The sequence below is a fragment of the Sinohyriopsis cumingii genome, chromosome 5, assembly GCF_028554795.1.
Source record: "Sinohyriopsis cumingii isolate HCF-2022 chromosome 5, ASM2855479v2, whole genome shotgun sequence".
Classification (NCBI taxonomy): Eukaryota; Metazoa; Mollusca; class Bivalvia; order Unionida; family Unionidae; genus Sinohyriopsis; species Sinohyriopsis cumingii.
Window position 1 is genome coordinate 71,231,318 of NC_142965.1, and position 144,179 is coordinate 71,375,496.

General features: G+C 35.7%; 3 protein-coding genes across 4 annotated transcripts; 2 read left to right on the forward strand and 1 right to left on the reverse strand.

Moving 5' to 3' along the window:
• Positions 1–5,757: 5,757 nt before the first annotated feature.
• Positions 5,758–29,093, reverse strand: LOC149799406 (NADH dehydrogenase [ubiquinone] 1 alpha subcomplex subunit 1-like). Its single transcript, XM_089958747.1, has 3 exons — positions 28,948–29,093; positions 17,067–17,156; positions 5,758–6,048 (listed from the first exon to the last, which is right to left on the reverse strand). The coding sequence occupies exons 1-3, from the start codon at positions 29,047–29,049 to the stop codon at positions 6,010–6,012; spliced, it is 231 nt and encodes a 76-aa protein (XP_089814873.1). The 5' UTR covers positions 29,050–29,093; the 3' UTR covers positions 5,758–6,009.
• A 232-nt stretch (positions 29,094–29,325) lies between these two features.
• Positions 29,326–90,564, forward strand: LOC149799407 (uncharacterized). 2 transcript variants are annotated; one of them, XM_089958748.1, is made up of 12 exons: positions 29,326–29,472; positions 52,346–52,452; positions 56,788–56,894; positions 58,857–58,955; positions 61,339–61,449; positions 63,911–63,993; positions 66,528–66,731; positions 71,674–72,137; positions 75,305–75,391; positions 84,242–84,293; positions 88,423–88,599; positions 89,877–90,564. In XM_089958748.1, the coding sequence occupies exons 1-12, from the start codon at positions 29,410–29,412 to the stop codon at positions 90,024–90,026; spliced, it is 1,704 nt and encodes a 567-aa protein (XP_089814874.1). In that variant the 5' UTR covers positions 29,326–29,409; the 3' UTR covers positions 90,027–90,564. The 2 variants fall into 2 exon arrangements, with proteins under 2 accessions (XP_089814874.1, XP_089814875.1); XM_089958749.1 differs by lacking the exon at positions 88,423–88,599.
• Positions 90,565–105,298: 14,734 nt separating this feature from the next.
• LOC149799408 (ovochymase-like) lies at positions 105,299–126,005 on the forward strand. Its single transcript, XM_089958750.1, has 11 exons — positions 105,299–105,446; positions 107,659–107,881; positions 108,114–108,274; positions 111,858–112,036; positions 113,453–113,597; positions 114,064–114,174; positions 116,040–116,214; positions 119,191–119,278; positions 120,412–120,583; positions 121,289–121,425; positions 125,753–126,005. The coding sequence occupies exons 1-11, from the start codon at positions 105,383–105,385 to the stop codon at positions 125,924–125,926; spliced, it is 1,629 nt and encodes a 542-aa protein (XP_089814876.1). The 5' UTR covers positions 105,299–105,382; the 3' UTR covers positions 125,927–126,005.
• The last annotated feature ends 18,174 nt before the right edge of the window (positions 126,006–144,179 follow it).

Consider the following 144,179-nt stretch of genomic DNA (forward strand, 5'->3'; position numbering starts at 1 on the left):
CTGTTTCTCATTAGGGTGAGAAATACCATGTAATCATTGTTCAAATATCCAGAATGGTATTGCTAGAAGATAGTCAATGATGGCTGGCAGGTATCATAAATACCTTCAGCATTTTTAATAACAAGAATTCCTTGCCAGGAATCACACTCTACTGTCTTTTGTTGTTGTTGTTGTGGGGTTTAACACCATTCTTCAGCACACGATAGGCTATGCATGCGGCCAGTATTAATGGTGGAGGAAGAACCCGTGAAAACCCTGGAAAGAACCACAGACCCAAGAGAAGCTACTGGCAAGCTTTCTCACATTCCCACATTGCTGAATCCGAGACTCGAACCGGCGCAGAGGCAAGATGGCAGTGATCTGTAATGGAGAGCACATTAGACCACTCGGGGGGGCCCCCACTCTACTGTCTGGAAAGAATTCCAATAATTCAAGATAAGATCATTTCTGTTTGTTAACTACTGAGGGTTGAAACCATTCTTAATATTCTCCAGTGATAAGAGTTTCAAAAGTAGTTGCTGAGGAAGGCATATTGGGTGTTAGATGGGTCTCATTTTCATTTAAGACAAACTAGACCAACAAGTTGTTCTCCACCTTTATTCCTTCTATTTTTCTATATTTTTTCTTCTATTTTTTCCATCTAAAAAAGAGGTGGAGAACAACTTGGTGGTCTAAAGACAAACCAGACACCATCTGAAATTTTTTTGGATGACTTCATCTCAGTATGACCATCCATTCAAGAAAATTAATGGCAAGATTTTTCAATGTTCTTTGTGACAACATTCATTGGATGTCTGCAGGGTACCATTTTCATTTTGAGCTAACCAGATATCATGCCAAGTCTATTGGTGAAATTCTGGATCAGTAACAGTAAAAATTTCAAGATGGCCACCATGATGGTCATCCTGGATGTCAGATTTTCATTCATTACCAACCAGACACCATAAGAACATTTCTGGTTAAAACCAATTGTCATATTACTTTCATTACGAAGTAGCAACAAGATTTTCAAGAAAGCCATTGTCGTGGTCATATTGGATGCCTGGGCAGAGCTATTTTCTTTAGAAACAACTAGATCCTGGAATGAATGTACATGTATATGAAAAATTTCTTGGCAATCCTCCAAGTTGTTTAGGAGTAGCAATAAAAAACCTTGCCAAAAGTTGGATGGATGACAGATGATGGAAAAAACCCATCCCATAAACTCTTCTGGTCTATGACTAGTACTAATACCAGTTTTAGTGCACGTATCTTCTTCATCAACTGGTATTAATTGGATTCTATCTCTATAAATGGAGCAGTCAGGTGCGATTCACACCACGGTACATTTCTCCCACTTTTGCTCATGTTTGTAACAATCCATACACATTATTAGTCTCCATAGTTTATTACAACTAAAACAAATTTGATCACACTCTGTCCTCTAAACAATAGAAGCATAATTTTTAATGCATCATTTTATTGGAGAAGCATGACATACATGTAGAGAACTTGTTATTGTAATTTTGTTGCTCCATTAATAAAAATAGGATCACTTTGTAGCCAAAAGATGGATGGAGAAGCATGACATACACATAGAGAATTTGTTATTGTAATTTTGTTGCTCCATTAATAACTATAGGATCACTTTGTAGCCAAAAGATGGATGGATACATTATTAGTGTATGACCAGTTGAGCTAAAAATTTAGATTAAGAGTTATAATCAGTTTTACTTCATCTTATGGGAACTTTGACGAGCATCACAAGTCAATACTTTTCAAGATAATATGGCTACATTGTTGTTTACATCAGCACTAACAATTTGAGCTGCATGAACGATCAAATAATTGGTGGTTTTTAAAATTCAAAATGTGTACTGAGTGGGATAGCAAGAAATTCTGTCTTCCACCCTCTGAAAAAAATCTTATTTTGGGACCCACTGCCCCTAAAAATGTTGTTTGATGGTTACTGGATTTGTGTGGGCAGTTGTTACACCACTGGTTGTATTAAATTATCAAAAGACCAGAAGAATACTCACATATATTTAGCAAAATGATAAAAACTTACATTATGAGGCTTATATTTTGTTTCCACCAGTGAAAGTAATAGATGTACATGTATGGTTAACTAAATAATAAAAAAATTCCCCATGAAAAGTTAAATTCAGGAGAATAGATTATAAGTATACCTTGGGATCAGTTGAGTTTACTATCATTTCAACATCTCTTTTCATACAAACTTGATTCATATGCATATTGTCTGAACACAGGAATAGTCATTTAGTGGACTCCACTGGATTAGAGAATATGTATGTATGTATGTATGTGCATGCATGTGTGTGTGGGTGGGTGGATGGATGGATGGATATATGTATGTATGTATGGGGTGAAACGATACACCTGTGATGTGTATCTATGTGATTGATGATGCACAGATTGCGATACAATACATATCGATACACTAGATGTCTTTCCATATCTGAAAGATAGGTGGAACCCCTCAATATGTGTCGACATACTGGTTGTATTTCTAGTATGCAGTTTACAGTTAGAGATATAGTTATATATTTATATGCAATTCTCATTGGTGACAAGAAAACATAAATACTTTCAAACAGACTACTTGCTGGTTGTCGATGAGTTTTATTCAGCATTTTAGGCTATTGAATGGTGGCTCCATTTACTTCACTTTGGTCACCAGGCCCTTTGCTTGCACTGCATGAATGCTTTGAAAACATCTTATTACCAATTTCATGTCTAACTTAAACGTGGAAGACATCATGATGTTATCTTTCAAACAGAAGAAATAAAGCAATTTCCTAGTGCAAAGAAAATCTCATCTAGAACAAATCCATGCATGGGAATGAAGATGAATATCAACAAAATATGTAACACTGAACTCCTATATATGCAAAAGACTGCAGTGGCCACAGATACTTGTATTTATTAGTGAAGAAGGAAAACTACTGACAACACCAAGGCATATTCTAAAATATTTAAATTTTTTGTACAAAAGGTGATAAACTTCAGCTGTTTGAAATCTGCCATCTTGCTGATTCTGTGGTAATTTTATTTATTCCAGCAGCACCTTCATTCACTGGTTAAATATCTCTGCATAAAAAGAGAAATTCCAAATTTGTTCCCCCATGTACAATTTAGGAGAGATGCTGCAAGAATTTTATCTTATGGGGGATTTCACCCTTTGTCACCAAAAAGGAGTGGAAGGAGGAAACAGTAATGGATTAAAGTTTACCTAACACTTCAATAGTCCACTTTTTTAGAGCTCTACTGAAATAAAAATCTGTAACAGATGTCACCTCTGGTTCTATTAAGTATTAATCGAATATTTCTGAGCATGCTCTGTTCCTTATCTGTGTATGAATATCTGCGCATACTTCTGAAAGAACATATACATAACTAGCTTTTTCCGCTTGAAGATGTTGGAAAAATGATCTTTGTGACTGTTAATTAGAATTTTCCAGAGCTCACAGATATTATGTTTTGGATACATCTGCTTCAAATAGGATTTTTTTAAACTTAAAACAAACATTTCTTGAATCAGTAGTTTACTAACATGCCAGATTTCTTATCTGTACCATAATGCTGTATTAGGGTTTTTAGTCAATCAGTGCAATAGTTGGTTTGTGCACAAAGGTATTCAAAATAAATCTTTACTGCTTAATTTCATTTTCTTTCATTATTATTTCAGTTTTCTTAACCCTGATATGGATATGTGGTTTGGAAGCATGTTATTCACGGGGCTAAATCAATTGATAAAAAAAATGAAAAATGCATTCTACTTTTAAATTACCTTTATTTTAATTAGGCTCAGTTTTCTGGCCTTTCTACATTTAATTTCAAGATACTGCTGAAAGGAAGACTGACCGTCATGCCATATAGTTTTGTCCATCTAACATGTATTTAACATCATTTTCAAAATCATTTACTGGTATCTCCATTAACAATTTCCCACCTCCAATAATCCAATATACTTCACAACTGTAACAATTTTTGTCATCATCACTATTACTAGCCAGTATCTGGCAACCGAAAATGTAATGAATCACGCCAGGAATCAGACATGTTGGGTTTTCTAGGTTGCCCATTTTTAAACATGCATTTGTAAAACTTCCTTCATAGGGGTTTACAATTATGCCAAAATGCGTATTCCAGGTCACAAAGTGCCAAGCAAATTTTTGTCATGCTTCAAGACCCCAGATGTGTAAACAGTTGCCTACCCGAAAAACAGATGTCGCAAAAAAAAGAGGTTAAATAAAAATGGTATACTTTGTTGAGCACATTTTTATATCTGGGACTTTAATTTGTGGGAGTTCTCGTGCATTACCATTTTCGAAGTATGCGAATTCGTATATATTTTGCACAGTTCATGCAATCTAAAACCCTGACAGCATCTCTGTTTAAGTACTTTATATATCAATGACTTTAGAGCAAAGTTTCTCTGTTGCTTTGCTAGTACTTCCTGTCTGTCATGCAAAATTTGGAAAGTATGTACTGTTAATATGTAGATGACCTGATAAGATCTTCATCGTTTTTTTTTTTTTTTTTAAGCTTACTGGATGGCCTGTTGTCCACTAGCTACACAAATTCCTGAGTGGTAGTTATTATTTAACCTTGACTGGAACAAGCAGGAATCACCAGTAAGATCTGAATGTAACATATTTCAATATGTGACACACCAGTAGTGTAGCTTTCAAATCGACCAAAGTAGACAAGATCAAATTCAATGTAGAAATTTCGCGTAAAATTGGTTATTACATGATAAGCAAAATACTTATACTCATTACGTACACGTTTGGAATGTATCCTTTATGCTGAACATGGTGCTGGGTTAATATAATTAGCATGGAATTTGTGGTGGCGGCAGATTACGAACCATGTCACTTTGTTTGAATTTGCAGATGGCGAGTATTTCATTTTTAATAATAAAAACGAGTACCCAAGGCTGCAGATGCTGTTTCAGATGATTTCTATATTTAAATAATAAGAAGGTGAACTAATAATAATTATTCATAACTGCTGAAGACTAAAATAACTTTTAGTGTAAGTATTATTTTGTATAGATTCTCCTCTTGTATCGATCAATATGTGTATCATTCCAGCAAAGGTATTGATGCATCACTATATATTGATGAATCCTGTCCCCCCATAGTATGTATGTATGTATTGCCATGGAAGACATTCCTAACAAAATTCTGGCACAGCAACTATTAAAGAACATTCCTATCATGCTTAATAACAATTTTATGTGAAGTCAAAAGTATACTTTCCATCCAGTTGCCTAGAAGGCTATAATGAATGTAATTTCGAATGCTCACATGATATAAAATATTCCTATCATATCTCTTCAAAACTGTAGTACCTTAGGTGAATTAGTGCAAACAGACAGGTGGATGATGGATGACAGATGGTGGACAACAGGCCATCCAATAAGCTTAAAAAAGCAATGTAAATATTTAGAATGAAGATCTTATCAGATCATTTACATATTAACAGAACAGTACATACTTTCCAAATTTTGTCTTTGTCAAGTTTTTGCAAGCTTTCTGTAAAGGACAAACATATAGTACCAAATCCACTACTCTGCAACCAGTGGGGCAAAACAATTATGCCATCAGAAAAGTGGTTTATATCACTGACATTTTGCAGGTGACAAGAACATGTCAAAATTAAGAAGACTATTTGGATGTTAATTTTGATAATGAAGCATGGTGCTAATTCAATTAGGATGAGTCTGTATGTAAATAAAAAAGAACAATGTTTCTATCAAGAAAAAATCTTTAATAACATCAAATCATACCTGACACATTAAAAATGAAACACATATTTACAAATTCTGAACTTTCAAAGGTATATTTCACTGACGTTCCGAACTTTTAAAACTCAGTAGTTGCTTTCACATTATGCTTAAATTCTGAAAACTACTTTCTTTGCTTAGAAAATCTGAAATTGTGGAGTCTTCAATATCCTACTTAATCCCTGATTTTCTTTCTGCTGTTTATCCAAACTGTGTTACTTGTCATCTGGCAGATCTGGAATAGTTTCCAAGCCCTAAAAATATAAAAAATATAAAAATACTGAAAATGTTTTCAAAATCAGAACATTTTGTGGATGAAAAATGAAATGAATGTAAATATATACATGTATGTATTAGTCTATGTACATCCAAGAGTTACTTTGACTTGCCTGACACTCCTAAGGTCAGATAATTACATATGAATAGATGGATGTTTGTTTGAAATTCAACCATGACATATTCTTTTTTTAAAAATAAATACATGTACAATTAACTTTTCTTTATTTCTTTCAGGTGTTAACATTTTAATGTCAGTTTCATTTAGAAAGATTTTTAAAAAATTCTTTGTTATATAAAAGATATTTTGTTCTAAAAGATAGTGGGTAGTGATACAATAGGAAGAAACCTCTTCACAAAATAAAAATCCTATATTTAAAAAAGATGCTATGATATTCAATGGGCACAATATCAAAATCTGAACAGAAACATGAGACATCTTAGGCCAAGATTTATTCTGTACTTTGTACTCTAGACTGACCAAAGACAAGACTTATCTAATCGCAATTTCCAAGATAATAATGGTTTCACATGTTATTATACTCTTTTTCTTAAGTCGTACATGTATGCAAGAGGGATCTGCCAACAGACAGGCAATTCTATATTTTTAGAAAGAACAACGTCAGAAAAGAAACAAAATACGAGGAGGCAACAACACCATGCATTTAGCTATTTAATTTCACAAAAATTGCAAAGGATCAAATATTAAATTCAGTGAATGAATACAATTAACTTGGCTGTGGTATAAAAATATCCCAAGTGGTAAAAAAGCTTGTGGATGTAAATGGCAATATTTTTTCAATGCCTACTTGCCTGCCCATGTGTAACCTAGGTGACCACAAATACTGAATAAAAAATGAATATAAGTTGCTCCTGTTAGTGTTCTCCAATTTCATGTTATTATTGTTGTTGTGGGGTTTAACACCATTTTTCAGCACACGATAGGCTACACATGGCGGCCAGTATTAATGGTGGAGGAAGAACCTGGGAAAACCCCGGAAAGAACCACCAACCCATGAGAAGCTACTGGCAAGCTTTCTCACATACCTACATTGGCTGAATCTGAGACTTGAACCGGCTCAGACAGAGGTGAGATGGCAGTGATCTGTAACGGAGAGCGCTTTAGACCACTCTAGGCCCTCTTCATGTTATTGACAAAATAAAGTAAGAAATAGCAAGGAATGCAATACACTATAAATCCCCTCAGTATTCTACTTCCCCTCTTATAAATCATCTCAGTATAACACTTCCTTCTTACAAAGCCCTATAGTATACCACTTCTCTTATAAATCATTTCAATATACCACTACTTTTTTATACTGCCACTCAGTATACCACTTCCATATCAATCATTTCAACATGCCAATGCTCTCATAAACAGCCATATAGTATATCAATTCCCTCTTTTATGGTCCCTCAATATACCACTGCCCTCTTATCAATAATTTCAACACGCCACTGCTCTCATAAACAGCCATAGAGTATATCAATTCCCCCTTTTATTGTCCCTCATTATACTACTGCCCTCTTATCAATAATTTCAACATGCCACTGCTCTCATAAACAGCCATATAGTATATCAATTCTCTCTTTTATTGCCCCTCAGTATACCACTGTCATCTTTTCCTGCCTGACAGTATACCACTTTCCTTTCTATAAATCATCTCAGAATACCATTACCCTGTAATACTGGCAATCCATATACCACTTTCCCTCTTATCATCGCATTATACCACTGCCCTCTTATACTGCACCTCAGTATACCACATCCCTGCTTATAAATTATTTCAGTATACCAGCCATCATATGCTGCAACTCAAAAACCACTTCCACTATGAGAAATAATCTCAGTACCACCACTTTTCCTCTTATAAATCATCTCAGTGACCACTTCCTCTCTTGTACATTCTATCTGGTATAAAACTTCCCTTTTAAAAATCATCTCAGTATACTACTACCCTTACAACCACCTCATTATATCACTTCTACTCTTATAATGCATTATTATTTTTGCTTAATATTAAGTTCTTGACTGAAGAGACCCAACAACCATATATGATGTGGTATACTTACATGTATTAATAAGCATTCACATCTTATTTGGTCAAAACTTGCCAAAAAATATCATTATAAGCACATATATTGTGATCATAGCATGCCTTATATGTAGGAAGCATATGCTAAAACTTGCCCTGAACATCATTTTGTTAAGAACTTATCTTCATGCATGCCTTGTGCCTTGTTACCAGTGATGCACCTTAGGTGAGTTGTCAGGAAGACATTTTATGTACCTGTCCCTCTATAATGAAAAAGATATGTGAATTTGTAAATTTTTTGGGACATTGGTAGTTTGGGGTGGAAGAACATCCACTGTGCTTGCTCAAGGTGCAATACTGTATTTCCACTTAACTTTGCTGGACAAATCATTCAGACTCATGATGTCATTTCAGTACTACACACTCCAGTGTGGAGGTATTGAAATTACATCATTAGACAGGATGCGTTACACATTTTCATTGGATGTCTGAGCTTCTATTAGCTACTATATTTGTATATAAATATGTCTGCATCGACAGATGAGTGCTGCCTTCGTACATTGAAACACAGACTTAAGCAGCTGTAATAAAAGAAACAAAACCTTAAACCATGGCTGTGGCAATGCTTCAGGTTCGTTGAAGTTGGATTAAACCCACCCATAACAATATTAGACAAACTATAAATTTATCCTGTTTGGAAATACATTCCAAATGACCATATTTCTCCATCTATGGAGACATAAAATCTCTCCAATCCTGGGTAACAGTTCCAAAGAAAATGTATGTAATAATATATGTATGTGCAAAGAAATTAAGGGAATTATTAACCTTACAAGCCACAAATATGAGATGACTTGTGTTGTACATGTATAAATTGTGGAGTAATGTAAAGATATTGTAAACTTGTATCTTTCTCCAGCATTGGGTACATGTCAATACCCATAGATGGGTAAATCTTTGCCTCAGTCATGGGCTCCATCTCATTGCAGATGGCCTCATACTAGTAGACATTTTTCCGCTTCTTCTTCCCGTAAGCAGTGATGGTTGAATTGTACACAGGGTCATGGAGGTGGGACCACTTGGAGTCGATGGTGTCATCAGGTGTCACTTTGGTGATAGCTTCCTGCAGTTTGATGAACTGCTGTGTTTCCTCCGGGTTGCTTACACAGCAGGTGTTGATGCATGGGCGCCCCTTCTTCTTGGGCATTATTCGCACCTTGCTGGCCACGAGTGAATGGTCCATGTCGCGGTCAGCACTGTGGTAGCTGCGGGTGAGGAGGACTAATTCTGCATGTCTGGTGATGAAGAGGTCTAGCTGGTGCCAGTGGCGTGAACGTGGGCGTCTCCATGACACCTCTTGAAACTCCTTGCATTGAAGAAAGTGTTGGTCACACATAGGCTGTGGGAGCAGAGCACCTCCAGCAGTCACTGACCATTCTCACTGATCTTGCCCCTTCTGTGAGAGCCGAGACAGGTGGACCTGGCCTAGTGGTCAGCTCCCACTCTAGCACTGAAGTCTCCTAGTAAGATGAGGTCTTCAGTGTTGGGGATACTGGATATTGCCTGATCCAGAGTCTCACAGAACTTGTCTTTCTCCTCGTGGGTGGAGCAGAGGGTTGGTGCATACATGCTGAAGATGTTGACTGGGACTGAGGCTGTTGACAGCCGGAGGGCAAGCATTTTCTCAGTACCTGATGACGGAGGTTCAATGAAGGCGACTAGCGTGTTCTTTACAGCAAAGCCTAGACAATACTGCCTAGGTTCATCTAAGGGCTTCCCTTGCCAAAAGAAAGTGTAGTTGGCTTCCCTGATGGTACTGCTGTCAGGTCTCCTGGAGGCAGGCAATGTTAATGTTCAGTCAGGAAAGTTCTCTATCAATGATGACAGTCTTCCATGCATCGTCGATCTGCTGCAGGTCAGCTGTCAATCCAGGACACATGGTCCTGATGTTCCAGCTTGCAAAATGAAGATCTGGAGTCTTCTTATTTCTTCTTTAAGTGATTCCTGGTGCAGAGTTTGTAGCCCAATTGTCAAGATGGTTCTCTAAGCTTCACATAACCAGTGAAGCAGGCAGAACATGGTGGGCAGCACATTACTGACTGGGGGCTGCCCAGCTTGAGGCAGGCAGTAGCTGTCCAGTGAGACATGGTGATCTCTCCCACTGTCAGAAGTAACCCCTGGCGCCAAGCTCTATGCCAATCAAGCTTTGACTTAGAACCAGTAAACTGCTACTACCCGTGTTGTGCTGATGCTGTATGATGACACTGGAGTGTCCTCTCCAGTGAAGCTAAGAAGCCTGGGCAGGGTGGTATGGAGAATCAGCTGTTGCCCATGCAGCAGATCCCCCTTCTCCATGGATCTATGGAACGATGAATGCCGATACAGCTTGGCACCAATGGCGTTGCAAGAGTTGGTGGATGATGTTGAGAGGAAAGCCCTCCAAGCCCCAGTACACTGCAAGCCCTCAGGACTACCAGGAACAATGCCCAGCAAACCGCCCACCACTGCGCCAACACCTACTGGGTGAACTTCTGCACCAGTATACAGACAGCTGCCAACACCAGGAATGCAAGACCAACCCCCTCAAGTATAAGACAGTTGAAGTCATCACAGACCAGGGGAAACAACTGCAGCGATGGGTCGAGCACTATCTTGAGCTGTATGTGACCCAAATCATCATCACCAACACCGTCCTGGATGCCATCCCAGACCTGCCAGTCATGGAGAAACTAGACACACTGCCCACCCTGGAAGAGCTCAGAAAAGCCATTGATTGTCTTGCATGTGTAAGGCTCCTGGAAGCGATGGCATTCTGCCTAAGTACTCAAAAGTGGGAAATCAGCACTGCTCCAGCCCCTTCACATACCCCTCTGCCTCTGCTGGGAACAGGGACACATTTCTCATGACACACGTGACTCCACTATCATCACTTTGTACAAGAACAAAGGAGACCATACTGACTGAAACAACTACTGGGACATCTCCATCCTCAGCATCATTGGAAAGGCTTTCACATGTGTTGCCTTGATGCACTAGCAGACCACATCTTCCTGCGTCTACCCAGAGTGCCAGTATGGCTTTCAAACTGGCAGGTGAACTGTAGACATGATCTTCTCACTACGCCAGTTGCAGGAGAAGTGTCACGAGCAGCAGATGCCCCTCTACATCACCTTCATAGACCTGACAAAGGCATTTGACCTGGTGAGTTGGAGTGGACTCTTCAGACTCCTGCAGAAGACTGGATGCCCCCAAGACTGCTCACTGTCATCATGTCATTCCACGAGAACATGCACAGTACAGTGTGCTTCAATGGCACAACATCAGAGGCCTTCCCAGTCATCAGCAGAGTTAAACAAGGCTGTGTCCTTGTGCCAATGCTCTTTGCCATCTTCTTCTCCAGTATGCTTTCAAGGACTGCAGCGAGGGAGTGTACATCCATACCAGGGTTGACGGCAATCTGTTCAACATTGCCCGTCTCCATGCTAAGACTAAAATCAAAGAGGTCCTCATTCATGAACTGCTCTTTGCCAATGATGCAGCCCTGACATCGCACATGGAAGATGGACTGCAGCAGCTGGTATGTTGCCTCTCCCAAGTCTGTAAGGAGTTTGGATTGACCATCAATTTGAAGAAAACGAACATCATGGCACAGGACGCAGACTCCCTTCCCTCCATCACTATCAATGGGTACAACTTGGAAGTTGTTGAGAACTTCACAAACCTCAGGTCCACTATCTCCAGCTCACTCTCCATTGATTCTGAGGTGAACGGCAGGGTTCCCAAGGCAGCAGCTGTGATGGCTAGACTGAACCAGGGGGTCTGGAACAAACCCAATCTCAGTGAGAAGACCAAACTGCATGTTTACTAGGCCAGCATGCTCAGTTCACTCCTCTACAGCAGTGAAATATGGGCCACCAATGCGAGACACAAGAGGAAACTCAACAGCTTCCACATGAGATGCCTGCAGTGCATTCTGCACATCCAGTGGCAGGACAAAGTACCAAACACAAAGGTTCTGGAATGTGCCAACATGAACAGCATGTTCTCCATTCTCAGCAAGAGGCATCTTCGCTGGCTCAACCATGTCAAGAGAATGGACCCAGGCCACATCCCCAAGGACCTGTTATACAGGGAGTTAGCAGAAGGCACGTCCGCGCTACAAAGATGTTTGCAAGAAGGTCATGAAGACTGCCAACATCAATGACTGGGAGAGCTGTGCTAACGACCGTTCCACCTGGTGCCTAGCTGTTCAAAAAGCTGAGGAAGACAGGAACATAAATAAAGTAAGCTGAAAAGACAGCTAGAAAGAAGGAGAAACAACAACTTACTCTGGAGCTACAGCACTGTCTCCTGTAGACAGACGGATGCCAAGATATACATATATAAGATCGTATGTACTTTGTGATTCCAATGTTTGTAAAAAATAAATCTACTATATTTTACTTATCATGACTTAGTTTTCATTTGGTCAAGTGCCAGGCTAGGACAAATATCTTTTCCTATGAAAATGTTGACCTTATGTAGATCAAGAAAACATTATACTTGACTCATAGTTTAGGATGAAATAACTTTATCCCCTACCAGATTAGGAGCAAGTGATGGGAAAATATGGCGATGTGAGTACAGAGAAGTCAATATTTATTATGTTCAAAACATTTGTCTCAAACAGCTATTTTACAAAACCTCTGGGCCAAATAAAACAACAAAATAAAAGAAATATACACTGAACTGTATAAAATATGTAAAAACCATTTGTAAGCTTGAACTGTTAATGGCTTTAGTTTGGCAAAAGATGGTAGCCTACAAAACAGGTTACTACTGAAATCAGGTGGCAAATATCAAGGCTGTAACACATTTTTGATGTTAAAGTCATCCTTACAGTGATGATGATTTAATTTATTTCAAGGTTGACAAGTGACTAAATTTATGCAAATACACATTTTGTCATGTAATTAATGATTTGCTGGTTTGGAAGGATAAGTAATTTAAAAAACCCCATGGTATTTAGTAAAACAAATGCTGGTAGATAAAATGTGCACACTAAAGTTAAATGAGAGCACAAGATACAGGCTGGAAAATAGACCCCTTGCACAATACACATTTCAGATGAGTTCCTAATATCAATAGCTAAAAATCAAAATGAAGCTATCACTGCTGGGTGAATGTTCTTTATACTGACTTGGAAGCAGAGACAGGTGTTGTAAAGTCTGAATAATATTATGACATCATGTACAAGTACTTACAGTGTTAACAAACAAATACAAGCATTAATAATAATAATAATAATAATAATAATAATAAACCTATTTCTCCAATATGTTGTAAAAAAAAAAACAAACAAACAGCCAAGCAAATGAAAAATATACTAAAACTTTGTTTTAGAATGTATTTTATCTTATTTTGCACTAAACCAATTAAAGAAAACTCTTTTTAAGTTTTAATAATATTAATGTAAAATTATATTTAAATGCATATACAACTTGTCTATCAAAGCATGTTCAGTTTAAATAAACTGTAACTACAATCAGCAGAAAAACAATCAATATCCTTGCAAATTCAGAATACAACAGCCCTTTCTGTCAAACTTAAATTTAAAACAAAATTTTCCTTAGTCCTCTAACACTAATAGCAATTTTAGTTCATAGTGAAATCTACTGGTCTCTGACTAACTGACAAATGCTAGTTTCATATCCTGAAAATGTCTACATAATGATAAACCCATTTTCAGAATCCTGGATTCAAGTCAGGCAATTATCTAAACAATTTTAAATCAAATTAACATTATCAACAGTTTTGGTATTTTAATATTTTAATTAAAATAACATTTATCTGTAGTTACATATTTGAATTTTAAATGACATTCTACAGTTATTGTATTTTAAATAATATTATTCTAAAGTTTATGTATTTTGAATTAAAACAATATTATTCTATAGTTTTAGTATTTTATTTTTCATGGATGCTATCATTTTTCACATACATCAATAGTCTCTGTTCCAGGAAACTTTAATCCCAATGACATGAATTAAAGAGAAAAATGCAAATGCAATTTCGTTTCCAAAAACTGTTCCTTTCATAACTTTTGGTTTTCTCTACTAAATAATCATCAATCTAGTGGAATTTCACTTCTGATAATTCTTTTAAAATCTCCAGTCCAATGAGTTTTCACTTCTGATACTTCTTTTAAATCTCCAGTCCAATGAGTTTTCACTTCTGATAATTCTTTTAAAATCTCCAGTCCAATGAGTTTTCACTTCTGATAATTCTTTTAAAATCTCCAGTCCAATGAGTTTTCACTTCTGATACTTCTTTTAAATCTCCAGTCCAATGAGTTTTCACTTCTGATAATTCTTTTAAAATCTCCAGTCCAATGAGTTTTCACTTCTGATACTTCTTTTAAATCTCCAGTCCAATGAGTTTTCACTTCTGATACTTCTTTTAAAATCTCCAGTCCAATGAGTTTTCACTTCTGATACTTCTTTTAAATCTCCAGTCCAATGAGTGCTTTCAGAGAGCCATAACAGATTGTGGAATATTGGCATCCTGATGCTAGCAAGGCCGTTAGTATGTTGACACTACCATTGTACAGATTTAAGATTTCTTTTAACTGTTTGATGTTTATACACTGTCAATTCTCTAGGCTATAATCAATATACTTCTCACATTCTGACGCTATGACTGTTTGTAAATCTCCCAGCAAAGAGCGCCTTATTTTGGAATTGCAAGATTTTGCGAGATACCGAAGAGCTTTATTTTGCATGGATTGCAAAACTGGTCCATTCCATGGTGGAGTTCATTTCAGGTTAACCAGATAATATTTTCATGAGTTATCTGAGCACAAAATAAAACTTGCTGCAATAATGAAAAAGTTCAAGAAAAATGTGATAGTACTGTGCAAACAAAGTGGAGGTAGCAAACTCATCTCATTTTTATAGCACTATTGGTGCATTATGTACTATTATTTTCATTTATCCCTCTAAAATGGCATGTGTACCCCTGAGAGAGAGAGAGAGAGAGAGGGACACAATATCCTCTACCCTTTGGATCATATCTGTAACACTGTCTATGAAACAGGCTACTAATGAAAAAAGGTGATAAATAATTGCTGCCCTCCATGTCAATGCAGAGTACAAGTCCCATGAGCAAATTTGCCAAATTTTTATATCCTTTATCCATATATAAGTCAATGCTGAGCATAAGATGAGGCCAAATCAATAACATGGCTTTGTCTTTTTCACTTTGTACCACACAGCATCACAAATGTTATCCTCTTACTTTCAGGTCAGCATCATTAAATTTAACTAAAGTACCTAATTTGTTTCACACAAAGTATTTTAGATGTATTATGTACTTTTTGCTATAGATAATGACAATGACAATTTACTGAGTTACAGATATGATAAAATTTACTGTAGTAACTTCCGGTTTCATACATTTTAAAGGCATCACTATTTACTATTTCAGATTACCAACAATATGGAAATTGCATCATTAATGCTGAAATGCTTTTTCTACAGTTCTTTTTCAAAGAGATACAGAGAGAGAGACACACACATACATGTATTCCATGGCATTTTTCTTCTTGCACCTCGTGATCAAAATAAAATATTATCACCCAATATGAGAGAGAGAGAGAGAGAGAGAGAGAGAGAGAGAGAGAGAGAGATAGATAGATATTTCAGCTCTTTAAGTTTTCTGTACCTTTACTACCCCTGTTTAGCTAAGCCGTTGCCAAAGAGAGATTAACAAATAGTAAATGTAAACTATGAAAATACCATACTCCATCAGAGTTTTTATATTCAATATAATTATAACCATATAGACTCCATTTAGGTTAAGTCCCAAGAATGACCATTTTGCAAGCTGTCTAATTTTCTCAGCATTTGCAAAGACCTCTCCATTCCCAACAAATAAGATTTTTAAAAAAATGTATGTACTCTTCCTGTACTTAGGTGGCAATTGTTTTTGATCTTCGCTCAGACTTTAAACAACTGACAGTTCTATTGATAAGTTCAAAAGATGTCACTGGTTGAGAAATTTACATCAGTAACCAGCATTTCCTTTCATTATATGGTACCATATTCATAATACCCCGTGGGTAGCCTCATTTCACAACTGGAAGCCTCACTAATCTGATCTGGTCTGCCGAATCTTCACCTCAAACAGGTGTTAGCTTGGAAAACCTGTCTACAGCTGTAGCATAATTAATTAGCATGTAAACACCACTACAAAGCCATGTTATTCTTGGACAATGGAAGTGTGAACTAAAACTTCAAAAAGGAATTGCTTACCCACTGGTATTAACTGATAATGGAATAGTACTGCATTGTATACGAGTAAGATCATAGTCATCAGGTAGATGAAAAAAATACATTTCTCCATCTCATTCTCTTATATTGGGACATAATTTTTATTTGATTGTGGGGTGCAAGCATGAAAATGTGATGAAATATATGTCTTTGTCACTGTTATTCATCTTCTAACTTGTCAATTCAAACACACAGGTATGAAATCAGATTTAAATGTATATATTACTGGTGTATGCTGCTTTAACACGATTACATCTCATGTATGTTAATTTTTATCTGACGATCATGTAGTTGTTTTAAATCCTTCATAATGTGGGGACCTATATTTTTTCATACATTATCTGTTCCCCAAAATGAATTATTGTTCACATATTTTTTTTCATGTGAAAAATTACATCACCTGATAAAACGAATTGGATGATATATTCCATATATAAGTCGATTCAGAGTATAAGACAAAACTAAGATTTTCTGGTCAAAAAGTAACATATTATAGGCTGACAAATACGGTAGTCAGTTTAATTTGATCATGATGGACACAGTTAAAGTTACAACTCCTGTTACATGCAGGGTTATGATAACAATGAATATGACGATCATCATCACTATGACAACACCTGTAAATACTATAATGCAAGTTTTTTGTCTTACCCTAGTGATATAGTTGCTTCCAGTTAATCTCTTGTCTTTTGTGTAATAATGCCAATCATGTAAATCTGCATACCAGTGGCGGCCATGATTCTGAAAGAATAATTAAAGAACATGATGTACCAGATTTATCTAATGACAAGCCCATCAACACTATTACAAAATCTGTGCTAAGGTTTACTATGGGTATATTTTCAATCACATGCCCAGCATCTGTCCATATACCCAGAAACTGCACCTGCCCCAACCACTAAATTACCTTGGAAGAAATAATGTTCTCAACTTAAGGTTAAATAACAATTTTTTTTAGTCGATTCTAATATTTGAAACAAATGGTCAACATTACTCCTACAAATCTAAATTCTAAAGATTTTCTGTTCTCAGTGTTAAAAGAATCAGAAATAAGGAACAGAAGTATACGTGTACAGAATTAAAATACATGTACATGTACAAATATACAGAATTAATATACATGCAAAAAGAGTATAAAAAATCAGGATACATGTAGAAATATACAGAACCAATATTAATTACATGTATGTATTTCGATTTGTTTGGAATAGCAATAACAGGATTTTCATGGTGCAGTCATGGCATCCGTATTTTCGAAAAATCCCTGTTTAGTAAACTGATGCACAAGCCAAATTTACATTGCTTATAAACTGGATACTTTGCCATTTCATACATTACATGATAACATAATCCATACCTCACAGACAATATTTTCTCATGATGTCAGAGGTCAGAGAATTGTGTGATACAAACAACAACCTATGCTTGGAATGTTAGTAAAAGATCAAATGTGGTGTTTCAGTCAGGTCTGAAAAAATGGGGTAACTGGCACAGTTTGTTTGAAAAAATGGGGCTAACTGAAAACGTGGGCCAATGATGTGATCATATTAGGTCAACCTCAAAATAAAATGATTAATTATTTACCAAGTTTACAAGAAAAACTAAATAAATAACCTTGTTTACTTTGATATTCTTCTCTGATATCGATGACCAAACTCTGTGAGAAGGTTAAGTCTAAAATTGTTATGCCTCTTCAACATTACTGTTTTCTTTTGTAGTATCATTTTGGAATCCATTTCTTTATTGAAAGTTTCCTTTTCTGTACGATTTTTCATCATCCCTTTTGTAGTTTTCCCAGCTTGTTCTCTAGTCAAATATCTTGATCATTTTTATCACTTTCAGAATCGACACATGACAAAGAAATCAGTTATCAGTTGTAATTTCAAATGTACCTCTTAATGAAACATCAATGGCTTTACAAGTGATAAATGGTGCTGTATCAAGCTGGTAACATGTAACTGGAACCATGATCTTAAGAAAATTGATGGAGTAGAGATTATGATATACCAAATACATGATTATTAACATACATTCCAAATTTTGCCATATGGGATTTGAAGGGTGGAGGAGTGTGAATGTATGGTTTGGACTTTTAACGTAGCTTTAAAATCACTACATCATCTACTGTGCAGCAGTTTATAGTGATGTCTAGGATGGGGGCATCATGCTGCAGACATGTAGCATGATGTTCCACCCAGACACATTATCCTGACACCAGGCCGACCAATCCTAACACTAACCTCTTAATGCTGGGCATCAAGTGAGGCAGCTGCTAGTACCATTTTTAGAAGTCTTTGATATGACTTGGCTGGGGTTCGAACGTAAATTCTCCCACATCCGAGGCAGATGCTCCAACCACTTTAGCCACCAGGGCGGTTCAAGAATGAGGGAAGAACCTTCAGTCTTAGTATTACAACCAATGGAACTGATAAAGATCACCTGATGGATTTTGTTCATTTTAATTTTTTAAAAACCAAGTACTCTGCAATTCAGACATTTATGGTTTAATTACTGGCTGGCACATCTAATAAAGGTGAAAAATAACATTCCCGTTTCTTTCTGTTCGCACTATTTTGGTGCATTACATACCATTTTTGTGAAATTTGGTGTCAGTTTTGTGCAAATTTTGCAGACATGCCTTGTCTGAAGCATTGTAAATCTGATCAACCACTAATGACCAAAACAAGAATTGGCAATCAATAAACTAAGCAAAGCTGATTGAAAGTGTAGATTCATCATAAATAGTGGACAATCTGTTCATATATCAACTTATTAAAGTAAGAAATTACTTATTAATTTTTATATTGAAGATAATAATTATACTTATTGATTTCAGGCAGGTAGAACTCAATACAATGTCCCTTAATTTTGCTAGCATATTTAAAGTGACAACCCTGTGCCATTATTGTGTGGTTTCAGCAAATTGAATTCTTTCAACAGTGGGAGGCTGATTTGGACTATAGGACATTTACAACTGTTTGAAACATGATATTTCTCAGCTGTGATGAACAGTTCCATACTGGATTAAAATAAACAAGTTGGGTTTGGATTTTCTTTCAACAGAGCTTTAACAATTTTTTTAGTCAAATCACTATGATGTCTACAGTTTATAGTGAGGTCTAGCACTGGGCATCATGCTGCAGACATGTAGCATGATGTCCCACTCAGTCACATTGTCCTGACATCAGGCAAACCAGTCCTAACTCTAACCTCTTAATGCTAAGCACCAAGGGAGGCAGCTGCTAGAACCATTTTCATAAGTCTCTGCTACGACTCAGCCAGGGTTCGAATCCATGACCTCAAGCATCCAAGGTGAACACTTTAACCAATAGGCCACTGGAGCGGTCAAAGGTAATGAAACCCCTTTTCATGTGACATAATGGTTAAGCTCTGTATAATGTAATGGACAGGAAATCTAGCCTCTAATTTTTGTTTAAAACAGTTACAAATAAATTTCATTCGTTGTAAAGCAGAATGAGTGGTAATACTAATACTAGTGCTTCTACTTCGCAGACGGGGTTATGACATCGCAGCTAGGTGTGTGTGTGTTGTAAACATTGATGGACAATATTAATTTATTCATAAATACCAACTGTTATTCAACACCAAAAATTGGTATGATTCTCAGGTATATTTCATATTCCTATATAAACTGATAATAAATTATCAATTTTCAATTTTGGCACATTTGGAATACTCCTGTTGTTATCTCGCATAATAGTTAGGGGTCGCTTACGACATCACTAATTTTAAAGCATAAAAACATTCGTACTGCAAATTTGGACCATTGGAGAATAAATCTGTTGTATGCACACTTAGCTAACACTATGAGCTATAAAGGTTTTCAATTAAAATTTAGGTGTAGTTTTGTTGCTATCGGAAGCAGAGTACGGTTGCCGTGCAAGTGCATGGTCGCATAATGTTTCCCTGCAGTTGCTACCCTGCGAATGGCAGACTTTTCCCTGCCAAGTGCAGAATTCTGCAGAATTCCGCAGGAGGTATAAAAAGCTTGTCAGCATCTCTACTAGGACTTGTTCGGGTTTCCATGGGATAGTTTAAGAGCTCCGTACGTTTAGACAGAGCATAGGAAAATCTTTTACTACTATTTTCCAATGAATACCATATAAGGAAGTGCACAAAGAAAAGGTAACTCTCTTATTTTTTATTTTCTGCAAATCAGAATTCATAGTTATTTCACAATATGTACATAAATAAATGCAAAGAAAATGTTTCTTATATAGAAAATTTTGGACAGATCTAAAACTAGGTTTTGACATCTACATCTGTATACTAAAACCTTTATGGATATTTATTCATTCATTGTCAGGTTTTCAATCAGCAACTTCATCTTAAATATCAGCTTAGTAGTTAAACAGTATTCAGACAGTATTTTTAGGATTCTGTGTGGTCAAGTCAAATGTTTCTTGCATATCTTGTTCAAATAATATGTATAATACAATTCAATATAGACCGCTCCGGTGGCCTAGTGGTTGGAGTGTCCAACTCGGATGCGGTAGGTCATGAGTTCGATTCCCGGCCGAGTCATACCAAAGACTTACAAAAACAGTACAGACATCTGCCTCGCCTGGCGTTCAGCATTAAGAGGTTAGTGTTAGGACTGGTCAGCCTGGTGTCAGGATAGTGTGACTGGGTGGGATATCATGCTACATTTCAATATAAATAGGAAATATAATAATAATAGTAAGAATAATAAGTGCAGGTGTGAATATAGAGCAAATGAGTATTTCTCAATGCTCTTTCCTATAGTTATTTGTTATATTATAAAGCTGTTGAGTGTTTCTCAAGGCTTTGTACAATGATACTTTGTATTAATTGTAACCACAGATGCCAAACACATAGAACATAGAAGCCCTGGTGGTGAATAAACACGACACAATCAGTTAACTCCTTCTTTGAACCTACCGACAGGACATCAAAGACAAAAGGTGATTTTTATTACAAAGCAAGCCGATCTCAGAAGCCGACTTTGGTTACTTTTTTTTTTTTTGTGTGGTAAAGGATATCAGTACAAAGGTTATTTTATTGCAAAGCAAGCCGACATCGGAAGCTGACTGGATTTTGCGAAGTGAGCCAATTTCTTTATATTTTTTTTGTTTGTTTAATATACAAAGACGGCCAAGATATGGAAGCAAACTTGGGTTCCTTTTCAATTATATTCACGAGAATTTTGAAAATAAATTGAAACAATGGAACAAATTTTGACGCAATATAATGCTTTGTGCACAGATGTTGATGAATTCGCAAACGAGAGGGAAATAATCAACCGATATATTGAAGACAACTGCCATTCACGCATGGTACGGTGTTAGGTTCAAAATAGAAAAGAATAATTTTTATCCAGTTTACTGTATGACAGTATCTCGCAAAAAAAAAATCATTATTTAAAAACACATTCACTTGAGTGCAAGTGAAAATCTTTTCGCCGGCGCGGGTTACAATAGTATCATTACTATTTATCCACAGACATCAGTGCACCTTTGTAATAATTACTACAAAAAATGCCAAGCACATAGAAGCCCTGGTGGTAAATAAACAAAGCTGGCAGCCAACAGTAAACTTCTTCTTTGAACTTACCAACAGGACATCAAAGACAACGGTTATTTTTATCATAAAGCAAGCTGACGTCAGAAGCCAACTTTGGACTCGGAAGCCGAATGTTTTTTTAAAGGATATCAATACAAAGATTATTTTATTGCAAAGCAAGCTGACCTCAGAAGCCGACTTGGATTCTTTTACGTGTGCCGCATTTTTATATTTTAGCTTCGAATAAACAAAGACGGTCGAGATAAAGAAGCTAACTTGGGTTTCTTTTCACCAGTATTCACGACATTTTTTAAAATAAAGTGAAACAATGGAACAGTTTTTAAAGTTTACAATATAATGCTTTGTGCGCGAACATCGATGACCCAGCATCATCCAGAAGATTTGGAGCAAAATAAAATCACGTGATGAATAGATCATTTCGCCGACAATATGATCATTAACAGGGATAAAACTCTAGTGTACTTTGATCGCATTCCTGGATGGACTGACGATAAGATGGGCGTCAAAAGTGTGAGAATTAGCAAGACTAGTGCAGATTTGAAAACATATGACTTTTGTCCTTGCAGTTTCCGCTTCAGGTGGTGTGTTGTCTCTAACAATTTTTCACGGTATGAGAAAGCTAAACATATATTCATGTACCAAAAGAATAGATCGTATGTGTGCAGGAGAAGGGTTGTGTTGATGAGATGCTGCTGCAGTGGATTGAAGAGTTTTATGTCAAGTATACAGTTTTATATTTTTTAAAATAAAATTTCAGTTGGAGTGCAATTTCCGACATGTAATTTTCGAATGATTTAAATGGTGTCCCACAACTTACGACCCGAAAAAAAGATGTGTCCCAGAACATACAGTGCACAAAAAAATTACTTTTAAAATTAATTTATGGTGTCCCAACAAATACGGTGTCCCAACATATACGGTAAATACGGTATGTTTGTCCAACTGCACACAACTACTGTGATATAAAATCAATGAGTTATTACTTGTAAGTGATGCAACTGATATTGGAGTCTTGAAATTGTTGTTGTTGTAGTGTTTAAGACCATTTTTCAGCACACGATAGGCTATGCATGGCGGCTAGTATTAATGGTGGAGGACGAACCCAGGAAAACCATGGAAAGAACCACCGACCCGCGAGAAGCTACTGGCAAGCTTTCTCACATACCAACATTTGCCAAATCCGAGACTTGAACCCACGAAGACAGAGGTGAGATGGCAGCGATCCGTAACGGAGAGCGCTTTAGACCACTTGGCCACTCAGGGCCCCTCTTGAAATTGTAATGCCATACAAGTTTGTGAATGTTAATAAACCAGAAGAAACTTAAATTTGAGCCTGCATTTCATCCCTAGTTCCATTTTTATTGTAGAAGTTCCCTACTTCAATAAAGAATCAGAGACCACTTGGAGTTAAGGTCTAAGTTTAACTGGGCCTTTACTCTATTGAGAGTTTATCAGCCATGGAGAACATAGTGAGTCAATGAATGGAAGTTTAACGACCAATGCTATCCCATAACAATATAGATTAAATGATATAATATGAGACTGTTTATCATGCATGCATTGCCAGCAGTGAAATATTTTCTAAGCAGCAAATTCACTTTGGTGTGAAAAGGAAATAATTAACTTTATCAAAATAACACAATTACTAACACTGAAAAGATCCTAAAAAGAGGACCCTTGCGATAAGTTGATGTATATTGTTTGGAAGCTGAAGAAGAAAAATTGTCAACATCCATTCATTTTCACTGATGACCACACAAGCAGTTTTCATAAACCCTTAATCATTGCAAAATTACCAACCCTGAATGTGCGTAGACTTTGAATAATGGATCATAAGACTTTAAAAATCTGATTTAAGTGCATTCTGAAATGTCTGGATAATTTAATATGGTTTAAACACAGTAAATATAATTTTAGGTGTTCAAATATTTTAGATGTCCTAGTAATTAAAAACTCAACACTAGTTGAAAATTCTTTTAGGCAGGCATCCCTCTGCCATTCCATAGAAATCACCTTTGAGAACAATAAAATTTTAATTCATTTAGATCAATAATTCTATCATTGAATAATAAATAAATAAATATTGTAAATTTAATATCTGCAAATAATACCACCACCACCCATGCCACAAAAGCTAATGTCTGTGTTTATTTATTTGTCCTTGTTTTATAAACTATCAAGTGTCCTACTTATATATATTTATATATATATATATGCAATGCAAGTGCTTGTAGTCCTGATCTTGTGCTTTGGCATTTAATTTCATTTTCTATTTTTACCAATAATTATTTTTGTTTCATAAACTGCAATTTTAATTTATTCAAACACTATATTCACTTTTGATCACTGTCTTTAATAAATGCTATGCTTGCTCAATTGTATTGGTTCAAATGCATCTAGGTATTATGCTATTTTGTATGTCTTGCCTAGTACACTTGTTTTAATGACTCCATTGGTCAATGTTGGTAAAAAAAACCTAATTAGAGCTTTGTTGAATGAATTTTTTAAATCATCTAAAATAAATCTTATAAAAACTGTGAAAACAATATACTCTGGGTTAACTACACAATATACATTTAGATAATGTTACATTGTCCATAAAAAATAAAATAAAAATGACACGGTGGAAAAATCAGTAAGAACTTTTTAAAAATGTTAAAAGATTTCACTTTAGTGATAACAAATAGGGGAGGCTACTCTTAACAACAAATATATCCTGGTACCATTGTCTGGTGTATAATTTATGCAGAAACACCATGCCTCTTCTACCTTCTCTTGTATCAAAGCTTGGGACTGAATATAAAAAATAACCACCAATGGTGAAACTAGAGACACAACTTTAAATATATCTTTGATCCATTCTTGATTCTGAAGCTGAGACATTAATTTCTCATAAAAGCAACAGTCCAAAACTTGTAAAATTAGTTATATGCAAGGTATATTGACAAGACCTCATCATGTTCATTTCGAAAGTATATCAATTAAGATCATTTGATTAAAATTTAATTTACTTAGGAAGAAAGCAGCAATTAGTAGAATCTTCCACATGGGGTCATAATGTGACAAAACCAGAAGTTTCAATATGGCTGCCTCCATGTAAAGCTCATGTTTTGTTTCTCCCCATTCTCTGAATCTTGTATCAGCTTGTACTTAGTTGTCTAACATTAACAAAATACATATCATGATCAGTTGTAGCCGACAATATATTCTGGCAAAGTATATCAGTTGGAAAACCAGCTACTGAATATTTACACCTGGATATATTTGCTATTAAGAGTAGTCTCCCCATAATGTTATTGACATGGGGTGCTCACCAGCTGTTATGTACTTTTGAGAGATTGATGTTGTTGTTGTAGGGTTTAATGCCATTTTTCAGCACACGATAGGCTTATACATGGCGGCTAGTATTAATGGTAGAGGAAGAACCCAGGAAAACCCGGAAAGAACTACCGACCCATGAGAAGCTACTGGCAAGCTTTCTCACATACCCACATTGGCTGAATCTGAGACTTGAACCCATGCAGACAGAGGTGAGATGGCAGTGATCCGTAACGGAGAGAGCTTTAGACCACTCGGGGCCCCTTTGTGAGACTGAAGTATGTAAGGTGAAGATGTTTGCACTTAAAACACCATGCACAGTGGAGAGAATGTTGGCATGCCACTATGCTACTTTGATGTAATATGGCTGAAATTTCTTTGGATATAGTACTTTTGTTTGAAATTGTACATGACCTAAGCACACTGCCAACTAAAATGACTGCTCCCTTGTGCTAAAAAATATCAGCCTGAACTTGTCTAAAATAGGGAAAATTAATTTTGCCAGACTAGACAATACCAGCTTCTGAAAATGCAGTGAATAAATTACCAAATGCATAACATTTATTAAAAAAACTATTGGCTCTGCAGGGACTGAATTACCAAATATATAAAACGTAAGAAAAGTTATCGGCTCTTTTTTATATAATTTACCTCTGAAGTTCAGGAAGTGAAAATGACCAAGTGGAGCTAGAACTTTTTTGAAAGGTGCACATCTGGAGCAAGGCCAAGCTGTATACTCTATGACCCATATTACACTCAGCAATCATGCACCAAATTAAAGGGAATTAAAGCTTCTTTGAACACTTAGGAAACTTGGGGGATTTATTTTTCTTTAAAATTCTAACCCTATGCAAAATATGAAATTGTAGAGCGCCACCTATGCATAGTGACTGATGATGTGATGGTATTTTCCCCTAGTACCACACACTGACTAGGAGCTATTTTTCTCTAAATACCTGACTACATCAATTACTTGAAAATATTAAAATAATGGTAAGAATAAAACAAAAAATATTAGATATTTTTATAGTAGAAATAAAAAAATGTGTGAAATATTACTTCATAATGTCAACTACTACTCTCATTATGAGGAATATTTTAGTTGTAGGCAAGCTGCGTTTGTTATTTACTTTATTCTAAAAATGAAAGGGTCAGGAATTAATGTTTGCTGTGTCTGAGCAATGAAGCCGGATTAGGCATAATAAAGTGATATTTGTTTGTTGTGTGTATATGTACCATGAACTAGGGGTGTTGAAAGTTGTAAAACTTTTGAGATTGTGCTTCAAAAATATGTCTTTGCTTTAATAACTGAACAGAATGTCAATAACTTTAAAAAAAAGAAAAAACCCCACATTTAACAGATTTTAAGGGTGAAATCATATCAGAATTATGGTAGTAGTAGTTTTAAAAAAACGACATAACTGAAATCATTTTAAATTTGTCAAAATCAAACAAGAAGTCATACTACCCAAAATACTTATATTTTAGCATCATATCTTGTTAAAGTTTGCATGGAGCAAGGTAATTTGTATTACTTAAAAATCAGCAGCCAAATCACCAGTTATCCTAGTCCGATAAATCAACCCCACAAATCTGTGTTGATAACGATGGATGATGTCATTGGTCTGATGTCATCCGTTCATTAAAATGTGCAATTTTGCTGCATGCAAATGATTTCGGAACCCGCATACACTTTAGACACATACCAGTAATTGGTAACAGCCATATCAAGCGTGAAATTCAAAATGGTCACAGGACAGATGGTTGTGCTATTCCATGTGGATTTACAAGTCCCCAAACATATGATTTGCTTAGGACACATAATCTACATTTCACCAAAAGAACCCTTCAGTCGACAGTAGCTGCACAGCCATGAGAAAACCAGTAAGTGTATAAAATGTAAACCGATGTGTGAAGCCAGATTTGGATGCAGATAATTGTAGTTTTAATGAATAGGTGATATCAGCCCATCACCCAATAATCAATATCATCATGGGTGAAGGGCTGATTTACCTGCCTATGGTTATCCTATTCCTACACAGTGCTGTTAGTTAGGTAGTAAGATCCTGACACCCAAAACATAAATATCAGCGTTAAGGTCTTACATGTAGGAATAGGATAACCATAGGCAGGTAAATCAGCCCTTCACCCATGATGATATTGATTATTGGGTGATGGGCTGATATCACCTATTCATTAAAACTACAATTATCTGCATATAATACAGTACACAGTGCTGTTAGTTAGGTAGTAAGATCCTGACACCCAAAACATAAATATCAGCGTTAAGGTCTTACATGTATAAAATGTAAACCGATGTGTGAAGCCAGATTTGGATGCAGATAATTGTAGTTTTAATGAATAGGTGATATCAGCCCATCACCCAATAATCAATATCATCATGGGTGAAGGGCTGATTTACCTGCCTATGGTTATCCTATTCCTACATGTAAGACCTTAACGCTGATATTTATGTTTTGGGTGTCAGGATCTTACTACCTAACTAACAGCACTGTGTACTGTGTTTTGATGTCGACTAACATTGTAACGAGAATCAAATTTTCAGGAATATATCACACAACTGGCAACTAAAATAATGGCTCATTGATACAAAGTCATAATGTTTTAGCAAGACTTTACTTACCCTGATGTCTTTTCTCTAATAAATTCAAATTCTCACAAAAGAAATGGACCTGTTTTAAAGTTTCATTGGCCTACATTTCAGTTGATTGGAGAGCGATGAAAGCCTGGAATGCCGAAATTAGGTTCAGTTGAAATATTTTTCTTTAATGAAACGAATAAAAAATATACTATGCCTATTGGAACTGTAAGCAATGTTTCATTTCATTCAAGAAACATATCTGCCACATGAACCTAATGAAACGTACTTCGGTATACCTCGACTACTGTCGCATTGCAATAAATTCAAATGTATGTCAACGGAACATGAAAATGCATCCATTTGCAAGTGTAGAAAAAATATATTATGCCTATTGAAACTGTAAAGCAATGTTTCATTTCATTCAAGAAACACATCCACCACATGAACCTACTTAAACATACTTCGGTATACCTCGACTACAGTCACATTGCAATAAATTCAAATGTATGTCAATGGAACACGAAAAATGTGTTCATTTGCTAGTGTCATATTTTCATTCTGCCAGGATAAAGACAGCATGGTAAGTATATTAATTACACATAAATTAGTGGAACAGTGTCGATATATGCTGCCAAATGTGAGATATTCCTGAAACTTTTGACTACTCGTTCTGATGTATACATCGGAACACGCTATACAAGGTCGTTATCTGAATAGTAAGACATAGCACTAAAACAAAACCAACATGTGCTATGTCTTACATTGTAGGACTGATGGTTATCCCTATTCACATGTTCATAGAAGTTACAACACCAATAACCCATAAGTTATTTTGTATTCCATTATTTTCTGTATTATATATTTCAAATGGTCCTAATAAACCTGCATTTAGCGTTCTGAACCAATACATCAACATAACAATTGTCAATAAACCGTTAAAAAGAAAATATAAAAAACGGGACGGGATGAAATTAGTAACCCTCGAAAACATGATAATCCAAACCGTACACTGAAGCATATGATATTCTCTGATTTAACCAGACATACCCTTCCATTGCAAAACAATTTTGTTGTAGCCCAGTGGACATAATTAGGCGCCAATAAACATACAGAAACAATGGCAGCAGATGGAAGTATTTCGTACCACATCTTCGCCCTTCAGCGTTCAACTTACGGACGTTTTGAGGCTCAATGGGGAAATGATATTACCATCCAATTCCGAAAATTATTGTATCAAAAGAACATCATACAGACATGCAATAAATATATAATAAATTAAAAGTTATTTTGATATACTTTTATTTAGGGTTTTCATAAAACTATCTATTTTCTCTCAATAACTGTAAAATCCACTAAAGAGAATATATAACTAATTTTACAACTATCCTTTCGATTTATTTTCTGGATAATCAACGTCTACAAAAAGGCCGGAAATAAAACTTATTAACAATAAGCATTTCTTGGACACAGTTATAGTAGGACTATTTTGTCAACAAAGCAGTCGATGAGATGACCCATGATAAAAATGCATCAAAGGATAAGAAGAAAGCAAAAGACCAGCCACCAACAAAAGTATAAACATTATAACAATTACTTCTTTTAGTTACTTTAGTTATGTAATGTATAGTTGGAGAAAGAACCACTTCCTCCAGGCACTAAATTATAACTGCAACGGAATATTCAAAACCCACCCACCCCGGTTGATTTACTGTCAAGGTTTAAAAATACTTTAACTCGTTAAACTTTAATTGTCAACAGTGCTAATTATAAGGCGTAGCAGTTTATTACAATATGTCACAATCGACCAAGTAAATGCCACAATCTACCTAGTCCTACATGTAAGAACTTGACGCTGATATTTATGTTTTGGGCGTCATGGTCTTACCGCCTAACTAACAGCGCTGTGTAGTGTGTTTTGCTGTCGACTAATATCGTAACGAATGTCAAATTTTCAGGAATATCTCACACAACTGGCAACTAAAATAATGTTTTAGTCAGACTTTACTTACTCTGATGTCTTTTCTCAAATAAATTCAAATTCTCACAAAAGAAATGGATCTGTTTTAAAGTTTTGTTGGCCTACATTTCAAATGAAATTGCGTCCATTTGCTAGTGTCATAGTTTCATTCCACATAAGTTAGTGGAAGAGTGTGATATATGCTGCCAAATGTGTCAGATATTCCTGAAACTTTGACTACTAACATCAGGTTCAGTGACTGTGCTGTCTGATGTGTTATCTGATGGATTTAATAAATCCAAATGCTGTTAATTTTGTTAACTTACTCTTAGGATGAGACGATGAACATGCAATGTCTAACTTGCGTTTACCAATGATAAAGTTGTACTGTTGACAGTATATAGTTCTGATAGAGATTTTTTCCATTTGCTTTGTATTTATGAACAGCAATCGGTACTTCAGAGGTAGTCAGTTTTCTCTGAAGTTTCAGCAAAACTATTTAATTGGTACATTAAAAAAAAAAAAGAAAGATTAGCCAACGTTCAATTAATTGTATCTGTTTTTGTTCATGTCTTCAGAGGTCTCTTGATTGTAGGTATAGTCTAGTAGCATGACTGAGTGTATCACAGCATACAGTAATCAGGCCAGTTGTCAACATAAGCGGATTGTGCACTGTAAAGATGGGTTTGTCCATGCGAACAAAAGATTTGTTTATGTAACAGATAGATTCCAGTGCATTGTGTATCCAAGTTTGTGGCTGTCTTTCATGGTCCCTTTGAATGTTTCCACTCCAGATCCATGATTGTACAAATTAAACAGCCAAAAAGGTTGTCAGCCCAAAAATCACCATATGATATATTTTGTCGGCAATAAGGAAAAAAATTGCAATTTGCAACATTGGCAAGGCCCAGGGCGATCACTGCATTGCTCAAAAGATGGTGAAAAGCCTGCCACATCCTTAATTTACACTGTAAAATTTTACCAGATGGTGCATTGATTCTTTTTGTGTCTGAGATCAAGGCATTCAGTCTTGCCTGAAACTATACATCAAAATCAAAAATATTCAAAATTCAATTGTTTTCCCAATTTTCTATTTGTACTGAAGTCACTTCATAACAGGGGTTGTAAACTCCCTTTTAAGAAATATTCATATCAATTATACTGCACTATCTACCTCTCACTATATAATATTCTGTTGGCTGCCCTGTCATGTGGGTATCAAAGGTAATGAAAAGCAAACCATGCTGCTAAACTGGCCTTATCTATCCATCCTTTCAATATTATAATACCCAATAATTATTTTAAATCTTTTTTGGTTAGGTATTTATTTAATAAGTGACTGGCATAATGGAATGATGATGTCCATAACGAGATTGTAGTTGATTCTGGTAAAATGTGGTTCATTGTAGTTGATTCTGGTAGATTTTAGTTGAGGGAAATTGTGTTGCCACTTATTATATCATAATTGATAAGAAGAAAGGTCATTTGCTCATTTATTGCAGTATTTATCTGACAGCAATTTTTTTTGCACTTGATTCAGAGTAGTTACACTGCCCATGCACAGTTAATGGAATAATTGATATCAATGATGTATGCTATAAATTTGTACACTGTAGGATGGATGATATATGTCAATCATATTAGCTATTAGTTCTTTTCTGAAAATGCTAATTGTGACCTGATGTCAGGTAGAGGACTATATTGTTATTGGAAAAATTATTCATGCAGAGGCAGAATCATTGTTGTGTCCAATATTTTATTTGGGCTGGAAATTATTTATTCACTGGAAATACAGAGTGCTCATCATCAGAAATAATGTTCTTGGAAATAGAGACTTGAATTTATAGTGAAATATCAAATAAGGATATATTCAGCAAATTTAAAAAAATCAAGGCAGTCATTTTTTCATACCCAGTAAGCATATATATTAGAAGTGCACTGTATTATCAGTATAATGGTTTACTGGAGAATTTTTTCCGGTGGTAGGTACCACAGTACTTTTTCACTGTACTGGTACTGGTACTGGTACTGGTACTGTACTGTTCGTCTCTAGTTTCCATCAGTAAGGAATATGCAGACTTTCCCAAGGAATCTTGTTATGCCTTAAATGATATTAATGTGTTTTCATGACAAAATCCTTCAAAAAGTTAACTTTCTTTTTACAGCATCGTTGTATCAGTCAAAAATTAATGATGAATATTACAAATATAATTTTATTACATACCCATTTAATTTTAATTGGCTGTTCTGGCATGTGATAAAGATGTTCAGTCTGTAATTCCCATATCACACACTTCAAATTTCTGTCTTGCACACCCAGCATGGAACTAGTTTTGCAACTTAAAATAATCAATAATAGTCCACTTATAAAATATCCAAGATGATTTGTTGCTATACATTTTAAATTATTAAAAAATGCCAACACACATTTTTTTATGTTAAGAAATGCAGTCGTATTTGGTGAAACTGGCTGCTTTTGCTGCAGGTTATAATGGGAGAGTACCATAAGTATCGAGGGCAGTTTGTGTAGATTTCATGGTATCTAGGCAGAGAAATTAGAGTTTGTTGAGGTTGACAAAAGTATCTTGGGCAGCATTTGACAAGTTCTCAGATGAAGTTGATGATGTGCAAATTGACATTTAACATGAGAGAGACAGAGAGAGAGTCAGAGAAAGATAAAGAAAGAGAGCAAGCAATTTGCCTTTGAAATCTTGTATTGAAATTTCTATAAACCCAGACAAAGTAAGAAAGGCTTGTGAGTCATGCCAATAGTCAAGGCATAGTTAGAAATGGCCCATGTTTGGAGAAAACTTTACCCATGTTTAATTAGACACTTAAGTTGGTGCCTAACTAATTACAATTAATTACTTGAATAATCTAGATAGTTTAAACCAGATACTCTTAGTAGTTACAAAACAGCTCTAGACAGATAATTAAGGGACAATAACTATGGCTACGTCATTTGATCTTCAGAAGAGTTTGCATTCTGGGTGCAGTGACCCTAAACAAAAAGGTTAAAGAAATTGGATAAAAAACAACTTAACCATGCACATTTTATTTCATTCCTACCAGCAGCACTGATAACACAGAGAAGAGACATTCTACAATGTTTTCATCTAAAAAAAACAAAATCACTCAAAATCCTTTCAGCATCAGACTTTCAAAACTTTGGTCAGCTGTCTTTTTTTTTTGGTATATATTTTTTAAAGAGCAAGTTTAAGTGGATGAACCTTCAATTTGTCTATAAATATTACTGAGGAATCAAATTTGTTTAGGAAATTGGAGGATAAAATTGACAAACATTTGCAACATAATGGTAGACATATCACAGGGAGCAGCATCTGTTTTGGATATGATGCAAAGTTAAATGAATTGTATCTTGTTACAATATTGTTATTGAAACTTTTTTATTACTGGGACACGTGTTGGAATTTTATGTATGTTTATATTTTAAAATTCTTGCTACTATTCAAGCAGAAAATAAACAGATGAAAACAGAACAATATTGTTTAGAATTTTCTTGTTAAAAATATCCAACGGTTCTTAAAAATCTTCTCCACATATTAGAATGTAACTGAAGCTTCATTTTGTTATAAAAAATATATGGTTAAAATTTTTTGTAATGAATGCAAAAAAAAGAGTTTGAACATACTGTAAAACAATAAGCATTCTGTACAGAATTTAAGTACATGTACTGTAAAATAATAAGCTTTCTGTACAAAATTTAAGTACATGTACTGTAAAACAATAAGCTTTCTGTACAAAATTTAAGTACTGTTATTCTGTTAAAATTGACCAGAAATTAACTTGGAAGTACAGTTTGTGTATTTAGTAAGCATGGTGCATGAAGAAAATGGTTACTTACTGGTTCATAACCTATGTTTGGTCACTTACTGGTCCATAACCTATGTTTGGTCACTTACTGGTTCATAACCTATGTTTCATTAGAGAAGTAAAGACTGAAGTTTAAACCAATTCACATATCTAATGAGACAGCCATACAGTATACATTTAGCCCCAGGAATTTTCAGAGGTGATACCATATCTTTCATAAATGCTGAAATTATATTTTTAAAATTATACATTACAAAATTTGAATTTTTTTTGCAACTAAACAGGAGATATGGAATAAACACAAAACCACATAAGTGTTTTGTTCCAAGTCAGGGAAAGAAATCGTTGCCTGTTGGATACAGCATAGGTACATACATTTCGACACATTCCTACAGTGCATCAAGCTCATTCTTTCTGCCACTCAGAACAAAACACAGGTGGTTTTTTCTTTATGTAATTATAATTCATTCATTTTATGTTTGACACATGTCATTATGCCAACACTATGACCAAATGGAATGTTGTGAAACATATTCGAGCCAAAGCCAACTTTCACAAAATAATTCGTAATAACAAAAAAAACATGTCATGTTTTATTTTTTACAAATGTATGTGAATATGTTAATAATTTTTATTCCATTGTCAGGCCGCAAATCATCCTACAATTTTCACGGGTGCACTTGTTTCCTGCCTGAACATTATGTAATTTTCTCAATTCCACTAAATATTTTCTCATTTGTTGAGTTTATTTTATGTTGACTGCTTTCTCCCTATTATACCAGTAATGAAGCTGATTGTTGAGTGTGTTTTATGTTGACTGCTTTCTCCCTATTATGCCTGTAATGAAGCTAATTGTTGAGTGCATTTTTTGTTGACTGCTTTCTCCCTATTATACCAATAATGAAGTTGATTGTTGAGTGTTTTATGTTGACTGCTTTCTCCTTATTATACCAATAATGAAGCTAATTGTTGAGTGTTTTTTGTTGACTGCTTTCTCCCTATTATACCAATAATGAAGCTGATGAGTGTGTTTTATGTTGACTGCTTTCTCCCTATTATACCAATAATGAAGCTAATTGTTGGGTGTGTTTTATGTTGACTGCTTTCTCCCTATTATACAGCAGCAGAGGGGGCGAACAGACCAAAAGCTTTTTGCACAATAAGCCCTCCCCACGGAAACTATTCGATAGAGGGCTTATTTCGACGAAATAAACCCTTCTATTCAGAATACAGGACAAAAAAAAATGTCCTTGAAAATGCTTTGTATTTCCGCTGATATAACGCGAGTTACTTCAATAAATCCGACTCGTATCCGACATAATTTCCACGGTGAGGTATCATCGAAAAATCAGGTGTAGTTTGCGCCCCCTCTGCTGCTCAAATCCATGCGGGGGAATTAAATCATGGACAAATAAATAATGGCAAATATCGGAGAATCTCGTACAACTAGACTAGCACGAGAACGACTCGAAGCAATTAAAAAATTTATTCCTGTCCGTGATAGTGTTAGAGAAAAATTACAAGCAAGACAAGAAGCAAAAATCGAATTTGCAGCTGGCGCGGAAGAATTATTTAAACCCGTTACAACAGCTACACAAAAAGCCGCAGCAGCCGCTGAAAAGGCAATATGGGGTGATATTAAAGAGGAGGAGAGAGAAAAGTTGGGTATTATCCCGTTGACTCAAAAAATAGCAAAAAGAACGAAGCAAACAAAAAAGATTTTACGAGATCTTCCGGCTGATATAGTTGCAGCTCAGCCTCCACCCGTCGTTGAAGTCGCTGCAGCTCAACCTCTCCCCGTCGCTGAAGCTGATAGACCTAAACCAGCAAGGGAAATTGCTGAACTAACTGAGAGATTTAATCCGGGTTTTATTAAATTCCTTAAAAATACACCAGAAGAAAATTTACCTGAATCGATATTAGAGGGTTTACACAACAAAGAAAAAGTTTTAAACAAAAAATATAAGTCCACGGATGATTTTAGATTTGTTAAGTGGATGTATCGTATATACTACGACAAGAAAATTGTTAAATCTAAAGATTCAAAATTTTCATTACTTTTAGGCGCAGTGAAGAAACTTGAAAAAAATAGACAACAAGAATCTAGTAGACAACAAGAATCTAGTAGACAACAAAGATTTAGTGAACAACAAGAATCTAGTAGACAACAAGAATCTCTTCCCCCCTATTTACCGCCAGGAGGGGGGCGTCCAGATGAAGGCAATGATGATGTTCCCAAAGATCTTATTAAATCCTTCGAAATTACAGGTAGTGGTCTTGGTGGTCACATTACTTGCCCTGATAATATCGTCAATGACGTATCACGGTTGGAAGTTCTCATCGGAGGAAGACGTGCCGGAAACAACTCTCCGGAAATTATAAATGAAGCCGCAGATATCTGTCAGAGACTATTTCAGCGTGGCATCATGGATATCGGCATCTACCGGGGACTCATTGATGAACTCGCGGATGGTTACTACAGCGACTAGTAAATTTAGTTAGAGAAACAATAATTAAATAAAATGATACTACACGATTCTTTTCGCAGACCAAGAAGTGTCAGAGTAGTAAACTCACGATTACCAGTATACGAGGTTGTTTACGGAGATGGAGTCGGTGATGTTGTTAGGGATTTAGTCACAAGAATCGCTCCGAAAGCTGGACCGTTAGTAAAACAATTCGTGATGAAAGCCGCTGATGTTGTCAAGGATAAAGCCATTGGCACTGTTGGTAGTCTTGCCGGAAAAGCATTTCAATCAATCAAGGATCGACTAGCACAGCTGATACAAAAAAAACCCCCAGTCAAGAAGTCCGCGCCAGTAAAACTACCATCCACTGAAGCTATGCCGGCAAATGTTAGTAGCGTAGTAAATAAGGCCGTAAATCAGAAATTAGCTGAGATCGCAACAGCGGGAATTACCTCCAAAGCGTTGCAAGATAGTGTAACTGCTAATTTGATAGCTGGTAGTGGTTTCCGGTGACGATAACATTTTAATTAGACCATCACAAATAATAATAATGTTTGCACGAAAATCCAATGACGCGTTTGATATGTCCAAACCAGTACTTAAAGATGATTCTGTACGTGATTTTCAATATTATTCTTATGAAGCACGTAATCCTAACCAACGGGGAAGAATTGAACTACAGGTCCAGGATACAAGTAGATACTTCTTGCCCGCTGAGGCCTTCATCGAAGTTGAAGGTAGGCTTTTAAAGAATGATAACACTAACTACGGAATCGGCGACCGAGTTGGATTTGTTAACAACGGCATCATGGCGTTATTTAAATCCGCTATTTATATGATAGATGGAAAAGAAATTGAAACAATTCATGATAACGTCGACGTTGCCACAACAATTCTCGGGTTGGCGAGATACTCGGATGATTACACCAGATCAGCCGGACCATCAATGATGTTTGCAAAGGATATAACCGACAGCCCCGAGAACAGGAATGTAACAATGAATGCTGGTGGTACCGAAGTTGCATCGATGAACGAAAATTTTAATTTGGGTTTTGCAACACGTAGATCGATGTTAAGTGGAGATGAAGAGTTCTCAGGTGTGATTCCATTGTCTCACATCTTTGGATTCTGCAGAGATGTCCACAAGGTCATATTCGGTGCCAAACACACAGTTGTACTTGTGCGAAAACCTGATGATAATGACGCTATCTGGCGAGATGCTGCTGTTGCCGCTGGTCAAATAATACTAACTAAACTGTGGTTGTGGATGCCAGTGTTGTCTCCGTCAATCACCGAAGAAGAACGACTGTTGTCTTTTATGAACACGGGCGGTAAATCACTGCTATCCTGGAAAACAACAACCACAGACGTTATTCAAAGTGATCACGGCGGGTTGTTTACGTGGCATATATCATCGCAACAAGGAGTATCAGCACCACGACATATTTTCATTGCATTTCAATACCGTGCTAGAATAGATAATCAGGAAAGAAATCCAATGGTATTTGATACACTTGGAGTTTCTGAAGTTTCGTTGAGGATAAATGGGCATCAGGAGCCATCTGAGGATATATTAATAGATTTCGGACATCATCGTGTCGCACGCGCGTATCATCGTCTGATGTCATTTATGGGGCGCGACCTTAATGTAGACACTGGCCTGCAAATATCACAGCGAGACTTTATGAGTTTATATCCGATTTATTACTTTTCGCTGGAACATCTTGATCTGGTTAAACAATCTGTTGTCGACCTACATTTCCGAGCTCGTGTAGGTGCTCCTGCTGGTGGTTATAGAGCGATTGCTGTCATACTCTCCGATAAAGCAATACTGCTTGAAGGTGTTGGCGGACGAATGAGGGTCATCGACGCTCCAATCGAGAATATGTAACGCAATTAAAATCAAACTTAGGATATAATGTCATACAGTCACGTTAATGTCACCTTGACTTCCGGTCAAACGAAGAAATTGCAATCGAAGAACGCAGGCACGTGCGGGACATCAATAACGTTAAAACGAGATCAACTTGTTGGTGGTCCAAACAAGCTGTCGTTGACTAATACTCAGCTTAAACATTTTAATAAGGCACTAACAGCAAAAACCGGTGTCCGACTTGATTTCTCTGCTGCAGCTATCAAGGACATGACTAAAACCGGTGGAATATTTCCTCTTCTCGCAGCAATACCGGCGTTGATTGCCGCGGCAGCACCAGCCGTAGCAAAGGCAGCAGCACTTGGTGCAGTTGGAACCGCAGCTGGAATGGCACTTAAAAAGGCAACCGGAAATGGATACAAAAAAAAGGGACGCGGTCTAAGACTACCAGGAACTCCGGCATCATGGTACCCAAAACGGGTTTAAAAACGCTTCGTGAGACGCAGTCTCCAATGAGCAATTTTGATTTATTAGATGCTGTTAAAAAATTGCGTATAAAACATTTCAGAGGTGTATTCATGCGAGATCAATTACCGCAACGACCAAATAATCCAGAAACTGGCATTATCAATCTCGACAACAAAGACGGTCCTGGAACTCACTGGGTTGCTTACGCGATCGATCCACGTGGAATTATCTATTTTGATTCGTACGGTTTAGCACCGCCAGTTGAGTTTCTCAGGTATGTCCGCGGAGTGCCTCGCACTCTCAACAGCAGATTTTTTAATATTCCAGTGTGGCAGTCGACGCTACCAACACAAACATTAGTTGATCCGCCCATTTGTGGAAACGAGGTTTTAAATGTTCTTGATGCAATCTCAAGAAATCCAGCAACTCCTCCGCATCGAGCAGTGTATGAATATACCGCATCGAGAAATGCTTAGCATTTTCATGCTCGCATTTGAAAAACAGCAATAAGAATAATGGTGGATATTTACGGAAGACCTTTCACAAGAAAAGTCAAACCAAGCACAGATGCTGATCTCTCAAAATATGCGACCCGAGATGAAGTCGATAATCTTTTGAATATAGCTGGAGTTGACCCAGATGAAGTTGCTATTTTTCAGGACAAGCAGGGAAAACTAAGAACGAGCAACATTAAGTGGAATGATATAATTCGCAGAGTTCTTGGAGCTACCAAGGATAACTTCGTTGCATTTAGTGATGGCGGCCGGATCAAGGACTCGAATATATCAATCGCAAGCATCAAAGACAGTATTGATAAAGGTGTTGACAAGTGCGTGAAAAAAGACGGTGACACGATGACAGGAGAACTCAGCATGAATGGAAACAAAATAACCGTTCTAAAAAATCCGGAAGGTCTCGAAGATGCCGCAAACAAACAATACGTCGACGCGCAGTACAAACTCGTTGTTGGCCTAGTCAGCGACAAAGTAACAAAATCCGGCGACGTAATGACCGGAGAACTCAGCATGAACGGCAACAAAATAACCGCGTTAGCGAATCCCGAATCCGACCAGGATGCGTCAAACAAACAATATGTGGACATCATCAACGGTAAACTAAATACGCTGCGGTCAGAGTATGATGTTCACGTGAGCGGGTTTAAAAGACTCCAAAGAAACTTCGCAAAAACTGATGAGTCCGTGGATAAGTTCTTTGGGACTCCTCCAGTCGTCGGTGTAAACCTCGCTGATATCAAGACCGACATTAGCACGATCAAACAAAGACAGCAGGATATCATATCGGGTATTCCTGATATCGTTAACAAAACCAGTTTGATTAAAGTTCCCACTGGAGTTACTCCCGGGCATATCACCAACATCGTATTCACGGTATCATCGGGATTCGCAACATGGTCACAACAAAATAACACTATCAAATATACAGCAACAGCCACCGGTGTTTACAGGTTGTCTGTGTTTTCAGCCGCTAAATTTGAAATCTTCACAACATATCCTTGGAGACATTCCACCGATAGGTATTCGGGGGTTGTAACTATAATACTAAACAGCAACGCCGAGGAAACATTTATGCTTGTAGCCGACGACAAGGAATTAACATCAACATCTTACTGGTGGTGTTTGGAATTCGTCGCTGCAACGCCTCAATTGGTTACGTAATTGAAAATTACCAGTAATTTTAAATAATGTCAACGACGCCAGATGCTCAACAATATCGATACAATCAAGTCCGTGAGTGGCAATCTGAGTTAAAAACTGTCATTGACGCGACGTCCCAAAAAGTAAAAAAATACCGCAGACGCATAACAGTGTTAGACGTTATGGTTTATTCAGTATCCGCCGTTGTTGCATCCGCGGGAGTAATACTATCAGCGGTCACTCCAGTGACTGCAGTAGTCGCTGCCACGATTTCTGTTTGTGCGACCACAACCACGGCAGGAGTTTTCGGCATCATAGCAAAAAAAATATCCTTGTGTGCTAACACAAAATTACACGATTACACGACAAAATTAAATACAGCCACGACCGCATATCAGAAATTATCATCGCTGATATCATCATCGTTAGACGCGCAATCCAGCGACGCTGCGTTGATATCAGATTCTGAATTCAAACTAATGTCAGATGCGTACAATGACTATTTGAAAACTAAACAAATAAATAATGTCACTGATGGCAACGCCACAAGAACTGCTTCAACAAATAGTCACAAACACAACACCGGTAAGGACCACAATGATCTCAGTGTCCTCGACGACACCAGAATTCAGCATTAATTTTCGAACTCCAATTCGTGTGAGTGAAATCGCATTAGCAAAGCTCAGTGCGTATCACAGCTGGCCCAATATCAGGTCGGCATCATTTGGCGGTCAGCAGCCAAATAATTCGTTTGTGTTCGGGAGACCCAGCGCGGACCCACAACAACGTGAACTTGAATGGGATACAATTACGCTACCCACTGGGAGTTATCAGATCGAAGAAATCAACAATGAGATACAACGCCAAATAAAACGAATCACCGGCAAGGAAGCCAAAATATCTGTGACCGCGCACGAACCAACGCTGTCTGCGGTCATTGAAATCTCAACACCGGGATACGCCGTGGATATTTATAACAGCTCAATCCGAACAGTATTAGGATGGCCACAAGAACGACCCGAGGTCGGACCGGGTCCACCAAAACCTGAAAAATCGGATTTCGAGACCACGAAGGAAGAACTACACGACCTCGTGTACGGCGAGCATTTATTATTTTCAGATCAATTACGATCAGGCCAAGCCCGGTTTTCAACATTAGATAGACACCCCTTGGATATAATATATGTAATTTTCGAAGACGGGAGATTCCGTGAATACCTTCCAGAAGACATAGAAGCTCATTTTTTTAATCCGATCAAACAAGCACATAAACAACAGCTAGACCTGTTGCGAGTATATTTTCAAGATTATATCTCTGATATAACAAAACCTGGAACTGCAAGCAGTTCTTGCACGAACATTATCACCACCATAGAAAAACTAAACAAACTCGTATCCACGATGGAATTTATGAATCAAAAAGTAATTCAGAATCTACTGGATCTCAAAGGCGATTATGGAACCCAAAAAAGATCGAATTTTGCAGCCCGATTTGGTATTCCCGTGAAGGATATTTCAGATTTTAAACTTCCTGGATATAACGTGCACACACTGAGAAAATCAGTCCAGGATCTCATCGCGGAATCTTTCGAAGATATTTCTGCCACGTACACGCGAACAAAACCACAACCTGTTATTTTAAGACACGACAACAGTACAGCATCCGATGGCAGACACATCTCACCCGGGATCGTAAATATCACAGATGTTATTGCGGTCAATCTTGTATGTGACGTCATCGACGGTAGCTACAGCGCATCAGATACTACGACGGCCCAACAGGGGTTTATCCTGTATACGTTCACACCAAGAGACCCCCCTGGTTTTCTGATTGTGCAAGAACCAATCAATGTGGTCTATCTGCGGTGTAATAATCCGTGGTTGTCAACGATAAATTTTAAACTCACCGACCAACGGGGGGGGTTGTTGGACCTGCGTGGCGAGACTGTCTCCGTGAACTTACTGGTGAAGTCCTGAAACTCTTCGAGTTTCCAAATTGGAAATGCAAAGCATTTCTGGAAGAGTTTCCACGCATAGCGTTTCTCCGGAAGTCCAAGGGACTTCTCATGCTAGCATGAGAAACTCTTCGAGTTTCCACGCTCACGCATTTAAAAAAAAACAGTTGTATATAATGTGTGAATACATTCACGCACGAGTTCATATTCATGATAAGCAAATTCTTCACGAGGCAATAAAAACCGCATTTGGAAACGCTAGCATTTCTGGAAACTCAAAGAGTCAGCCCCCGGAACAGTATTTCCCCGTTAAAATAATCGTTGACGTGTATGGTGACGAAGACTTCTTGTTAACGTCGTCACAATTAACACAGCTACAGCAAAATCATATGATCACAGCTTGGTGTCAACGAGAACAGATTATGAACTATTCTCATTGTTGTATTGATGTTGAAACGCTTAAGCAAATCCTGGAAGTCTAAGGACTTCTCATGTAAAACATTTTCAAATCTGAAAACGCCCTTGAGAAGTCCTTTGGACTTCCAGAGAAACTCGAAGAGTTTCCACGCTCGGGCAAAAAAAATAATACACTTTTTTTTTACCGTGGAAATGTGCTTTACACTTAAGCGGGGGGGCTAGCGTTTCTCAGGTTCTACTTTCACTTTGTGCTGTGAGTCACACGCGGCGGTTTATACTTCCTTGTCGGCCTCGTAGTCACAAATACTAGTATTTTCGTCAGAAATGCAAGGCATTTCCGTGTCTAGATTCTTTATATAACCTTTTAACCGTCTCACTCTGGTGCTAATTAATTTTCGAGTCTCATACTCGCTTGACAATACAAGACGAATCTTCTCAACTGCACGGCACAGTGGAATAAATTCAGATACCTGATTTTCAGTTATCCCGGCAAGTGATCTGTAAATGCGATCTTGCAAACCCTTAATGAACCTATAACGGGCGGGGAGATTGTTCTTCCCCGATTGTGATAGCTCATTCAAGGATTCAAAATCTGACATAATTGTTTCAGTGTCTAGTAAAATATTAAAACCTCGCTGTTGTAATTCTTTAATTTCAACAAGTATGGTATTTATGTTTTCGTGATTCATATTATTATATATTTTCATATTTTTAAATGCATGAGAAGTCCCTTGGACTTCCAGAGAAATGCTTTGCATGAGCGATGCTAGCATCACCAAAAACAAAAATAAACAGATAGATGATGAGCGGTTATCACTTACTGGGTACTCTTCACCGGCCTACGGTTCTTTCATGAGTCCTTTGTTAGGATTTTTTTTTCTTGGTCTTATATTAGACCTTCGTCTTGTGATTTTTCCCTTAGGCACCTCATGTTACCGTTTATTTTTGGCCAACACTCTTTCTGAATGTTTCTATTGGTGGGCACCCAGGTGACATAGAGCTTTATGCATCCATCTATCTGTTTATTTTTGGGGGTCACTCACCCCATGAGGAACTTCTAGATCGTCAAATAACGGTCTAGAAGCTCGGGAGGGACGATACAACACAGAACAACCTTTACCTCTGATTCGAGTATGACAGCAAGTAAAGGCACAATGAACATGTAATCTTATCCTAACTTATCCTAAGACCTTATCCTATGACGACACAAACATACACAGGTGGGTCATTTTCTACGGTCAGCAGCAGAGCAAAACCATCCATTGAATCGACCATTGGATGGTGCACAAAAGACACCCGCCATTGGCGGATTAAATTTATGGTTTTGCTTGCGCGTGCTGACTTTCGATCGACCCAAAGGTCTTAGGGAGCGATTTCGTATATAACCCAACTGTTACTTGCGAGTTGGAAATTCGCTCTAGCAGTGGGCGGGACTTGTTTAAAATATTTTAATTGTATGTTTTCTTAAGCGCGGTCATATAACAAGCACAGAAGAGCAAAACAGTCGGATATATTCAGTAAAACGAGGATATTGTTTGTAAAAAAATATATATTCTACGGTAAATAAATGATTACATGTTATGAACTCGATAAAATATTTTATCAAGGTGGCTTTCTTAGGGGGGCAAATCCTCTGACGACGACAACTCTGCAAAGCGTTACACACTCGTGGAGGAGTTATCGTCGTTTGTGTCAACGATAAGAGTTATATAACAGAATGAAATCTTCTGTTTGAGCTTCTTTGAAAATGCTGTTTTGTAGATCCCATCTGCGACACGCTGTACAACAGGTGAACAAATACCGAAATACCTACCGGCGGCGTTTATTGACTGGAATACAATTTCTTCACCTGTAATTGCGTTTATAGATTTAATAGCTCTTCTTGCAACTGTTTTACAACACCCTGTGTTACCCAGTAGGCAGTTTTTGCTCTGAGTGACCACACGAAGATTGTTTATAGAGTTATCAAGTATGTTACCGTTAATGTGATCAATGACAAAACCCTTAGGGATCACTCCGTTAAAAACCTCATAGACGAAACGATGACATAAATACCTCTTTGAGCACGTGGCAGTAAATCTTAAATAACCAGCATTATCAACTGTACCAACTGGTCGTCTTTGCGTGCAGTGTCGTACTACTCCGTCGTGGTTTGCTTCATAATTGGGAATAGTTGGATGTGGAACAAATTCTTGTTCGGGGACGAATTCTTGATTCATTATACTATAAGCAAATCATTTGTCTAATTCATAATTTGTCTGAAAACTTATTTATGTAATCACGCTCCGAGAACGTGTTCGAGTCTGGATTTTTTTTATCATAATACCGTTTTAGTTCTCGATAGCGTTTCCCCCCACACGCTGAACATAATTGAGTTTTTCCTCGTACTCCAATGCCGCATCTGATACACGGTATCGGTCCTAGACTCCCACCGCGGACCTGTTGAGCATGTTGTCCACAGTATTCGCCTCTGCAACGTCTGCTACACGGCTCTGATGAATTTAGTTTAATCCACTTGCATGAGAAATGCTTTGCATGAGCGATGCTAGCATCGCCGGAGAAACTCTTTGAGTTTCCGTTCATTATATATAATATTTTTGTCTATTTAAATACTTGTCTTAATTATAATAATGAGTTTTGAAAGACTATCCAGAATAAAACCCGCAGGCGGTCGATTCGATCTTGACCGGTTAACTTTTGATCGACGACGACGAGAACTCACACTCGTAATTGGTGTTATCAAGAACGCCAAAGAAGAGTTTCGTCGTGATGGTGCTGCACATGTGTGGTCTTCGTATAAAATCATTTCTGAAAATGCCATCATTGATGGTACCATCAATGATACAATCGCGTCGAACATAATTGGGTATCTCGATGATAAAAAATATTTCATTCAGATAAAATTTATCGTTGGCGTCGACGACACGGAAACAGGTGAAACAACGTGGATTATCAGAGACAAACTAGACCCTATTCTTGATGCCCGGCGGGGGAAAACCGTCGTCGTAACCAAAGACTCAAACCCGGGAGTACTTGTTGGGATTGATACACCGTATTATGCCAGAGCGTATCCTGTGACCGCAGTCATTTATGGAATTTATCCGATGAAGAAACCACGCGTTGATAAACTCAAACCGATGAAGATGTCAGAGTCATTGATAAAATCCACAGGGTTGAATTGTGTAGCCGAGCGAGTAATGGAACATTTTAAAAATGCAATGCGAGGAAACGGCCTAACACCGCTAAGACAGACTAAAATAGCAGCGTGGGCGGCAAAAGTAGTGGATGAAGGAGCGTCAATAAATGATGTTGCCGAGCTCGAACGATTACTAAAATTTCCTATAACGGTTTCATCGTTGACCGGTGAGGTATTGTACAAGAGTAAATATGATTCCCGTGGAGCACCAATAACTATTATCGATCATAACAGTCACGCCTGGACTGACTCGGTTAGGATATTTCCTCGAGATCGTGTTGTAAAGTATTATCCGGAATTGGAAAATGCTAGTGGTTCCACGAGCGGAAATGCCAGCATTTCTATGTTTGATTTTATTTATCAGATAAGTAAAACCGATCCAGTGTCGGTGTGGTTATTCCGAAGTGACCTCGAGGGAGAGTTTGATCAGTTTGTGAAACCCAACGGGGAGGTATACAGAACGGCGGCATTACATCACGAAATGAAAAAACTCGCAGAAAAATATCATGCGACGAACACTGATACGTTACTGACGCAGTGTTTTACTGTCCCGGGTGTTGTCACGCATATAGCCCGAGAACGAAATTCATGGAGACCAACCCCGAAGAGCTTTCTCGAGGATATTCAACAGAGCTGTATCGAATACGGGCACGGTGGTTTGTGGAATACCCAGTATGATCACCGCGATATGATATCCGTGGATATGACGGCGTGTTATCCAGGAAGTTTTCTTGGGCGGGGGGAATGTAGTGAGTATTTTAAACGGTTTGGTCATATTACAAGCTCGATGACAAGAGTTGCCATAAACGGACCATTGCCTGATTTTGACCTGACCGGGGTTGCTTGTGTGTCGTCGTTTAAACTCGCTACGGGTTTACATCCTGTGTGTTATGCTTGGTTTGGTAAACATTTCGTTGAGAAGCGATGGGCACCAATAGTGTTATTGCGATACATGCTTGACAGTCGAATACTGCTGTCGCTGACGGTCAGTGAAGCGATTATATGCTACTGTCGTCAAACCGAAGTTTGGTTGCCAACTCCGCAAGTCACCGTAGAAATTGAAAATTTCCGAGAATATCCAGAATCGTTTATCGACACTATCATCGAAAGAGCTCCCCGAACTGATGAAAGCACAGCAAAAGATCTAGGACGAAGAATAATAGGAAAATTTACTCAAGGTGGAGCGTATGATCATAAACTACATCATAGTCGATTAATCATGGACGAGGCCGAATTGGATCTTATTGTCGCTAATGCCGCCACGAATAATACGTTTTGTACCCGCGAAGATGTGTTTCTGTCAAACGGGGAAAAATTAGGAACTGTTTTTAGTTATATCGACGGAGAATCATCTCAGTACACACATTTGAGATCTTCGATGCTAGCTTATGTATCAATAAACCTATTGTCGATGATTAATAGGTTTCCCGTTGACGCAGTGAGAGTTGCAACGGATTCATTCTATATCGATAAAAAACACTTAGCGGCGTTGAATAAGGTTATACCGAATGATCCATCGTGGGGTTCATGGAGAATAAAAAATGAAATGTTGCATGGATATTGTGAATCAGCTGATGTTGAAATCGAGGATGAATATCGCGGCGCAGAAATATCTGGGAAATTTTCAATTTCTACGACAACTTCGCTGCCGCCGGTGCACGATCCTGTTGTGAAACATAGAACAGTTTATCTCAACGGGGCTGGTGGTTCCGGTAAGACAACTCGCGCGATAGAATTATTTAGAAACTCTGACATGATTGTGCTAACACCCACACATAGACTTGCCAGGGAGATGCGACAACGGGATGTTAACGCGTGTACGTATCACAGTTTTTTCAAATACAGCGGCGGCACATGGACTCCTACGCGAATGGGAACGAAATATATCCCTGGAATAATCATCTGGGATGAGATAGACACTGTGCCGTTGGATACATTAAAACAGTTTCTGGATTGGTTGCTAAAGAAAAATACCGCAGTTGTTATGTGCGGCGATCATGGTCAACCACCGCCATTTACAGGTGAATCTCCACACACGTGGCTGAAAACTTTTGTAGATTATTATGAGGAAATAACTAACGATGTTAGAGCACTCGATGAAACGCTGAAAGAGTTTAAGGCGTTGATCAGGCTACAAACCAATAAAGTCCAGTGTGAGATAATGCGTGAAATAATTCCAGAGACTTCGCTGAGCGACTTTTGGGAAACGTGGAAACCAGGTGATTTAATTGTGGCAAGTAGAAAGATAGTCAGGGACACACTTCAGCAGCGGTTATTTCAGTTACATCAGAAGAAATTTCCCATGTTGCCAGTGCCGTTGTGTTATAGACCAGCTGATACGCGATTGCAGAATACCGACGTTGATATACCTGGGAGATCGGAAAAACAGAATTTAGTATTAAATGATATTGTCACAGTTGATATTGATGCTGTTGAACAGGCACTGAAAATGAGCAAATCCCCGTGGACGCTAGGATACGCTATGACCATCCACAGTTCGCAGGGACTAACTATTTCAGATACAACAGTTTGGATTGTTGATGATCGCATCGAGTGGTCAAATTTAGTTTATTTAGCCGTGTCAAGAGTAAGAAGGATAGGTCAGTTACGAAGAATTGTATTAGATGATGTTATCAACGACAGCATCAACAGATCAATCGCTGATGATACAATAAGAAAGAAATTAGCCGGTTACAAACAGAGCGACAAAAAAAATGGCAACGAGTTTGATCTCGACGAAACATTTATTATACAATTACAACAACAGCAGAATAATCACTGCGCGAGTTGTAATTGTTTATTGCTGTGGCAGTATTCGAAAAATAATCCAAGGCAATTTACCGTAGATAGAATAGATAGTAATCGCGGTCATACGCGTGAAAATGTGATGTTGACCTGTCTTGAGTGTAATCGACGCAGAGGTGCTGCTGCAGTTATTTAAGTGATCGAGGTGGTAATTGTGTATCCGCGGGGATCACCTGAAGTTGCTCGCGTGTGAACCCACGCTGAGGAGCAGTTGAATCTAATCTGTAGATTGCGTTTCTCCCAGTTGATCTGGTTATGCTAGATATCTTATGTGTTGTAACGCTCCATATAGGATCAGTTGCCCTTTTTTTTCCTCCTTCGAGTTCGCCGGGTTCGTATAAATACCTAACGGTGACATTACCCAGCAACGGGGACGCTAGCGTCGTTGGCTGCGTTGAAACACGTTCACTGACGCGGGGTATATATTTTTTTGTGATTGCATTTACAGGTCTCATGTTTGTTGTTCTGGTAATTTCATTATTCAGTGCGGCTATCACGTTTGGCAGTCTTGCAACCCATTCACGAGATCTCGTATCGTAAATGAATTCCCTCGCGTACTGGTATCCGAATAATCTCTCAGCGAGTGTTCTATTAAATCGCTCAACAATTGCCTGATCCCGATGAATTTCAGTATGTCCTCGTCGTATGGTAACGTTATGCTGCTTTGTCAGTGATGACACCGCGCCCTGAAATTCCTTGCCAGGATCAACTTGTAATAATCGTGGCCAGTTTAGAGGTCCTCGTTGATAAATTCGTTTAAACGCAGAGGCAACTTCGGACGCTGTTTTAGTCGCTAACGGTTCTGCTTCTTTGTATCTACTGGCAACATCAACTACTGTTAGCGCGTATTTGTATATTTTTCTGCGGACAGTATCATGAGGCAGGAATAGTATGTCAGCCTGATGAACTTCATTGGGGGTACTAACATCAAAATGTGCAAAGTTGATTTGTCGAGGTGGTGGTAAGTAGATTTGCCATATTGCTTGTTTTGATAGCCAATTTTTGGCAACCTCGCGTGTTACTGATGCCGTGTTGGCGAGTTTATTAATTGCTGAGTTACCTCTCCAGTATCCGATTGGGGAATAATAAATCGCTTCCATTGTTATTAATTATCCAGCGCCTAATGCTAATTTAGATTTCATCGCTGATCTTATTAACCAATTAGCGAGTGACTCCTTAAATGATTTATTTTTTATGGCGCTTAGTGCATGAATTAATTTCACATCCGCGATATGCCTGTCTTGCAGATCTTTACTTCGATAAGCAACATCATGCATGTGACACGCTGCGTCGATAGCGTTTATCGGATACTCTCCCGGTTTTGGTTTAGATTGTTCATCAAGTCTGATATCTAGTCGTGTCCCTGGACCGCAGTAATTGTATCCTGGGAGATGTTTTTCTCCGGGATATTTAGCCCAAGGGGTACCTGGAAGTCGTCCGAGGGTTGCTGCGATGTCACCTCCGCTGACTTTGTCAGGCTTTTTTTTTGAAATCTAAATTTTTTTGTGCCACATCGCCCACACTTACCAGAAAGTGCTTGTCTGTTATTTTTTGTTGTAATGGTTGTTAGATCATTCGTAGGGGTTTGTGCCTTACACTTCACACAATATAGATCCATAATTATTATTCCTTATATACAAATGGAGATCACTGATTTTTCTGCGACGCGAAGGAAAGAACCAGTCAAGCATAATTCCGCGCTACCAAATTCTATCAGAATGATCATCATAGGACCGTCAGGATCAGGTAAAACACAGCTGTTGCTGAACATGATAATGAAGTGGATGAAATGGGACAAACTATACTTGATAGCTCCGTCTGTGGATGATCAACGTTGTTATGATGTTATAAAAGATTTTAATGAGAGTGCAAAAGCGCTGAGTGAAGACGGCGAGGATGTTGTTGAATTTATAACTGATATTGAAGAAGCTCCGTCCGTGGAAGACCTTAACGGGGAAATAAATAACCTAGTAGTGTATGATGATGTGATGCTGGACAAGCAAAAAAATCCTGCAAGAATATTTTCACGAGGTCGTCATAAAAACACTGATGTGATTTATGTTACTCAGCGTTATACACAAATTCCAAAAGTAATCAGGGATAACTGTAATCTTCTTGCGGTGTTTAATGGAGTTGATGTTCACACGCTGAGAAATATTCATCAAACCTGGTGTAGCGGCGATATGGATATTAATAAATTCAAAAATTTCTTTAGTCGCGCTCAAAGAAACCAGCACGGATTTGTGACAATAAATTTACACGACCCGCGGACACGATACCGCGTCGGCCTTGATACACTATTTGCGACATAAAAATGTTTTCTTGGAAACTCATTTCGTAGAGCAGCAGGGGGCGCAAACTACACCTGATTTTTCGATGATACCTCACCGTGGAAATTATGTCGGATACGAGTCGGATTTATTGAAGTAACTCGCGTTATATCAGCGGAAATACAAAGCATTTTCAAGGACATTTTTTTTTGTCCTGTATTCTGAATAGAAGGGTTTATTTCGTCGAAATAAGCCCTCTATCGAATAGTTTCCGTGGGGAGGGCTTATTGTGCAAAAAGCTTTTGGTCTGTTCGCCCCCTCTGCTGCTTATACCAATAATGAAGCTGATTGTTGAATGTGTTTTTTGTTGGCTGCTTTCTCCCTATTATATCAGTAATGAAGCTGATTGTTGAGTGTGTTTTATGTTGCCTGCTTTCTCTCTATTATACCTATAATGAAGCTGATTGTTGAGTGTGTTTTTTGTTGACTGCTTTCTCCCTATTATACCTATAATGAAGCTGATTGTTGAGTGTGTTTTATATTGACTGCTTTCTCACTATTATACCAATAATGAAGCTGATGGCTTCATTATTAACACTTGATTTTTTATCAGTAGGTTCTTGAATGTTAACACGATGTTGTTAACAGTATCAGCTATAGTGTCAGCTTAATCCTACTGCTTAAGTTACAGTTTTTAGATTTCAGCTTACACAGCAGTTAACATACAGATAGCAGATTCATGTACTATAAGGTGTTAGCCATTTAATCATTATGGTGGGATGGTTATTTTCTTTTGAGCTGAAATATTTTCTTCTTTTCTCTCAAGATAATTAACTTTTTTCCAGACAGTATCATGGATATAATGTTATTTTGCTATAAATCATAGAAAACTATTTATCCAACTATTGACAGAAATGAAACAAAAATGTATCAGCCCCTGTCCTAGAACATTGGGTTGTTGGCTGCTAATTGCGGTATACCATGGTATGTATCTTGGTAAATTCAGAGATACCGTGGTACAAAGTTTTTAGCAGTACTCAGCTCTAGTATGTATGGATATGAGATGTGGATAATAAGAGACAAGCTTTGTATATTAACTCAAGAAATTGCAGCTTCATGTCCAGCCCTCAATTTCTTAATGACACATTTGAGTTGTTGAATATTTTTCAAGATGGCAACTTTGTGGATATTTTGTGATAGAGATGATGTCTAATACATACATACATACATGAACTATACTTTAGACTACCAGCTCTGTCTAGACTACCAGCACTGTCTCCATGCAGGGTCATGTTCACAACTTGGCCTTCTGTATAGGTCAAATTGTGTTTTGAAAAACAGAAACTAAAACTGTTTTTTTCTTTTATATTTTCACCTTTTTATATTGTTAAATTTTGTCATTTCGAAATTGGATGGCAGGGGCTTTCATTAAACTTGTTTTACTATTTTTTGCATGCAGTTGTCAGGTCACTCATAAATGCTCCACTACATTTGTTAAAGTTTTAGTAACTTCTACAGTTCTTCTCAAATAAATTATTATTTTTCAGATTGTTTTACGAAGACTACCTGCCACCCTGACACCAGAAACCTTGCTCGAACAGATCTCACCCTTACCTCCGTATGATTTTTTCTACTTTGCCCGGGCTGATATGAGGTAAAGAGACAGCGTTATAGGGATCAGAAAATTGAATGGATTATTTATTTTGTTGTGCATAACAAATACATTTTGTCACAAACAATTTGGGATCACTAATATCATTTTGAATATATCCTTTTTTTTAAAATTAAAATCAGGTTAAACACTAAGATCCATTTCTGAAAAGAAGTCACATTTGATGATGAATAAAAAATATTTTTGTGACATTGCTTTTGGTTGGCTGAAAGTTAAACTCTTAATCTCAAGCACACAGTGGTGTGATCTCCAGGCCTTGGTTATAACTGTCCACATATGCTGATTAAGCACAGAATTGTGTGATCTCCAGGCCTTGGATAAAACTGTCTGCGTGTGCTGATTAAGTACAGAGTTATGTGATCTCCAGGCCTTGGTTAAAACTGTCCACATATGCTGATTAAACACAAAAATGTGCAGCAAGCAAGTAGTACACTCTACAGGTACAATGAATTGTGAAGCCTTCTTAACTTATTAGGCCCTGGAGGTTTTTGTCGTTTGCACCTGAAATGTGAGTAGGAAAGACATTTTGGGGGCTATTTCTTAATACATCGACTTTCAACATATTTTCCATTAGACTAATGCCTAATTGTATTAGAAACATTGTTTTCCATTGGTTATTTTGCTTGAGCGTGAGTTGAAGGGTAAAAGTTGGAGTTCTTTTTTTTCTTTTTTTTTTTTTGCTTAATGGACCCATCATTTTTGTATGGAGACCACTCTTTATTCCAAATGCCCAACTTATCCTAGTGTTTGCAGACATTCACCTGTCTTTGTGCAGTTCAGACCGGTCTGCCTTAGATCTGAGGCCAAAAGGTCTTAAATCCAGACACAAAATCAAATTCTGACCACGAGCAAATTTTGGGTTAAAAAAACGTTCTGAAAAATTAGGTTTTTCCCTCTGTATTTTGTAGTGCAACAGAATGTCAGATTATTTGGTATCATTGTAGAGCTATATCTGTCTGCTTTTTTGTAATACCACCCACTTTGGTGTATCTTAAATGACCTTGATGCTGCAGAGCTCGGAAGTAGGGTACAGCCTCATCACACCTACAGGTGGGATTGGGGCTGAATGAGTTAATATTACTTGTATTTATCTGATTATATACAAGAATATACAGTATGTAGTACAAAGTACAAGTATATTGATTTCACAAGCCTTCTTAATATTACCAGGTACTTATATTTATTTGATTACATACAAGAATATACAGTAAGTAGTACACTGTTTAAGTACAATGAATTGTCAAGCTTACTTAATATTACTTGTATTTATCTGATTACATACAAGAATATATATTATGTAGTACAACATACAGGTATATTGATTTCACAAACCTTAATATGACCAGGTACTTTATTTATTTGATCACATACAAGAATATGCAGTAAGTAGTATGCTATACATGTTTATTGATTTTGCTAGCCTTCTTAACACTACTTGGTAAATACGTTTATCTGATTATATACAAGAATATACAGTAAGTATATACACTGTATAAATATTTTGATTGGTCAATTCTCCATAATATATTTATCTGTTTCATTTACTGTGAAACCTATAAGTGGCTAACTGAGGGAATTGAAAAGGTGGCCTCTTAAGAGAGGTTGCTGTATAATGGAGGTTTATTCCTTCAGTTGTTGGTTATAAGAGACCTTTTGAAAGGGTCTATAAGGCAGATGGTTGCATAATACAGGTAACCTTTAAGGCAGTACTTCGGTTTCATTTGTTTTTATATATCTATTTTTGTGGTTTGTAAAGTAAGAAAATATATTTTTGTAGGTACTTAAATTCGTGGATTTGCCTGTCAAAATTTCTATTTTGATGGGTATTTAAACTGTGAAGATGCTTACTAAATTGAAAGTCAGTAGTATCACTCTGTTGTTTGAACCCACCTCGTTTACAAACCAACTTCAATGACAAGACTTGACAATAAATATAGACTGAAAACAAGAATTAAAATTAATCTTCTGCTGCTGTTAGCCTGAGTTGGCATGGCTCGAAATTAAGGCTAATCCCTGGTTAGTAAAAAATCACGGATAAAGCCCGTCTGTCACTAAACAATAGGAGCAGTGAAAACTACCACTGCTCACTATCATAACAGTTAAGCGGTGTCCTTATTCCCTTTTAATGGTTCATTGATCTGTTTATTGCATTAACTGATTACATACCAACATCTACACTTGGTGAGGTACCAAAAATGCTCATGGTACAAATGGACAGGTGTTGATCTCTAGGAATGTTTCTGTAAGAAAATGTTGGTGGGGGGAGGGGGCATTTATCAAATGTGGCTATAACTCTTTCATTTATTTGAAAACAATATGACCACTTTAACCCTTTAGCTATGACTGCCGCATCTAAGCGTCACCTGTTAATATCTTCTGAACCCCACTGACGCATATATGCGGTGTCGATAAGCCTAGTTTACTACCCCAGTGTCGCTTATGTGCGTATAGTTCAGCAGTACACGAAACCCCAGTGGCGTATATATGCGGATGTGACTGCTATGTTAACTAAACATTGATTGGTTGAAAGTACAGAAGTTTACATATTTTTGATTATCATAACCAGTGAGAGGACTGTTTACTCAGCATTTTGATACAAGTGTGAAAGCTGAGAGGTTAAATTTAGACACACTGTCGGAGCTTTTCTGCACCTTACGAAACACGTGTAGTTGAGATAAACAAAGATGGATTCTGATTCAGATATGAGCAACTTTAAAGGGTTCAGTGCAAGCGATATTGAAGAGTTTAATGGATCATTCTTAGAAAATAGATCGGATATTGATATTAGTTCCGTTTCAACACCAGATGCAAGAGTGATCATAATTGGATGACTTGCACAATGGAGTTATGACCTTGCCTTGTTCAAGATCAATGATTATGATTCTCATGTTGGTTCAACAATCAAGCTTGGACTAAGCAGTAAGAACGATTTTTTCCTCAAGTTTTTTTCCTGAATGTCTGGTAGAAAAGCTTGTGAAAGAAACAAATGATGATGTCAAGAAAATTTGGGACCAAAAGCAAGACCTGAGGCTGAAATGGTATGAAATAAACACCATGGAGATGTGGGCATATTTTGGAATATACATCGTCATTTATGTGTGGATAATGACTGTTTTGAGAGGTACCACTCTCAACTTTGTAATATAAATTATAAATATATGAATAACAGACATTATACAAGGTAAGCTGTTTTTTATTTCACTGAAATCCAGCAAAAACTAATGAAATAATGAATATAAATGTAACCATGTTTTCATTGTCAGTTTCTGTAGTCAGCCTTGTTGATGCTCTAGTATTCAGCCTAGCAACCTGCCTCATTAGTCTCAGTAACTGATATGATAGCACTCAGCAGTAGTGAAACTGCACAACAGCTGTAGTAGCTAAAGGGTTACTTGCAAATGTTTTGTCTGATTAACTAGTTTAAACTGGAATCATTGTACTTTATGGCTCTGTAATGTACTTCAAATAGATAACAGCTGTACATGGATGTATTTCATAAAACTGCTTTGGAGTTGCACCCACCCCACCCATTTTTGAAAATAAAAATGACATAATGGAATGACACGATTTTTTTTGGGCTTCCAGTTGTAGCATAATGATATTTAGCAAAATTTTAAAAAAATAGAATGGGATTCCAACTGGGAAATCCCATACAGTCATGCAAATGAGCTAGAGTGATTTCCAGGAAATTGTAAATCACACAAACATACGATACAGACAGATGGATGAAAAATTCAGCATGGCATATACAACTGGGCAGAGACCATAAATTATTAACTGCAGGATGGATAAGGCAAAGCGTGACCACATATTTTCACTGTCTTAGAGTCGCTATGAGATGATTTGTGTACAACCTAACCTGCTCTAACTAAACATATAAAACAAATAAACCAGTCAGAACAATCATCTAAACACAATGAATGCTTTCTACCTTGGGAAGGAGAGACTTGTTTTCAAAGTCTCCCTGTCACTGAGTCTAATTGATACTTTTTTAGTTCACACCACCAGTTTATAAAAAGTAAATGACTAAGCCAATTGAGGTGAAAGACCACTGCATTGAGAAACCATCTGTCTTGAGAGACCAGATTATCATTTCACAAATTAATTGTTTGTATAATGTTTTTACCTGTTATGAGAGACCACCTTTCTTGAAAGACCAGGATTTTGTGTGTGGGTAGATGTGGCCTTTGACTGTAACTGGAAAGACAATCATTTAAAATAGATAAAAGCCACAAAGAACGTGATCATCATAATATTAAAATTGGTTTTGGGGGTGGGTAATATAGAGTTTTGATAACAGTTTCTTATATTTTGCAGCCTTGGACAGAATGCTTTCTCAAGAGCCTATATCAACTTCCAGAATTACGAGGACATCTTTCAGTTCCGAGACAGGTTTGATGGCTATGTATTTGTGGATGGCAAAGGTAGGCAAAATTGATGGGGCATACTGAACAAAAATATAATTATTTTTTATTTGCCTAATTTTTTTCTGACAGTATTGGATTGTTAGAACAAAATAGGGAAAATGTTTCCAACATGAAGTGTATCATTGATAATATTGCTGTTATTGTTGAATTGTTTTGGCCTCTTCATTTCCATTTTCCTCTGGATTTGTTTTGAAAATGATTTATTTATTTTTGAACCTTCTTCTTTTTGCTTTTCCTTTTCCAGTTCAGTGCTAATTAACACAGCTGCTATGATGAATTAATTTATGTACAGCAAAAAGTAGGAATTGAGACATAGCAGTCAATTTTCCAATAGTGGTGTTGTCATCATCAATAATTTCTTAGCTTTTGGTACAAAGTTTTTCATTTGTATACATGTACTAAAACAGTTAATGGATTCTCATTACAATTAGCACAACTCATCATGAAGCAAAAACAATTAATTTTACATTGTACTTGCATGCTATTTAACCTTGGGATCAAGGTCACAGTTATACACAAATATTTGTGTTGAAGTCTTAATTTCCTTCTATTTCCTAGTACTCTGTACAGATTTTCTTCATACTTGGGATGATTCATTTTGAAACTAAGATCATTCATTCTCTAAATATGCACTTCACCTTGGACTCAAGGTCAGTGATTGAAAACTTTCAGGATGGTTCTGGTTGAAGTTTTCTCATTTGCTTATATTTCCTAAACCCCTTAATGGACTATCTTCATATGTAGGTCAAATGAGTGTGAAGCTTAGGCACTTCATTTTTTGACTCACTGCTTTCCCCTTTGATCTTTTGCTCAAAATCGCATGAAGGTTTTTGTTTTTAAAAACATTATTTTGCTTTTATGTCCTCCACCCCTATATAGATTTTGTTTCATACATGGGATAAATTATTAAGAGGTTACAATAATTTATTCAGTGGCACACAAGCTTGCCCCATTGACCTTGAAGTCAAGGTCAGAGTCATAGAAATTAGCATTACGGTTTCGGTTAAAGGGTTTTCAATTTGCTTATACTTCCAAAACCTTTTGATGGAATTTCCTCATACCTTGCATGCATATTGATAACGCTAAGAGGATTCAGTCTGGAAGATGCTTGCTAAACCTTGCAACCATGTAGTTAGGGTTTTGTGTTGTGCAGCAATACTTGGATTGTGTGGTTGACATGCAGGCCCTTGGCCTTTGTTATCACTGACTGTAGTGTAACTTGTGTTTCATACTTTGAATTTGCTTTGTACATGGTTTCTGTGGTAAAAAATTACATTAGAATCCGTTTCAAAGTACAGTTACCCGTATTCATTAACAGACATACACTGTGCAGTGGCCAGTTTAATTCTTGTTGAAAGTTCATTTTGATGTCTTCTCATAAGCTTTAGTTGCCTATATTCATGGGCAATCATACACTGTTCACTGGCTAGTTTGATTCTTGGTGAAAGTTCAGTTGTGTGTCAACTCAAGTTTTTCTGTCTTTCCAAAGAGCGAGTGGAAGAGTAATGGAGAAGATGAAATTTGGTGCTGACATACAGTCCAGCACAGGTTTCAGACTTAAACATTTCCCTCATTATGTCTTTAGGTCATAACAAACCAGTGAGTTTACTAAGTTCACACTAATCCAAACTAGCTGAAAGCAACATTCAAATTGTCCAGTCCAGTTGCAAATGTAGCATGTCATTTTTTGCATCTCTCTCCCCATCATCACGACTGTGAAAACTATGGCTTTAGCAATGGAGGCCATTTGCAATACTCTGACTGGGTCTGAAAAGTTTTCCATTTAAGACACCTAATTCTGCTTCTTCCAGATTTGTCTTTCTGTTGCCAGAGAGAGCATATTGAGGTGGCCTGTAAATGTATGGATACAATTCAAGAAGGCTTCTTTTGATATATCAGATAACATGTTTTGTCTGAAATGATGCAAAAACTAATTAACTTCTGCTCTTTTGCTTGCAGGCACTGAGTACCCAGCCATTGTTGAATTTGCCCCCTTTCCGAAGGTTCCCAAAAAGAAAGCCAAGAAGAATGATGCCAAGAAAGGGACCCTTGAAAATGGTAATTAATACAAACTGTGTGTGAAACGAAATTTTTCATGTTGGACGTTATTATTAATATTTCAGTTGGTAAATTAAGCTGCCTCCTTTAGGTGGTACAGTGTCAGCCCCTTTGATGTTTGCTCGATTAGTTGGTAAATTGGACCACCTCCTCACCTTTCAACATAGACTTAGCTACATATATACTGCCTTCACTTATTAGAAGAATTTGTCTCATTTTCAATGTTGGTATTTAAGTTTGTCTCAAAAGATATACCCACATGGTTAGAGTTGGTAAAATCCATAATTATTTCTGTTTATGAAAAAAAAAGTTTTTGAACTTCATGAACAAAGATATTCTTCAGATATATTAGAAACTGTGTTTCATAAAAATCCATTTATAGTTTTGTTTCTGTTATAAAATTCCAAAGCCATTACAGATAAAAACATGAGTTAGAACATTTGATGAATGCATTAATGCCAGAGCACTGACTGTCAACTTGGTCATGCAGCTAAATACAGAGTCAGGTCTAAATTCATTTGTATATTTGTATAAATCATTGTGTTCATAAGCTCAGTAAGTACAATAGTTCAAGAACTGATCTTTGATCTGACTCCACAGTCAAATCAATTTCTCAAACTCCCTCACAAAAAAATAGCCACATGTTGGTCATCAGATCTGCACTGTTTTAATTCAGAACCAATTACATCTTGCAAGTTTTTTTAGTGGAAAAATCCCATGTCATTACTAGAAATGAAAAACCCCATGTCAGTACCAGAAATAAAAAAAACCATGTCATTACCAGAAAAACCCCATGTCATTACCAGAAATATAAAAAAACATGTAATTACCAGAAAACCCCCATGTCATTACCAGAAATCACTCAAGTACTGGTTAGATGTTTTAGATCACTATCGTGGATGTCAGCTTGGTGCCATTTTCATTCAGTGCCAGCTATATATGTGCATTTGAGTGAAAAACCCATGTTGATATGTATTGCAAGAAACGTTATGGTTCAAATGACTTATCCATTAAGGAAAATTTCATCATTTCTATGGGTTTTAATGACACATTATAAGCTTTATCAACATGTGGAAACAGAAGTTAGGTATTTTTCTGTAGACCACACTGAGGCAGCTGACTCTAGCTGGCATGTGTGGGTGTCAAATACACAACCCTTTGATTATGAGACTGACACTCTACCATCTCAACTACTACAGCTCCCATCCATTAAAGATAAATAGCTGGTAACAAAACATTTCACAGTGACCATTTTCCATTAAAGAGAAATAGCTGGTACAAACATTTCACAATGATCATTGTCCATTAAAGAGAATAGCTGTATATATAAAAAATCACAGTGATCAGTGTCTGTTAAAGAAAAATATCTGGTACAGAAATTTCAGTGACTGTTGTCCATTAAAGAGAAATAGCTGGTACAAAATTTTCACAGTGACCATTGTCCATTAAAGATAGCTGTAAAACAAATTGTACAGTGACCATTGTCCATAAAAAAAATAGCTGTAACAAAAATTTCACAATGGCCATTGTCCATTAAAGAGAAATAGCTGTAACAAAAATTTCACAGTGACCATTGTCCATTAAAGAGAAGTAGCTGTAACAAAAATTTCAGTGTCCATTAAAGAGAAATAGTTGGTACAAAAAATCACAATGACCATTTGTTTCCATTAAAGAATAAAAGCTTGATCAAAAATTTCACAAAGATCATTGCAGCAGTGTTTATTGGAGGTTATAACAGTTTTGCTTGGGACCAACTTGATATTGCAAGAAGTATTTAATTGATAATGAAAACCTCATATTGATTTGACATTGAATTGAGAAGGAAGACCTATAACAAAAGTTTCAGGATGGTGGCATATATTTTGTGAGATTAGATGAGCATCATTTTCATTTTGGACAGAAATGTTTCAGAAGAATCCTATTGTAAATACAGCCATCTGACAGAAATGTTTCAGAGGAAACCTATTGTAAATACAGCCATCTGACAGAAATGTTTCAGAGGAAACCTATTGTAAATAGAGCCATCTGACAAAAATGTTTCAGATGAAACCTATTGTAAATACAGCCATCTGACAGAAATGTTTCAGAGGAAACCTATGGTAAATACAGCCATCTGACAAATGTTTCAGAGGAAACCTATTGTAAATACAACCATCTGAAGGCATTTTCAAGATGATTTCATTTCCTTTGGTGTTTTAAGGCACAGAAAAGCATGTAGGTTATTTAATGCTGAAACACTTCAAGTGACTATTATGAATTTTACAGCATAACTCATACTTGGCAGGACATAACCAGGATGATGCCGATGTTCCGTTAATATGTACAGTACATTATGCTATTTGTGTGACAATGATTAGTTATAACTTTCTTCCACTTTTTCCAGATCCAGACTACAAGAAGTTTTTAGATTCTCTACAAAACCCAGAACATGAGGAAGTGGTACCAATAGAAGCCTACTTAGAAGAACTTGAAGCCAAGGAACGTGAACTAAAAGGTTAGATTTTTATAGTTTGACCTACAAAACTAATTTTCACAGGTCCCAGTAGTCTTGCAGTAGTGTAAGCCTTAAATTAAAAAACTATGCATGTAACTTCAAGAAATTTCATATTGTTGTAACAGTTTTGTATGGTATTTTATTTCTCTGACATCTTTTTATACAAAAACCCTAGACACTATGGACACTTTATTTGTTAAAGACACCTTATGCAGCAAACTGGATAAAAAGTATGCAGAATCAGACCTTGCTATGCATACTATACACATTTATTCAAGATGCAAAATTAAAAACAAATATACAGCAATAAATCAAATAATTTGCAATCACCTAGATTCACAGAAATACTTCATGGTGGCAGAGGTGTGAACTTTGACTTCGCGGCTAACATTCAGGTATTTTTTTGGTACAATCAATTTTTAAACTTGCTTGCAGTCAGTGATGTGTAGGGAAAATAACACAAACGTAATGTATATGAGTGATTTGAGTCCTACTCAGTTTATCATTCCTGTGAAGATGGGGGATATTATTGAGGGAATTCTCTTTATTCGTATAATATACAATTTTGGGCAGGATACAACTTTATCACCTGCAGCTCTTGTGGATAATGACACTGGAATTACTAGACTGCAATTGATCAGGGGAAACAACTTGTCCCATGATTATTGCCAATACAGAAGAGTTGTGTCCCTTAAGTGCGACCTGAACGATGACAACTTGAAGATTGGTGTCGTATCTGGAGGAAAATTATGTTTGCCTGACGAACACACATTAGTTTATCAGAGTGAGAGTTTCAGTCTAAGAAAGTGTGATAACCGAAGATAAATATATGCATTCAATGATCACACATACATTTATAGAATTGAATAGGTGTGATTTAAGGAGAGAATTATTCTCATCCAGTGGACACACAATTTGTGTTAGTAAAAGCATAGTATGTAAGGAGAAAATAGATTCATTCAATGACCACATCCAAATTAATATTAGTAGAAGCATGGTCAAAAAAGAGAAAATAGACTTGATCAATGACCACATACAAATTGATAAGAAAGAGGCGACATGTAAGAAAACATCACCAATGATCACCCAAAGTTGTATAACTGCAATGTATCCCGACATCAAGGCAAAATCCTCTGCATTTATACAACTGTGCGTTGCAAACAAATCTTCTATGAGGACAGGAACTAAATGTTGGATACATGAACATTTCAAACTAATAAAAATGGATCCTAGATGAAATTTAGAAGTATAGAAATTACTAATATCAGAATAATACAAGAAATTCAAGTTCTGCATTTAAATACTGAAATTACAGTATTAGCTATATGTTTTTAAAAAGGTGTTAACTGGTGAGATTGCTTATATGACGAAAATAATTCCAGAATAAAGACTATATAAATTACTGAACTAAATCTTAAATTAAAATAGACAACATTGCTTTGCTATATTGACTCTTAAACCTGACTGTTAGATGCTGCTGTTTGGGACTTTGGGCTTCTGTTTTTCTGTTGCCTAGTTACAGGCTACTGAGCTGAAGTATCCCATCCATTAAATTCCATCTGGTTAGAATTAAGCTGGAAAAGTGTTGAAAATTGGAAGACTGTTGGAAAAGTGTTCAGTATTGGATAACTTGGGAAAAAAATTGAAAACCTTACAGCTAAATAGCTATATTTGGTGTAATATCAGGGGAAAATACTTTATTTTAAATGTATCCCAAATTCATTGCTGAATTGAAGTTTGCTAACTCATATCACCATCTGTACTATGCTGGACCTGTTCTATGCATGCTCAGAACAATGGCAGAGACCTGCGAAGGATACATACAGTCATGGATCAAATCAAGCACCATGATTTCTATAAGAAGTGGTGATATCTGTTAAATACAATCTCCGGTACCCAAACATTATCTCCGCTATTGCTTCTAATCTGTAAAACTTCTTATGATGTAAAACTTGCAAACACATCCTTCAAATCGTCAGTAGGTCACATGTACATGTTACACAGATTGTGTATAATCAGCTCATAGTTCTGGTGACCCTTGTTAGTCTGAACTGTAAAAAGATATGTGCTGAAAAAATCAGACGTGTAATATAGTAATTGTGATGATCTGGTAGTGTTTGAGGAACTGTCATCAGTTATTACCATAAAGACTGGAAATATTCTTTCTATTAGAATTTATAGAAATGCCTCTTCTGTTATCATTTTTGTCAGTTTTATCAAAATCTGAGATAGTTAAATCTTGATTCATTGCATATTTCTATCTAATCTGACCAAAAGGTCAAGTGACCTTATCCATCCTATGGCATGCATAGTCTGCCTTTGTTGACAGTTGTTAGTTCAAACTTCTCAAACACTGTTATGCAGGTTAATATAATGCCAAAGAATGTCTAAGAAGTACCTTTCCCCTTTGGTGTTTATGCTAATTTATAATGTTACCTGCTTCACTTTGTTCTTATTGCAGCTGGCCATGGGTCCCCCAAGGTTACCACCCCTCTCATAGACTACATCAGGAAGAGAAAAGAGGAGAAAAGAGCTGCTTTTCAGGTAAGGCGGCAAGGGTTGATATTATCAAAAGGAAACAAAGTTTCTTGGGGGTTACAAATGAGGATGGTCATGGTATGCACATTGTTGGAGTGTATGTAAATTTAATGGCATTTTCTTCTACTAGTTTGTGTTATTGTCAGTTAAAATAGGTGGTTTGATGGGCATATTTAAGAAATTTAAAAGACTTTTAAGCAAATATATACGGTTTGTATGGTGGCATTTCGCCAAACATATACTATTGCTGTATGAATCTGGGTAGCATGAAACATACTTTTAAGCTCTACATTGACACAGAATGAACCTACCATGGTCCTGTGTATTTGCTCAGTGTCAGTGGGTAAATTGCTTTGGATGCTGGGATACTTTAGACACTGGTTTGTGTTGCAGTTCAGAATAAATGTATATGGTTACTATAAATGCAGTGAGTCAGATATAGCATCATTATCAATATTTAGGGAAAGTAAGGGGGCGCAGATAACTATATCATAAATTCTGCTTGCAAAGAAATGTATGTAACTTGTTTTGTAGAGAAAAGGGCATATCCAAATCAGTAATGCAGACCTTGAAATGCGGGCCTGAGATAGTTTCTTTTCTTCCAAATATTGTGAATGAATAAAGGCAATTTAATATATTCAGTTAAAACTTTATCTGCCGGTCTTTCAGGCCATTTATGATTTGAGTCAGATATTCAAAATCCCCATTGTAACGAAAAAGTACAATCACTTTTCGGACAGAATAAAACTAATATTTGTAACATGGATATCTGCTGTTTTAAATCAGTTCTCACAGCATGGCTCCAGAAAGAAGTAACCATGAAATCATAATGTCATAGATAAGACTTGTCACCAAAGTGTATGACAATTTCGTCAAACTCGGGGGTAGATTCTGTAGAAAATGATATGGTTGTGACATCTGCTTCTTTTTAAGTAATACAAATGGAAAATGTTTTATATAGTTTTAATTAATACAATAACATGAAAGAAAATGATAAAGTGAAGGAAAAAATATAAGGTTTTGAGGAAAACTTTTCTCGAAATTAAAACCAGCCATAGATTACCCATGCAGACTTTATGCTATAATGAGAAGAAACATAAATTCAACATACACTTTTCTTTGAGTGTTAGATATAAGAAGCCTATGATCTTCAACCTGACCAAATTTAATGAATGTTTAAATGCACAAGCAGCTATGTTTTAATTAATAACTAGTGACCGGGCAATTTTTCCTGTACTTTTCTATATAATTACCCTTTTTAGGAATATATATTCAACCATGAGTAGAGCAAGCAAACGTGCACCAACCTGTACATTTTTTTAATTGACAATGGATTGTTGGGATAGTTATGTAGAAATGTTCAGTGTTTTGGCATTTTTTGTTTTGTTTCCATTAGCTTTTTTTGTTGTTGTGGGGTTTAACGCCATTTTTCAGCACACGATAGGCTATACATGGCGGCCAGTATTAATGGTGGAGGAAGAACCCGGGAAAACCCCGGAAAGAACCACCGACCCATGAGAAGCTACTGGCAAACTTTCTCACATACCCACATTGGCTGAATCCGAGACTAGAACCGGCACAGAGAGAGGTGAGATGGCAGTGATCCGTAACAGAGAGCGCTTTAGACCACTCGGCCACTCGGTGCCCCGTTTCCATTAGCAATTGGTACAGTAAACACTCTCTATAATAAACACTGCTTTTACAGATTTCTTGCTATAACAAACATCCACATTGGACCTCAGGTATGCTTGTAGAAAATATGTTGCTGATACGAATTCCTCATTTATAAAGTTTCATGACACTAATTGAGCCAGTTAACTGTTATTGCCCCCAGTTGTTGACCCTAAGGAACTAATATTCTTACCTCTGATGTTTTCAGTGGAGATTTGCTTACCACTAGAAAATTTCACTTGCGTTTGCATTCATTGAAAAGTAGCATTATAGTCTAAACAAAAAAATGAAATGCTTATCTCATTCAGCCTCTTGGCTTTAGCTTGGGCTGACAGAGCAAACAGGTGTGACAAGATCAGTTCTAGAACTGTTACATGCACTAAATATTCCAGTCATTTCATTCTAATGCAGCTATTTCCTGCAAATGCAATATATGCTGATGATTTTATATTTTTTGTCCAAGGTCATTGTGTATTTTAAAAGTGACAAAGTCATATCGCATCTGACTTCATAATTAATACACTGGATTTCATCAAGAATGTAGAAAAATTATATGATGAACTCAATAAGTCAAGTGATGCCTATAGCAAGTGATTCCTATGGATCCTAGATCATTTGTTGTAAGAATGGATGACTGCATCACTTTTTTTCAGCAGTAATGGCAGTCATAGGGTCATTGTTTAAGTCATATGTGTAAATTTTTTGAGAGTCAAATACTTTGACAATAGAGCACATTCCATAGAACTATTGTTTCATAAATATACACAGTTTTGATCTTTTTAATTCTGATACCTTAAAATCAGATTCCTGTTGTGGCTGTTGCATCAAGAAGATCTAGTTTTACCCTAATAATTTTTATCTCTCTTTAGAAAGCAAAAGAAGAAAGGAAGAAGCGAGAACAAGAAAGACGTAGACTTAAGGAGGAAGACAGAAGAAGAAGGAGGGAAAAAGAAAGAGAAAGAGATATCCAGAGACAAAGAGAGAAAGAAAAACAAAGGGAAAAAGAGAAGGAAAAGGAAAAATCAGATAAAGAAACTGATGAACAAAGGAAAGATGACAGTTTAAAAGTGACGGTAATGCATTGATAGCTTTAGGTGCAAAAAAATTAATATAGAAAGCAATTGTTTGTAATGCTCTTCCATTCAAGGTCTAGATATGTTTAACAATGCTTTTAAAATGAAAGATCTTTAATTTTGCTATCATAACTTACTTTGAATTCATTATTTAATTGTTTACCAGTATTTTGAGGATTTCACAGTTGCTGCAAACAAAGATATTTTTAAGCCAAATAAACTTCGATCAATCTGTAAAGACAAATGATACCCTGTACACTATGCATAGCTGCCAACTGTCCCGTTTTTTCCGTATTTGTCCTGTTTTTTGGACCTGAATACAGTTGTGCGCTTTTTTTGCAAAAAATAGTTTTTTATTTAAAAAAAATTATATAAAACAATTCCTTGCAATTTTCAGTTTAAAACGGGCACTCTGTTCTATTCTGATAGAAATGTATCGCATGTATATAGCAATACACTTCTACAGTATGATTGGTTCATTCGAAATCGAGACTACAAGGCCTGTCTTTATCCACCATATTGGATTTCGCAAACAGTTACCGCTGTCACTGTATCTCATCTTCATAATATTCAACTTCTAATCATGTTGAATAGGAAAGCAGAATATTCAGAATTTTCTCCAGGAAAGACAAGAAAACAGAACTGGAAGGACAATTGTGCCATCTTGTTTGGATTTGTGAAACTATCTAGTAAAGGAGAAAACTCTACTTTTTGCAAATTGTGTAATGTGATTTTGCTATTGGGCATGGAGGTGCCCATGAAATAAAGAGCACGAAAAAGCTAAAAAACATCAGCTTGCTGCATCATCATACACAACTCAGCCTGAACTTACGATGTATATAAATACCAGAGAGAACCTTGATGTAATTCGATCGGAATTCGGTTAATTCAGTTTCTTTTGGAAATTAACCTTCCTTCTTCAGTTACTAGTGTTGCTCGCAATTTATTTTGCACACGTTTTCCAGACAGTAAAATTGCAATGGATTACTCGTATGCTAGAAAAAAAACAGTTCAGTAAGAAAATCACACAGAATTGAGATCATCAATGAAAGTTGATACATTCAAATTGATAATGATTGGGGAAAAAATAAGGTGTGGAAAAGGCTACTATAAACAGTCTGTGTCTGAGTGTACTCATGCACCTTCTGAATGGGCATCCGAATGGAATATGGTACAACATATGCATATTTGACATTAAATAATTATGTAAAGCACTGTCCTACTTTACTGATGGTTGTATATGTTGTAAATAGTTACATATGCATTAAAATTGTAAAAATCAGTATTTGTTCCTGAAAATTAGTATTATTGTCACAAACAGTCAGTATTTTTTTATTCGGGGGTTGGCAGCTATGCACTATGATCCATTTATAAAGACAAATAATAGACTGTACACAATGATCCATCTATAAAGACAAATGATAACCTATACACAATGGTCCATCTAAAATGACAAACAATACCCTTTACACAATGATCCATCTATAAAAACATAATTACTGTTCACAATGATCCATCTATAAAGACAAATGATTCCCTGTAAACAATGATCCATTTATAAAGATAAATAATACCCTGTACACAATGATCCATCTGTAAGAACAAATGATACCTTTCACACAATGATCTATATATAAAGACAAATAATTACTATACACAATGATCCATCTACAAAGACAAATAATTACTGTACACAATGATCCATCTATAAAGACAAATAATTACTGTACACAATGATCCATCTACAAAGACAAATAATTACTGTACACAATGATCCATCTATAAAGACAAATAATTACATGTCCCCAGTGATCAATCTATACAGACAAATAATTACTGTTCACAGTGATTCATCTAAAAAGACAAATGATACCCTGCAAACAATTATTCATTTATATTGGCAAATGATACCCTGTACTGTATACAATGATTGATCAATAAAGACAAATAACACCCAGTACACAATGGTCCATCTATAAAGACAAATGATATCCCATACTGTACACAATGATCCATCTATAAAGGCAAATGATACCCCATACTGTACACAATGATCTGTCTATAAAGACAAATGATACCCACCCACCCATACTGTAACAGTGATCCATCTCTAAAGACAAATAATACCCAGCACACGGTGATCCATCTATAATGACAAGTAATGCCCTGTACACAATGATCCATCTATAAAGAGAAATTATCCCCCATACACAATGATCCAGCTATAAAGACAAATGATACCCCATACTGTACACATTGATCCATCTATAAAGACAAATTTTACCACATACTGTACACAATGATCCATCTATAATGACAAATAATACCACATACTGTACACAATGATCCATCTATAATGACAAATGATACCCTGCACACAATGATCCATCTTTAAAGACAAATCATGCCACATAAACAAAGATCCATCTATGAAGGCAAATGATACCATGTACTGTACACAATGATCCATCTATAAAGAGAAATGATACCCTGTACTGTACACAATGATCCATCTGTAAAGAAAAATGATACCCCTTACACAACAATCCATCTGTAAAGAGAAATGATACCCTGTACACAGTGATCCATCTATAAAGACAAATAATACCATGTACTGTACACAGTGATCCATCTATGAAGACAAATGATACCCCATACTGTACACAATCGATAATGACAAATAATACCCTGTACATGGTAATCCATCTATAACGATAAAAAATACCCTGTACACAATGATCCATCTATAAAGACAAATGAAACTCCATACACAATGATCCATCTGTAAAGACAAATGGTACACCGTACACAATGATCCATCTATAAAGACAAATGATACCCTGTGCAGTACACAGTGATCCATCTTTAAAGACCAATGATACCCCATACTGTACACAATGATGTGTCTGTAAAAACAAATGCTCCATTTATAAAGACAAATATTACCTCATTCTGTACACAATGATCCATTTCTAGACCAAATTATACCCCATACTGTACACAATGATCCATTTATAATCAAATGATAACCCATGCTGTACACAATGATCCATTTATAAAGACAAATAATACCCCATACTGTACACAATGATCAGTTTATAAAGACAAATAATACCCCATACTGTACACAATGATCTGTTAATAAAGACAAATAATACTCCATACTGTACACAGTGATCCATCTATAAAGACAAATAATACTCCATACTGTACACAATAATCATACCCCATATTGTACACAATGATCCATTTATAAAGACAAATTATGCCCCATACTGTACACAATGATCCATTTATAAAGACAAATAATACTCCATACTGTACACAGTAATCCATCTATAAAGACAAATAATACTCATACTGTACACAGTGATCCATTTATAATCGAATGATACCCCATATTGTACACAATGATCCATTTATAAAGACAAATAATACTCCATACTGTACACAGTGATCCATTTATAAAGACAAATTATGTCCCATACTGTACACAATGATCCATCTATAAAGACAAATAATACTCCATACTGTACACAGTGATCCATCTATAAAGACAAATGATACCCTGTACACAATGATCCATTATATAGAGAAATAATACCCCATACTAATCCATAAATTCAAGTACCAATAAAAATGTCACCATGAAAAATGATAATTCAAAAATAAAATAATTTACAGTAAATAATCTATTTTAAGAATGATGCAGAATAAAATTCATATGAACTACAATCCTGCACTAATTTTTTCATTATTGGATTGAAATTTGTCATTATTGAAGTCAGGTAAAGCCCTAATTTTAAATTCTCTGTTTAAATGTATTGATAAACTCTGGCATATGTAAAATTGAAAGATTTTTATTGCAGTTAAAATTTCTGTTACATTTATAGTCTTGTAGCTGTTATACATTACAGTAATTAATTTAAATATAAATGTAAAGCTCTGAAGGTTTTATATATTCACTAAAATGATTATTAAGTGATTCTGTGTTGGTCAGGGTCAGTGATTAACTCATCAGCATGTATTATGCTTCTGTGGTAGACGGTACAGTTTAATATTAAGGTGATAAAAAATGATAAGGGGATCTAAACCAGTGAAGTTTTTGTGCAGATTACATTAGGCTGTCACATAAATATGTGATTTTATTTTATGTCTTGTCACCTTTGTTCAAGAATTCCATGCATGGGTCAAAAATTCATCTGCCCAGCTCTAAATAGGGAGTGACATCTTCCAGTGGTCAAGTGATTTTTCAGATCACTCACCCAATTGAGCAAGCACTGACTCAGGGCTGACAAGTATATCTCACTAATCTAGAGGATGTTCTGTCAATTATACTGCAGATTTTATTCATTAAAAGTTCATACATTCTACTAGAAGTTTCTATTTATTTTAATCGATCTCATAAAAATGCTTTGCACTCATTCTTCATTACTAATAAAAACTTACCAGAGGGAGTGCAGACTGATCTACTGGTAATTATTTGCAACTGTTCTTAAGAGGATTATAGAACAAGTTCCAGATAACATCATTGAACGTAATCCAATTTAGGTCATTAACGTTGTGAATTTTAATAATTGGTTGAATAAGAGATTATTCTAGGTTAGAAAAAATGTATAGTACATACCTGACTGGGTGAACAGAAGCTTTGAGATTTTCAACCCTAGTATTGGGATGCAAAATACAGATGCAGTTAGATTTGTGAAAACTTTAAGTGCCATACACCAAAATATTTTGTTTGAACACTTCTTTGTTTAGAGTTTTTGAGGTCACTTCCTTTATGCTTGAACTGAGTAAATCATTTGAGTGATTCCACGTGTTGGAGTGACTGATGTCCAATTTATGGAAATTTTACCATATTTGCTGGCCCATCATCAGAATTTTTAAAAAAATGTATACATTTAAATAATTTATCTAATACAAATTAATTAACCTGTTCCAGCTGTTGAAGAAGTCAGAGAAAGAGAAGGAACAAGAGAAGGAAGAAGAGGATAGAGATGGGAACAGCAATACCGTTAGCAAAGACCAGCCTGCAGAAAAGCCATCAGTAGACAAAGAGAAGACCAAGGAATTAGAAGCATTAAAATCAGCCAGAGACAGAGATGATCGAGCTAAACTCCGATTCTCGAAAGAAAATCGGGAGCGAGAACGAGAAAGACGGGAAGAAAAACAAGCGCAAGAGAGGAAAGCTGAGCGGTCAAAATCTGGTAAGGAAAGACAAGCTGATAGGCCAAAGTCTTCAAGAGATGAGAGGGATCGTGAACGATATGGTGGGAGGGATGATCGAGGGAAGTTGGTACATGATGACAGAAGGTCTGAGAGATCAAATAGACAGCGATCTTATAGAGATGAGAGGCCAGGTGATCGCCATCGATCAGCTAGAGAAAGAGACAGGGATTCTAACAGGTCAGGTCACTGAAGATTGCATTGCACAATGATTAATTTATTCACACCAAATTTTAGTTAGCCAGATTAAACCAGACATTTAGCCAGATGTCTTGCATGGCTCCATGAGTTCTCAAGCCAAATGAGAATCTGATGAAAATATTAGTTTTATCTTGTGCACCAGAACAAGGCTTTCCAAGACTTTAAAAAAGTGATGAGATGATGGCGATATAAGATGTCCCATTAAACTAATGAGATGACATAGTAATTTACAGTTTCATTGCCAGATTGAGACATGTTTCCAGCATTGGTGTCTGTTTAAAGAATAATGTTGAATTATATCTTTTTAAGTCTAAAGCATCATGTTTGCTTGAATTATTGCAGAAAGTCTCTCCAGATAAGTTTTCATATAGCAAGAAATCTCCTTTTCTTTTCAGATATGCAAAGCTTGATGGAACTACCTTCTATCATTAAAAGCTACAAGTAGGCATTTTATCAAATTCTCATTCAGATCTCAGAACCACGTGAGACTGTAATGAGATTAAACAACACAGTCAGTTCTCTTTTATTCATGATAGTATAATTTTTGGGTGGATTTCATGGTTTCTACAAACCATGAATTATGATTGCCAGTGTTAAATATCTTTGTTAAAAATGACATTTCCATCAAGGACACATCCACAAATGTAAATACCAACAAAATTATTTTTCATTGCAAAACCACAAAAAAATTATAACCAAAAAAATGATTGAATGCATCTATTGTAACTGAAAAAAGACAGTGTTCCTGAAGAAATCCATATTTTGCTTTGTGAAAAAATGTTGCATGCTACAAAAAAATTTAAATTCAAAGTGGGAGGTTTACGATTCCTTGTAAATGTTTTGTCGTGTGAGGTTTTCAGAAACCCAAGAAGACAATATTTCTTATATCACTTGCTGCCAATATTAGTATGCCATGTCACATGACATTCTTAGCTGTCAATATATACATGTTTTAACCATTGTTATACATAATGCAGGAACATATCATTAACATGCCATGCCACATGACACTCTTGACTGTCAATATATACATGTTTTAACCGTTGTTATACATAATGCAGGAACATAGCATTAGTATGACATGTCACATGACACTCTTGATTCAATATATATACTAGTTTTAACCATTTGTATGCATAATCCAGAAACATAGCATTAGTATGCCATTTCACATGACATTCTTAACTGTAAATATACACGTGTTTTAACCATTGTTATACATAATGCAGGAACATATCATTAGTATGCCATGTCACATGATACTCTTGACTGTCAATATGTACATGTTTTAACCATTGTTATACATAATGCAGGAACATAGCATTAGTATGACATGTCACATGACACTCTTGACTGTCAATATATTCATTTTTAACCATTTTTATACATAATGCTGGTATGTGGCAATTCATATACATGGAGATGAGCCCCAGTAAAATAGGAGCATTCACTTGTCTTTTGTACATGTAAAGTAAACCTAAAGTATATTATGGATTTTCTTGGAACTTATGCTGATATTTATGAAACACATCAAATGATTTATATGCACATTGCTGAAGATCAAAAATATAAATTTACATTGTTTTTATATGAAATAAGCCTAAATTTGTCATATGGGAAGAATTTTAATCTGTTAACCACAAAAAGTGAAGTGGAATGAGTGAAGTTTATTTGAATGCCATGGACATAATCTCTTTGTCATTTCTAACATCATATTGATGTGTGAGGGCTTGTGATTTGATATTACATATTGTGTACGCTCATATGCAAGTTGGATTCAACTGGAAGCAACATGGACCGTGATCTGCCATAACATAATGTGTCAGCAGATCAAGGTCCATGCTATTTGTTCCACTGATTAGTCCTAACAGACTGCAAAGACCAAGATCTATGCCTTATGCAAGAGGAGATCTTGGTTTGTGCTGCTTGCAGTTGGATCTGGTTTGTGTTTGAGTATATGCGGAACATTTATTTTAAACAGTATAAGAATGGTTGTTAAATGTTACTTTGATGCAAGAAGAGAGTTATTTATTTTGAAAATAGTTCTTAACCCATTACCTCGTAGAGTGTATGGCTTTGTAGCCAGTTGATCAACATGTAGCAAAGAAACACAGTGCAGTGTGTTATAAATAGAAAACCTGTCTCCTACTTGACTCCATACACTTAGGCCTGCTAACTATTACAACAGTGTAGTACATGTTACGTTTAACATCAGTTTTAACCATTTTACATTTTTGGTATATATCTACTACCTATAGAAAGATTTAAGAGTAAAATCTGATGGTTATAGCTGTATAATAATTTTTCATGGAGGAATTTTTTATGTGCTTTAAATTCTTTGGAGAACTTGTTCACCATAAAGTCCGATTTTGTGATAGATTGTGACCAACCATAGCTGACATTTCTCATACGCAAAATTTACAAGTTCTTTGTCTGTGTCTACATCACTAAATTATCAGAATTTGATAATTGATAAAAACTAATTGTCGCTTACATCACTATCAGAGCCTTTACCTAAGTTATTGAAACTTTCAATCAGCAACCTCCATTTTGGAGAGTGGAGAATACAGCCTGGTTACTTTAATTAGCAGATTACAACTAGAGCTTAAACAGTGACCATGTGATTTGCTGTAATGGTCATTCACATCAATGAATGTAGTATTTAATAGGAGGTTTTTCCCAAGGGTGGTGCTATGAAAGGTGCTTCCATGAGAATGATGTAGAGGCATCAAAACACACTTCCATGCAAATCTGGTAGAGGTGTCTAAAGGCACTTCCATGAGAATGGAGTAGAGGCATTCAAAGGTGCTTACATGCGGTAAAGGTTAACAGTTGATTATGATAAATACTTAAATGTAAAGATATGATTTGAAAATAGTTCTCTTAAAGAGTTTTATAGTTCCTTGTCATCATGGAGGGCTCAGGTGGCAGTTATTTAAGGCATTTACTCCTACAAATCACTGACTTCTCACCTGCATGGGTTTCGAGCCTTGGCTCTGCTATCATTGGTATAGGAGAAAGCTTTGCAATAGCTTCCACCAAATATACGACCGCCATGCATAGCCTTTCATGTGCAGAAAAATTGCATTAAACTCATTACAACCAGAAACCAATGCTTGTTGTATAATTTGTTCCAAATATTTTAGGGATAACCGACAAAAGTCTGCCTCCAGCAGCTCTGGTAGAGATGACTGGAAAGGAGATGACAAGATGGGACGTGATCAGTCTGGAAAGTAAGTTATAATTCTCATATATAAACACCTACATTTGCCTTTCTCTTTGCCACAGCTGCCAAAGAAGAGGTTACAGTTTCAAAACTCATGGCGGCATCCCAATTATGTTATTTTTATTTTTATGTTCAAACTTTTTTCAACTGTCTCATCCAAATTGTTTTTATTCTTTTTTTAAATTTTTATCAGTAAACTTTCTTTTATCACTCCCATCCTAGTACAGGCAATAGCTTATATATATATATATATATATATATATATATATATATATATATATATATATATATAGAGGTTATTATACTGTGATCTGTGCAGTGTTGATTTTTATTGAATGAGTCAGTGTTGTGTTGGAAAACCTGTATTAGACTGTTCACTGCTGTCTTGTCCAGTACATATTTTTCAACTCGATATTGGTTTTTTTATATTTCAAAACATCCTTTATTTTCCACAGTCTGCACAGTCTGTCAGAGTTGAGGTTGATCTAATTCCTCACTGCCCTGCATAACCGGGAATCATATGTTTGCATGTGCAAATCCTATCTACTTTAGCTTTAGAACAGTAATTTGTCAAAAGTTATGAGAAAATTAATCTGAAATGTAAGTAGATTGAAAATGCAAGATACACCTCTCACTCACTGAATCATAAGCAATGGGGCTATATACATCAACCACAGCAACGGTATGGGTGGATGTTAGATAGGGAGATCCAGATTTTTGTTGTTTTTGTAGGGTTTAACGCCATTTTCAGCACAAGGTAGGCTATGCATGGCAGCCAGTATAATTGGTGGAGGAAGAACCCTGGAAATCCCAGGGAAGAACCACCGACCCACGAGAAGCTACTGGCAGGCTTTCCCATGTACCAATGCTAGCCGAGCCTTGGACTTGAACCCACGCAGACAGAGTTGAGATGGCAGTGATCCGGAACAGTTAGTGCCTTAGACCACTCTGCCACTTGGGGCCCTTCAGATTTTTGTTAACAGTTGGTAGAAAGGGAAGTGTGGTGCTGATAACTTTCTGTCAGGCATGACATTTGTAATGTATTTAAATGTTTATGGATACAAGATCTGAAGAAGTCAAATGAATTCACTAAATTGACGAGTGAATATTAGTATAAACTACGTTGACATGCAGTACTCATAACATGTTGCAATATCAAAGTTAGAATGAATTTCAGTATTAAACTTACATTGACATACAGTACTCACAATATGTTGCAAAAGCAAAGTTAGAGGTCCAGAGTAGGTGTATTCATTATAATGAATTAAAGCTTCATAACATAATGTAATTTATAAACCACCAAAACTAGAATCTATCTATATTTATGCACTGGTAAGGTAGCAATTTTAAATGTCACCATACAATTTTTTTGTCAATATTACATGTACTGAGTACTACCCCGTATAGTTTGTAATAATGCAAATATAAGAAAAAGGATTTTTAAAAATTGTTTTTTTAAACTAACATTTGCAAGTTATTTTTTAAATATATCACTGCAAATTTCACAGAATAATTTACAAATTAATATATTGCAAGGACATAATATTTATCTATGGCTTATGATTTTGACGAGAAGTTGGTCTGGCCCTACACATGGATGTTAGAGGTGGTATGAACTTTTCCTGCATTGTCATTGCTTGAGACAATTAACCTGTTAATTAGGTTGTGTCTTCATGCCAAAAGAACATTAAGTTGTCAATAGTGGTATAAATAACTCCTCTTTAGCTGCTGAGTAAGCACTTAATTAGTGTATAGGCATTGCCAAGAGAGTTGATTCTTTTCACATATCGCTACAAGATTATGTGTCACATTTGAAGCAGAATTAAAAACTGAAATGAAAACAGTTGGCAAGACTTCTTTAATTGAAATATTGTTTTAAATAAAATTGTACAAAATATATGCTTTCTTTTTACAAATTGGCATAATCCTTGATGTTGATTAAGAATTTGAGCACATTATCTGCCTTTCTCAATGTTACCTTGAGCCATACAGTTTCCATTTATCAATTTTGATCAAGATTTTTAATGTCAAGTAAGTAATATGTTTCTCATTTTTGCCTTTTCTGTTTTAACAAAAATGGGATCCACATCTGTCTCCACATTATAAGCAGGTTTGCAAGTTATTAGGCATTTTAAAATGAGGGAGCCTCGAACTATTGAAAATTAAATACAGTTCAAATTCATAATAATAATGACTGTTGTTTTTGTTTTATATTGTTATTGTTATTATTATTATTTTTCTAGTAGTTGTGTGTTATTGGTAGTTTTACTAGTAATAGTTTTTGTTGTTATTATAGGTTTCAACCATTGATCGTATACAGTGCTTATTTCTTCCTTATATTTTATTGTCTCCCTTGAACTAGCTTCATTAAATAGTACCATAGTAACTTAGAAAGATGAAACATCTATTGTGTTGTAGATTACACATAATGAGGAAAGCTATCCGTATTTTCATCTAGTAACAAAATTAGAAGGAAAAAACACCCATATTTGTGATCATTGTGTTACTTGTACATTTTATTTTAAATAATTTTATGTGTAATTTTGGAAATGATTTGCATTTGTCTTCAAAGCAAAATGATAAAAAAGCATGCTTAAGTAAGAACTTCTATTAAGATTTGGGAAATGAGATAACTGTTTATATAAATTTGAAAATGAAAATATTAATGTATACAAAATGGCCAGGCATGACTTGGGGAATTCAACATTTTAAATAGGGAAATAATTATAGAAATCAAGCTACAGTTTAGGTTTTCACCATCCTTTGTGTATTTTTGGTCACTAATATAATTTGCTTGAGTTAAATTCAGGAACTGTATGCCAGTATTATGTAACTATAATAGCCAATCACATGGTTTAATGGAAAGATAATAATTGGTTCGGTTATGTTGTAGTAGGTATATAATAAACGTGCATGTGATATAAACACACACACACGCACACACACACACACACACATATATATGTAGAGACAGACAGACAGACATACAGAGTGGGGGTGGGAGGGAAATGGGGAATCTTACATGATTTGTTATTTATTGAATGAGTTTGATGCTATTATATTAAAAGTCGCGTCAGTGTTTCTCTGTCAACTGTACAGAAAATTATATTTTATACATAATGTTAATTACGTTTCAGTATTTTTACATTATTCCATGACATTTCTATGTTACCTTGCTAAGTTTTACACAACAATGAAGTGAATGAGTTTTTTGATAATATTATGTGGTTATGAAGCAAGGTTAGCATTATTTGATTTTATATTTATTGTTATGTATATTTGATTTACTTGTATCTGATTTCATATATATTTATTTCAATTTAATTGTTTGTCAGTTTTAATTTTTTTAATATTGTTTATTACAGGCCATTGTAATGTAAATTTATTCGCTAGAGATGATACTTTTTTTGAGAAAATAGTTTGACCTTGGCTGTTAGTTTATAAACACCAGGTGTTGATCTAAATCTTGACCTTGTTTCAAAATTTTTAGCATCCACATAAACAAGTTCTATTTTATTTAAAATGATTGGTTTTTGTTGAGGACATGATGGGACTTCATCTTTAAAATGTAAACATTTTTTTTTTTATTGTTTATTTCATAGAGTAAAATGATTGGTTTTCATCAGGGTCACATGGATAGATGTGATTTTTAAGTACTTAGCTTCTATAAACTTCCAGAAGATGATCACATGACCCCTTGTTTACATTTTAGGATACAATATAGCCTCTGTTTTGGAGAGTTCTTCTCGGTAGAAGCTGGGCTGTTAAACTGGAAGTTGTATGTTGTGCTGTTTGGAGTTATTTCAAATTATTTGGATTCAAAAGGATTAATTCTGTTATTTTTCTGGAAAATGCATGTGCTTATGTGAGATTCTTAATCAAAGACAGTTCTATTAAGAAATTTATTTTAATTTCCAAAACCGGAGTGATAATTCTTGTTTCTACAAGAAACTGTACACTTCAACACTACAGATTGCAGCATAAAGCATCATCTTCCATCTTGGATTCTTCATTAGGATTCGAACTTGAAATCAGTAAAACATTTTGTTATTAGGACTTCAAAAATGTTATTCTTGGATTATTTTAGATTTGATTTTATAAAACCACAAGTTCATATTTTTTCATTTTGACAGAATTTTTCCAGGGAAATAAATTAATGTATTTTACAAAGCTTGTTGTTTTCACTCATTCTTGTGTTACTGTTTATTCAAGCCTAAACAAATGACATAAGAACATAATGTGAATTATAATTTTCACTGTGTAAAATATATGATTCTGCAGACCACAAATTAAAGCTTGATCTGTAACCTTAATTTTCGATTTCATGGATGATGGGCAATAGATTATGCATATTAATTATGCCGTTATCATTGAAGGGGATAGTTGATGCATAGGTTGTGTTCTTACAATACTACATAAACCTGCTTAGTTAAGGAATGCAAACCAGGTGAGCAATATTGTTATGACATCTTGATATTGGTAAAGGTTAGCATTAATCAATAAATAAAGATGAATTATGTTTTATATGCCGGACATATGGTGTTTTGCACATCATGTTGTGATTCCAACCTTCCATTTGTCTGTCAGTCTATATCATTATTAACTTTCTCATTTTTACCATCTGCCTTTACCAAACTTTGTTGTTCTTGTTGTTGTAGGGTTTAATGCCATTTTTCAGCACAAGATAAGCTATACATCGCGGCCAGTATTAATGGTGGAGGAGGAACCCGGGAAAACCCCGGAAAGAACCACCAACCCATGAGAAGCTACTGGCAAGCTTTCTCACATATCCACATTGGCCGGATCCGAGACTCGAACCCACGCAGAGGTGAGATGGCAGTGATCGGTGATGGAGAGCGCTTTAGACCAATTGGCCACTCGGGCCATTCCCCCCCCAAAAAAAATTGTAAGTGGCTTGCATTTGGGAAAAGGAAGGAACCTCTTGATTTCATGCTGGAAGTGTTGTCGGTGTCACAGGAACCAAGAGAAAGAAAACTGTTTTAATATAATAACCAAACTTTGTTAATGGCTTGCATTGAGGAGATAAGAAAGATACCAGTTGTTTTTGGGGTCAAATAGTCAAGGTCACAAATAATCTAAGAAGAATAATGGTTGATGTGAAGACATCTTTAGTTTTTTTTATCACATACTTCGACCAAGCTGTGTGGATAAAAAGATGACACCAGTTCATTTGGGGATTAAACTTTCTAATGTCAGTGTAAAATGAACTGAAAGATAGAAAAATGATTTCTGCAAAAGTTCTCAAGTTCTGATTCATGCGCCTTGAATAAAATTTGCAGATGTCCTGAAGTTAATTGAAGGAAGGCGTATTGAATTGGTGTTTAAAGATCAAAAGGTCAAGATCAGAGTTACACCAACAGCAAAAAGGTGCCTGTGGTGGAAAGCTTTAATCAAACTCAGAAGGCTAAAATGCAGGAGTATTTTACTGTAGATGAAACCATTAAATGAAAAGATATTTTACAAAACCTTATTGATGGATGCGGTGTATGGATATCACCAATGTCAAAAATTTAAGCAAGCAAGGAAGAAAATAGATCTAACCAACAACAAATGCCTATGGAATATTAAATAGGTGATAAAGTCAAGAACTCAAAATCTAAGTCTATGTTTTCTAAAGGCTATCTTCCTACTTTCCCAGAAGAGATTTTAATAATCAGAGAAGTAATTTTTGAAGATCCCATGGTATTAAAATTGAAAGATTTAATTGGAGAGAATATTGAGAAAATATTTTACAAGAAGGATTTATCTCTATATGACAAGTGGGATGCCGTCTTCAGGATTGAGGAAACTGCAAAAGGTAATAAAATGGATGGCACAAAATAGATGATGGTAAAATTGGAACGATATGATGACTTTTAATAGATGTGCTCATTTTAAAACCTGAGAATACAGCTAACCCCAAAATACCTATAAATGTTGAAAAACAAACAAGAGGTGCAGTATTCAATCATAAAAAAGTAAATTTCACTTTATTTTTTTAAATAAAAAATAATACCAAACAATATATGACAATGTTTACTTCAAATAAACTACTTCCAGTTAGATGTCACAATATTTACATGAAACAAGAAATTGGAGCATCCTATAATTTGTCTTCAGATTATAAGAGAAATAAAAAGAACTGAATTTAACAAAAAAAATAAAATTGTAAACTTAAATATTTAAATTAAAGAACTGTGAATTTAACTATAAAAAAAATTGTCATAAGAAAGCTACAAGACTCATTTAAAAAAGTTAAATTAATATAGCTCTGAGGCTGGAAAAGATTCTTAACCAGAATTGTAATTTATTTTTTTAAGAAGTTGATCCATAAAAAATTAGATTTAAGTTCATTAAAGTCTGGCTAGGTTTAATGATTGAAGTGGTAAACCAGGAAATAGATAAAGATGGAATACATTATCATTGTGTAGATTGATATCATAGATAAAGATGGAATACATTATCATTGTGTAGATTGATATCATATATAAAGATGGAATACATTATCATTGTGTAGATTGATATCATTGATAAAGATGGAATACATTATCATTGTGTAGATTGATATAATAGATAAAGATGGAATACATTATCATTGTGTAGATTGATATCATTGATAAAGATGGAATACATTATCATTGTGTAGATTGATATCATAAATAAAGATGGAATACATTATCATTGTGTAGATTGATATCATATATAAAGATGGAATACATTAACATTGTGTAGATTGATATCATAGATGAAGATGGAATACATTAACATTGTGTAGATTGATATCATAGATGAAGATGGAATACATTATCATTGTGTAGATTGATATCATATATAAAGATGGAATACATTATCATTGTGTAGATTGATATCATATATAAAGATGGAATACATTAACATTGTGTAGATTGATATCATAGATGAAGATGGAATACATTAACATTGTGTAGATTGATATCATAGATGAAGATGGAATACATTATCATAGTGTAGATTGATATCATGTATAAAGATGGAATACATTATCATTGTGTAGATTGATATCATATATAAAGATGGAATACATTAACATTGTGTAGATTGATATCATAGATGAAGATGGAATACATTAACATTGTGTAGATTGATATCATAGATGAAGATGGAATACATTATCATAGTGTAGATTGATATCATGTATAAAGATGGAATACATTAACATTGTGTAGATTGATATCATATATAAAGATAGAATACATTATCATTGTGTAGATTGATATCATATATAAAGATGGAATACATTATCATTGTGTAGATTGATATAATAGATAAAGATGGAATACATTATCATTGTGTAGATTGATATCATAGATAAAGATGGAATACATTGTCATCAACATTGTGTAGATTGATATCATAGATAAAGATGGAATACATTATCATTGTGTAGATTGATATCATAGATAAAGATGGAATACGTTATCATTGTATAGATTGATATCATAGAATAGCAGCCAAAAATACAGTGAACAAAAATGAAATAGAACATAAAGTGGAACAATTGTTTGGTGTGCTTGATACAATATCTGATCACTTGAGGTACACATCGGCTTTTTAATGAGATAAATTATGTAACTGCACATAAACTTACACAAGAAAGAAAATACATGTAATTTGACAGATTGGATGAAAAAGAAACTTTAAAAAAAGACGTTTTCATGCATAAGAATTATCAAGATTATTGTATAGAGTTAGTCCATATAGAAAAAAAATAGAACTTTGAATAATATCAATATAAGTGCAATACATCGCCATTAAATACAAAATGTAAAAAGCATTTGAAAGTGGATTTTATTTGAACTAAAAGCTAATTGCAAATATGGTTATGTATTTATTACTTTTTCTATTTCACACTTTCTACATATTTGCTGGCAAACGACTTCAGTATTTTTATAAAAAAGCTTGTCAGATTTATAAAAGTTTCATAATCTAAAAATATGAGTGGACATAATCAAAAATACTAAAATGGGTCCAGTCTGAGTGTGTGATAATGAAAAACATACTGTACGTACCCACTACACAGACCCAAAGTTGTGGTCTCATATTGTGTAAATAGTAATAATTTGCCTGAAAGAATTGGATACCATCCCTAATCCATGAAAGTAACTACCAACAAATAGATGAATTTAAAGTAGATTCCATTGCCTCTTTAAATTAGCAAAATTTAAATAAAACAAATATTTATTCTTTCATAATAGTTTCAGTTCTCTCCAAAATAGGACTATATTTATTAGCAATGGGCATTTTTTTAAAAACTCATTTACTTTTGAAGTCTATGAGATTTTCAATTGTGATGATTTATTTAGGGCCACTTACATGTACTTTCAATGTAACACCTTTCGACTGTATTTTTCTGAGGAGCTGTGGTGGTTCATGCTAGACTTTACAACCATTATTGCAAGTTCAAATCCTGGCCAGGCCAGGTTGGCTGTCATGTATGCACTTTACTCAGTTGCCTTGGCTCAACATAGCATTACATTTGCTGATATGCCAATAAATATCAGTCAAGAATGAAAATGTATTTATCTAAAATATTTTTTAAAATATAAGCAGTGAAAAATTTCTTATAAGGGACCAACCATTTACTTTAGCCAGGATGGATCTTTTAAATTACCGTAAGATAAAAAAAATTCAACTAATGGATATAATTCTTTTTTTCTGCAAATCAGGGGAAGAATATTTATTTCAACCTATTCAGGGGAAGAATTGTTTTTCCTGCAAAGCCTCTGCCCTTTGAAAATGAAATGGTCAGTCCCAAGAGAGATAAAATTCATTTTAATCAATCTTAGATCAAATGTTAATTTTGATTCAATTTTTGCAGAGTGGAGGGCAGTAAAAAGGAAATTAATAAACCTGAACGGGACCGTACCAAGGTAAGTGTCATGTCAGACTACTGCTTTGCATTCTGTAGTTTTTAAAATGATGTTTATGTTACTGGTGAAAGTAACATGTCTGGCTTACTGTGAATTCATTAGCTTTCATAGGAATATTCTTGTGGATATCACGGTTTTTATGAACCATTTATTTCAGGATCCAGTGAATAAGGATGGTTCTGTGGAAACAGTATGACCCTTTCCACAGTCTGCAAATTTAAGTATCAAGAACAGGGTTATTTTGTCCTAAACAAACACAGTTAAAGCCAGTAAAAATTTCACAGCAGTTAGATTGTCACAAAATTATATTTCCAACTAAGAAAAATCTATAATAAATCAACCTTTCCAATGTATCTGCATTGATCAACCTTTTCAGTGTAACTACAGTATGTTGGCCTTTTTTCAGTATATCTTATATTATGCCAGCTTGTCACTAGAAAATCCATTCAAAAACATCATGAAAACGAAGTTCTAATGCTATAAATGGAAATTTACAAGATATGGAAATGGTTACAATAATATTCGTTTTACAGTAGTAAAACAAATATTTTGACATAAGTTTGTTTTAGATGAGAAAATGAATCATCTTTTAGAGGGCAAGTATCCAAGGGGAGTAACTTTTTTTACATTGTGCTCTATTACTTTAATAGGGCAAGTATCAAAGAGTAACTCTTTATTACATTGTGTTCTATCGCTTTTAAAGGGCAAGTATGCAAGGAAGGGGAGTAACTCTTTATTACATTGTTTGCTATGACTTCAGGTCAAGAATTTCTGACTTTTTCCTCCAACATAGTAAGAAAATTCTTCAACTTAAAGACATTGTAGAGAAGAAAAAAATGATAGTAAATGTGGTCTAATTTGAGTGTGATGCAGTTGTTAAAGTTTATTGTTTTCTCTGGTGACATTTTACTACCAAATTTGCATCATTGTGACTGGTGTTATTTGATTGAAGTGGTGTAAACTACTGCAGGGAGTATGATTGGATGGTGCAAAAACATTTTCAGTTGTGGTGTCATAATGTTTACCTATTCTTCATACACCAGGCTGTAAATAGATAGGGAAAAGCCTAGCAGCAGACATCATAGCAGCAGTAGTTGACATTAAATTAATTTTAAAGAAAATATATAACTCTGTTTAAAGCTAAGTAACATCAAATGAATTTAGCAGAAGGGCTGGTATAGTCTCTTTCTATCCGCAAGAACAATAAATGTATAGTCTGTCTCCCAAGTCTTAAAGTAAGGGAATGCTGATTTAGTCCTTTCCATGCATTTGTCCATCCCATAATGCTCTTTAGCATTATTGCCCAATTTCCACTTTGAATTCATTAAACATATTTGTACATATGGCTAGATAGCCTGTTGGATTTTTATGTCATTACAGCAGGTATTTTTTTCATTTCCTATTTTTACATTTGGGGGTGTATTTTTTTAACTTTTTCCCCTTTTCAATGTAAACCTGAAAATGACTAGCAGAATAAAAAAATCATACGGAGACAGATGTATCAGTCTAGCTTACACACAAACTACTTGATGTAGACATGAGAAATTTTTTATGTACATTTTTCGGTGCAGATGTAGAGTACTTGTTATATTTTTATTCCTTCATAAAATAATTTCATAAAAACAAAACTTTTTGGGCCTGTTTTATTTGCAGCAGGGAAATATGTGTTTAAACCAAAATCAATCAGGTAACTTGGATATTATTTCTCAGCATTTGGATCATGTTTTTTTCAAATACAAATCAAGTCCTGCTCCTTGCTATTTTAAATCCTATATGGGAGGAGGATTTAATGCCCACCTGTTCTAACTGCTGTGTAAATGTAAAGTTTCTTCATTACCAAGTGTGGTACTTTGACCAGTAGCCAAGAAAATAATGATATTATCTTGTCCTTTGTGTCGTTCTTTGTTTTGCTTTTTCTTTTCATGCCTATGCATATTTCATGACATTAAGTCAGCCATTTATGATGCTGTAGTGGTGATTCAGGTAAAATAGTCACCCCAGATCTGTAATTTTGCTCAGTGACAGAAAAGGTATGTTGACTTCACCTTTTCTAGAGTCAACATCATCCCATCCTTTTTTATGCCATTGACAGCGCATTTTTAGTCAATATCATATCGTGTGATTTTTTTCTGTTTAAAGAGCACTAAGAAAATTATTCAAGCTTCAAAGTTTCTTGTGTTTTTAAATTGTATCTGTAATTATGTTTTTGTTACATTATAGTGATTGCATGTTGTTTCAGTCCATATTGATTTTTGTCCCCTGAGGTCAAAGGTTAAGGTCATAGTGGCTACAACTGTCACTGTAGGTTAAGCATAATAAGTTTAATTTCCTTAAGTTTCCTGCATCCAATTTTATCAACTGTATAGCAGCATATGCAGTTCCATGTTCAATCTACAACCCATAAATCAAGGTCAAGGTCACTGGATGTGAAAATGCAAAATTATATTAGTAGGCTTTTGTAATAGCTACAATCAATCGAGATAATCGTGCAAAAATCAAGGTCCATGCTGGACAAAAATTGTAGGGCAAAGTGATTTTTCTCACTCCAATCAGCATAAAGCAAAATGTTGTGAAAATTGAAAGAAGTTTGCTGAAGAAAGGTCAGCAGTTAAAAAGATCAAAAACAGTTGCTTAAAGCAAACATTTTATTTTATCTTTGAAACAAATAATACAAAATAACAAAAATACTCAATAAATATTAAAAGTATATTAAGATTCTAAGTTTCATTCAGCAATATTGTTGTTTAACTTTGTTTATACAAAAAAGCAAACCTACAAAGTAGGTTACAGTTTAACTAGTGACAGATATTGAAATATACATTCTCTCGTTTTAATTGTATTAAATGAAATATGAAGTCGATTTGTTTCCATATACTAGCAGTAAACCCAAACATGGCAAAAGAATAATCATGTTCTTGTGATCAGGCTACACAGATGCATGGAATTTCAGCCACCTCTTCAAGCCACTGGTGTCAATTTTTTAAGGTGACCTCAATAAAATGAAGTTATAGACAGATAATCATAAAATGGACATTTGAGATCATAAAGCTTGAAAGCTCCAGGTTTAAATGAAAACACCAGGTTTAAATGAAAACACCATGTTTTGTATGTTTTTTTTTTCATTCTGAGAACAGAAATAATTTTTCTGCACAGGTAGAGATTATTCATGTGGTTTAATTAAAAGTGGTTTCAGGAAAATTGACATACTGAATGGAAACCAAAAAAGGTAAAAATACGTAAGAGAAAAATGACATTTTCAGCTCCTGTGACTGACCTTGGATTTAGCATCCCTAAAACAGATAATATTTTGCCTTTTCCCAATGGCAATTTACATAAAAAAGCACCTTAAACTAATCTTTTGTTGTGTAAACCACTTTGTCTGTGGACTAATGGATGGACGTTCTGACAGTATTACTATAATCCCCATGCACCTTCAATCCTTTGTACAAAAAAGGAATAACAGAAAAATTGAGATTAAATCCTATAACTTAGACTGTTAATGTGTTTGTTAAAAAAAAGCACAGAAAAATGAATTCATAATTAACGTTTTTTAATGTTTAAAATATGTTCTCTGTCTATTTGCACCAGATGACCTTAGGAGCAATTTCTTCTTGATGGCTTCCACTTAATGAAAAAAAGTAGATTTTAAATTATTTTTCATGCAGATTGAGAACTAACTTCTGCAACCATGATTTTATATTACAAAAGCCTAGTCGGATTGAAATTTAATGGTTTTGTGAGGGCATCAGTTGAAACTTACTATCTGAAAAAGGCAACTCATCCCAAAAAGGGTTCTTATTATTTGTAAATAAAACATTTGTATGTCAATTGTGCAATAATATTTTAAAAGAATTATCAACTGGTGTGTAGAGTTATGTGGACTGGCTTGTTTTCATGCAGGATATGCATGTTTGAGTGTTTTTGTTTATGTGTATAAGGAAGAAATAAAAAAAACGGTTGTTAAATAGAAAAAAAAGAAATTAGTCCATTTATGTTAGAAACAAAGTTTCTTGTGTTTTTAACTTGTACCTGTAATTACTTTTGTGTTAAATTATTGTAATTGCATGTTATTTCAGTTCCTTTTTGTACCTTTTTTTTCTTCTTCCTTTTCCTTTATTACCAAATGTAGAGTGAGAACAAAAGTTCGGAAAAAGTGACTAGTAAATCAGACAAACAGGAAACAAAAGGTAATGATAATGGCCAATCAAATGATGATACAGATCAGGCAAAGGAGTCTGGAAAAGATGTTGCTAAGGCAACAGACCAGTCTGAACAATCAAGAGAAGAGAGGAGAAGACGAAAAAAGGTATTGAGTATAATAAAGTCTTATACAGCAAACAAGCAATCAGTATTACATGATGATAGTATTTTAATAAGGTAACAGTAAATTTTATGACCCAAGCAAATCTGTATTCATTGTGTCCCCATAGCAAGGTCAGTATTTTCTTTATAAGGTCCTTTGAAAGATATAGTGACCTCAAATTAAAGATTGTATTATTTTATAGCATGAGTCAGTTACCCTCTAGAATTTGTATAGTAAGATATGTATCTCATGACTGTTTAAGGGACATACAACATCGAATCCTCTGACAGTGGCATCCATTACAGAGACACATTTTGAGGATTTTTTCAAAACATATTTTGTTTATATTGAATCTTCAAAAATACTAGTAAGCCGTTGGCTAATATAGTACTGTGTTAAATTTGCCATGAAAAACTCAACAGAGATGTGAGGCATGCCAGTCTTCTGATCCTTTCCATGCAAGGTTAATCCTATTAGCTTCAACCATTTGCTGTGTTCTAATTGCTACCCATGTGCCACAGTGAGATGCCAGCCATGACAGGTTATATTCATGATGTACCTTATACTGGACAACTCATAAACCTGTTATAACATGGGGTCAGACTTTGATTCCATTAATTTTCCACTAGAAAATAAACCCACCCACCCCAAATTCGTCCCTTTTTGCTGAGCATGAAGAAAATCATAATCACGATTGACATCATAGGTGGCTGATGTGGTATGTCTCTTTGATAGGCGCTGAAAGTTGACACTGTTTAGCCACAGGTATATTAGAAGATCTTTCCGTGTCTGCTTCTTGTTGTTAACAATCTTTCAGTGGTGGGTGCGTTGAAAAGAAAGGTAATTTGTGCAAAAAGTCAATAACTTTATTGACACTGCACCCTTGCTTATAGTGAGGTCTTTGTTTCTGGATCCTCTTGTATTTGAGTCATAGAGGGAAAGGTGTGGTTAATAGCATATGCTGTAACACCCTATCCCATCCTGTGCTATATGTGTGTGTGAGTGTGTGTGCATGCATGCATGTATATATGTATGTATGTGAAAGAACAATTTGGTCAACATGATATTTGCATTTCATTTCAGCAATAATGTGTCATATTGTTTAGAGGAAGAGAAAAACATGGAATGGAAAAGCAATTTTGTGTTGAATAGCCCATTGTTTCTCCAATTTAAACAAATACTAGAAAATATATTTTTTTGTTGCAAGTATTAATTACACATTGCCATAGTAGATAGGGTTTCAATCTCCTGCTTCACAATTGTTTTTGTTGTTGTCTTAGGAGAGGCCAGAAAGAGCTATCTATGACCCTCGGAAAGCTTTGGAACGAAGACAGGGTCTAAAGGGTGAGACTGGGCATCAGGCAAGTCAGGAGGAGGACAGCAGCTCTGAACATGACAAAGGAGAGCAGACTAGGAGCGATTCCAAATAATATGAAGATGGTTTTTGTTTTTGACAAAATGTATTGTGATACAAACAATAAAATACACTACAGGAGGTACTGCCTGCAGGCATTAACGCATGAGCAACAGTGGGCTCAGAATGACATACATTAAATAGTTGTGAAATAAGAAAAAGAATTTTATTGCTCACACAGAAGCTGGCAGCAATACAGATGTTATGTTATGATAGGTGACTGACATTGGAGTGACAGGTGTGAAGATTCATTTACAGTAAATAAAATTGGTCAGATGAAATTACTGAATTCAGGAAAATTGTGAATTCTTAGTTTAAGGAAAAAATTGGGTACTGGTAGTTCATTAATCTTATAAAATGAATTATCAGCTCTGGATTCAACACTGTTTTACCTGAATAGGTGATTCTCAGCAAAATGGAATATTCCTCTTAATGTTGTTTTTCTTTTCAGCTTTGTAAAAATTTGAAAATCAGACATTCGTTTTTTACATATGTTGGAAACCAAATTGTTTTTTTCTTGACTCATTTCTGTCTCATTAAATAGTTCTGAATAAGTAAGTATTTAATTCATATTTACTTTCTCCATTTCCCCAGGAATAATATACATCCATCTCTAGAAATGTTTGTATCCCATTTTGAGTTTTACTGTTCAAAAGATCAGGAAAGTTTATGCTGTTAACCCCAGCATCAACATTGACATTGTCTCACTTACTTCAGATTGGGGGGGGGGCTTGATATTTCTTTTATAGCAGGATGTTCGTTTTAAATGCACTTTTTATTGTCATGATGCAAAACATTAACCATGTTATTTCGAGTGGATAAAGTCATCATCCACTTCATTTTCTGGTAGGGGGCCCCGAGTGGCCGAGTGGTCTAAAGCACTCTCCATTACGGATCGCTGCCATCTTACCTCTGTCTGCATGGGTTCGAGTCTCAGATTCGGCTAATGTGGGTATGTGAGAAAGCTTGCCAGTAGCTTCTCGTGGGTCGGTGGTTCTTTCCAGGGTTTTCCTGGGTTCTTCCTCCACTATTAATACTGGCTGCCATGTATAGTCTATTGTGTGCTGAAAAATAGCGTTAAACCCTACAACTTCATTTTCTGGCATCTTATTTGGCTAAACATTTTCAGACAAGTTTTCCTAACATCTAATATTTGTGTAATATCTCTCAGTTACTGTAATAATAGAATCATCAAATTTAGTAAGCAACATATAGGTAAGTCCAAATGTCATTATTTGATTGCCTTTCATCCAGTGTCCATCATCCATCATCTGTTAACATAAGTTTGTTATCACTACTCCTCCTTAACTACTGTGATTATGGACACAAAATTATATGGACACAAAACTATATGGACACATCTTAAATCTAGTCAGTTCTCAGGCATTAAATATGTTTTTATGAAACCTAGATCTTTTGGAATGAATATAGCGCCTGTCAGATAGACAGTATGGTTGCCATGATGTCCAGCTCAAAACTTTTCTTGTCAGTATTCCTTCTGAATGGATGGCATTATTGAATTGCGGTTTTCAGTAAAATATTGTAGGCTGACTTGTTGATCCTAAATGAAGATGGTGCTGAACATTCATTTGGTATGACTGCTATATTTGTCATTTTGAAAATCTTGTCAGTTTTACTCCACCTGGATGGATGGTCATGTCAACATAGGTTTTTACCAAAAGATTTTTTGTGATGTCTGATTATCGCTGCTTCTGAACAGATGTTTGCATTGACACATGATGTTTTCACTAGAAGATATGTTGTGATGTTTTAGTTGGTTCTTAGTAAAAAATTATCCCATTTGGATATACCCTCAGACACAAAGGTCATGCTACTAAGTGAAATCGGTGACTAAGTTGCCTAAAAAATTTAAACTTATCCTTGTTCTGTTACAGGAGAGAAAACAACTTTGCCTTGTGATTATTTTGACATACATGAGTGACAGTAGTTTCTGGTTTTTTAAATGCTCCCTCATTAGACAGGTATTTAAGCTAGTTCTTACATAGTCCAATAATATAAGATGCCTCCCCTGATATTAGTTGTTCTTGTGTCATCATCAGCGACCCCCCAAAACACTTAAATATCAGGGAAGGTCTTACATTGTAGGACTAGTTCTGACTGTAATGTGTCATTGCCCAAAGCAAAAGATACTGTATGCAGTGTTGATACCAATTGTTGCACATTCACAGGCATGTGTTTTAATACCTGATGGACACATTCACAGGCATGTGTTTTAATACCTGATGGACACATTCACAGGCATGTGTTTTAATACCTGATGGACACATTCACAGGCATGTGTTTTAATACCTGATGGACACATTCACAGGCATGTGTTTTAATACATGATAGACACATTCACAGGCATGTGTTTTAATACCTGATTGACACATTCACAGGCATGTGTTTTAATACCTGACGGACACATTCACAGGCATGTGTTTTGATACCTGATGGACACATTCACAGGCATGTGTTTTAATACCTGACAGACACATTCACAGGCATGTGTTTTAATACCTGATGGACACATTCATGGGCATGTGTTTTAATACCTGACAGACGCATTCACAGGCATGTGTTTTAATACCTGACAGACACATTCACAGGCATGTGTTTTAATACCTGACGGACACATTCACAGGCATGTGTTTTAATACCTGATGGACACATTCACAGGCATGTGTTTTAATACCTGATGGACCTTTAACCTTTTCTCAGTTAAGTTATCACTGCCTTATTTCTGCAAGTTAGGCCTACCATTTAATGACGAAAACATACCAAAGCACAGTAACTTTTAAGGTCAAGGTTGTTTTCTGACATCAGTCTTTTCATGAAAATAATAAAAAAATGCAGCGAAGCAAATACTATGTAACCAATGCATGACATTACTACAAGTACTTAGGCAAATAATAAAACAATTGATTTGCAATCCTCTTAGCGGACTGTTGTAATGAAACTAGAAAGTGAGTCGTTATATTAAGAAAATACCTTTTTCTAAAAATATATGCATGCCATACATGTTCTTCATTTTGTCGATTGAGTTGGAATGAAGCATCGAGTTCATTCATATATTGACTTCATTGCTTCAGTGTGTTGTCCATGAAAAGTTATAGTAATATTTTATTGGGAACAATCAAATTAGGATGAACAGTATGGTATGAAATCACTAATGCATCTGATTCCATGTACATGTTACACGGGTTGTTTCAAAAAAGTTTATAAATCATTTGGCTGCCATTTTATAGTGAACTTTCCAAAAGTAAAACAGAATGTTTAAGGTGTAGATGATTAACAAATCTTACCAAGTTGCAATTACAAGATTTAAATTTGTTACTCTTATCAGTTAAAATGAATTACATTGTATAGTTTCTGCTGTGCTTGTTTAAAGTCTTATGTCCAAATTATGCTGCATATATCCTCCATCCAACATACATATTTTCAAGTATGACTACATTGACCATGAATGTCATAATTTTCATACATGTACAAAATGTGTTTATAATAAACATATAACACAGATTATTCAACATTAAAATTCAAGTGTTGCTTAAAACCAAAGCTAAATTCATATTGAGAAAGAGAGGACATAATTCAAATTAACGAACGAAAAATAAACACACACAGACACATATTGCGTTTCTTGCTTTGCTTCCACTTCTCCCTACTCTGTCCATAAAGAGAAGTAACTTTTTCCTAAAATTCGAGTCTAGCTTTTCCCCTGGACACGAATTAGTCACCTAGAACATGTGGTCAAATTGACATGGGGGGGGGGGGTTTCACTAAAAGACTTGACATGATGTTAAATCGTCCCAAATTGAAAGGGTACCAGTCTGATAGCTTATGTATCCACCATGGTGGCCATCTTTAAAAAAATTTTATTACTACTTCTACCAAATGGATGTTTGCATTGGCATGGTGTTCTCCTACAAGACTTCTTGTGATGTCCAGTTGGTACTTCTGAAAATCGTGCTTATCTGACATCCATAGTGGCCATCTTGCTGCCTCTCTTGAACAGATGTTTGCACTGACTTGAGGTTTCACTAAATGACATCTTACAATAAAGAGTTTTTTCCTAAATGAAATTGATAACTTTTGGACACACCATCAGATACCAGATACCCATCCTGTATGGATGGTCCTATTGATATTACTCTGAAATTGCAAAAAACAACAACAAATGTCATCAAATAGAAATATACAGTCAGTACATTACTTGTTTGTACATATATATAAATCCATTTGCAAGTACAGTCACTAAGAATTAAATTAGTATATCTCTCATTCATTATTTATTTAGATAAGCAAACATTAAGCTTTAAGCACAAGGTGGACACATAAAATGACACATAGAATCAGCAAGAAAAGTCACAAATTACAGGTGAATGAATATTAGATAACATGTCTCTTGGTCATTCATCAAGAGTTGTTTCATCCCAAAATGGCATTGGGCTGTTTCGTATCAAACCAGGAATGGTGCAGCATCCCAGGTTTGGTTTGAAATGTAAAGTTATTACTTACCAAATGGTAGTGGTGAATGTCCATGTGGAATAAAACAGACTTCTATAATGTGGGTTGTTTCCAAACATTCTTACATTTTTATGTCTCATTTCTTGTACATGTGTCTGTAACTATTTTTTTTAAAAACACAATGTTAAATAGTGAACTTCCCTTAGAAAAGAGTACATTACAATAACAAACTGTGGAAACTAATTAAAGGCCTGTTTTGATGAACTAATAGCTAATTAAGTGATAGCTCATTAAGTGATTTGTGTTCCCTTTTTTTCTCTGTTTTAAAGAAACATGTTTACAGTACTGTTTAATGACCGCTTTGGTGGACTAAGTGGTTAGCACATCCACTTTGGATGCAGAAGGTTGCAGGTTTGAACCCTGGCCAAGTCATACCAAAGACTTATAATAAATGGTACTAACAACAGCCTCGCTTGGATTCGGCATTAAGAGGTTAGTGCTAGGACTGGTTGGACTGGTGTCAGAATAATGTGGCTGGGCAGGACTGATGCCACATGTCTGTTGCTTGATGCCTCAGTGCTATACGTCACTATAAACTGCCACACTGCAGACATCATAGTGATATGATTGAAAGATTTTTAAAGTTACGTTAAAAATCTAAATCACACACACACAATACAGTTTGACAGCTGGTCTAATAATCTGACTGTAGACCTGATCAGCCAGAACAATTTGAAAATAATGATTTTTTTGAAGTTTAGTGTCAGAACAAATGACAAATATAAAGGGATTTGTTTCATTTAACACCTTTTGTGGATATATCTGGTAAGTACAGTGAATTTTTTTATTTTTCCAAAAGATATTATAAATGGAACCAAACCTGCCTTATTGTTCTATGTTGTCTGAGACCAGTTCAGTTTCTCCAGTTTATGAAATCAGATTTAGTGTCAAAGTCTGTTGCAAAGAATTTGTACTGTACATACAAGTAGCCTATGAACATAATAACTTAAACATGAGAAAATAGTTTTGTTACCAATTTTTGGTATGCTGGAGTTTCTCAGGAATATCATAGATGGTTTTAATACTTGGAAAATTAAAGCAAAAACAGATTTGTCTTGGATTCCTGGATATTTTGTCTGCCAGTAAAGCATCAGTCCCTTTGAGGGACTATTGTGGCTTTCAACTTAATTTCTTGTACTCTGTTCATTCATGTCAGTGGCATAACATGTAATAAAGATGGAAATAATAAAATGTTTTCCCTCATATGAACATTGTATTATTCAGATTATTTCTTTATAGGATAAAATTACAACTTAAGTCATTTTTTGTATGGGCAAGAGTCCCTCAAAGGGACTGATGCTTTACTGTGAAGAAATCTTTTATTCAGTTTAGACATGGGCATTGACAAATTTTATTGTAGAATCAGAATTGCATTTACAAAACAAGAAACCATAGCTCCTTTTAGCTATTCTGTCGAACTGAGAATACAATAATTAACTTAAACAATTAGCCATACATGTATATATATTTTTTTAACAAATTATTAAAAAAATTCCCCCATCCCTATGCATCTACAAAATGTACAAGTCCTGTTAAAAACTTCGGTGCATCAAAGTCGATTTACATGAATTGATTCTACTGTACAATTACATGCAGTGTTAAAACATTCATGTGTAATGTCTGACTTGTACACATTTATGATACCATTGCACATGCACACAGATTTTAAATATACAAGGACAAGGAGCTGGACAAACTGTTCACATATATAGAGACAAATATATACAATGACAAAAAGAAAATATGAATAGTATGAAAGAATCGAAAGTATCTGAAAGGTACAAGGAAAAATACACAACTGTAAGCAGTAGAAGCTATATGCAGTAGTGTACTAATGAGAGGGCAGACGGGGACGTTCCCCTGGGCACCAGAGGTCTTGGGGGACACAAAAACCATGGGCACCAGAAGTCATGGGGTGCCAAAACCTCTTTGGGCTTTCATCTTTGCCCCAAGTGTCATTTACCATTAGTACACCACTGACTATACGCAAGACATAAGAACTAAAACTTAAACATGACACATGCAGCAGAACTTAACCCACCCCCAAAATAATAATAACCACATCATAATAAATGTAATATCTGAGATGGGAGAAAAATTCTTCTAAATCAAATTGGTAAGTAACTTTACGCCAACATTTCGGTTAACTAAAAGATAAGCAAATATACGAGACTAGAAACTCGAATATGGCAGTCAATTAAGATAGCAGCAGCTTTTTTACTGTGTTTACATGTGAGCATTTATGCAGTAAGCTCCCAGACCAGGTCTTTAAGAGGGATTAAAAAGTGTTAAAACCTGAGGTGTTCAAATGTTTTTAGGGAGAGAATTCCAGAGTTTAGCTGCTGCATACTTTAAAGATTGTAACCCCTACATGGCTGTTCGTATATTAGAAATCTTCAAGCTGTTTACATTACCTAAAAATTGTAATCTATACCTGGCTGTTCTTAAATTAGGAATCTCCAAGGTGTTTACGTACCTAAAGGATTGTAATCCATACCTGGCTGTTCTTAAATTAGGAATCTTGAAGTGTTCACATACTTAAAAGACTGTAATCCATTATTGGCAGTTTTTAATTAAGAACCTCCAAGGTGATTACATACCTAACTGAGTAAGAAGAGTGTTTTTAAAACTAACAGATAATTTAAGTACTTTGGACATTTCTCTTAAAAATTTTTTTTACATTAAGTGCCATGGTTTTGATCCTACAGATGTGTGGAGCTGATATATTTGCCCAGTTAAAGAGTTCAGAGTAAGGTCTCTTGAAATTACTAAAGACAAATCTCGGAGCTCTTTCATGGAGTTTTACAGACTGTTGAAATGTCAGGTATGGGGACACTGCTTGATGGATAATATGTTTCACTGTGTACATGTATGCTGGATAATGTTCTATAGGTTACACAGGGTAATTTGTTTCACCGTGTACATGTATACTGGATTATGTTCTTTAGGTTACACTGGGTAATTTGTTTCACTGTGTACATATATACTGGATAATGTTCTATAGGTTACACTGGATAATTTGTTTCACTGTGTACATCTATGCTGAATGATGTTCTATAGGTTACACTGGATAATTTGTTTCTCTGTGTACATGTATACTGGATTATGTTCTATAGGTTACACTGGGTGATATGTTTCACTGTGTACATGTATGCTGGATAATGTTCTATAGGTTACACTGGGTAATATGTTTCACCGTGTACATGTATGCTGGATAATGTTCTATAGGTTACACTGGATAATTTGTTTCACCGTGTACATGTATACTGGATTATGTTCTATAGGTTACACTGGGTAATATGTTTCACTGTGTACATGTATACTGGATAATGTTCTATAGGTTACACTGGATAATTTGTTTCACCGTGTACATGTATTCTGGATTATGTTCTATAGGTTACACTGGGTAATATGTTTCACTTTGTACATGTATACTGGATTATGTTCTATAGGTTACACTGGGTAATATGTTTCACTGTGTACATGTATACTGGATAATGTTCTATAGGTTACACTGGATAATTTGTTTCACCGTGTACATGTATACTGGATTATGTTCTATAGGTTACACTGGGTAATATGTTTCACTGTGTACATGTATACTGGATAATGTTCTATAGGTTACACTGGATAATTTGTTTCACCGTGTACATGTATACTGGATTATGTTCTATAGGTTACACTGGGTGATATGTTTCACTTTGTACATGTATACTGGATAATGTTCTATAGGTTACACTGGATAATTTGTTTCACTGTGCACATGTATACTGGATTATGTTCTATAGGTTACACTGGGTAATTTGTTTCACTGGAACTGTGAATATGGTCAAACATCAATTTCTGTTGTTTTCTTTTTATATTTTTCTGACACCATCTTTCATAAATCATTGATAAACTTTTTTAGCATTTAGTTGTTAATCATATGGTATTCATTGTGTATGTGCTATGACAAAGAAATGCTGATTATGGTTGCATATGCCAAAAATATACAGAATCAATGGTTCTTCAGAAAGAGAGGGGGAAAAAGAGAAAGAAAAAAATAAATAAAATGGTTTCTGTGCAAAAAATGTTTGTTCTACATCACAGACCTGACCCAAACTTTGAGGATGGCCTGCACTTGGGGTGAGAAAGAAACCTGTCAAGGTTACTGTGAGTTTGACTAAAATAAGAAACAAGGTTTTTGCACAGTAACTTAGTGCTTCAATACAGATGTGGACTAAATATTGTGGATGGCTTGCTCTTGGAGTAAGGAATAAGCCTTTTACAGTTTGAGTCAAAAGGTTAAAGTCACTGGTTTACTTTGTATGAAACACAAACAAAAACCACCTAAAGCAGGCCAAAGAAATCGGTACACATGTCTGTACAGATGTTTAGGCCTCGTACAGTTTCCTACTTGATAGTAGCCACATTTTTTATTTATTTTACGTCAGTCATCATGTTCTTTCATAGTCTTTGATGTCTCAATTAAACCTGGCATCCTGGTATAAAGGCTTTTCAAGTTTATCCAAATTATCCACTTTGTTATCAAATTGGCCACTGAACCTAAAAAGGCAAATGTCTAAAGGACCAAATTTAACAGAAAGCATCCCAGTACGGAAGCGATTCAAGTTTGTACAATTTGCCATCATATATGGCCTCCAATACTAAAACATAGAGAAACCTTTATACTGCTTTTTCCAACTAAATATCTCAAACACTAAACAGATTTTGACATGATTTGACAGAAACAATTCTTGCATGGAGAGTTGTTCAGATTTATACAATGATACTGATAGTGAGAGAAAATTGACAAACCTTTGAGTGGCTTCTTCACAAAAACTGTTGAACAGATATTGACCATATTCGAGACATCACAGACATGTGGACTAAATGTTTGTAGATGGCTTGCACTTGGAGCTAAGAATAAGATTTTGCTATTCGAGTCAAAAGGTCAAAGGTCACTTGTTTACTTTGTGTAAGCATGTTTAAGTAAAGAACACCTAAAGTAGACAGATTTGTTATGTATATTTTGGTTTGATTTTGTGTATTTCATGCCATTTTCAAGGACATGATATTATGCATGGGTGTCTGAAGAACCACCGACTTATGGAAAACTACTGGCTACATATTGAGAAGACCATGTTAAATTTTCATTTAGTTAATGCAATATTTCAATGTATATAATTTTTTTTTTAAGTTTGTGACAAGACTATTTTAAAGTTGTAGATCACTCTATTACAACAATCTTTTAGTTACATTTTCTTTAAAGTTTCAAATTCGAAGATATAATTGCCACTTTTTAGAAGGTTATTCCTACTCTTTCATCACACAGAGTATTTCTTTCTGAGTCTTTCAAGTATATGCAAATGATGCCAATTCGTCATCAATTTTGCGGCTGAAACTAAAAATAGCCAAACCTGTCAGAACAGCAAGCACCATAATTTTACTAAATTTAACAAAAAGTATCATGGTATGAAAGCAATTCAAGTTTGTAAAAACTGATGCCAATTGCCGTCATTTATGCCCTCCGTCACTAAAAAAAAGAGAAATCTTTAAACTAACTTTTTCAACCCCTGAAAACAAACACAAAACGAACAAACCTCAACAGATTTTTATGTGATTTGACAAGATTCTTGCATAGAGGAGTTTTCATGTTTCAGGAAAGTGTCCTGGTAATGAGTTGGTACAAATGACGTCAATCTGCCATGGCCAATGTCACTAAAAATATAACAACATAAAAACAATTTCTTATTAAGGAAAGACAACAGAATTAAAACAAGTTGACAGAAAGTATACTGTCATAAAGTGTCAGTTTTATATAGAAATAATGCTAGTCCACCATCCAATATGGCCACAGTTTCGAAAAATTGAAAAACCTTTGAGTGACCAACTTAACTAGAGTTTGTACCCAATTTTCTAATAATACAAAGAATACTGTTTTCCATAAAAAATAACTGACATAGCTATTAAAACTTCAATATCAGTACCAATGCTGTTCTACAGTATAATATGGCCAATGTTACTTAGACATGTTTTAAAAGAAATAATATTGAACTAAATTTGACTAAATTAAGTTTAAAAAAAACGTGCTTGCATGAAGGCCTTTAAAATTTGTACAAATGATGCAGTTCACTATTCAATATGGTCGATCTTTCTAAACATACAAGAAAGCAAATTACTGATGTGGTCCAGTCCAAATGTAAATTTGACACAAAGCGTACGTACGTGAAAGCCTTTAAATTTGATGCAAATAATGCCGATTAGCTATCCTATATTGCTGTTGTTACCAATTAAGAGCATAATCTCAACATTTTGAAAACGGCTTGATACAGTTTAATTCATTGTCACATAAAGCATCTTGGAATGGAGACAATACTATAATATCTTTAATATATTCTGCTCAAACGTCACTCAATGAAATTTTTCAATAAATATTTATCAAGGCATAGAGGCCATTCAAATTTGTGTTTCTTTAAAAAAATGCTGCTCGACTATTTCATATGGCTAACAAACCTAAAGCCCAAATAAAGTAAAATTGCCTTTTTCTTATATTTTTAAAGAAATAAACTAGTAACAAATATTTAAAAAATTAAAGAGCATCCTTAAATAAAAGATTTTCAAAATTTTGACAAAAGCATCATGGCATAACATTGACCAAAGGGCAAATGAGCTTATAGTATGGCTTTTCGTCAGTCATGCACCGCTTACACCACTCTTAAGGCTTCATTTCTGAGAGGCTTTGATCTCATTTGGTATGTAAGCTTAAATTATCAAGGTCTCTGAAGAGTTCGCTTATGGAGCAACATCTGTGCAAAATGATGAGGTCATGTGATTGAGCTTGTGAATTAGGCCTTAATTCTGTTCAGATTTTGATCAGATTTGGTATGTAAGCTTATATCATAATGATTTCATATCACTTCGATTATGAGCGGCACCCATACATCCTTCTGATTGGCTTAGCTTGAGTACCTTCTAGGGACCTTATTTCTCACGATACTTTTGTTTTTAATCAGATTTGGTATGTATGATCAAGAGATAGGGTGAGTTCAGTTTTGAGTGGGATACACGCATATTAATGAGGATCTAGGCTGATAAGAAGGCGGGAATCGAACACGTTTTGTACAGAAGTAACCAGATATAGACAGCCATCCATTCACTTATGATAACCTGTATAAGATGCATTTACAAAATTACCGTCGTGCGATGAAGGTTACACGAGGTTGCTCGAATAAGATCAATTGTCTAGTTTAATATTGCAAGCTGTTATGCTTCCATTGCTATTGACATTTTAGAGTGCTTCAAGTAAACAAAGTGGCTATTAATGCACTTATTTGCATTGGACTCACTGTAAATGCAGCAGATGACCGGTGCTAAATTGTATTTCATTATATGGATTCTATTAATTTTCAAATGAATAGCTTCATCAGCGAAATTTAGACAGAGATATAAATTATACACTTACATTGCAACCTTAGTCAATATTTCAAATTGATGTGTGGTGAGTTAACTGCGAAATTCGCGGTTTAATTTAGTTTCAGATTTTAAATAGATTAATTCTTTCCCACAAAAGAAGTAATCAATGGGTACATAACTAACTTTTCCCGTCATAAAGTTAAAAATATATCGGCTTTATATAAATTAAGAATTATTTTAAGTCCCGAAGTAACTTGGTGATGAGGGACCCCGAGTCGCCGAGTGGTCTAAAGCGCTCTCCGTTACGGATCACTGACATCTCACCTCTGTCTGCGTGGGTTCGAGTCTAGGATTCGGCCAGTGTGGATATGTGAGAAAGCTTGCCAGTAGCTTCTCGTGGGTCGATGGTTCTTCCCGGGTTCATTCTCCACCATTAATACTGGCGGCCATGCATAGCCTATCGTGTGCTGAAAAATGGCGTTAAACCATACGACAACAACAACAACTTTCTGCTGATTTATTATTTGTCTGCGCCGAGTCTCTTATGCACAATTTTGGCACGCTGAAGGAGATAACACCATTTCAATGTGATGTGACTCAGAGCTCGAAAAGTCGAAGAAATGAAAGAAGACAGGCAACAGAGAAAATCTCTTTTTAACATGTGCATTCAGTGCACTGACTGCCCCTCCATCACAATGCACGGTTGCTCAGTGGTTTGCATGCCGGATTGACTCTTTGAGTCAGTTGCGAATTATGTTACCCCTCATACAATCCAACGCATTTTACTTCTATTGTCTCAACACTATAAATGTTTTTAAAAAATCTGATTGGGCGTTTAAAATTAATCAATTAATCAATCAAACAATCAAAACTATTTTCGTAAGATTATAATTCTGCTTGAAAGCGTCATAATCACGACACTTTATCCAGTACATGGTATCACAAGTCGAATCAAGTGGACCGTCATACCCACTGCCCTATCAACTATATGAGATTTTTGTACATCCAGATATTGATATAATCTTCTAGACATTAGGGCTGGGTACCACTAACATTCTGTGCTGCGGTATATCATGGTATTTCTGAACATGTTGCGATAAGTGACTGGTTATACCGCAGTTATGTTAGGGACCAAGAAACTAATGTTTTGAGACAGGGATCTGACGCTATTGCCACTAAAAATCCTGGCTGTCGATAGCTGGAAAAATATGTTCTCCTCTTTCATAGTTAAATATTATACTCATTATATTATTTGAGAAAATAATTATTTTTAGATAAAAATTAAAAACATACAGCACCTCAAAAGAAAATTGTAGCACCCCTCCCGAAATGTTTATAGTCGGTACCTTAAACCAGAAGTATTTTTTTATGTGTACGTTAATTGTTGTACAGTTGTGTACAATTTGAAATCTACGAACTGTAACTAGACTGAGCTCATGAAATTTACAGTATAGCTGACACCATGTAAAAGACGTTCTGGCATTAGAAAACTTGTTGATAAAAAGAGAGAAGTGTTCACACCGAAAGCTACAATTCACTAGTCAAACTACTGAAATAATAAGCACAGAAACTTAGTATGATGTCAAAACCCGGGCAAGAAAAATTTTATCAGAGAGGGCCAATAAACATAAAGCAGAATGACTCAACAAAAGTAGAAAGTATTTAGTAGACCTGAGAAATTAGGTAAATTTCAAACAGAAAACAACTGGTTTCCAGGGAATCGTTGAATAATTCTCGGTCTTACAAATGCATGTTCTTAATACAATAAGATACAGAATCTTTGAATAATTCTAGGTCTTACAAATGCATGTTCTTAATACATTAACATACAGAATCGTTGAATAATTCTCGGTCTTACAAATGCATGTTCTTAATACATTAACATACGGAATCTTTGAATAATTTTCGGTCTTACAAATGCATGTTCTTAATACATTAACATACAGAATCGTTGAATAGTTCTCGGTCTTACAAATGCATGTTCTTAATACATTAACATACGGAATCTTTGAATAATTCTAGGTCTTACAAATGCATGCTCTTAATACATTAACATACACAATCTTTGAATAAATTCTTGGTCTTACAAATGCATGTTCTTAATAGATTAACATACAGAAGTAAATAACTAAAAGATTACCTTTATGTTGTTTTTTAATTCCAAATCTTTTCAAAAATTTGGATCTTAACCAAATATAATTCACAAATCCCATCTGGCCACCATATGGCACACGTGACAAGTGTCAACAATTGATTAAGAGATGTTGTTGTTGTGGGGTTTAACGCCATTTTTCAGCACACGATATTAACGCCATTTTTCAGCACACGATAGGTTATACATGGCGGCCACTATTAATGGTGGAGGAAGAACCCCGGGAAGAACCACCAACCCACGAGAAGCTACTGGCAAGCTTTCTCACATACCCACATTGGCCGAATCCTAAACTCGAACCCACGCAGACAGAGGTGAGTGGCAGTGATCCGTAACGGAGAGCACTTTAGACCACTCGGCCACTTGGGGCCCCTGATTAAGAGATGATGAATACAATTATATTTGTAATATTCAAAATTAATTTGTGACAAATGAAACTGTTTTGTAACAACAAAAAAAAGGATAATTTCTTGAATTATTTTCACATGTTAAGCGAAAATATGATATTAATAGCATTAAATTCCTAACAAGATTACTCATGAATTTCCTTACATTTCGTACCGACGGAAACTACCGAAGTACCGGTACGTGAAAAACTACCAGGATACATACCATGGGACCCGGACCGCTCCTGGCCTAAGTGGTTAGAGCGTCCGCCTCGGTTGCGGTTGGTCGCGGGTTCCAACCCAGGCAGAGTCATACCAAAGACTTATAAAAATGGTACTAACAGCTGCCTCGCTAGGTGCTCAGCATTAAGGGGTTATTGTTAGGACTGGTCGGCCTGGAGTCAGGATAATGTGACTGGGTGGGACATGTTGCTACATGTATGCGGCATGAGATCTCAGTGCTAGACATCGCTATAAACTGTCACACTACAGACATTATAGCGATATGACTGTATTTTTTTTAAAAGGTACGTTACAAATCCAAATCACACACACGCACGCACACACACACACACACACACACACACGGTAAACCGGTACTCTACTACTCATATTCCCAAATTCTAAACCAGAGTTAACTGTAGGAGGTGAAAGACCCAAATACGAACGGGGGACATACATTACGCACACGAATGCCCTGTATCATATAACTTAAAGTGTCCCATAAAATGTAACACTTGATATTTTCTCATGACTCTAAGAACTTTTAAAGTATTATAAAATTTATAGCATAATAAAATATGGTCACCAAGGAATGGACGAAAATGTGCAGTGTCTTAACATACGTAACTGTATAAATAAGTCGTGAGCCCGTTCCTCGTCACTGCTGTTTGGAATCCAACGGACAACATGATGCAGCCATTACTCGTCATTTTCGCTTTGGTTGTGGCCGTCACATCAGCCGCGACTGTTTGTGAGTATATTCTAATATTTTTAGAACATGAAATTTGAAGCAGCATTATATTTTGAAGCAGCATTAGATTGTGACATCATGCGCATGTGTGTGTGTGTGTGTGTGTGTGTGTGTGTGTGCTATTTGGATTTTTAACGTTGCTTTAAAAAAAAAATCGGTCATATCGCTACGATGCCTGCAGTGTGGCAGTTTATAGTGAGGTCCAGCACTTGGGCATCGTGCCGCAGACTTGTAGCATGATGTCCCACCCAGTCACATTATCCTGACACCAGGCCGACCAACCTCTTAATACTGAGCGCATAGCGAGGCAGCTGCTAGTACAATTTCAATGCCTTGTGTATGACTAGGCCGGGGTTCGAACCAGCGACCTCCCGCATCAGAGGCGGACACTCTAACCACAATGCCACTGTAGAGGAGCGGGGAATGAGCATGAAGGAGAAATCCATCATTTTAGCTAGTTGCCAACTTCAAACACTTTCTCTTTTTCCGTCGTGTTGAACCAAATAACTATAATTCACATGAATTTCCGTGTATACCATACATGATTTTAAGGACTCGGAGGTCACATTAAAGTTGCATTGAGGTATGCGAAACAAGACCACCCGATGAAACTTGCCAGTCATAGAAGGGGAGTTCACTAATGCACAAAGCGAGACTATATGGAAATGTGTATACCCGGAAATTCAAGACTTAGAAAACTGAGGAATGGTTATTTCAGTAAGAATCAACACTATAAACGGAATCCATCATCTCGTGTGATGGCTGTCTATGGGAGCATGAGTCAGCAGAATCTCAATCTCTGTATATCTGTCTGTCTGTCTCTCGTGAATTTTGTAATCGTATTGCTCAAAGTTTGAATGACGTTAACATTATTGATTTTTCTCGTAATACCTTGCATTTGATATAGAAGGATAAGGTGTCCGTATTGTACCTAGTTAACCATGCTTATTATTAGCGGAAATAAAAAAGAAACACGTTAAATAGTTTTATGTAATGAGTACAAAGAATTGCTGAAGGCATGACACCAGTCTAAAATTAAATACTTTTCCTTAACGCCGATTCTGTAGAATGCAAGAGTTGAACTTAGTTTTATTTATTTATATAAAATTTCGTTTTATTTATTTATATAAAATTTAGTTTTATTTATTTTAACCGCACATTTGGCATGTTTTTTTTTATTTTATTGGCGCGTTTGCCTTTCCAAGGAGACATCATGCAGCCGACTAGGAAGGGCCAGGGTGAGAATAGAACCTGCGACTCTTGGATTACGAGTTATACGCGAAACAAAAAAAAGCTACTTGAACTCTCTAGCATGCGACAGAGTATCGCTTAGTTATGAGTCGTTACAAATTAATTCTAGATGGTTCGGACAATCAGATGTATGATACAGTCAAAATATCGAAGAGCAGACATACAGTGGACATCTATTTACCAGCACAGGGACAAAGAACAAAGCGCTGAATGGAATACTATTCTCTCATTGGTTAAAAGAAAATGACGTCCTTTATTTATTTATACTTATTTTCAGTTGGCCAATGAGAAGGTAGTATTCTATTCAGGGCGTTGTTCTTGCATATTAAGCGGGCGCGATCAGCACCATGTCGAACGGTACCGTGGGAAAATGAGTTGGCATTCTTTAAAGGTATGATATTAAGTAAAACTTTTGATAGGGTTACACAGTCGAATGCCTGAGCTAAATATCGGTACCAAATTTAGTAAGCTACGCAAAGCTTAGGTTCAAATACCAGCGTTTATTCTTAAATAGATCGCTCGAGTAAGGAGAGAAGTGTCCTCCCTTGTAGTTATTATATAGTACATGTATGACAGGTCAATTTTAAGCAACCATACGAACTCCTGTGTTTACCAGGTGTTTAAAGACTTTAGTTCAAACGCCTAACCGGCCCAAATCTTGTGACTGGATCTTAAATGATTACCCGTGCTTCATTATCTTGAATGCGTCTGGCATTACTGTTCGAATCATTTCGACTGTAAACTGCATATGGGCAGGATTTTAAACAAAATTTAAACATATATACATTTATGATCCAGCTATTTAAAATGTATTGACTGTAATCTTACTCTAAAGAGTATTCAAAGACCGAAGTTGTATAGGAAGGTTAAAAAAAAATCTAGAATTTTTGCGTGAACAGGATGCATATACCGTTCTGAACATTTCATTACCGCATGAACATGTATTATTATCATTTTGCAGACAATACCTGCGGCGGAACATTTACATCAACATCCGGGATTTTGACCTCCCCAAACTACCCTGCTCACTATGGCAACAACCTTGCGTGTGAGTGGGTCATCCAGACCGGTGCCTCCATTTCCCTGACATTCACCAATTTCGAAATCGAAGGATCATACGTGGGCAATAACTATTGTCCATACGATAGTGTAAAAATATACAATGGGAACTCATTGATAAATGAGTAAGTCATTGTGTGTGTGTGTGTGAGAGAGAGAGAGAGAGAGAGAGAGAGAGAAAAGAGTATGTGTGTATTTGAGTGTGAGTGTTTGTGTGTATGTGAGAGAGAGTGTGTGTGTGTGTGTATGTTTGTGTGAGAGAGAGAGATACTCACAAGGGGTACATATATTCCATATTATGTAATAATTGCCCCGACATACATACGTACATACATACATACATACTATTCCTTTCAGGTACTGTGGCAATCTGTCCCCATTCACCATTACTGCTTCTTCTGGCACCATGAGGATTGTGCTCACCACTGATGGTTCCATAACCCACAAAGGATTCTACGCCACTTGGGGCGACGCACCAGGAACCACCCCTGCCCCAGCAACTACGCCTGGATCTACAGGTGGGTTGTTGCTTGATTGTTTCGATGCTTTTATAACTTCGAAAGAAATTGATCCTGCTTTATCTACATTGTATAATCTAGTAGATACAATCTGATGAAGCATATTGTTTTCACACTAACCCATTTTATACGAGAATACTAAAATACAAACATTTAAAATTTATAGCACACTAGCGAAATAACAGTCAACTAATTTTAGGGGTAGCAAGGGGAGATACAATAACGCTACAATAACAATACAAAAATTTTGAGACGTGATGTAAATCGTTTACACGAGTTTAACACGAAAGCAGCAATGTCGGTATTTAAAAATATGCCTATTTGTTTACAAGTTTGGAAAGAGATGACAAATTTGTCAGAGTTAATCGTGTTGAAGAATGTCATTAAAGAGGATAAAAGTGCTATTATATTGATTTCAAACATCAAAAAGATGTACTCCAGTTTTTTTGTAACAACGTTGCAGAATAGCAGGTAGATTTCAATAACATTGAAATAATCAGCATCGGCTCTGTAAGCATGGTTATTGAAACCATACAAAACGAAGAAGGAATAAACTGCCCATTTTGTTGCTGGTCAATACACCCATTTTAATTCAGCCAAGCTTAAGCAAGAACTTGAAGATATCATAAACTTTCTAAGGCCAGTTTACAATGATCTGACCAATACAGAGAAAGAATGTATAGTGGACATTTCGATTTAATATATCACATGTTAATTCCATTTATGAAAATGATGTAGCTGCCAGAGATATAAATGTCAAAATTTTACATAAATCTGAAATCATTCACATCGTTTAAAAGGATTGAAGAAACGTTGCAAACTACTAAGAGCAAAGTACTTGCAATAGATGGATGTCCAGCTGGCATTAAAAAAACAGTTTATTAGGGAAAAATTATTCTCAAGACGTTTTGATTGCTTTTAATATAAAAAACACTGTTCGAGAATTTTTACTTCGATTATGAAAATCCAGATTCTTATTTTTTAAAAATAGATCAATTATGGGAACAAAATACAAATTGCAAAAGAATAAAAACTACACTGAATGAGGGTCTATATTATTCATAAAGATAACCAATGGCAGGTTGACACAGTTAACATATAAGCATATAAATAAATAAAATACGATATATATATATATATATATATATATATATATATATATATATATATATATATATATATATATATATATATATATATCTCTGTGTGTGTGTGTGATTTTTTAATTACTCTTGGTATGCGTAATGAACAAAAAGAAAGATGGTGTTTAATAAAAGTCCAAAGATATGAAAACAGAAGTGTTTCAGTGAAGATGAAACCAGGAAATTGTTTCATGTTTTTAACCAAAAGCTAATTCGTGGATGCAGGAACACTCACCATACAACAATATACATAATTCCAGTTCAAGCGATCAAAGAGGAAAACTGATCAGAAGTATGGCTTATTCTATTACACTATTTGAAAACAGAAACATTGGAACATGTACATTCAAAATTGGTAAAGCTGTTGTAATATCACAAAACAGATTTGTCTGGAAATGGGTTACCATCCTAAATTTTAAGAAGAAATACCTAATATCGGGTATTTAATTTTAGTTGAACCAATTCTTTACAAGCTGGACTGTTTGAAGGCGTAGGGTGTAGAGGCTATTTTTACGATCATATGTGCGAATTTGAACTGATCACAAACCCACTGGGGAGAAAGAAAGGGCATTATAAATAGTTGAAGAAAAAAAAAGAAAATGTTAAACATGAAAAATTTAATAAAGCAACTACAATGTAGTCAATATCCACTCATGATAAAATATGTTACGGAAGAAATGAAGTAGGAGGCTTTAAAAAAATCAAGTTAATTCCAACTACATCTCAAAAAAGCTGAATAATACATGCGATGCAAAACTTTTTCATTACCAGAGAATTAACCAAAATCAGTTGGTTGGCGAAGATTTCTTACATCACAAAGAGGAAATAAAATTCAGGACACCTTTCACAGTGTGCAAATATACGGATTTTAAAGATACAGTTTTCTGGGAACACATGTTTGAAATTAAGTAGTGATATATATTAAGATTTGTAAAAAAAATGGAACAATGAACAATAGATGTTGTAAATGTATAGTCAATGTTTGCTCAAGGTAACGCGTGCTGGAGATACATTTGGTTGTAAAATATCAAATACAACAGAGAAAAACTGATGGTAGAAAATGGTAAATCGTAACACACTTTAACAGTTGGCAATTGTAAGAAACTAACATAAAGCTATGCACAAACCTATTTGTCTTTAGAGCTGTTTTGTTAAAAAAATAATTCGTCTTTCATGAATCTATAAATTTTTGAATCGTGCTAAATGCACTATTATTTTGCCAACTTATTAATGAATAAGTGAGCGTCATAACAGGAGCGTGATACCAATGGCCTGCAATTTGGATATTTGTAATTGGAATAGCATTTACCATTCCAATGGACCTAGCCTGATAATTAAGCATGGACTCTTTATTTTAAATCATTTCTCCATTAGAGTTATGGTATATATTTTTCTTTCCTTGAAATGTTATTTCATTTACCTCTTACAACACGATAATTTTGCATGTGTTGGTCTTAACACTAGTATTGCTTGCTTACTCAGCTCGTCGTTTCATAAAAGTTGTCTCACCAGCATGGGTGACTAGTGAATATGGATTTTTGGGGTCAAATACTACCATCCGAGTCGTGCTGCGCTGGTAAATATTTATTTATTTTTCGCATTCAGATTAGCACCAACCAGTTTTACTGCATTAATGTATAACGAATTTTGTAATGTAATCATACTGATATTGTGATTACCGTTTTTTGTGGTGTTTTTATGTTGGTAATATTCCTTGAACGGTTTGGTGTGAAAATTATATTGCTAAAAACCTCAAAATATATGTATTCACTTATACATCTATGTTTCCACCCACTATCAATGAGACGATGCTGTATAGTTCGTTATTTGCGCGATATATTTATTTTCACTACATTCATGATAAATCTTCGAAAACAAAATACTTGGTAACATTTCATAAAAATGAATTTACAATAACCAGCAATAAACAAAAGATGTCCTATATATAATGGCTGGCGCGAAATTTAAAGACCGTAAAAACGCAGCAAGTTCGTAAACGCGAAATGTTGTAACTGTAAAACTAGCCGTCAATAAATTATTTACAAGTCTTTTCATAATGCTTTCTTGATTCTTGTTGTCATCAATTTCATTGATAGAAACGTTAATTTTGCACAATTTACTTTGAGAATCAATAATGCCTAACTCAAAGACATTGATCTGAATGACGTTTTATCTGTTTAAAAAAAGTATTACAAATATCAGTAGATAGTATTTTCACGTATTTTTTTACGGTTTAATTAAAGCTTTATATAAATAAATAGTTTCATTAATATTTTACCAGCCTAATTTTTCCCGGTAACAGTGGTTTGTGATAAAGGACCCATGTTTTTGAATGATTATGTAACATTATATTTACTTGTTTTTAATTAAATGTCAAAGATTTCATACTATTTATACTTATTTCGTCTATCGAAAACTGATGATATTTGTCTCATTTGTAGGATGTGGTGGTACATTTCCTCAGATTCCAGGGGAAATAACGTCTCCGAACTTTCCCAGTAACTACGGTAACAACCTGAACTGTATATATAACATCCCTGGTGACGGAAACTTAATGTACATGACGTTTCCTAGCTTCAATGTTGAAACTGCTTCTGGATGTACATACGATTATGTTGCGGTAAGAGTTTAGAACATAGGTAGATTTGAAAAGTGACTACATTTCCATTTACAAGAAAGAGATTGTTAAACATGTGTAGTATTGTTTTGATTAATTATTTTTTTTATTCAGGGTGCCAACATTAAAAAGGCTAACCGAAATTAATTCTTAATACGATTTTTTATCACTATAGATACCACCATGTCGGCTAATTCTGCGCGTCGGGTAATTCTGCGCAACGATACATCATTTCTGTAAACATTGGATCACGTGTTATTTTTGTTAAAAAAATCCATTTTGTATCAAGAAAGAACGATCGTACTTTAATTAAGGAAAGTGATATTCATAAAGTGTACGAAAATATTTCGCATTTCGACTCGAAATGCATATGAAAATGTGATTTCTAAATGTCAACATCAAGACCCACTCTATGACCTTCATGAGCTGGTAACCCAGAAAATTCGATTTACTATTTATCATTTAGAATCATACAAATAAATACATTATATAAAAGATGGAAAAATATACCTTAAAACAATACTGCATTTTAATCAAAGTTTCCAATTATGCAAGAAGTTGTCCCACATGTACAAAACCGTTTGCTTGCCAATGTGTCAACTTACCGCTAGAACATAAATTCTTAAGAAATTCACCGGCGTTTAGTCTGTTTCTAAATTCTTTAGTAATGTTTCCCCATCAACGAGACATTGTAAACACATTGCATCCTATTCGTTGTTGTTTCTCTTCCACATAACAGCTTATTTTTTTAAATATAAAATTTTGAACTTTACTAACCTTTTTTTACAAGATCGGTTTAGTTTGCTTAATATATCTTGCCGTTTATTGGCATTGTTACATTGAATTTTGTAAAACTAGCTATAAACCTGACCTAATTACTCGACTGAATGCTGACAGAAACAGTCGAACGTAAAATATTTCATTTTTGTAGCCCGATGGATAAACATTACATCTTTTCAAAGCTGTGCGCAGAATAGGCCGACATATCGCGAGTCAGGAAAACACGGGGGGTGGGGTGTATCCCCTGTGTGCAAAATTAATATTATTTTGAACAGAATATTCTGATGACAATTACCTCTTTCCAAATGGTAAGCATTGCTGTATTTTATTTTGGTCAATCGGTCGAATTCGGTATGCGTTTTGCTTCAATATTGGAGACGGAAATTTTTAGTGCGCAGAAATGCCCGACAGCATTGTAATTGAAATAAAACTAATTTCAGTGGTGTTGAGTATTATGCAAAGATGTGATTCTGCCTCAAAAATGCAATGAATCATTACCATGACAACTACAGCTTTTTGTGCGTTGCGAAGCATTAAACATAATATTTCACTAAACGGACTCGTCTTCGCAGTTCATCTCCATTGATTAGGTAATTAAATTATATTGTTTCTTTTGATTCTTTCCATCTTTGGTTTCAGATATACGAGACTTCCGGTACTAATGCTGTCCTATTGGGCCGATTTTGTGGAACCTCTGTATCCAGTGTTGAGGGACGGTCTTTTAGAGTTGTCTTCTCAACCGACAACTCAGTGGTTGCAACTGGTTTCAGGGCAACATTCCAGCGTAAGAACCTGTTATATCATTTTTATTTTTGTTCTCTCTTTCATTCTTCTACTCCTTCACACAAAATAAAGTGAATCTCAGATTCATTGTTTCATTTGTTCTTTGGGCTCGAACTCTTTCTCTTGCTCAGTTAAAAAAGTTTGAAGGCTTTGATATCTTGTCCATAGGATAGTCCTAAATGCAAGACATTGACGCTTATATTTATGTTTAGCACTAAAACAAAACCAACATGTGATATGTCTTACATTGTAGGACTAGTCCATAGGACAATAACTTATACAAAACAACATCAGCGTCATAAAAAAACAGGTGCAAATAAAGAAAGAAAACTTTGAGAATAAAAAATGAACAGAGTCAGCATACCGTAATTTTGAGAAGAAACTTAATGATTAGGAAATGATGTCACATCCTGTTCTGGTACAATCCTGATTTCTATGATATGAGCACGTGCACTTTCATTTTGCAGATGTAACTTGCGCCAGCAAAGGTGGAACCTGCCAGAGCTCTTGCGATGCTGGAGATGAAATAAATAATGAGTTTCCCTGCGATTCGGGTGTTTGCTGTTTCAAACCCGTGTGTAAGTTGATTATCTGCCCAGCCGTAATTTGTTCGTGCAATTCTCTATATTTGTTAATAACTTAGATATACCTGAAAATGTATTAATTATTTACAACACAGAGGAACCGTTATTTACAACATAGATGAACCGTTCCCTGCAGACTGATTGTTTGTTTTTAAGGTACGTATGTATTCCGGCCAGTGAAATAAAGTAATACTAGTAATATATCATATACGAAATATGTTCAGTTTTTTAAATCGCGACATTGATTGCTTAAAACTGTTCTTATCTACAGTGTTATTTTTGATAAAGCACACATCTATTTGATGATTCAATGATTGTCCAAGAACCAGGAGTTGATATTCTCTATCGGTCATTTTTGTTCATTTCTAGTAATAGAAATGTGTCTGACATAGCTCGACTTTTGAAATGTCAATTAATTATTCAGTAAATTCAGCAGCAAAAGCGTCCTATAATTTTGTATTCCTAATGACTATAAAACTTACAGCGTTAAACTACACGATGAACATCTCTTTATAAAGCAATCAGTCAGTAGCATGCACACGTGTCTAGTTACGACTGACTGCAAGAGTTAACATGAAATTGCAGATGATGATGATGATGACGACGATGATAAAAATCATCTTAAATAAAAGAGAGAAAATAGCAACAATGATGACGACAGCAACAGTAAGAACACAAAATAATTTTTAATTATTAAGAGATATTGTTTGCTGTTCTGTTAACATTACCACTTACCTAGGGGTACATTCACGCGCGCCAACCTCTGTTGGACCTTGATGCCATAACTTCAGCATGTACTAAGTACATGTTGTTGTCGTCACTTGTCAACCCCTTATCTTCTGTGCATACCGTCGAAATGTTGTGAGCATTATTAGAATTGCTTACGCAAATTCTATTTTTGAGGCCTTTTCCACTTCATTTTGGCTGTCATTAATAAAACCATATTTTTTATGTGTTGGTAGTTTGTAATATTTTTAACGTAGCTTTAACAATTTGAATCATATCGCTACGATGTCTGCAGTGTGGCAGTTTACAGTGATGTCTTAAAAATTGGGTCATGATGTCGCAGACATGTGGCATCATGCCCCCGCCCCCCCCGTCACATTATCCTTACACCAGACCGTTAAGTCCTAACACTAAACCGTTAATGCTAAACGCCAAGTGATGCAGCTGCTGGTACCATTTTTATAAGTCTTTGAGATGACTCGACTGTGGTTCGCAAGATGTTGATGAAGTATTATCAACTTTGTAGTTGCTGGAACACCGGGCATATCAAATGTATCTAGGTTGTCATCTATATTGTATTGTGACCCTGAGACCTGAATTACACCATAAAATAACATGTTCATGAGTATTTCCTCCTTTGTGTAAGGTTTTGTTCGTGCTTTAAGTTAAATAAGCTTTCAGCTTTCAATATCAGAACCTAAAATACCAGCTATAATTTTAAACCACCTAGTAACTGAAAATATAATCCTCTGTGGAGTAGAACGTTGAGGTGGCTTTATCTCTTTTCACTCGGTTTACGAAATAAGTAGTTATTTTAATTGCTTTATCCAATGGCCTATTAAACATAAGTGAAAGGCTGTAGTTATTACTTTAGTCAAATTTTCTAGTCTCACGTGTGATCTCGCGGATCGAGCACCTAACACATGGAACCAGCTGCGCGCAGACGCTTAAACTTGATAGCAGGCTGTTGATCAATAACGATAAACATTTGCAAGTATGTTTAAGTTGACAAAAGGAAAATAAAAACATGCATTGATAACATCCAGATGCATTTGTGAAATCAATATCCTTCTTGTGACAACTACTATTAACTTGTCCCATCTAACATATATTTTGCACCTTCTTTTTACAAGTGCCGGATGATGTATGTGGCAAAGTGTCGTCTTCACGGATCGTCGGAGGCAGTGAGACCAAGGAACACACGTGGCCATGGCAGGTGTCTCTTCAGACCAGCTCCAACTTTCACTTCTGTGGTGGATCACTCATTAGTGACCAGTGGGTCATCACGGCCGCACACTGCGTCGATGGGTAAGTGGTGAATGTAATCCTGTCACTCTCTCTGTGTCTGTGGAATAGGAGGTAAGATCAGAAGGATATGCGTGACTGTCTAGATGGGGACGTGAGGCAGTATAACACTCTAAACTTCGAAGGTGACACGGTTAAATACTATTTTCACCCAGCCTTGATCTAGGTTTAGCTTATATGGCCGGATCCCTCACAGGTAACAAACGGGTCATTGCAACTGCCAGTTTGTGTAAAGATAAGTAGATGATATGCCGAATTGGTCGTTTTGCCGTTCTATCCGTATGTTTATAGTGGAAAGCAAGCAGAATGGAACTTTTTACATTGACCACATCATTACCCTGCTCACTGCATGTATCCCTCCATATTGTCCAGTGGGTCTCAATTACATTCCACAGCTTGGATGTTTGAACAGTTGATTATTAGGGTCTGACTTCCTCCCCGTCTGATTCTTAAGAAAATTTGAAATTGCCTTGGTTTTCTCTCTAAACCAACACCAGCTTTATCTAAGGTATATCCTTGGCGAACAGTTGGTTGTCGCCAATGCTCATCGCGTCGATAGCTGCAAAGAGGACCATCAGGATCTGTTTTATCTTTGTCAGTCTGTCTGTGAAGAAAAGGAAATGCCCAGGAGTTCACTTCTTTTGATTATAACCAATAAGTGCTCTGAGGAGAGTCATCAATACTGTCTACTGTGGGGATTGGCAATTAGTAGGCGATATCGACTGTGTGAGAGAGACTGAAATTGCTTGGCAAGCGTACCCAAAGTAAAAAATCCACTTCTGCGAGAGATCACTAAATATATGGCTTTTTCCTCATTTGGTGGAAATGACTTGTGAGGTTTGATTTTGTTAGCGAGGAAAAGTGAGACTAAGAATCATATATCGATAAAGCACGTGTCTTTACAGAGCAGCACAGGCTTTCATGTTAGGGCGGGGGAGGGGGTCGGGCATGGGCCTAACAGTGACCAGCGCTCTCGTCCTCATAGGATCAAAGGACGACGAGCAGTTTTTCTCTCTGTCATTTAGAGAAAGGGAGAAAGATTAAGGTTGCGGACCGTGGAAGATGTTTCTCAAGTCAAAATACAGCTTCCACTTCTTTAGAAGGTTCCACATCAGTGACCAATGCATTGCCACGGCTGGTCACTCTTTGAAAGTATAACATGTATACATTCAACTTCTATATAGTTGAAGAGAAGCTACAGTGCAAAACACTTTAAATTCTATCCATAAACTTTTAAATTTTACATGTTTCCTAAGTATGAAAATGTCTACCTTTTATGAAATGAAGCATCTTTACCATTCATTATTATTATTCGGATTAATATAAAATATGTGCATGTTTTGTGTGCAAATCAGTCTGCTCGTTCTTATATATCAAAAAATAATTTTAGTGCCTGCTCACTCACAGTGAGTTTTGTGAATACGCGGTTTGGCCTGGAGATCATTAAAAAAGTCTGAGGTTTAGTGTTCGTTATCAGCCAATCAAAAACGAACTTTCAAAAGTGATCTCAGTTGTGATTGGCAGAAACAAAATCTCAGGCTCGTGCATTGCATTATTTTTAAGTCGGCTCTTATTCCACTTCTATTGGTCACTTATCAATAACTAATAGGTCGTTATAATTGCGCACCTTTTGATTGAGGTTTTTACAGAGAGAGAAATACAAGTAGAATATTTATTTCTGAGGCATTTGGAGTGCCTTGCTCAAAGACACACCACGGTTGCCGAAAAGGGCTGATCCGATGGTAGGATTCTAACCTGCATCTTTGCTAATTTTGTTGTGCATATATATATTAATTATTTAATTTTTAGTTGATCGGACAGATATATGCGTTTGTCCATGTGACTTTCCATGGGAGGGGGTGCTGTAGAGGGGTTGGGGTGAGGGAGAGGCAGGGAAAGAGGAGACCGGCATGGTACATCCTTAATTTGGCACTTCAAGTGCCAAGTCTGTAAAATAGTTTTACCAGTGACGAGTGCGTCCTCACAATTACTTGCCGTGTAAAAAAAGGAAACAAACAGCGCTAATCAACCGCTCATATGACCTAGTGGTTAAAGTGTCCGCCTCGGATGCGGGAGGTCGTACGTTGGATCCCCGACCGAGTCATACCAAAGACTTATTAAAAAAAATGGTACTAACAGCTGCCTCGCTTGACGCCCAGCATTAAGAGGTTAGTGTTAGGACTGGTTTGCCTGGTGTCAGGTGTTATGGCTTGTCTGCCTGGTGTCAGGATAATGTGACTGGGTCAAGCAAACATGAATACTCATCACCTTTCTGTCCCTGAGGGGAATATAGCGCGGCAGCTGTTTGTGAGTGGGTTATAGCGTGGTAGCTGTCCGTGAGTGGGATATAGTGTGGCAGCTGTCCGTATGTAGAATATAGTGTGTCAGCTGTCCCTGAGTGGGATATAGTGTGGCAGCTGAATACTGGAGATTAGCCGTAGCAAGTTTCTGTCCGAACTAAGTCTCCTGTAATTTGAGAAGTTGTACCTTGAGGAGGCTGGTGTTTCGGTAGAAGCAGGGTCCATCGATTTGAGCTAACGGCATTATCACTAATGCTGTGGAATTGAAGAAGCCTCTGAGTAAGCAATTAATCGGTCAGATTGACTCAAGTTGCTCTGACAGGCTGTAATACCATCTCCGACCCAACTAGACAGGTAAGAAGAGACAAAAATACAGCTGGACGTTTGCGGTATATTTGATCAGTTCATTCATTTTTAGAACTAAGAGAATAATAGAGAATCTTTAAACAGACGTCGTATGAGTGTAAAGACTTACTGACTTCTTTCGAAAATCGTTAAGTACATAGTATTCCCTGAAAAATTATCTGTGCAATATATTAGAATATCTGGCAATTTGTCATCATCATCATCTTCTTCCACATCCTCTTTCTCTTTTACTTCTTCTTGCTGTCATTAATATGTCAACACTCAGAGAAGAATGAATAGTAACATATATTTTTCCTGCGTCCTGTATTTACAGAGGAGTCGCAAAAGTGGTTCTTGGAGAACACGACAGACGTACATCAAGTGGCCGGGAACTGGCGCTAAGTGTGTCTAGAATTATTCCGGTATGATATACTATATTTAAAACTACATAATTTGGGGCATAAAATAGTAAATCATATTTTGCAATTAGCCTCTCCTTTGTTGTTCGAATGGGCAGCAATGTTTGCAGCAAGTAACAAGACAGAACTCACATGAACAGTATATTGTAGATGTCCGCTAAAAGGAAACCGTTGAGCAAAGATGAGTTAAACTTGGGATTTTTCAACGAATCTTGTTTCTGAGGTCACGTAGGTACACATTAAACCTGCATTATCCAAAATAATTGGATTACCTAAAAACTAAACGAAAAATGATTGAGAGGTAAGATAAGAAAGCGTGAACACGTGTAACGTAGTTAAAGAGCCATCCCACCCCTTCAAGTTCGGATCATGAAGCTGTGCCAAATGCTGAAGTTTTGATTTTTTTTGTTGTCACAATTTAATACACTTACAACGATTGCCTTAACTCGTTAATATTTGTTTTGTGAAATAAACAAGGTTTATTAAAATTGTTGGTTGGTAAAATTAAAAAAGTACTAGGAGATAATTCGCGAGGGGAGCCCCAAGATTCCGATTGCCTATGGGCCTCCACAGGGTTTAATCCGGCACTGCTTAAATTCTGCGATAATAACATGAAAGACTGTCGAATACAATATGCAAAATTAATGCAGTATATAGCTTTCTTCTCGTTAACCTAACTGTATTTTAGTTTGCGCATGATTTAAAATAAAATTAAAGAACCAAGTTCAACACACCTAGATTTTGGTATATGCCGCCACGTTATCAGTTAAAGCATGTTTCCACTCTGTGAATCTTGAACTATCGCAACTGAGAGATCTGGCAATTCAGATCAGTACCGTGGTAATGCCTTGGTCATCTTCTGCTTTAAAAAATGGTAATGATGATGACGACGACGATGACGCAGAACCCTTGATTCTTGCATATCAACAAAGCAGAAGAAAGAAGAAATATGTTTAAGACATATTTTTTTTCATAAAAGAGGGGGGCTTAATGTCAGTGCACGAATGGCTGTTTAGTATGTAATCCTAGAATTACCTGTTGATAAAGATAGTCATATTCGTATGTTGAAAAATGGCACGAAACTGAGGAAGGTATTAACTTAAGCTACTGATAAATTATTATCTTCATTCATGCAGCATGAGAGTTATTCATCTGGTGCCCCCTACCCTAATGACATCGCCCTGCTGAAGCTGAATCAGAAAGTGACATTTTCGAGCTCAATGTCTCCGGCCTGCATTCCAAAAACGGACACGGAATTCGACACAAATACCGACGAATGTTGGATATCCGGATGGGGAGACACGAAAGGTGACATGTAATTTCCATTCAATCGCATTAAATAAAAGTTGGATTTTCTTATGATTTAATTTCACATTAAAGGGAGCATGGAAAGAAAACACTAATAACAATCCTACATATATAGTTAAAAGTACCCTTAATATGTTTGTGTGATAAATAAGGACAAATCTCGTTTGCGTAAGATTCAGATTGAAGCAATTTGTTTCTGCTCTTTCCTTTTCTTCATCTTTATTTCTATGAAGACAATGTTACATCCAAACACAAACAATCTAGCTTAGCAGGTTTGACTAGACTTTCGAATTTGTGTAAACTGAAGGCTTTTATACCTTATACCTGTATTATACTTCTTAATCGTGAGAGAAGTTGTAACAATTTATGCAAATTACTTCGACAGCTCAGATATTGGCTTAGTCACTTCATGAAGTGGAGAAAAAAACCCCAAAGCGACAGATAACCGTTTACTTTTCTTTGGTTGGCCCACCAAATTTGTATGTGCAGTTTGACCTTGTATGGGTAACCACTTGCTCTTGCATATATCGGAACAAAGGAGCCAACCCAACACAACTTGGATCCGAAGCGAATGTTTGGCGTCATTCATGTAATTCACTTAGTTATGTAACTGGGCAAAGGATTTTCTATGCTAACTTTCCATAGTTTCTGATAGTTGACTTTTTCACAGAAGTAGGAATTTAAGTAAGCAATCTTTACCTAAAGGAACCGGAAACGAGAACCTTTTGAATGAGCTGAAGGTGAACCTGACTCCCCGATCTTCTTGCCGGAACATGTGGAGTGCCGACTATATCTTGGATACACATATATGTGTGGGCAATGGCGACATTGGCGCTTGCAATGTAAGTATTTTGAATTAGAATATACTATGAAGTAGAACTGTTCAAAAATGCCTTGCTGGAAGAGCGCATGTTCAGTGGGGTGGACACTTAGACCTCTGCTTGTGGTCCTCACAACTTTGAGGACAAAAACCGAAAATTAATGAATTTTAATTAAAATAGCTATATTTTATATTTTTAGAAACGCATACACACGTGTGTGTTTGTCTGATAGTGTGAAAAGAAAAGCACGGAATCCTGCTTGGTTTCTGACACTGCTCTGCAGGTGTGGGCCGAGTTTTTACTGGCATCGAATGATTCTAAACTCCAAAATATAATGTGCGACCAGAAAGATAATAACCACATTTCATAATATTTACAATAAATAAATAGAATATGTTTTATATTCGTAATAGTAACTAGGAAGCACATAATTTCTAAGGAAGTTTTAAACATTGATCTAGAAACTATAGCCACTGAACCAGTCGGATGAGGTAAACGGATTCTAAATGCAAAGTAGACATGGCTCTGTTACCATGTCGGATTATAGAGCGAATCTGCCATAATTACGGCAACTTGACGTTTTAATTCTTGTTTTGTCGATTTCCTTTCATTGTTTTCCATGTTACATACTAGGAAAGCTATAAAAAGTATCCGCAAAGACATAATTAGAAATATTTACCTTTAAACAAACCCAACAAATAACAAAGCTTGACCTTTTGGTTCATCATAGACATTTTATTGGTATCAAAAATGTAAACTGTAAACAACTTGCAAAATTATATTCACGCCAATTATCGTATAAATATAGATGAAACACTGACACATATACAAGTACGAACACATTATTCCCATAGACTTGGAAATTGAAATGGCACATATATAAGTATGAACACATTATTCCCATAGATTTGGCAATTGAAATGGCACATATACAAGTACGAACACATTATTCCCATTGACTTGGCAATTCAAATGGCACTTATACAAGTACGAACACATAATTCTCATAGACTTCGAAATTGAAATTGCACATGTACAACTACGAACACATTATTCCCATTGACTTGGCAATTGAAATGGCACTTATACAAGTACGAACACATTATTCCCATAGACTTGGAAATTGAAATGGCACATATAAAAGTACGAACACATAATTGCCATAGACTTGGAAAATGAAATGGCACATATACAAGTACGAACACATTATTCCCATTGACTTGGCAATTGAAATGGTACTTATACAAGTACGAACACATAATTCCCATAGACTTGGCAATTAGTATTTGATCTGATTGGGTAGCAACTTGATATGTTTACAAAGACCATTTATTCTGAAGCAAAAAACCCACAACCTAAATAAATATACAAATATTTGCTCCAGTTAACTGGTGTAATTTCAGAATCCGAACGTAACATAAGTCCTTTTCATTTCAGTGACCTGGAATAATTCATGCAATGAATCAGAAAAAGGGTGATAATCCGCCTTGGAATTTGCATATATATATATATATATATATATATATATATATATATATATATATATATATATATATATATAACTAGTATTGTTGGGGTCTTAAGAAGTTCACAGTGAATGAAACAAGGTTGGCAAGCATATTTCTTTTGTGAAAATTGACGAAAAATGTGAAAGTTCTAAAGATGTGAATTTTTTGATGTATTATATAAAGAATGTTTATTATTTTCCCTACTCGGCTGGGCAAGGCCCTCATCTGAAAGTGCATGTTACAAAATGGTTCACATCTAGCTTGTAAACGTATTGGTTCATTGTAATCTTTGTTGTGATGGTTGACTAAAAGATGTCAACTGTAGTAACGAGCTCAGTTATTGGAGACGATACCCCACAAACACAAAAGACGGTCTACCTATACAGCTGTCTTATTGCCTTAAACATCTTCAGAAAATTTTAGCATCAATTGTCCATAATAAATAGAAAGATTCAATGAAATTATATAGTATTTAATTCACTCCACTTTTTTACGTTTGTCTCACACTTTACGGTGCTGCGTCATCGAACTTTAACACTTAAAGGCACGCAATGGCGTTAAAGGTGAAAATGACGCTTATGAATATAAGCATCTCCGAACAAATGGTATAATCTGAGTGTGTGTTTTAAATGGCAGACTCTTTGCCAGAATTATTGGGATTTTATAGGGAATTGGGCCTAGAAAATTATAGGAATTTTACGGGGAAATCCTAAAACAAAATATAGCGATGATGACCGGCCTATATTACGAGTTGAAAAACACATTTTAAACACTTTATCATATAAAGTAACCAACAGTGTTAGCATAAACAATATTTCTCTATATCACGAAGGATCCGACCTTAATATGACAGTCATTGTCACTGAAGAATGTTGTAAACCGGAGCTAATACCAACCACAAATAATTGTTCTCTAATCCAAGTAAGGACCATCCATCTCACAAAACTCATTTCACACTATTTTTTTTTCTCATGTCACATTTGTATGATTCTATTAATCGTAATTCTAAGCCGAAATCGTCATTTCAGGCCACGCAGTACAAAAACAAGCCCCAAATTGTAAAATAATTATTTCTATGCCTGATTACTAAGCACTTATATGTGAGAATATCCCAAGAAATCCTAATATTTATCATTGGCCATTTTACGAAACTAAACTGTACTGCCATGAAGTGCCGTGAATACGGTTCAGTATGACGCCAGTACATAATAAATGGTTAAAATCCATCCTGTCATGAAGTGCCGCGAGTACGGATCAGTATGACACCAGTACCTACTAACTGGTTAATTGATTGGGTTGCGATTTATATCTTCCCATCAACGATTCTCCATAATCAATCATATACTCCCTAAATTCGATGAAAACTTTAAACATAGACGTAAGTACCGATACCACACACCATAGGCCTGTCACGGCATTAATGAAATCAGCTACATATACTTGATGTATACGTTATGCTGTCTTTCCAGTGGCCCTTGATTTCTCTACTTTTTTTGTCAGGTTCTTTTTTTTCCATAGTGGACCTACTATGTCTCTTCATCCAGTTTCATGTCCACAAAATATTTGAATGGCTGTTTTGATAACCATATGTTGCGAGGCTTCAATTTTGCCTCTCAGTAATTTTCATCTCTGTATCTTTATTGTGTGTCAAAACGAAAGATGAGTGTTCAGGAAGATTTACATTTAATATGTAAGAACATGCCTTTGTTCAAATTTACCAAGTCAAATAAATGTTTAATTTTTCAATAATTTACGTACATTTCATGTTTTGTTCTGTATGAAATATCCCTATTTGCCCCTACTTTTTGAAGCAACCCTTCTGTATCTCCACTTGTTTACCAGTCGTTAGAAGGACTGCTTATGTACTTAGCGAGCGATCATTTATGAAGATACCATAATACACGGTTAGCCGTGTGCGTACGTTTGCCGGAGCACTCTGAAGACTTCTAGCCCTAAGGTTCAAATTCAGCTTGGTGCCCGGCCCATATGGATCAAGTCACAATTATAACGAATCTAGTCCCAGAGTAGTTTACCCTCAAATATGTTGGTGTTGATCCTTGACTTGAATTTAGGCATTATTGGTATTAATTCAAAGTACATGTGTTTAGAAAATGCGCATATTGGTGTGATTGTGCGTATTGGTGTGATTGTACCTATTGGTGTTGTGATTGTACATATTGGTGTGATTGTAGGTATTTTCGGCGACAGTGCACAATGAATAAGCAGACATTGATGCGTGCATTGACATGTAATATGTGACCTGAGACACCTTGGTTTGTTTACTTTCAACCTCTCCCCAAAAAAGAACAAACCAAACAAAAAAGAAACCCACAAAAAGCATGCCGCTTGACCAATGAAATAAGTTTAATGTGAGTTAATCTTTGAAGACACTTTAGATTAACACGTGCTTTGTTATGATCGGAATAGGCTGGAATGTTCATATTTAAACAAATGTGTGTAGAGACTATATGAGGCAAATAAGCTCCACAAGCTACCGGACCATAGCGAAAAATGAGAACAGGGGACCAGTCAAGCTAAATTATTTCCTGCAAACATTCACACACAGCTAAACCATCTATGATCTATGGAATCCTATTAGGGCTAATCGCTCTATCGTGTAGTATTTCGAGCAATTGTCCCTAACAGGATTCCCCAATGATATAGAGGATCCAGTTTCTAACGGAACTCTCTGAACTATTAAACTATTTTTTTTTTAAACGGGAAATTATCTAAAATTGGTAGAAGTACATTTGCCAGATCTTTTAAGATTTTGACTCATTTTAGATGCGTTTCACTGTAGTTATTTTGCAACTTATCAAAGTGTAATTTGTTTCATCTAGGGTGACTCCGGTGGCCCGCTATCGTGTCGTCAACCAACTGACCCCCGTTGGTTTTTGGCAGGTGCCACCTCCTGGGGTTACAGCGGCTGCCAGCAGGCAGGATATCCCAACGTGTACACCCGCGTGTCTCAGTACCGGAGCTGGATTGAGACGCATATAAGGCAAGACCGTTAAACAGAACAGGCAGTGAAACCAGTTTTGATGCAATCAATGAAGTGAAGAAAGTCAACATTAATAAAATCTCTACTGTGTACGTCTTGTGTAACTTTTTGTATTTTCCTCAGTTATATATTTTAAATAAGAAAACATCTTAAGATAAGAAGGGTGATTAAAAACCTTGCCTTATTCTTTGAAAGTACATCAGCAAAATTGCACAAAACCCTGCCGTATTTCTTGCAAAGGTGCAAAGTGCTAGCTATTATGGAAAATGAGTCCCAGAGGGATTTTATCTCAAGTTTGATGGAAGTTAGAATATCCGTTTTCAATATTGAATCCTTGTAAATATATGACTTGAAATTTTATTTTTTTGAAAACATTGATATTAAATTTTATTTTCATATGTTAAAAAAGTATGTTCATGTTAGAGTCAAGGTCTTTTCTGCACATTCACAGCTTTTCTGTAACTTTCTTAAGGAGCTATTATTGAACGGATCACCCTACTGTAAATTACGAGTTTTCCTTCAATTAGCGACACTTCTAAGTGTAAAGTAATAATATTTAAAGTAATAATATTTAAATTTCCTGATATTAATACCTAATTTTGAACTCGGTTTATCAATCTCAAATATTGTTTAAGGCCTATCAACAACCGCCATTTTCATCCAAATTCATGTAACAATCACATCTTATGTTACGTGTTTAGGCTAGAATAAACAGTAACAGAAGAAGGAGTGAAAAGAACAAGCTTTGAAAAATTTAACAAATTATTTATTTCAATGGAAAAATACTGTTAAAATTAAACAAAGAAAAACTTGATGTTTTAAGACTCAAATAAAAAAACAATCCTAGAATAAAATTTTAGAAGTCCTAATAATGAAATGTTCTAATGAATTCAAGTGCTAGCCACGACGAAGAATCCAAGATGGAAGGCGATGACGTATGTTGTATCACGTAAAGTGTTGTAGTCTACAGTTCCTTGTAGAAACACGAGAAATAACACTCCAGTGTTGGAAATCCGCGTAAATTTTTTAAAGAAATGTCTTTGGTCAATAACTCTGTATGAGCACAAATATATGTCCAGGAAAAAATAATAATTCTTTTGAATCCAAATAATTCGAATAAACATTAAAATAACTCCAAACTGACACAACAAAAGAACACCTTGACATCAAGTGTTTTAAGCCCAGACTGAGATTATTTATCTAAAACAATGGTTTAAAACATAAATACTGCGCAAAAGAGATGCTCGGATGAGGGTTCGTGATCATGTTTATATCACGTACTCTCAACGTGGCCCTGAGAAAAACCAATCATTTGCTCTAAGAGAAAAATAAAAAGCTGTTTACTTCACTAAAAGTATTTACAAGTCGAGGGTCACGTATCCAATACAGCCTCAATCTCACCCTTATTTTTCGCACAATAAAAATAAATAAATAAATAAAAGAACTTGTTCACGTGACTGTTACTAATTTTGAATTAAGGTCGGGAACTAGGTCAGCTTTATGCATTTACAAATGAGCAGTCAAGGTCAAACTTTTCTGGAAAAGTACCGAGTTCCTAGTAAACAAAGCTACATTATTTTGACATATAATAAAATTAAAAATGAAAAGATTTTAAAACTTACAAACTATTAAATCAGATATAAACTTAATCAAACATACATAACGAACGCAGTACTTAATGTTCAAAGATCGGCATATTTGTAAAGGTGATTTTGTAAAAAAAAGAAAATCGCTTATCAGCAATGAACCCCGGTTTTCGCCAAAATCCCTACCGACTGGTTTATTACGGGACGATCCGCCAATGCAAGGAGAACACGATGCTGTATAAATTTACAACTTTTTGGCATATTTCAGCTTTACTAATTTCAGATGTCATTCAAAATATGAACGCTCTAAAGTGGCTTCTCGTTCTTCATTGTTCTACTCAAATAAATAACACGCCATCTGTAATGGTGTACAAGAGTCTCTCGCTATTAGTACCGTTGCAATGGTATCCAAACAAAGTTATTTTGCAGTTGCAACGGCAAACCATTGCAGTCATACAATTTACCGTGGTTGATTTTAGTGCTGCGATCACAAAATTACAGATACAAGAGTTATATTACCAGTGCAAAGATACAATATACCATTGAATCAATAAAATATGCTATCGCAACGATGAAAATGGCATAACTTTTTGTAAAAATTTGTATCTTACTATTATTATTGCATGTACTGAATTTGAAGCCCTTCTTCGATATTATTACTGCGAGTGTTGTAGTGGTGATCAGAACTAACCTTTCAACTGTACTACTTTCTATATTCATTGCTATCAGGTCATATATGGGTAAATTTATTTTGCCAGCTTAATGAGTGTTTGTCTTAACCTAAATCCTTTCTTTTTATTACAAAACTAACAATACAGGTATTGCTAAATGCTCACTCTCTCTCTCTCTCTCTCTCTCTCTCTCGCACACACAGTTAAAAGTATGCAAATAAAATCATATCTGCGATACTGAAGAAGCTACAGCTGAGAACAGTTGAATTCAAGGAGATCCACGCGAATTCTTTAAGTTGGCACTTTACGGTCTGTTCGGAAGCATCTAAAGTTTAAGATTTGAGAAGCGTAAGGCATGTTACAGTTTGTATCCGTTGTGTCACGAATATCGTTGTTGATTTACATATCTTTGAGAATTGGGTTACCAAAGAATTGAGCTTTACAGTCTTTTGAACATACCTCGGGGAGATCTAGATGTGATACAAACTTTTAATGTTGTATCTGACAATAACTTTTTCTTACCTCAGAATGTGCAAATATATTTCCGTGAAGTTTGTCAAACAAACCCGCCAAATCAACATATTGAGCAAAATGTATTACCGAGGGTGAACACAGGATATACTCACCAAGCAATGCTGACATTGCGATTTAAGAAAAGCATTTGTCCCTGCAGGAAAATTCGTGTTCGTGGAATGTAGGATGTCAAACATACATCAGTGTATTTTCAGGACATAAAGCAGTCAGTCAAAGATAGAAGTGGAGGGCACATGCAAGCAGGCTGGTGTTTCGCCCCCCAGCCTTCTCCAAGCTGTTTGAACTATGACGGGTAGAGTCGAAGTGCAAGAAGGGCGTGTGTGATTCCATGGACTTATAGCCAGAGAAGGATAAAGTGGAAGGTGCTCGGTTGAGCGTTCTGAACGGTGGAGGGGAGAGTCGCCATATGAGCAGGGATGCAAACTTGTAGTGTCGAACTACAGAACAGTAAATAGTGTTAAACTGCGGCCATACTTTGTTATTACTATGAAAGACTATCTCTCTCTCTCTCTCTCTCTCTCTCTCTCTCTCTCTCTCTCTCTCTATATATATATATATATATATATATATATATATATATATATATATATATATATATATATAGAGAGAGAGAGAGAGAGAGAGAGAGAGAGAGAGAGAAGAAAAAGTGACTTATGGATGATAAAATGTAAATTCAAGAAGCCAAACTTTGGAGTGTTATTTCGATCAGGATACAAGTGAGGAAACCTTACTGGTGAGTTCCTAATGTAGTGCCAAGATTTTTTGTTGTTGTTGTGGGGTTTAACGCCATTTTTCAGCACACGATAGGCTATATATGGCGGCCAGTATTAATGGTGGAGGAAGAACCCGGGAAAACCCCAGAAAGAACCACCGACCCACGAGAAGCTAACTGGCAAGCTTTCTCACATGCCCATATTGGCTGAATCTTAGACTCGAACCGACGCAGGCAGAGGTGAGAGAGCAGTGATCCGTAACGAGGAGCGCTTTAGACAACTCGGCCACTCGGGGCCCCGTGCCAAGATTTACCAGCACAATTAAATGAGAGCTGGATAACATGACTTGAATCAGTTTCTATCTTATTTCATTTGACATTTTATCATCATGATCAGTAGTGTTAGGGGGAAATGTGTGAGTGTGCATTATTAGCGTTATACATGTTACCAAATGTAATATGATTTATATGATTTCCGTTGTCTCCATTCTTTGAGTGAGTTGATTTCCTGAAAGCACGGGGCCTAAGGTCGACCGCTCCGGTGGCCTAGTGGTTAGAGCGTCCGCCTAGGATGCGAGAGATCGTGGGTTCGATCCCCGGTCGAGTCATACCAAAGACTTACAAAAATGGTACTAACAGCTCGTGCTCAACATTAAGAGGTTAGTGTTTGGACTGGTCGGCCTGGTGTGATTGGGTGGAACATCACGATACGTGTCTGCATCATGATGCCCCAATGCTAGACATCACTATAAACTGTCACACTGCAGATATCGTAGCGATATGAATGAAAAATTGTTAAAGCTATGTTAAGAATCCAAATCACACACACTCATGGGGCCTAAGGTGGTTGCCTCGTTTGCCTTGCCCTAGGGTCGGGCATGAATACATTCGTCTTGATTTATTCGGGTAAAAATAGCTGGATTTCCCTTTCATCCAAATAAATAAATAAATAAATAAATAAATAAATAAATAAACCTTTACGTAATTTTCAAAGTTCACGTCTCACTTTCAAGCTCTATTTATGATAAATTTGTTTTGAAATAGACTAGTAATATTCCATTTAATATAATTGTTTCACCGTTTCAAAACGTTTCTACTCGCGGACCTCGACAGCAGTGACAGTGACCAAAGTAGGCGGGGAGGGTGTGTATTGTTGTTTATAGTAAATTTTGCAAAGTCGTAATTAAGATTTACCGAGCCTTTAATTTTGATTTTTTTTTAAAGTCTTTTTGTTTGTAATAATACAAACGCAGTTCTGTTCATTCTCCGGTACATCGAGTAGGGTGGCAACTGGATTTAGTTTTGAATTAGATTCACAAAAATTGCTTACTTTATTTTATCGTTGCCCGACAGGTAAAATGAATTCTGACACACAAACACTTTTCAAAATCCACTATATCAAAATCTTTTTAAAGTAACTCGTGCTCCTGGAAGTAAAAATATGACGTTTGGAAAGATATTTCCGAGTTCGATTTGTAAACCTACATAATAAATAAATAAATAAATAAATAAATAAAAAGTGTAGCAGTGCTGAATGAATTAGCTGCAGTCTGGTCCCAATGCTTATTGAGAGGTAATACCGCCATATTTATATGCATATATGTTCTATTCTTCCTGGATGCATTATTGTAAATTGCTGCTTGCAAGTGCTACGTGCATAATCCTATCCATGTATATTGTATTCTTCATTAATGCAAACTGTACGTAGCAGTTTGCAAGTGCTGCTTTCCTTTTGCATTATTGAGCATTGCTGCTTGGAAGTGCTACATTCATAATTCTAGTCATGATTATAAGTGCTTAGATCTACTTTCATTCTGCGTCATTGTATATTATAGTTTGCCAGCTACTGAATGGATTCCGTAGTTTTTCATATGGTAAATGCTGTTAGCTATTATAAGCTTTTTTATATTCTATTTATTAACTTGCCACATTACAATCACATCAGTCCAGCTGCTGTTTTCATACAGATTTGACCTTGCAACAGTGTAAATACTAAGTTTTATCAGTATCGTCTTTGTTGTCCAACTGATGTTGCCATCTGTTGGGATAAGGGTCAAAACGGACCGGTACCAAAACGGACTAAAAGGCCCGACCCAAAAAGGCCCATTTATGTATCAATTACTAGTATCATGTCTAATAAAAGTAACTAATACATAAATATCAAATCCTAGTTTTACTGGTAAATGTCTATAAATAATATGCAGTAGATAATCATTGCACCGTATGTCACAATCGTACGTAAAGTGATCATGAAAATAATTGCGACACGCTACTACATGTTCTATGTAAAATGAAAAAGAAGGCGAATACTATTTGTGCAAGAAAACATTGTATGTAAAGTGAATCAGTAATGTCTTTATTATAACATATCAAGACTGAATACGAGTTAGTGTCACCACGTGTGGGTTGTGTATGCCAACTTTGTCACGGTAATGTCTTAATTAACTAATGATGGATGAATATTTTCATTTGCGAAGACTATTGACTCTTTCTGTTTCACATACATTCAATATCGTTAATACATGTATATGCGTAATTTCTTTGCGTTGATTATAATTTATAGGCAACGTTATTGCGTTGTGTTTGCAATGTAAGTCAAATCACATCAGGAAAGGAATTTAGAGGTTATATATATATATATATATATATATATATATATATATATATATATATATATATATATATATATATATATATATATATAATTAACAACCAAAATTTGTATGATGGGTTAGAAAGAGAAAAAGACATGTCTAACTAGTATGAGCATAAAAAAGACAAACGCTAATGCCATTTCAGGTTTATAATAACAAGCATTATTGCTAATACATGAATATTAGAATCTAATATCAAATACTACAACAATATTGCTCATAATGGCTGTCAAATAAATTTAACAGCAAAATACAGTAAACAATTCTACAATAACAACAACAAATGATCATCAAACTATAAAAACATGCATACATAGATATTCACTTTTCAACCCAAAACTTAACACAATTGCACAACAGTGGCTGCCGACGTTAATATTACGATGTAGGATGCAATCCTAGAATAACAGAGGGATATAGTATTGTTGTTCATGTTTCCCACACTTTTCTAAAGATAAATTTCCATGTCATTTGCAGGGTTTTTCCAGGATGAAATTACTTTTTTTCGACGTTCACATATACGACCATTACTGCATGGAATAAAAAGGATTTTAGATTATAAAGCTTGCATTTTTAAATCTAAAAATGTTTCTCTTTCAAGGCTCTCCAAAAACATCAAAGTCAGAAAAGATGATCATGCACAAAACTGTAAAATCAACTTGACTTCTTGTAATTTGTTAAACCAGTCCCCAAAGCTGTATTGATACAGGGCTCGTATCGTTTTTTTTTCATATACACTACAAGGGACGACAATTTCTCATTTCAACTCCGAGATTCAACAATTTGGACTACAAATTTGGCTTAAAGCGAGTAGCAGTCCCTTTTCCAAATGGACATTTAGGTTGGGGTGTGGGGTCATTGCAACTGCATATCGAAAATTTGGAATTTGCCGCCACCGTGCGGTAGCGACATATGGTAGTCGCTTACCACCGGGCCTGGAAAATTTAAACTTATGATATATCAACTCACATCTGCATGAAATCGATTGGAAAATTATTTATTTTCTCAGAAATGGCAAGTATTATAATCATTATGTCGTTAATCCACCGACAGACAAGACGAAACTACGGCGTAGATGAAACATGACCCAGTACTCGCCATTTGCATTACTAGTCACATGACTTCACAAATGACATCTTTAGTCCAATAGTCACGTGATATCAACAACAAACTTCTTTATAATGTTGTTGTACAGAACTTTGATTACATTAAATGAAAGTCAGATACTTTTTGTAACAACCAGCAATCTGGCCAGTCTGATTTATCAAGCACAGAACATGTGCCAACGTGGTACAACAAAACTCCAGTTGTTCTCGAAAAATATAAATATGGAGAATTTGTGTTGTAAAATTAATTGCCAATGACATGGTATGCTGACAAAACAAGTTACCTTGGCGTACACCTGTGCCTTCAGCTGACGGTTATGGACAGCGGGGTGTGTGCTGAGCATAGCTTTGAACAAACAAGTTCCCTTGCTGGCGTAATATCACTGGATACTTCACGTTGAGACTTCTAGAAGTGCAGAGCTACAAAGTAGAGTTTACGTTATCTCGCTGCAAGGACAAAAAAATGCATGCATGTATGTCCTTGAACAGTCTTGTCCAGTGAGGAAATGTAATTGAATTAAAGATCACACGTACACACATTCTTGTAAAAACCTACAAAACGGGAATATGATTTTTACCATCAAAATTGGGCCAATCTTATTTTAAGAAATTAAGGTCGAGAAAGATGTATTTTGCTACGCATTTGATATATACATGTCATTTGTAATTGATTTGTGGTTGATTTCCAAGAAACACCTTATCCCAATCGTTATCATCAGAACGTGGACACACAAAAATTCAGTGTTAGAAATTATGCAATCAATTAGAGGACATTCAATAAGTATGTATTTTGATTCTAAATAAGGATCAATTCAATCTAAATACTGCAGTAATCTCGCCTCATGCACATAGTTCACTACCATATTAACAAAATAAATTGAAATTATCATGTGTAATTGTTATATTATGTCTGTCGCATATATAAGTAAAAATGTTTGTCCAGGATTTTGAGAAGTAAAAAAATTCTAAGAATCGTATGAAAATACAGAAAAATGAAATAATAAGAAAATCTGCATGATAATCTTCAGTTAAAATAATTTTATTGGCAAGAATATGGTTTAGAACTTGAAATGTCTACCAAATTATAAAAGAAATAAACTTTGGTGTATTAAAATTTGCCACTTTAATGCAATCCTCTTCATTAATATGCCAATGCATGATACGATCTCTTCGATATGAAACACACCAACAATTTATTTTTTATGATGGCTTGGTTTAGTTGTAGTGAGCTCAGGACATAGCGGCATAAGTGTCCCTGGAACCAAATAGTCCCTATTAAAATGTATCTGTGTGGATTGATTGTACGACTCCATGTGCAGTATTTAAGTCCAGGCGCTACGTTACGGCAATCTAATAACTAGTAACCATGCAGTTGTGATGTAGGCAGGTACTTGTGAAGTTGTGATGTAAATGCAGAGTTGTGATATTGGTGGTCATGCATTAATTAGAGGAAAATTATTATAGTTTCTTAAATAGACCCCTTGCATGTAATAGAATTAATGCTCTGATTTAAAAAGGAAATAAAATATACAAGCAAATATGAACGGTTAGCATCTCTTGCCCATCGTAAAAACCATGGATAATATCTGCATGAAACCTTTAATTCAGTTTTCTTGTGTTCCCAATCTAATTTGGCGAACTTTTTATATTTTTTTATGAACATTGGACTGTCCATTAATAAACATGTATATCAATATTGTCTATATTTGTATTTGTCTACATAAATGATTTAATTAATGTTAGTTCTTCTTGATGCCATCTACGGTGAGTAATTCGGAAGCAAAGTGAGCAAGCCCAAATCAAAACAGGTTGAATTTTTAGCGCGTAAACGGGGACACAGTTGTCCGACTGATACACACGAGTAGAGTGGGACGTGTGTGTTGTTGTACATAGCATGAGCTGAATAAATACTGACAACGGGGTGATGCTCAGATACTCTTGTTTAAGGTTTGTATCATTAAGTTAACTTTTGGCATTCCATTTAAGCCGACATTACAAAACAGGACGTCCCCTTTTCGAGATGTGTCCAAGAGACCCAAACTCATTTAAGCACCTTGAAAAGGAATATGAGAATTTCGGTAAAGCATCAGGGTAAAAAATCAACCATGACAAAACTTAAATATTAAAAATAGGTAACTGGCGGGGGAATCAGCTCGAACTCCCCGTATTTAACAAAAGATCTAGTGAAAGCGTTAGGGATTGTTTTTGGAAAAGTAGAGGAACATGAAAACTGCAACAAATACGTGGAACATAATGGAAAAGAATGTGAATATCTGGGCGCTGACGAAACTTTGTCTAAGGGAGCGGGCACAAGTGGCCAAAACTTATATGTATGCGAACATTAATTTTAATTTAAAATTCATAGACATAAACAACAAAAAAATAAACAACATATAAAACAGATAAACATATTATAAACTTTATATGGAATTTTAAGACACACTATGTCAATAAAAACACTCTTCATAGAGCAAAGGAAAGGGGGGTGGGGTAGGTTTATTGAACCCAATACTAATTAAATGTGTAAATTGTAGAAATAAATTCAAAAGACTAAGCACAGAACCAAAATCGGTCTGGGAAGGGTTTTACATATACTGGTTTGGGGTTACGATGCGAGATGGGGGAGATCTATAAGAATAATAAACTAATGATAAAGTCGGAAATACCAAACAAATTTAAATATATGAAAGACTTGCTACTTGAATACAGGGGTGACAGGGAAGAAAATACAAAAATGGTAGGATATAAGGTGGAGCAAGAAGATATAGATATAAATTGGGATAGAGCATGGGGGCACTGGACCAAACTAGGCTACCTAAAAATTAAAAGCTTCTGCTTCAAATACATGCACAATGCGTGGTTGACAGGAGAGGTGACCGTGCGACGGGATATGATCAGAGTATCGCCAAAATATCCACTGTGTAAAAAAGAATCCTTTAGCAAGATACATACAATGGTGCAATGTGTAAAGACGCAAAAGGATAGGATAGAAGTCATTTTAGAAATTAAAAAAAAGAGAAAGGTATCGGAGGAACAATATACTCTATCTAGCTGGAAACTTCGATAAAATAAAAAAAACTATAGAAAATAAATTATATAACGGCTACTATGATGGTTCGTGGGCAGGTTGTCACAATAGGTCGATAGCCTGCCATGGCTACCTACCAGAGTAGGAGGGTAGGAAAGAGACACTCGTATAGCGCCCATGTACGGGAGCTACGCAAATGCAGACCAGGGCCCCAGTCCAACCTCACTACCCTGCAATAAACCCAAATAAAATATAATTATTTTGGAACTCCGGTGTCACAAACTAATATTAAATTGTACCATATATACGGAAGTCTCTTTTTTAAGTTACAACTACAATATATAATTTAACGATTACTCTGTTAAGTAATACTTTCCTAACTCCACCATTTCCCCTCTAGAGGGCTGGGACAGGGCACCTATGTGGGGTAAGTACGAGGTAATGACGTCATGGGGCTATATCACATGGCGCCATGTGAAGTAGACAGGCTCATGAAAGAGCCTAATTAAAACATCCCACATAGAACACTAACATACACATGCAAACACAACACAAATATAGGGTTTAGGAACCCCTTCTAACTTTTCTATATTTCCTCTGAACAACTATACAGCTCACGTACTGTATAGTTAAATAAAAAACATTTGGAGAACTTTGGACAATAACCTAAATTAAGAACAGGCCAAACTCGAGTCTGGAGATTTACAACTATATAAAAAGGTTTGGACCCTTACTCGAGTACAGCCACCTCATTTTTAAGAGCAAATTGTACGAGTGACACATGATCACCCACATAAAACAATAAGTTTTCTTTTTCTAATCATAATTAACGCACCAGTCACTCGTCGAAATTACATCTACATTATATATAATACAAATATATCTTAGTAAGACAACGGGGAGATTTGAAGAGTACTGCTGTCCCAACACGAAAACTATATACAGCACTCACACAAAATAGCAACAACACGCATAGCAAAAAACATGGGACCTAGGAGACCTCTAGCAAAGGTCACAAATAATTTCTAGGGAAAGGATTTCGAGCAAGGTGAAGCAAACCTAGCTCTGATGAACAATCCTACAGGAAAAGACTATGGAACTATAAATATCCTATCAAAAATTTAATCAGATAAATCTTTGATCAAAATTCTTTACTAAAACATAACAACACACCTACGGGGGATACACATACACACAAATCACCTTTTTTAAATGGGGGTGATCTGTCTGGTCCCCCCCCCCCAACCATAGTGAATGCTCCTCAGGGAATTTAGATTGCCTTACGGCATTCAGTTAGCGTTGCAAGCAGCAGATAAAGAACTTACTAGATCTATGTGTATTGTAACTGTTTATTTCTCTTTTAATCTGTAAGATAGTGACGAAGTTTTATTCGTTCTCTAAAGCCACGTGCTTTCTCGAAGATCTAAGTGATTTATATAGAATCTTACGAACGCAAAATTACAACCACAGCAGGTTGGTCTATCTTCTTTAACCACAGTATTGCCGCACTACTTCTTTGTGATATCTCTCATTACTTTGGAAACATTAGTTATTTTCGCAAAGTACGGTTCAGAAATTACAAGGATACATTCAAATGTACCCTTTTTAACGAACTTTCATCAGACCACAGGAGTTTGACGTTTTATCCATAAAGTACGGCGAAATATCTTACATGTTCATTTATATTACCGATAAGGTGATTTCATGTTGCCTGAGATTTCGCCGTACTGTATTGATAAAACGTCTGATTCCTGTGATTAGACGACTCCTGGTTGTAAATATCGTACAGTATGTCACCCATTTTGACGCACCTCACAAACGTCCATCTTTTCCTGTGATACTAGTGTACGTAAGCTCTGCTGAAAATAATATATTTCAGAACAGCATCAATAGCACATTTAAAAAAAGTTTATTGGTAAAATGACATTAAAAATTGAGCCTAAAGGTTTTCTTATCATTGTCCTCATTTTGGAACATATTTTGTCACAAAAGCTGAAATAATCAAATTGTGGAAAATTGTGTTCATATCATGATAACAATGTTTTTCTTTTAATATTTATGATTAGAAGTATTAGATTTAGTGTACGATTGTATTCCAATACTTAATTTGCATTGTTAATGTACAGAACCGTATCCTTTGAATATAGTTTATTTTAACTTTAAAACTTGTTTGCATCCATTAAATCTTGTGTCTCTAAAATTGGAAATAATCAGAGACAAAAGACGTAATGTTACAGGACTTTTATTTATTTGCAACTATTACCTTTATCAAACCAATTAAAAATAATAATCTGGTTAAAGAATTTTAAAAATATACATGTAAATATAGCACCCTTAGGTTCTGATCATTCTGCGGTTCTTTGTCATATTCAAGATATTTTTTTTTAAACTTGAAAATAATTTTTGAAATATTAATGTAATTATGCATGATTCTGACTATGTGTGCTGCACTTTGTCATATAAAAGTAGTTTTGTAAATATCTATGTGAGAGAGAGAGAGAGAGAGTGCACTAAAACGTGCACATTGAATTAAATTATTGTAACTTTATACATGTATCCTGGGTCGATGAGCATGTTCTGGGACAGTCTAAGGGTCTTTCCTTCAGCAAGTATCAACAAGGGAAAAATCTCAACTAATCTTTCTCGATACTTATATAATGCAGAATTTTACTTATCACTATTTTTTTCAGGTTTCATTCATTACAATTGTATACATGTATCATGGGTAGGTGAGAGTGTGTTCGGACAGTCTTGTGGTAACCCAATTACTTTGTGGGTGATAGGCAGAAAATCGAATTTGGATGTCTAATTCACGCCAAACATTGTTGGAAATATTCAAACATAAAATTTGACCATATATTAGACTGGTCAGATATAGGGAGGCAAACAAGTGTTAAAAACACTGCCAAATCGTTTAGAATAGTTTTTGCTCTAATATTCTTCAAAGAAACAGCCAATGGAAATTTTGTGGACGCACACATTATGGTCAACAATTATTGGTTGCTTGACTTGGTATTAGGTAAGAAACCGACAGTCGACCATTTCTCGGCAATAACAGTCTGTCAAATGGTCAAATACATGGATAGGTTGCATGATTGATGTGCCTTAGGTATCTTATGATTTGGATTTCCTACCATTTGACAAGTGTGTTGGTGTTGTGTGGTTTAGCGCCATTTCTCAGCACACGATAGGCTATACATGGCGGCCAGTTTTAATGGTGGAGGAAGAACCCGGGAAAACCCCAGAAAGAACCAGCGACCCACGAGAAGCTACAGGCAAGCTTTCTCACATACCCACAAAAATAAAAATGTTCTGGAGAAAACAAGGAAGGTCCAAAGATGTTTACAGGTGACGTTACCGACTCTTAATTATTTTTGTTTCTTTTCAACGAGCTGGTCAATCTCCTTCACATTACAAACACCTTGTCCCTGATACTTCTCCTCAGAGGTTGATTCTGCCAACAATGGAAGGTGACCATACTTTTTTGCATCAAGAGGCATTTTGCCTGCAGATTTCTCCGTGGTTGGAATGTCAGACACAAGTCTGCACTGTTTTGCTTTTAGTTGCTCTAACTCTTTGTCTTTTGCCTTCCTCTTGAGAGATTATTTATCTGCTTATTTTGCTTTTTTTCATTTATTCCAAGTGCTGTTTGTATTTATTTCTGGCACTAGATGCATAAGCAAGTAGCTCATTGGTCACAGGAACACAGGCAGGCCCTCATGCATTTCTCAGTGCCTGGATAATGGATAGTGCCTGGCCGCAAAGCCTTCTTTCTGCAAAATCTCAGTTGTCTGTTTGTTCAAACTTAATCCTCGCTCTACTGTTACTTGGCCATGGGATATAAGTGGAAGCTGCTTGGCCATGGGAAATAAGAAGCTGGCCTTGGGATATAAGTAAAAGCTGCTTGGCCATGGGATATAAATAGAAGCTGGCCATGGGATATAAGTAGAAGCTGCTTGGCCATGGGATATAAATAGAAGCTGGCCATGGGATATAAGTAGAAGCTGGCCATGGGATATAAGTAGAAGCTGCTTGGCCATAGGATATAAATAGAAGCTGGCCATGGGATATAAGTAGAAGCTGCTTGGCCATGGGATATAAATAGAAGCTGGCCATGGGATATAAGTAGAAGCTGGCCATGGGATATAAGTAGAAGCTGCTTGGCCATGGGATATAAATAGAAGCTGGCCATGGGATATAAGTAGAAGCTGGCCATGGGATATAAGTAGAAGCTGCTTGGCCATAGGATATAAATAGAAGCTGGCCATGGGATATAAGTAGAAGCTGGCCTTGGGACATAAGAAGATGCTTGAAGCGTCAAATCCATCAAACAGATGAGCATACTCTTTCTTGTCATTCTCTTGAGTTGATCATAAATCCAGTTTATAACTAGATCAAAATCTTAAAACTCTATCATTTGCAATAGAATTCTTCAAAGTGTTTCATAAGCATATCAACAGTTTCTTCGTTAATCATAGTGCTGCCTCAACATTCTCCAGCCATCTGTATCATAAATTAGTTTCTCATAAATGAAAATCTACTTCCACCATGATGCTGGCTTTGAAAAGTCTGGTTATGTACTTCTGCTTTTAAAAAAATTATACATATCTGTTTCAGTTGTAACCAATTGGGGAGACGACAGAGTAAGCAATTTTCTTAGGAAAAGATGTTCTGCAATGTTTTTTTGTTACCAATGGCAGTTTGTAACATTTGTATTCTCCCTTATGATTTAAAAGTGCAAATACTGTAAACATACATCATGCTTTACATTCAACATTAATACTGCCTTATGCTGTGACATTGTTCAAATTTCAGCTAGTTCAATTTTTGAGAATACATTTATTTCTCAAGTAATTACTCGTGAGAGCAATGTGAGAATGATGGTGCCTCGCAAACATCCATAAAATCTTCCCTTCTGGCAGGGGAGTTGTGAAATAGGTGAAGGAATGCAGAGAAGAGTTTCTATATCCCACGTGGCAGCTATGCAACCTCTTCTAAAAGCATTATGCAACACATGTACCAGACTACAGGAATTTCATCCCTGCCACTAATATTCCAACTGCATCTTGCAAGAATCTTTGCACCTTCACACTCACAATGGATCCATCCATGGACAACTGTATAAGGCCTCTGTGGTGATAACTGGACTCAAGTGTGCAAGTATGTCCTCTGCTTTTGCATAGCCAAGGAAGAGAGTGTGTGTGTGTGATTTGGATTTTTAACGTAGCTGTAACAATTTTTCAGTCATAGCGCTACGATGTCTGCAGTGTGACAGTTTCTATTGATGTCTAGCACATTATTCTGACACCAGGTTGACCAGTCCTAACACTAACCTCTAAATGTTGAGCACCAAGCGAGGCAGCTGTTAGTACCATTTTTGAAAGTCTTTGGTACGACTTGGCCAGGGATTTAACCCACGACCCACCGCATCCGAGGCAGACACTCTAACCACTAGGCCACCGGAGTGGTCCAGCCAAGGAAGAGAGAGTCGTAATAAATTGTCTTGACACAATCTGAATGGCATATTCGGGTATATATGTCCATTTGTATTCCTGAAAGTCAGCATAAAGACTTTCATCAGAAAGCTTGGACCAAATATTCTTCCTTAGCTCAAAAGCAAAACAGATAAAGTCCAAAAGGTCCACAAATAAATTGTTCCCTTATCTGCACTAGCAAAGGAAGAATCAATCTCACAGTTCTGTAAACATAGCTCTAAATACCGGACCGTTATCTGAACATGAATTCATCCAGATGACTGTTAGTGATCTGAACATGAATTCATGCAGATGACTGTTAGTGATCTGAACATGAATTCATGCGGATTACTGTTTGTGCGGATTACTGTTTGTGAACTTCGATGGCGTATCATCTTTGCTTTCTGAACATAATATTTTGTTACATATCTGCTGAGATCAATGGATGTCAACTTGGACGAGGACACAGATGCTTCAGAACTAATATTACAAGGGTTGCAAAACAAGTCATCAATGATGCATCACCATCAATATATTGGTATGAGTGATGAAGTGGCTGCAAGACATAACTCCTGAAATCAATCAAATAGTAATATATCCAACATATTGTTTCTATTCTGATGCTTCATTACACAAATATAGACACATACAAATACACATACTAAATTATAAAGAGCATGTTAATACTGCTTAAAGTAAATATTCAAGAAATATTGTTTTTATGTAGGAAGATGGTGAAGGATGGAAGGAAGAAAGTTATTTCTTTCATTGGCCACACAACCCTGTGTCCAGATATTGTAAAGTATTTGTTAAGCTGTCAGGCTATTCTCACGCCAAATTTGGAGATTTACTCGTGGTTAGTTGCCAGATATTGCGTCACATGACCCTATTAGTGTTATTTTAGCAGCAGTTTTTACATGAAAACATAAATAAAGATAGACAGGAAATATAGGTACAACTGCTGGTATCCCAACTTTGTACAAACTACTTTTCATTCTTTGCGTTTCATGTACACAACATTTAATACTGCTAACCTTTTTAAAAATATAAAAAAAACAAACATACATAGCAATGTCTTTTTGATAAAATTGGGTTAATTTTGAGGTAATCTGTGAATGATTGGTCAGAGAATATGCTAGTCAGAATAATTAGCAGAAGAAATTGCAAGCATATTTTATTTGATACGTTACTAGTTAAAATCATAATATTTTCCGTATGTTTGACCAGGTTTTCCATAAAATGTAACAAAATGTCATGTACTGCTACTGTCAAGTTGGAAAAGATGTATTTAACAAGTTCGGTATTCCAAACCACAGGGACTAGTATCATTGTTTACAATTTACCTGTCATACATGTATTAAAATAATAAATACACATGTGTGACTGATAGTTAAACATAAGCAATGATAAAAGCCCCTGTGTTCCAAATTGATGCATCGATGGTAACATTATGTTCATCTGAAAAGTTGGTAAAGTATCTCTCAACTTGATGTAATTCTTGGAATTTCTTCATTTCACATGACAGCAATCTCCCGCCATGTGAAATTCAAATTGACAAGTGATGTCCAATAAATGTATCTGTGTCCCTTCCAGCTTTTATTCAGAACTATGTGAATATTTCTTTTTATACTTATTTTTTATTATTCAGTTGGATTCCATGAGTTGCTTCCCATCTTTTAAATCTTTTCTAAGAGACTCATTTTTTTCTTTCGTCTTAAATGTATCAATATCTGGATGCCATGCCAAAAAATGCTATCATCAACAATTTGATCATGCAGATGCTTCACATGGAAAAATATCTGCAGTTTAAAGCATGTGAGGTACTATTATAAAGTTAGTCTGGTTCTCTGATTAATTTCAAAAATAGCTAATGTGAAAAATCCGGACAGTTATCCAGATGTTACCACATCATATTTCCATAGTTTTTCCTTTTTTATTCCATAAGTCTGTACTTTAAGTATCATTTTTGTAAGAATGAAGGCAAAATCGTAAAGGTTGGCAGGTCTGCTTTTTGATTACAGTGTCAGAAAAAAATCGCCAGTTGTTTTTATTCTAACCAGTTTTGTTAGATTTGAACACAGTCATATGCCTTGAGGAGGGTATAGAATTAATATCAGCAGTCAAAAGATTGTGACTTCACATAGTTGTTACCACTACTTCTCCCATGCTTGAAACATCAAGATTATTCTTGCACAACTTCCCTTTCGCTTATTGCTTTGATTCTTCCTGAGCTATCTACTGTATTTAGGATTCAACAGTCATTGATCATTGAAAAGACAAGTGCTGAGCCTCTTTTTGGCTTCAATGAAAACTTTTAAACAGAAAGCCTGGATGAAAGTGATACACTACTTCCAGTCACATTGTGTTCTTTTGTCATCTTCACTGGTGGCTGGTACAAAACAACTAGTTTTATTTAAATTATTTTTTAGTGTATAAGTCAGGTGAATATAATATTCCTATAATTTACCAACTTTTACAAATCTAGGTCAATTTTTTCAAAC

Bases quoted from the DNA above. Each gene is read 5' to 3' on its own strand.
- LOC149799406 (XM_089958747.1), bottom strand. From the start codon at position 29,049: ATGTGGTACGAAATACTTCCATCTGCTGCCATTGTTTCTGTATGTTTA. The intron at 17,157-28,947 runs GTATGTCTGGTT...TTATTCTTTCAG, and splicing joins AATTGTTTTGCAATGGAAGG to AATCATGGCCGCCACTGGTA. The intron at 6,049-17,066 runs GTAAGACAAAAA...TTATATTTTTAG, and splicing joins GAAGCAACTATATCACTAGG to GGCTTGGAAACTATTCCAGA.
- LOC149799407 (XM_089958748.1), top strand. From the start codon at position 29,410: ATGACCCATGATAAAAATGCATCAAAGGATAAGAAGAAAGCAAAAGAC. The intron at 29,473-52,345 runs GTATAAACATTA...ATTATTTTTCAG, and splicing joins AAGACCAGCCACCAACAAAA to ATTGTTTTACGAAGACTACC. The intron at 84,294-88,422 runs GTAAGTGTCATG...TACCAAATGTAG, and splicing joins CTGAACGGGACCGTACCAAG to AGTGAGAACAAAAGTTCGGA.
- LOC149799408 (XM_089958750.1), top strand. From the start codon at position 105,383: ATGATGCAGCCATTACTCGTCATTTTCGCTTTGGTTGTGGCCGTCACA. The intron at 112,037-113,452 runs GTAAGAGTTTAG...CTTTGGTTTCAG, and splicing joins GTACATACGATTATGTTGCG to ATATACGAGACTTCCGGTAC. The intron at 120,584-121,288 runs GTGACATGTAAT...CTTTACCTAAAG, and splicing joins CGGATGGGGAGACACGAAAG to GAACCGGAAACGAGAACCTT.